At 40.0% G+C, this 144,179-nt stretch overlaps 1 long non-coding RNA gene across 1 annotated transcript; it reads right to left on the bottom strand.

Annotated features, from left to right (window-relative positions):
* Positions 1-56,040: 56,040 nt before the first annotated feature.
* On the bottom strand, positions 56,041-125,858 carry LOC119240089 (uncharacterized). The gene is made up of 4 exons (XR_005124077.2): positions 125,793-125,858; positions 62,785-62,847; positions 61,136-61,194; positions 56,041-56,142 (listed from the first exon to the last, which is right to left on the bottom strand). It is a non-coding gene; the product is annotated as an uncharacterized LOC119240089 (long non-coding RNA).
* Positions 125,859-144,179: the final 18,321 nt, after the last annotated feature.

Here is a 144,179-nt window from a genome sequence, read left to right as displayed (position 1 = left end):
GGAACAGAAGCTAATGGAGAGAAGCTGGCAAGAGGCAACATAGGGCAGAACTATGTTTGTATTCTTGGAAGAGCAGGACTCCAGCAGAGCCTCTTTAACCATCATAAATGGTTACTCATTCCACTGCACATCTGTATTGTCCAGTGTCCTGAGCGTGGGTTCCTTATCGTGATGCCAGAGCCACTCCTTACGAATCAGCCTGATCTCCTCTACCTCTCGCTCTTGTTTTTTGCCTCTGCCATAGATATTCTTGGTAAACTGTTCAATCTGTCTCCCCACTTACATTGCACCTACACCCAAGCAGCTTTCCTTTTAATTTGGGATCATTATTTTGGACCTGTAACACTGTCAGACAATTCTGTTGGTGCCCAAGTAAACCTACTTATCCATTTTCCACATCCTGGAGTCCATATTCTTTCTCGCCTACTCAACTACTTCCCCCACTCCTGCAAATATCCCCTTTTGCTCTTCCACCATCAATTTTTTCCCTTCTACTAGATCATAATCATCAGGATACAACCCTTAATGTCATGCTTCAATATCATCTACCTGAGGGAGGAAAAATTCATCTGAACCCTGATTTCCCCTGTGAATTTCATCTCATTTCTTTGCTCCCACTCATAGTGAAATGCCTCAGAAGAGTTGTATATGTTCACAGCCTCTACTTCCTACATCCCATTCCCTCCACAAACCATCCCTATTAGGCTTTGGTCCCAATTTCTGGGCCCTGAAACAAGGCTCTTTCAGGACACCAATAACTTCCATCTTCCCAGAACCCAATTGTCAGCTGCCTGCACCCATCTCATTAAATGCTGCCCAGTTTTTGGCTCAGTTGATCACAATTTCTTTTCACAAAGTTATTTTTTAATATATTTTATATACATATTTTTTTACATCATTGTTCATTTTTACACAATGTATGCTTATATGCTTTCCCCTTTCAGGTGAATTCCCTGTAAAATTTCCACACCACTTCACCCATGAACCATCACCATAGTCCCTTGTGCTCTTCTCTCCCCTATTTTAATCCCTCTTCCTCCCCCTCCCTTGCAGAATGCATCTGACTATGGTTGCTGCTAGTTGTTTTTTTTTTTTATTAGTGTTATTTTTTTTCCTGATCCCTTATTTGGTTCCCCTATATTCCTCCTAAAAGTGAAATCATCCGATATTTTTTTCTTTTTTCCTTCTGTCTTATTTTACTGAGCATAATCCCTTCTAGCTCCATCCATTTTACTGTGAATGGCATGAGTTTCTCTTTTTTGATTGGTGAAGAATATTCCATTGTGAATATATACCACATCTTCTTGATCCAGTCATCTATTTTTGGACATTTGGGTTGTTTTCATATCTTACCTATTGTAAATAGTTCTGCAATAAACACAGGGGTGCAAGTATTCCTTTGAATTAATGTTTTTGTGTCCTTTGGGTAAATCCCTAGGAGTGTAATTGCTGGGTCATAGGGATGCTCCATTTTTAGTAGTTTGAGGAGCCTCCACACAGCTTTCCATAGTGATTAGACTAGTTTGCATTCCCACCAGCAGTGTGGGAGAGTTCCTTTTTCTCTACATCTTCACCAACTTTTGTTGTTGCCAGTTTTTTTTTTTTTTAATATGTGCCATTCTTATTGGTGTAAGGTGGTATCTCATTGTGGTTTTGATTTGTAGTTCCCTGATTACAAGTGATGTGAACATTTTTTCATGTACTTGTTGGCCATTTGCATTTCCTCTTTTAGAAGTGTTTTAGTTCTTTTCATTTTTGACTGGATTGTTTACTTTGTTTTTGTTGAAATATGTGAGCTCTTCATAGATCTTTGTTATCAGTCCTTTATCAGTTGTATTGTGTGCAAAAATTTTCCCCCAGTCAGTGGGGTGTCTCTTTGTTTTGGTTAATGTCTCTTTTGCTGTACATAAACTTTTTAGTTTGATGTAACCCCAGCTGTTTATCTTTTCCTTCACTTTCTTTGCTTTGGGGGATGTGTCTTTAAAGATGTCACTGAGATGTATGTCATATAGTGTTTTGCCTGTGTTTTCTTCTATATATTTTATGATTTCAGGTCTTATGTCCAATTCTTTTATCCACTTTGAGTTGTTTTTTGTGCATGGTGCAAGATAGTAGTCTAGCATAATTCTTTTGCATGTAGCAGTCCAGTTTTCCCAGTATCATTTATTGAACACACTATCCTTGTTCCATTCCATATTTCTTGCTCTTTTGTAAAGATTAGTTGTCCATAAATATGTGGGTTTATTTATGGGTTTAGTTCATAACACAGCTTCTTCTGATGCCTCTAAAATTGTGTATTCACTCATTTCCCTCATCTCATTGTTTTTTCCATCTCTTAGCCATCATCTCTTTCTCTGCAACATCCTTAAATGTTATAGAACTCCAAGAGCTGAAGGATCTGTCATGGGTCTTCTACTTTTCCTCCTCAGAGGATCTTCCTGAGAGATATAATACTATATCTTTTCCCCCAGGATTCCTAATATATTATCTCTAACCCAGACTTCTCTGTTGAGTTTGTAAGTCCAAATGCTTAATTGACCTCTCCTCTTGGATGATGAAGCAGTAACTCAGATATAACACAGTCATAACACAGCTCTTACTGTCATTTCACTCTCATCCTCACATCTTTACTTCCCCTTGCCTTCTTCAGCTTAGCAAATGACAACATCATTCACTCAGTTAGTTAAGCACAAAACCCAGTCATTACATTTGCTTGCTCTTTTTCCCTTTGCATCCCACATTTAATTCCTCAGCATGTCATACCAAAAGTAACTATTTCCAAAATGAACCCAGGACCCAGCTACTTCCTACCCCTTTCCTTGAAACAATTTTATTCTGGAGTGAAGAAATGAATGAATAATGCGATGGTACTTATAGAGAAAAGGTGTTTGGGGTAATATTTTTCATTGTTCCTGTGGTGTAATGTCAGATCAGCATGAAGAGAGTGTTTATGAGATGTGAGCTCTGATATCTATCTGCATCCTCAAGGAAGGGTCACGCTGCAGCCGTAATTCACTGGGGTTTTGACTGAAAGCAAATTAAAACTTGGGTCCAGGCAGGTTTAAAAAGAAATTTTTCAAAAGTTGAGAACCTGTTCTGTTTAACCTCTGTATCTGTGTACTATAGATATCTGACTTCTTAAATGGATTAACTTTCTTTCCTGACTTTTAGTTAAGATAGCATAGAGACTGCTTCCAGACAACTCAAGCTACAGGGACTAGATTTACACTCCCCTTTAAAACAAAAAATATATATAACATACAAAATATATGAAATGACAAAAGCACTGAACATCAAGGGACAAAGGATGGGAGAACCTCAGAGACAGGAAGCAATCCAAATAAGCCCCTGTGATTCTCCCAGTCTGTTAACAAGGAATCCTAGTGACTGTTTCAATAGGGACAATTAATGTTTACATGACACTTACTACATGCCTGTTACTGCTCTTAGTACTTTATATATATATATATATATATGTATGTATATATATTTAAAATATATTTTATATATAAGCGCAATAAACCTCCAAACAATCATATGAGTAAGTACACTATTATTATTCTTATTTTCTAGAAGAGAAATCAAGACAAAAATAAAGTTTTAAAGTTTACTTAAAGTTATGCAATTTTTATATAGAGGAGCTGGGATTGAGCTTAGATAATCTGCATCAGAGTTTTTGATCCTAAGTACAAATCTAACCAATTCAATAAGACTTTTTGAATCTGTGGCAGAGGATGAAAGTTGGGAGAACTGAGAAAGGTATAGGATGGAATGGAGCAAAATTTTCACGATTCTAGCTAGCGATGAGAGAAACTCAAAATGTATTACCAAATAGCTCATAGGGAAGAAGGTCATATGACTGAGGCAAGACTGAACTACGCTGTCACAAGCTAAGGAATGCTGAGAGCTGCTAGGTAAGGACAGACTTCTCCCTAGAGCCTCAGAGGGAACATGACCTTCCTAACACCTTAATTTTGGACTTCTGGCCTCCAGAATGTAAGAAAATTCATTTCTGTTTGAGGTAATTACCAAATTTATGGTCATTGATTACAGTAGCCCCAGAAAATAAATACAAATTTTAGTTTTCAGCTCCTGGAGCTAAATCAGGACCTAAGTACAGTCACTGGGATCCCTGAGTCTTCTAACAGGGTCAAAAGAACAATGTAACCTGTGAACCAGAGCTCCGGCATGGTTAATCATTGGCCTTGGTGAGTGGATTAGGTGATTCTCAGATGACTCATTTCCAGGAACCACAGTCTAAAGAAGAAAGAGTCTATATAATTCCTTGATTCCACTTACTCTTCTTCCATGAAGCAGTATCTTTCTCAATGAAGATCAACTGCATGATCTTTCTTTAGTACCTGGCTTCTATGTTACAACTCAGTAGTTTCATTTTCATATTCAATATCTCTCTGACTTCTGGTCAAAATAGCATTGTGATCATTATTCTTCTAGACAAGTTAGAATAACAGGGCCTGAATTGATCCTTGCCTTGAAACAAACAAAAGGGCATACAAAATATATGAAACAATGTATTTTAAACCATTGGATGTGAGACAACAAAGGACAAGTAAACCTCAAGAACAGGAAGTAAATGAGATTAGTCCTGTGATTCTCCCAAATTACTGCTTGGAAAGAGAGTGCAGACCATAGCACAGAGAGAGGAATCTTTGGTATTCTCCCTGAGTTGATAGCATGAAGCTGAAAGTGCAGTTAAGCTAAAGCATCTAGAATTTTCAGGGAAGAATCTCAAAGAAAAGAGTGCTACATGGGTATAGAAGAATTGGAATCTGTGGGTAGCCTCCTTTAAATCTTTAATTTAGTACTGACCAGCTGTTATGTTGGAGGAAAACAGCACAGATTAGGGGAAGAACTACCTGAAGGATTAGGAGGACCAATTACTAAGTTTCAAAGAGAATCAAAAATATTGTCTGTCCCCACCAGCCAGAGAAGAAAATCTTATAACTGATGTGCCATCAGACAGTGTACTCAGAAGAGTCTACCTTTGTAGTGGGCTAAAATTAAGCTAGCCTAAATATAACTTTATACCACCTAGGAAAGCTCAAAAGCAAGATACAATGATATTAAAATGTTTCCAACTAATATAGCTACTTCTCAAAACAAAAACACCTAGGACACAAAATTCAACATTCATAATGTCTGGCGTAAGATCAAAAATTACCTGACACAAAAAGAAGCAGGGATATATGAGAATATATAAACCCACTGAAACTGACCAAGAAATGATACAGATGATATAGTTAGCAAACAACTATTAAAATAATTGCTTTAACTGTTTTTATATATGTTCAAGAAATAAAAGGAGAGGTTGAGATTTTAATTAATTTAAAATTAATGAAATGTTCAAAAAAGTTATATAAATGATTTTGTGTATTTAACAGAGGTACTAGATACAAGAGTAATACATAAAATTCAAATCTTTCTACATACTAACAAGAGCAACCAAAATTTGAAATTTTAAGCATTATTCATAAAAATATCAAAATTATGAAATACTTAGGAATAAATCTGCCAATTGATATAATGACTGAAATCAAGAAAACTGCTGAGTTAAAGATCTAAATAAGTGAGGCTTATATATATCTTATTCATGGGTTAGAAAACTCAATATAGCTAAAACATGAATTTTCACAGATATTGATATACAACTCAACCCAATTCCAATCAAAATTCTAGAAAGTTTTAGTAGAAATGGGTAAGTTGATTCTTTAATGCATTTGTAATGCATTTGAAAATGCAAAGGTCCTATAACGATGAAAAGAAGAACAAAATTGGAGGACTAAGGCAATATAATTTCATTACTTATTATAAATTTACATTAATCGTTGTGTAAAATTGTGTAATCATTACATTGGTGTAAATATAGAAGATGACCATTATGGACTAGTGAGTCCAGAAATAGACCCATTTAGTATAATCAATTAACTGATATCTGACAAAAGTACAAAGGCAATTCAGTGTAGAAAAGATCATTTTTAACATACGTAGCAATTGGATATTGATATGTAAAAAAGATAAATTTCTATTTTCATGCCATATTCAAAAATTATTTCAAGATGGATCATATGCCAAAAGGTATTTCTTACAATTGCCAAAAAAAAAAATTTTTCTTCTAGAGGGAAACAGGAAGAAGATGTAAGGCAAAGATTATTTAGATATGACCCATAACAGAAAAATTAATAACTTCAAATTTATCAAAAATTAAAGCCTTTGCTCTTCAAAAGACAATGTTAAGATAATGAAAAGTCCACCCCAACTGAAGGAGACTTTTGTAAACCACAAATTTACCTGATAAAGAACTTATGTCCAGAATACAAAATGAACTTTTAAAATGCAATAAAGAAAAACCAAAAACCCATTAACACAAGTATAGGTGGTGGCAACAGTAGCCTTAATTGAATGGTCTTGATGTTTAAACTTCAAAACAAATGGCTAATCTCAGACCTGGGTTTTCTGTTGTAGCCCATTACACTTATAAGATTACTATGATTAAAGTCCCACATTTTAGGATGGTCTGCAAATTTCTGAACATGTGTAGAAGATCTCCAGCCTTCCAGCTGCATCCTCCACAAGTGCCCTCTTTTCTTGGACTAAGCCTGTGCATAGGCAGAAGTATTGTTTTTTCTTACTTTACTTGATGTTTCTATATAGAATCATGGCTTGTAGCAGATGAAAATTGAATGTGGCAGGGCACACCATCTTCCCCTCTGGACCTTTACTTCCTAAACTGTGCTGTAAAGAGGTTGAAATCAGTTCTTTCCAACTGTAAAATGGCATGTGTCTCTATCATCCCCACCTATGTGTGCCTCAAGTTAGATTTAATGGAAAATCTTCTGAAGGTGACCATCTCTCTCTAGACAGAAAAACAAGTTGTCAAAGAGGACATAACTATTTCTCTTTAATAATGTGATAAAACTCATCTGTGTAGGATGGTTTAGCTGTGTTTCTATGCTGCATCTGTTCTTCATAGTAAGTGTTCAACAATTGTTTTATTTTTTAAGTAAATAAAGCACTTTCTCATGCATTCTCTCATCTGACCCCACCATATCCTTGCAAAGCAACTAGAGCAGGAATTTTTAACCCTGTTTTCTAGATCCAGGAAACTGAGCCTTGGAGCATTTAAGTGATTACGCCAAGGTCACAAAGCTAGTAAATGGCAGAGCCAGGTTTCAAACTGAGGGCTTTTAACTCTAAATCCTGTGTTCTTTCCATGGCATTATGCAAGCCTCGTAATTCTAAGATACAGTCCTAAAATAACACAAAAGACTCAGCCAGCCTCCTACTTTGTTCCCTTGACCTCATTAAAGCTTTAAATGGAACTTGTCCTCACAAACTTAGGGAGCAACATCAAATCCGTCTGAGTTTCTAGGGCACATAGCGACAGCTTGCTTTAATCTAATAATTGGCTGAAGTAGAACCACAGAAAGGACATAAAAAAAGGCAAATTGTTATTTTTCAAAACCAAGTCATTCCCCTGCCTAAAAGGTTCACAGCTTTTTCCTTTTCCAAGAAAATATTTATCCCTCTAAAAAAATCTCTTCCCGTTAACAATATTTTTACAGCCTTTGTGATACTTTTACAGCATTTTAGATGCAGCCTAAATACTATATATTTCAAGAATGGAACCATTACATTAAGAACGCTGCATATGTTTAAAAGTGTCTTTTATGAGGTTTATTAAAAGAAGCCATAAATTTCTGAGAAAGGTTTAAGCCATATTACATTGATCTTACTTCTCATTTAAACAAAATGTAAACTTTAAGTAAAATCTTGATGTGGAATATAAACTCACTCATATACCCTGAGCTGACTCATTCACATGTGCCACCTTTAACATATTAAATCATCTATGAAGCACACCATTTCTTTGAGTGTTTTCCAATCACAACAAATAGCTTTCTGGGGATTGCTTCTACCTGTTGAACTTCTTGGATTCATTCACAGTGAGTGAGGAAATGTTGGTACCAGCTAGATACAAGGCAGGGTTTTAAACAATTCTCAACAGTGCCTACCAAGGGCAGCTGACAGCCCAACTCCACAGGTGCCCTCTCCTAAAATGAACCCATACACAAAAAGCAGATACTATTGTTTTCCCCACTTTATAGATGGAGACACTGAGGCACAGAGTGGAGTTAAGCTGTTTTCCAAGAGCACACAGCTAATAAAAAATGCTGTCAGCACATGAACTCAGGCAGTCTGGCTCCAGATGACCAAAGCCCCAGCTCTGCTGAATACCCTGGTATGATCCTCCCATCTTCATAGGATTATTATGAGGATTAGATGAGCGCATATGCATAAAGTCTTTAGTAGAGTGCTTGACAGCTAGCACTCAACAAGATTAGCAATTATTAACATCACTACTTTTATTAGCTAATATGTGTTAAAGCTGACTATTTCCACCAGGACCATCCTTCACAAGAGCTTCACAAAGGCAAGTTGTGCTGCATGACCAAATTCACTCTTCTGGCACAGTGCCTTGTAAAATGAAGTTAGCGCTGGTTGCCTAGCAAGAAAACTGAAGTTACAGAATCAACCATATAGGAAAGCAGGGTGGTTCCATCACTGCAGTATTTTAATACTCTACTGCCAAGATCTACAGGCCTTTATAGCATTATTGCAGCCTCCTTGAGTTCTTAGAGGGTAGCATTTCATCTTTCTACCCAAATGCCCAGACCCTCAATTCAGAGCAATTGTTATTATTTTTGCTTTCAAGTTCATTTACTTCAATATATACATATTCTTCCATCTGTATTTCTTTTCTCTCTTTTCAACATGACAAACTCCTATTCATCCTTCAATACAAAGGTCCAATATCCACTTCTTTAGCAACTCTGTGGACACCTGTTTAATACTACATAAAATGTTGTACTATATTGTCCACTTGCTTGTCTATTTCCAACTAAATCCAAGATGGTGAGCTATCTGAGGAAATGGCTTATGCATTAGTCATCCCTTCACCCAATACAAAGTCTGACCCAAAGGAGATTTTCCATACAATTTGATAAGCAAATGAGTGGACGATGACTCCTATGGTCTCAGTCTGCCCATTTGACCTCAAGGGTCAGAATCAAGAACCATAAAGAAATCATTTGCCCAATGATATGCCTTACTAAGCTGAGATCTGTAGATGCCATGGGGGCAAAGCCTGAATCACTGAATTTTGACCTTTCCTGGACCAAGAAAATTAAAGCTATAGGTTCAAACCCAGTCACCATGAAGCCAATCCCATTGAAGCTGCTTCTTGGTACCTTACAGAGGTTCTTCCTATACCACCTTGTTCCAACTGTCCATCTTGAGTTTCCTTTAGGTCTTGGTGGAATTTGACAATCATTATTTATATGCCTACTCATAAATGCCTTTGACAATTTGGAAATGAGTAGGTCTTCCTTGACAAAGCCTAAGGTGGAGAAACCAAGACCCCAATATAAGAAGCCAAGAGAAAATTGCCTCTACCAGAGAGTCACTATGGAGAAAGTTGAAAACTCCCAAACGGGTCTAAAGGTTTGGAAGAATTTTTTTCTGAACACAGGATCATCATCTCTCCACCCATACATTGCACTAACCATTTGCACTCTTCTATATTTTGTATTTGAGAAGAAGGCCATTTATGTATCAGTTTTCTGAAGGAATTGTTCTATGGTAGACTTGAACTCAGATATTCCCGTACCTTACTCGCTATGTAGTGGTGACATCTACTGGGAAACATTGTCACTTCAGGGTTTATTTTTTGTATCATGCCAACTAGCTTTAAAATGTTAATTCATTTAATCTTTCTAATAAGACTGTGAGTAGTGAATACTAAGATTTGCATTTGTTGTGGAGGAAACTGAATCTCAGAGAAATGAAGTCACTGACCTAACATGGTGGACCTGGGATTTGAACCCAGGGCAGGTGACTCCAGGGTCTGTGCTCTTAGCCATTAAGACCTACTGCTACTTCCACCACTCACCTTTGGCACAGTGACTTACCCATCATTTGTATTTTACTTTGAAATTATACCTGTTTCCTCAATAAACTCTGTCCTCAGGGCAGAGTTCTTATTCACATTTGTAGTGTTAGTCCTAGCTCCATTTCTGAAATATAAATGGTGCTTAAAAAATATTTGTTGAATGAATGTTACACAAAGGAATGATTGAGAAAAAGGCTGCCTTGATGTATGTGGGTGGTAATTATTGGGCAGGAGAGGGAGGAATGGTAAGGAAAGCGGGACTGCTGTCTTTGGAGCCTTCATACTTTACAATGTGGCTTTAAGAAATGCACATAAATGAGAGCTGGCATGTCTATAATTCAAGTCTGGTGATCCTTGAGATCTTTAGAGGCTCACCTTAGCTTTCAGACTCGAGTCCACATTTCCCAGCTTGGACTAGAGGACCTTTTGGGAACGGGTTCCTGTCTGTCTCCAGCTTCTGTGTCTGCCAGGGTCACTTGCACTCTTGGCTCCAGCAGTCTCCATTTATTTACGATTCTCTGAACAAGCCTGCCCTTTCCTATCTCCAGGCTTTGACATTACCCTTAACTGGAATACCTCTTTCATCTCACCAGATCCCACACCCCTCTTGCCTGAGTAATTGCTATTCATTTTCTAAGAATTGGCTATCATGTCCTCCAGGAAGCTTTTGAAGAGGGGTTGGTCAGGGCTGAGGCTCTGTGGGTGGGGGCCGTTGCATGGTCCAACGGAGTGGCCTGGAATTGAGTCCCGGTCTAGTCATTTACTGATGTGTAGTCCTCAACAAGTTACTTAATTATAATGTACCTCAGTCCCCCATTTTCAAAATAAGATAATGAAAATGGCATCTACTGCATAGAATTGCTAATTTTGAATGAGTAAATAAATGCAGACTGCTTAGAACAGCGCGTAGAAGTGAGAATTTAGTGTTTGCTGTGATTATCACTATTACTGTCTAGTTCCTCATCATCTTTTTCTATTAGTCAAGGAGCTTCTTAACCCAGACCTTTTCTGAGGTGTCTTTGTGTTCAGAGGGGCTTGCAAAATGCTTGTTGAGAAACTATTAAATGTCTGATAGAAGGAAGGGGAGGGATTAAGACAGAAAGAAACAAACAAGTTTGGATTTTAGGTGTAGCTATGGAATCCCATAACAATAATTTGGCAATCTGAAAATGGCACTGAACAAGAAGAACAACAAAGATGGAAAAGAAAAGTATGTTTTATTGTTCTTCTGCTTCCCTCTTCTCTGTGCTTTGTTCTATGCACAAAGTTTATCTATGGTTGTTGCTGCATTCCCCAAACCCCTCCTCTCCAAACGCATCCCTCACCAAGATATCTTTTGAAAGTTATAAACATTTCCACATATGGAAAACACATTGAAGCCATTCTGGATGGTCCTAATGCAGAGACAGAAATCAAAGTGCTATGATATTTTGGGGTCCAAGCCTCATGAGTCGGGTAAGGAGCCACCTCCTTGGGTCTTGTACCAACAGCCTTGAAATGCACTTGGCTCCAAATTACCTCCCACCTCTTCCTCAATGGCTGTAAGTTCCAGCATTGGAAATATTATGTGATTTAAATCATTACATTTTCAGAAAGACTTCCTTTAAAATGCAAAGATGGGGCCTCCCTGGTGGCACAAGGGATTAAGTAGCAGAGGTATGAAGCTATTCACAGCCACTGCAGCACCAGTTCCATCCCCAGCCAGGGAGCAAGCCACATGGAGCAGCAGATCTCTCCTGTCTCACCCACTGCTCCCCTTAGCAGTGTATTTCAGTCAGTCTGCCTGTTTTGTTCCCCACTCTGTCTCTCTGGTGAATCCTCTCACATCCCACATCTCTGGACTGTACCCCAGCTCTTATATGCATAAATAAATCTTGAAAAAAAATAAAATGCAAAGATGTACACAAGAAAACTAATATCACTTACATCCAAGGAAGCATTTGTGTTGCTTGTGGAAAGCTAAGACTTGTAGAGATGCTTAAGTAATAAACTGGTCCAAGTCACTGGGAAAAAAGAGCTGCAATATATCTATATGTTATTAGACTTCATGAAAAATGTCTGTCAAGTATTTGACTTTTTAAGTGCTATATTGGGAAGGCAAAGCCAGGTGGTCAGCTCTGACTATGGGTGCTATATTGACAAGAGAAGAGCTTCAGAGAAGATAGGATACTTCAAAAAGGGGAGTGGTAGGAGCAGTAGGATCAATATATCCAAAGTTAAATTCACACAGCATACTTTTATGGGAAGAATAAAGAGTAAAGTCAGGAGGAAGCACACTGGATGTTTAACTCCATGGCCAACTAGCTGGAAATGACTAGTTTTAATTGCCCATTAACTGTTTCAACCAGTTGCTGATTCATTTAAAGGCAAAACAACTAAAATATGTATATATGTAGATATTGTGTCAAGATGTGAAAGCATTTGTGAATGTCTGTCTGCACCTGGCAACTTTCTGTGAAGTAAGGGAGGAACATGACCAAGGCAGCTGTCCCCAATCACTACATCTGTGTTTTTTTCATGAATCTGGAGAAATACTAGCCCTTGAACCTAATCACCTCCAGTTCTACCCACCCTCATCTTATTTCATGGCAAAGGCTGCTTTGCTAACTCTCAGTCAATCACATATGGCTTTTCCTTCAAATTGTGAGGAAACCACTTTCATGTTCAGAGCACTGCTTCTAGCTTTGTTAAAACAAATCTTATCCTAGTACGTAGGCTGTGATCAAAATCAACTTTGAAGATCTCTCTTGCAAGGATAAATTATAGATATTGGAGCTTAATGATTATTATAACCACTATAAAGGGAAGCCATGCTTATAAAAGTCAAAAAATTCTGAACGGTGACCCTCTGGAAGTGCATGGAAACAGGCAGAACATAAACAAAAGTAAAACCTCATATGAAAGGGGAATATGAAGACCTTGGAGAATTTTATGTTAGGACATAAAGAAGCCCTTAATTACTCTGTGGAAGCAGGAGGAGGAAGAGAAGAAGTGGGGGGGACGGGGAGGGAGAAACTTTATTAATAAAATGTACTGGTTAAATTAATCCAACGTAAAGTAAGAGAAAGAGAAGCTACATTATAAGAACATGGAAATGTTGCAAGCTCAGAAAACTAAAGGAAGGGATTAAGTTCCCCAAGAACACTCTGCCCTAGAGCTCCAGAACCAGCCCCCCTCCCCCGCTGTGCAGCTACCACCAGCACCACCCCTCTTCCATTGCTGTGATGCATACATTTGTGCAAAAATGAAAAATTATGTAAAAAATATATAAAATTTAAAAAAATAATAAAATAAATAAATTTGTGATGTGAACCATAATGGAATATCACTAAAAAAAAAAAAAAAATAGTTTCAGATTCACCGGAGAGAAGAACTCATTGTCCCATCTTGGTTCGTGCATAAAATCACCTGTGTCAATAGCTTTAGCTATTGGGACAGGGTGAGGGCAGCATTAGCAGTTATCAAACACATGATCAGTTAGAAACTACAGGAATGCGGGCCTCCCTGGTGGTGCAAGGGGTTAAGCACCTCACTATGAAGCTGTCCACAGCCTCTGCAGCACAAGTTCCATCCCTGGCCGGCCAGGGAGCAGCCCACATGGCACAGCAGACCTCTCCTGTCCCACCCACTGCTCCCCTCAGCAGTGTATTTCAGTCAATCCACCTGTTCTGCTCCCCACTCTGTCTCTGGTGAATCCTCTCAACCCCTGCATCTCTGGCCTGTACCCCAGCTCTTGTATGCATAAATAAATAAATCTTAAAAAAAAAAAAAAGAAACTACAATAATGCTTTGGGTGCTCTTACTATGCATCAAAAGAATTTTGAGAAGCTAATGATAAAGTGGTGTGCAAGCACACAGAATTTCTGCCCTTAGGAATCCCAGGGGTCTGTGTGGCCAAGGCTGCCATACCAGTTAGTGTCTATTTCATTAAGCCAGCAACAGTGTTTCCAAGACTGAAACAAGACATCTACAAACTACCAGAAAACTATAGGTTTATTTCTGGAAGAATTTTTTTCTGAAACAATATCCTGAGCTGAAAAGGCCAAACCACATACCATTTTATAAAAGGTTTTGGTTTTATGAGGGAGGAAGAGAGGCAGAAGGAGATTGAGAGAGAAAGAGAATGCTTATCAGGTCTAGGAAAGATCAACTTTATTTTAAACAACATTCAGTAATATTATTAGTGGGGAAATCCTAATTGCACCCACATTTATAATAACCTAGCATGGTACGTGGTACAATGGGTACCTATTAGTTATTATTTGAATGTGAATTTGCATTATATTTAATGATAGGAAGTCACAAAATATAAGCATAGTAGCAGGCTTAAGCTAGCAGACCAAACTATGAAATGACACTGATGTAGGAGTGAATAAAGAAGATACAAACCTTTAAAATGAAGATACTAAAACTACATTGATAGAGTATTGTGAAGATTAAATAAAATAATGCATATAAACTCATATAGTAAGTGCTCAGTAAATATTCCCTCTCTTTTCTCTTTATCTTCCTATTAAATGCATGCTATCAGTGTTTCTTTTAATAAGAAAATTCAACTTTATCACACAAAGTCTTAAAAAATTATTCTTATATACATAATGGGCTAGAACAGAAAACCTAGGTTTTGGATAAACCGTGTATCTTAAAGTTCAAGCAATGAAGCTTTTCATTCAAGGCTGCTGCTACCACCACCTGGTGGCAGCATACTGTATAATATTTTTGAGTGATGAATGTGAAATACTAAACATTCCTTAGAGTCTCATATATTACACATACTTGCAAGGGTTTAGACAACAATTTTTTACAACAGCTTCCTAACCAATATGTGGTGACACCTGGGCATGTTATGAAGATGCCTGCAGCAGCAATCTGGGCTTTCTGAATTCACTGGTGTAGATCTTTAATATCGTCATCTCCAATAGCACCTTCCCTCAATACTCCTGCTGCGAGCTGAACTAAAGCTTCGAAGTTCCTTCAAAGAGCTGTGTAAAAATACCAAAATCCCAGGAAAAATTGAAAAGTTCAACATTATCAAAATGAACTCTGTGCTTCAAAGGACACTGAAAAAGGAAAAGTTTTGCAAATAATATACTGGCAAAGGACTTGTGTTAAAAACATAAAAGGATGCCTACAACTCAGTAATAAAAAAAGATGGACAAAATTAAATGGGCAAACGATTTGAACAAGTATTTTTCAAAAGAGACCCCCCCCCAAAAAAAAAATAGCACAGCATCAGCCATAGGAAAGTGCAAATCAACATCAGGAGATACTACTGTGCCCTCAGTAAGATGGTTATGATCAAACATACAGTTAATAATAAATATTGGTAATGATGTCAGGGAATTGGAATTCTCATATACTGTTAATGGAAATGTAAAATGGTGCCGCCTTGGGGGAAATGTAGAGTAGCCTTTTGCAACCCCAGCCACTCCACCTTTAGATCTTGAGCTGAGAAGTGAACAAACCCCCACACAAATCTTCACAAGCACATTACTCAGAGATCCCCAAAGTGGAAACAATTCCAGACACCAATCAGCTGATCATTTTAATGGAATATTATCCGTGATAGGAATGACGTTCCATTGCAGGCAAGGACATGGCTGAACCTTGAAAACATTATGGAACATGAAAGAAGCCCATCACAAAACCATACACCATGTGATTCCATTTATACAAAATGTTCAGAATCTGTGAGTCCATAGAAACAGAAAATTGATTCTTGTTTACCTGAGAAGGTCACAGCTAAGGGAGGCAGGGTTCCTTTGGGGGCTGGGGGTGTTATAACATTCTAAATATGATTGTGGTGCTAGTTGTGTGACTGAACATATAAAACAAAAATCACTGAATTGTATATCTCAAATCGGTGAAGTATATGATATTTTAATTATGTCTCAATAAAGCTGTTTAAGAAAAACGTATATCTAAAATGCTGATGAAGAAGTGGTCCCCCATCTCTCCCCTATGCAAACAAAACCTTCTTCATGTTTTAGGAAAAAAAAAAAAATTGGAACTGTACATTTCAGTCCAATATTGGAAGCTGATCTTTTATAGAAACAAAAATCTTTTTCATAAACTGATTTGGAACTTTAGATACATTTTTTGCCCTATTTAATTTTCCCATTAAAAAGTAGTCTCTTCTTCTGATTTTAGTGGTGCTCATCAAAATGGGAAAAGAATAGGATTTCCCATTTAACTGTAACAAGATTCTCTTAGGATTTCCCAGCAGAACCCATCTCACTATCAAAAGTCATTTACGTTGGTATTGCATTACTCCTGTAATGATCTCAGCTATACCTGCCCCATCACACACACACACACACACACACACACACTCACTCACTCACTCACTCGTGTCTGTGCATGCACACAAACCTCTGATATGTTAGGTTATGACATGGAAAGTGACATTTAACTGCTTAGCTTTTAGTTCTTATTATACTCCCCCAAACAGCATTTCTGGATCTTTGGAGCTCATTGAAACAAACCCCAGCATCTAAGCCCTGGAAAGCACTTTTCAAGCAGCTAAGTCACACAGGCCATCCAAGGAGAATGAAGGCAGCCCAATCTTTCATCCCTATCTGATTCTGCTACAGTCATACAGATGCCGTGCAAAGGGTGAAAAAGCCATTTTTCATGACCTTCCTCGTTTCTCTGAACAAAGCCCAGTGTCAAAATCTTTGAAAAGCATGTATTATATAAAGAACAAGTTTCCAAAATATGTTTGGAAGCATTCACAGTACAGAAAAATAATTTCCTCTCTCACTCCTATCCCCAAATAAAAAAACAACCTTATGATGTGTTAGATTGAAATGTTTAAATATTGAACCAGTGCCAAAAAATGATTTGTAAGCCTCCATAAATTTCATGAAATTTAAAAATGATATTATTATCCTATCTGACAGAGTGTCTTTCAGGGCTTGAAGCTGTGTAGCCCAGATTAGGGACCTTCTAATGAAAAATAAACGTGTAGCCCATTTGACTTACAAATATAGTGACATATATAATGCTCAAAAGACATAACTTCAATGAGGTCCATTTGCCAATGCTAGTTACTGGTATCAATTTTACCTCCTAGCAGAGCAACAGAGTCTTTTCCTGGAGTATTAGATGCTGATAGTTACAAATTCAGCTTCTTTCCAGAGAGAAATAAAAGGATGGCACGCATATAAGAAACCTAACTCCATGCCTATTCATACCCAATAGGATATTCAAATCTGATATTTTAGAAAGATGGACAACTGTTTCTCTATGATGGGGTATAATATTCACATATATATATAATAAAAAAATGCAACCGTCATTTGTATACTGTAGATGCTGTAGCGTAAACAATGTTAGCTGCACTGCTGGCAGTCATTTCTACAATCTCAGTTCCATCGATTTCTTCGTATAAAATATATTCCCTAAAGCCAGTAATGTTGGAGAAAAGAACCCTTGTTATTCTACTCTCTGTTTCCATCTCCACCAGAAACACTTTATGCAAATAGCTTCTCTTCTTTTTGCCACCTCCTGCTGTGCTGCAAAGCGCTGGAGAGAAGGCAAGGAAGCCAGAGAGATGGTTAGCAAGAGGGGGGAGGGGCGGGGAAGGGGCTGTTGCTCTCAGCTGGCTGCTTGGAGCTGGGAGCAAGCACAAGATTGATGACACTCCCTGGGTGTACGGGAAGATCTCCTCCTTGTGAAAGACTGCTCATGAGGCCTGATAGACTTGTCATCTCTTAATAAACATCACGGGTATGTCCGGGAGAGAGAGCTGGAGCAGGAACAGGGCACTCCCCAGCAGAGTGCTTGTCTCTTGATGATTTACTCAGCATGACCTGCTGATGGTGCTAAGGCGGGTGGACCTCAGTCCCCACTCGGAAATCCCCTGGAAGACCTCATTCCCTCCTGGCTTCCAGAGAGACACATCTGGGATCCAGCACCTCCTTTCTCCGGGGTCTTGTTTATTTTCCAGGTCTCCTTGACTTTGCATTCAGTGAAATTTTGTAAAAGGGAGAGAACCAGATGTTGCACACCTCTCTTCTCCAGAAATGCAGCCACTGCACACACTGTGCTTTGTCTTGATCCTCAGGAAGCTTCTTCTCTGTGTTTTTGGAATCTGCATCTAATCAACTTTTATAAACTCCCAAATGGCAGGAGCTACTCAGCAGTGTCTATCCTGGTTATCTCTGTTTCCCATCCATGTTCCATGTTAGGGCCTGGGACCCAGCACTCGTGTCACTGACATCTGCTACTGAAAGTCTGTGTTCGTCTATGAACCCCATGTCCATGCTTTTCCCTTGTCAACTTGAAACCACTTATTCGGGGCATGGAAAATAAGCATAGAGCCATTTTAATATTCATTCTGATTTTTGTTTTGATGTTTAATTCTACTTCCCACGGAGTGGATGGCGTTTGCCCTTATGGGGTAGCATCAGACCCTCGTGGAGGGCAGCAATGGTAAGTTCAGTCTTCTCTGGGCAGCCCAGGCCCTTATCTTATCAGCAGTCTTTCCTGTTGGCTGTTGCCAATCGTGGCAATGTGACACTCATGGACACGTTTTCCAGAATTCAGATGTTTTTCTGTGTTGAATCAGCCACAGAGCAGCTGCTGCTGCACAAGACAGAGATTTGGCCCTTGGAATAACAGAAAAAGCCAAAGACACAAATGAATCCCCAGGCTGGTGGTTGTGGTGGAGCCCTGGGACCCCAACTCTGGCCCCTGAAGCTTTCGTCTCCATCCTCTTGTTGCTCCACAGGAAATTGTTCTTTTGATATCTTGAAGTCTTTTATGTGTAAAATGTGTATGTGGCCAAATAGTGAGCTTATGTTTTCATCTTGAAATAACTGCGATTAATAAATTACTATGGCGCTGCAGTACAAGTTTCATTCCCAGGGGAACCATGTTATGTTGATGTTCCTGGAAGTTGGTGACAGCCTGAACTCAAAAAATTTCAGCTTTTGCAGATGTCAAGGTTTATGGGAGATATGTGTAGATGGGGAGAGGGTGCCGGTGAGGAAGATGGGCAGTTTACCTTGAGAATCCTCTTTTGTTCTCTGTGGCAGCCAGCACCTAAAGCAACTCCTCCTGAGGGATTCCTCTATGTCCCTATCTCAGACCCAGTCACGGTCAGAGATACTCTTCGCCTTAGAGCCTGGTTTTTCGAGGCAACAGCCCAGTGGGTTGTTCATTCACTCTGCAGCTCTCCCATTGGGGGAATGGTAAAACAGTTTCTGCGACGATGTGGATGGAATTGTCCACTTAGCTTTGAGAACTGTTTTGTTTAGGTCCTTTCAGAAATGCCACTTATTTTTGACAAAATACTAGAATTCTCCCATAAAAGCCCTTAAACTCAACCAAGGTAGGACAGCAGACGTAAGAAGTCCCCGATTCTGAGTGAGGCTGTCTTGGCTTTCATTCCAGACTCTGCCTCTTTCACTATCCAACTTTGTCATATTTTACCACCCCCACACCTGTTTCCTCATCTGTAAAGTAGAGCTCATCCATGGACATTACAGGCAATAATCACTCAATAACCATTGCACTGTTGTTGTTATGACTATCATCATCCTCATCATTAGAATTGATTGCAATCCCTTTCTTTGGTTTACCCCTTATTGATCACGTCCCATGAGGATGGTGTGTCAAAGGTAGTGAAAGCCTGCCTCTGACATGAATGCACTTTATCACCATCAATCTAAATTCAGAAATATTCATTCAAGCCAGCACTTTCCAGACGATGTCAGGTTGGGCATAGAAACAAGTACATGTTCCTAATAACATGACTTGGCTCCCTTTCTACCACTTTCTTCCCAATCAAATCTTGGGGGTTTTGAGTGGTATCTTGAGGGTTCCTGAAAAACTCCCCCAACCAACAAGTTGTGTCCCCAGACTCATCAGCTTCATTTACCCATTAGTGTCTCCTATTACTTCTATTCTCAATAGAGCAAGGAAGATGAACTTTTCATCTGTATTTGGAGGGACCTACGCACACTTTGGGGAGCAGAGTATCCTTCTCTTTTTTATTACTGAGTTTTACAACACTGTATACGACTTAGAGGACTAGTTTCACACCTCCTCAGATGTAAGCCACCTTAGCACACCCACCCCAGAGCACCCATGTCCCTTTATCATTGACTTCGGGTCCTCTTCTTTTTCCCACTCTCCTCTCCCCCCTCTGGCGGCTGCAGTCATATTTCTAGGATTTATTTTGGTTTAGTTTTGTCAGTTCCCTTGTTTTGTTTCTCTATAACCCACATATATATTTTTTAAATGTTGGCTTAATCCTTTTGACCAGCTTGTCCTGCCTAGTTTCGCAGACTCCACCACTACAAATTAATTGTCTTACATCTGTCACTTCACATTTCACACACAGGCAGGATTTTTGCCAGGACCCTAAAAGGTTTTTTTTTTTTTTTTTTTTTTTTCCAAACAATCCTTCCTATAAATTCATGGATTCCAAAAGCTAGTGCTACTCCCAGAGGGCATCAAAGCCACTGAAACCTTGGAGGCCATCCCAGCCTGAGGCATCCCCCTGCCTCTCCTCCATTCTAGCTGCTCTGGGCACATCCACCATTGTCCATTTCATGTCCTGTCTACTCTAACAGCTCTAACAGGAGGAGATACTTTGTGTTACTAAGCAAGACAAGCTTGTGCTTTCAACTGCTCAGGGCCATCTTAGGGAAAGGGTCTTTTATTTTTACTTCCTCTTTATGCTGCTCTCCTAGAAAAGTCCTAGGGCCACTGGAGAAAATATCTTATTGTACTCAAAACTGTGTGCACATGCACATAGGCATGTTTTTACTTCTTCTTTATCCCAGGCAGAAAGAGAGTGGGTTCTCAGATAACTGTCAGTAATTCTGCTGCAAGTAACAGAAAATCCCTCTAGGAGTGGCTTCTAGGAATAAAGGATTTAGTTGCTACATGTACCAAGTAAGGCAGGTACAGGCCATGTGGGGCAGGACGCTGGTTCTGTGATTCCCTGTCTTAGGACTCTGCCATCCTCATGGTGTGGTTTCCTGCTTTTGGTCTCAAGATGGCACAACTTCTAAGATTCATCCCTGTACTCCAGAAGGGGAAGAAAGAAAAGGAAAAGAGCAAAAGGTGAAAGGACCTCCTTTGCACCCTCTGCCACTTCGAGCTCACTGAGCACAGCCCAGTCACATGTTCATTCCATTGTCAACGGAGTGAAGAGAAGTCTTTCCAGCCAGGCTTACTAACACCCTAGAGAAAATCAGTTTTGTCACCAAAGAAGGAAAGACTGGATATGAGTTAAGTAATTAGTAGTGTCTGCTAAAAGAGGTGCTTGAGGTAGTGAAAAGTGTCATCAGACATTTATGAAAGAAAATTTCAATGTCTAAATTTAAGTAGAGCATTTTAGGTTAAAGGTCGATTACAAGGGCCTTCTGGTGGTGCAAGGGGTTAAGCACAGCATTGTGAAGCTATCCACAGTCTCTGCAGCTCGAGTTCGATCCCCACCCAGCCAGGCAGCAACCCACTTGGAGCAGCAGAACTCTCCTGTTTCCCCCACTGCTCCCCTCAGCAGTGTATTTCAGTAGATCTGCCTTTTCTGTTCCCCACCCTGTCTCTGGTGAATCCTCTCACCCCCACACATCTGGCCTGTACCCCAATTTTGTATGCATAAATAAATAAATCTTTTTTAAAAAGGCCATTCACAAAAGCATAAGAGGATGCTAAAGTAGGAGGTTCTCCTCAGTTTCAACCCCAAGGCCAAAGTGAAAAATGACAGGTGTCAAGTATGCCTCTATCCCCAAGTGAGACTATGGGTGTTCTGTATAAGATTTGCAACCAAAATAGCCATTACTGGCCTTCTTCTGAGTAGCAGAACACACACCTCCAGTCACATAAAAGAAGAGAAGTGCTCCCCTTACCTCAAGTCCATGAAGAAGGCAGTAAGAGGACCCCAGGAGGGCTTGATGTGCTCCCTAGAGGACTCTTTCTGGTCCCCCGCTGGGTAGCCTCCAGCAGGGAGCACACAGCTGCCTTCACAGTGAGATGTACTTCTTCCAAGAACTGGGCAAACAGGTATGTTTTTCAGGACCTGGCTATAAGAACTCAGATGAAAAACACCTCGGGTTTGTCAGAAAATGCATTTCAACTAAGAAGGTGAGGGATTCACCCACACCTTCCTTTTTCCTTATCTCTGCAGCAGGAGTCATCACAAGTAAGGTGACCTTACTTCCTGGTGGGCCTGGCCATTCCACGTGACCTCTGCTCTCCCAGCACCAGCAGCTCTATTCATAGTTGCCCCTTCTACTCTCAAAAGGGTGCCAGATTGGAGGAAATTTATATGGTCATTGGGTAACTTAACCAGGTCCCTTCCTGATGCAGGGACCTGGGTCACCTGCCTGCACTTTGCCCAGATTCTAATCTGTGAGGACCCAGGATCACCCTTGGGTCAGTACCTACCTAAGGTACATGGTTAATTGCATTAGGATACAGAAGGTACAGAGGTAGTAACAGCAGGTGATTGCTGAGTTCCTTTCTCAGGACAGGAACTCCAAGAACTAGAGGGCCTTCATCTTGCAAGTGGGTTAGCCAATTTGCAGATAGTGGGACAGAAGAAAACATGAGGGGTACTGCAAGTGGCTCTCATTCTACATCCTCTAGTGAAGAATATGGTACTAAACACACCAGTGAAATAGATAAAGAATATATCTGTCTAATGTGAGGTCAAATCCCAAACCTTCCATGGATTCTTGTGTGTCTTAGTTGGGCCTTGTCAATACATCAGAATTGTAGCAATTATGAATTATCAGGTGTTTTATTTCTCCAAAACATTATTTTGGGCAAAATGAGGTTCTGAATATGCCCACAGGGAGTTTCCTGGTATGAAAGCCATCACTTATGTGTATAGCAGGACAAAAAATTGGATAAAAAATGATCTTTTGGGATGCAAATTCTGTCACTATTACATTTTCTAGCCCTTTTAGAATATGAAGAAAAAAATCAGAGGAAGGAGCCAGATATAGAACATAAGCTATATGGATTAAAAATATGCCGAAGATAGAGCATTGTTGAAAAATTTGAAAAAATATTCTTCTAATTAACTTTCTTCACACTATTGATAAAAATTTGATTAGACTAGTACCCTAGTAGGTGTCACTCACAATCCCTTTGAAATTGTGCTAATTCATTAATCATCACCTCCTGGGCTCGGTTATTCATGACGTTTCTCATTTGCCTACTTTATATCAAGTTCATATTTCTCCTCATCCACAGAGTCACACAAAAGAACTTGTCTTAGTCTGCTTAAGCTGCTGAAACAGAATACCAGCCTAGAAGCTTATAAATAAAATTCATTTTCACAGTCCTAGAACAGGAAGGCCAAGATCCAGGTGTCAGCAGATTTGGTGTCTGGTGAGATCCATTTGCTTGTTCATAAATGGGTCTTTTGCTGTGTCTTCACATGACTACAGGGGAAAGGGAACTCTCTGGAGTCTATTATAAGGGCACTAATTTCATTCATAAGGCTCATGACCTAATCACCCTCCAAAGTCCTCACAAATACCATTACATGAGGGTGAGGGTGAGGGTCAAGATTTCAATGTATGAATTTTGAAGGGGACCCAAACATTCAGTCCATACCACACACTTTGCTGAACTACAGCTACACTAGGTATCCCCCACTTCTCTAATCCTACCATCTGATAGCAATATCAAAGAAATAAATTGGGTATGACTCATTTTTGTAAACCTAATATTGCCTGAGTTCTTAGTCATTTTGCTACCATTTCTAGATGCCTACAAACTATAGAAAATTATAAAATTATAAGGATTTATGAAATTTATCTTCTTTTCCCGTTTGGGTATCTAAATATCATTGGTCTGTTTAGACTCAGGGATATCTATGATTTACCTGGATTGGGCAAAAATCATGCATTTCAATAAAAGTTACCAAATACTAAATGCTTACTAAGTGTTAGTTCTTGTCTGACATACATTATCTCCTGGATGTAAAGATTAATGGACCTAGTCTAACTGCAACATGTGTGAACATAAAATGCTAATTGTTAGCATTTTTAAATCAACAGAATAGGTTGTCTGTTTTCCTACCAAACTTAAGTTCTAGCTGCCCAGTCACTGCAATATCCTAAAGATGTTCTTCAGTATCCTAAAGATAGTCATTAAAGGCCTTCTCCTCACAGAACTTTGGAAGCTTTGGAGGATTCCAAAGAGAATTGATTCAACTCCATTGTTACTTATCACCACTAAGAATAGTTTTTCTGAGCTTTTTCAAAATGCTTCCCCAGAACACCCTGATATCTCCTGGCTTCCACACTCCATGGTTTGAGCAGTTCTTCTCTTTATTCCACAAACAACTTACATTGAACATAACAGTTAATAAACTAAATTCTGTAATTGAGATGAGAGGATGCAGAAACCCCAGGTCTACCTCACCTCTCTGAAATACAATATGGGCATAAAAGAGCGTGTAAAGAAAAGGAAATATATTTTGCTCCCAGAACTGGAGTAATCAGACCTGGGGGACCCCACAACCACACAAATCCTGTGTCCTCTGTCTTGTTTTTTTATACATGCCAGAGCTCTATCTCTGAAGAAGGAAGTTGGAACAACTTGGGATGGACCTACGACCAACAGTGGGAGCAATGCAAGTCATAGGGTGATGTCTCAATCCACACACATGAGTTATACATAAATTCCAAAGATGCTGTCTGTTTGGGAACTATTGAAAATATGCCCTTTTAGGGATTATTACTGGTTTATTTGGAAACAAAATTATCTTCAATGGAGCAAACTCCCAAGCTTCCACAATATTAATTTCTAAAAATACAGGGCAAAAGTGTTTAGAACTAAGTCTGACAATTAAGGTGAATAATGTGTTTCTGGGTCAAAAACCAGATGTGACAACATTGTGATGATCCTGATGCTTTCTGTAACTAGGGGAATAGCTATTAAGGATATTCCCAAAGAGTTTATAAGGATGTTTGAACAATTGCAATGTAAGTATTTTGAACTCAACACACACCCAGGAAACATGGTATTATGATCAAAAACATAACCTTTGTTTGTTAGATCTCTCTCTTTCTGCCACCCATGCAACAATTTGGAAATGTCTTTTGACCATTTTCCATATTCCTCAACTGTAATGTGCGTAGGATTGGCTTAGAGGAGTTGCTATGAGGGTTATCTGGCCAGGTGTAGGAACCTCAGTCAGGACTCAGGAAATACTGCTTCTGCTTTCACTATTTCAGCAGGTCAAATCTCAGACACTGAAACCCCTTGCTGCTTCTGATCTCAAGGTGGATGTTTTAGAACCAGTGAAAAAAAATGATCATGTCCCTGTTAACATTTTAGCTCTCAGACTGATACCTCCAACTTTCAATGTACACAGGAGCGGCAGAGCTATGTCTAAGCTTTTAGGAGGCAAATATATTACATGGATTAGATAGAATCTTATATAATCCTAATATTCATAAATGATGACTGTCAATTGGGAAAGTCCTTTCAACACAATGCTCAGTAAAATAGGGTTCTGTTGACGACCATCTGCCTTGATCCGTGGGAGATCCAGGCTGAGCTGACATAGTAACAGAATCCAGAGCAAATTATACAAATATATACTGAACTGAAATTTGCTTCAGAGTGCATTTTTTTTGCACATACACTACACAAATGAAAAAAAAAAAAAGTGAAGAGTAGGCGAGAGATCCAGTCTGGAAATCCTGGTTTGGGACAATGGGAATAATAATAAAGAGATATATAGATGCACAGTTTCCCATGGTAACAGCCTTTTTGGATGAAATTTTTGTCATCAACTGGGTATTCTTATAATTAAAACTAATTTGAATAATAATAGCAATATTTATGGAGCTACTGAGCACAGTCCTAAATGCTATAGCCACATTATCACACTGGGTTTGGCTTAGTATGAAAATCAGTATCCACTAGCCACATATTCAAGAATAAATTTTCATGGCTATAAATATAGATTATATTGATGTGTCAATTTGCAAGCGAAAGGCATCTCCCTCCAAAGGTACAGGCAGTTTGGGTTCTTGGCACAGCCTCTGAAGTCTGGAACAGACCAGACCAACTAAGTGGAGACTATTCTTAGATGCTGAGGGAGGGGGAGAGGTCGTGAGGGCAAGGAGACAGCCCACTATTCTAAAGCAAATCATTTATTGTGGGATTGTTGGTGATTTTACAAAAGAGATGAGTCCTGCAGCAAGAGCAGCCATGTTTCACCAGCCGGCAGAGTTATGGGGTCAGTCTGAATTCCATAAAGCTTCTGAGGTTTGTGAAAGTCACTATATGGGCCTCAATAAACAACAATGATCAGGTTAACCTCTTGCTTCCAAGATGCTCCTTACTTGCCATTTGTGTCGGGAACCCGATTTTCAACGTGGGTAAAAGCATCCCCCACTGATCCTGATTTTACAAAGCAAATGCATTGTGACAAAATGACAGGAGATAATCTCAAACTCTAAGTCCATTTGATGAGTATGGATATTGGACTTCGGTGTGAAGGCATTTTACATTACCGCCATTCCCTTTAAGTCAAATAGAGAAAGCACAACTCAGTAAAGCTTTTATTTTGTTTAAAGTCTCTCTGATGGGCTCCCGCGCTCAGTAGTTATATAACAAACTGGTGGCATAATATATGGGGGCAGTGGGGCGGGAGTTGAACATACCTGTATTTGCAGCCGTAATGAGAGCTTGGAGGTAACATGGGGGCTGATTTGGATAATAATTAATAACCTGAGTTCCAGGCACAACTGGAGCAGCATGCAAATTCTATGACCCTGCAGTGGCACCTCTTGAAGAAGAAGGTGCTTTATTGCCTCTGTCAGGCGTTCCCTTCTCAGCTGCTATTCCTCTCAGCCTTGGTGGTTTGCATATTGCAGCTAAACATTAGGCGGTAATGAATGACAACCCAGCCACTCTGCGCACTGCAGCGAGAAGCTGCCATAATTGGCTCCCCCATCACCATCACCCCTCCCCCTTTGCAGAGAAGAGGAGGTGAGGCGTTGATGGCAAGCTCTTTGACAAAATGCAAAGGGTATCAGGACCCACCACAGTACTCTGAGGGCACAGAAATGGTTGTGCCAACCCTTATTTACACCCTTCCCGAAGATACAGAGACTCCGGCTTGGGAGATGAAATATGCAGCTCCTTCCTTCACACTCTGGGAGGAGTGCCTGACTCTACAGAGAGAGCATAAGTGCTAAAATGTTTTATATCTGTGCCTGTTTTCTAGACCTCTGGCCACTACCATGTCAGGGTTCAGATAGCAAAAAATGCAGAACAGGGAAGATGCATGAGAGGTGGGAGGGAAGGACGTGAACACGGCCTAAATTGGGTTTTGTTTTCTCTATCGCTATTGTTGGTTTTAGTGTCAAACAGGGTGTCCAGACCTTTACTGTCACTAGCCTCTGGCACTAAATATATGATCCTAAACACCCCAGATAACAGTAAAAGACCTACTGTCTGTATTTTAGATTCTTTAATAAGGCTAGGTGATTGCATTGAATTGAAAAATTAAATGCTGTTTTTCCTAGTAAGTACATAGGTGCACTGGTTAGCTTAACTAAAGGACGAAGAATAAGCTTGATAATGGATAGTAAATATTACCCTAGTGGACTTTTTAATGTTAAATATAAAGTAAAACTCTGGAAGCCAACTCCTTGGTGATTACAGATATAACACAAAGTGGTAGTCTGCAAAAAATCCCAGTCTTTTATCTACAGGTACTAGACATTTGACTAAGACTATTATTTCGTATTCATTTGTTCCATATGACTTCTTGAATGTTGAATGGTTCTTTTACTTGCCTATTCACAAATAATATAATTTTAGGTCAAATGAACTAATGTGAGATAAGAAATAAGCATAGTTTACTGAACGGTCAGCAGTTCAAGTCAGTTGGTAAGAGTAAAGTCTCTTGAGAGATCACCTGGGTTCCTCAAGAATAGAATAAAGATTTCCGTGATGATTTCTGCAATTAATAGGATAATCTTAAATTCAAAAGAACAGTCACAAAAGATTGTGATGTGATGAGTAGGGGAAAGTTTGTGTCATAGGATTGGTGAAGGAGCCAAGGTTGAAATCACTTAGGGCTTTGTGCAGAGACCAGTTGAAGTCTATTCGAAGTCTTTTCTTTTTAAGAGAAGCCAGATTTTTTTAAGGTTGGAAATGCACTCAAATCAAACATCTTTCTTAGCCTTCTGTGAATATAGATGTTGACGTGTGACTAGGTTCTGCCCAAAGAGACATAAGCAGAAACTTTTGCAGCTGAGAACTTCCAGAAAATCTTCCAAGGAGACTAAAGAATCAAAGTGAGCACTTTGGCAACATTCCTTTTCCTTTCTTCCACTTTATAAAATAGATATGATAACTGGAATCCACCAGTTCTATTATGATTATGAGATCACACGGAGGCTAGGGGCCAAGGCTGAAATAGCAGGGTAACACAATAGAGTAAGTCAGGGTCACTCAAGACTTTGTGGGGTCAGCAAACCAGGGCTGAATTAATACTTTCTAGAGTTCTTATACATGAGACAATAAACCCTTAATTTGTTTAAGTCCTTTTTCGGTCTACTTTCATCTTCAATACCAGCAATGGAGAAACTTCTTTGAATCAAATCTCATTCACTCTTCAAATCTTTTACACCAGGAAAAGCTGAGTTCCATGCAAAGGCTCACCCAATCAGGTCAGCCTTACCCCTGGATAATCTTTCTTTAAAAATTGACTGATTGAAGAACTTAATTACATTTTCAAAAGCCAATTGTTTGGTTGGTTGAAAAATTGGAAGGTGTATGTATACTACTGGGCAGAGAACATGGGAGTCATATAATTCTGTCCACCACGTTGGTGAGAAGAACCTCATAAAATCTATGATGGCAATCCTCAAAGATTTATGGAATATTTTAAATCCATTTAAAAAGACCTATATACCATGGGAAAAGAACAGAGAACAAGAAAGTTTTCAGAAATTAAGATATTATATCATAGCAAAAAACTTTAATTTATAGGAAGATTGAAAGATAATGAAAGAAAAAAATAAAGTACAAAGTGAAAATCATGTAAAAGGTAAGTGGAAGAATTAAAATCAATAGATAAAGTCTGCAAGTGGTAAATCAAAAAACAGAATGTTAAGAAGCAACCAAAAAAAAAAGAGTGATTGTCTTCTGGCACTATTTTACTAGTTTAATGAAAATAAGAATTTCATTTTAAGATGCAGATATAATAGATTCTGGCATAGAATAATATTAAGTATATAGCATTAAGTAAAAAAGAGCAAAAGAAAAGAATACATAGTATGATTTTATTTCTGTAAAAATAAAGAATTAATTTTCAAGTGTTAGTTCTTTGAAAGAATAGACAGTAAGAAATGCTGCCTAAGAGAGTGAAGTGTCTGAAACAGGCAATTTCTGATGATGGCAAGATTGGGGCTGTGACTGTGGGATTGGGTGGTTGAAGGGTAGGAGAGGAACAGGTTAATAGAGATCAGGTCAAAGACAGGAGGGGTCTGTGCTTTACCCCTCATTGGTCTCTGTGGACATACTGACATCTTGCATCACAGTATTTTAACCACCCTTGGAGAATACTTGCTCTCAGAAATTGCTTAAATTTCAGTGCCTGAGTATTTCTCTTTATCCACTGCCATTTTAGAGTTATAGCAATTTTAATTCTTACCACACAGAATACAAGCAGATTCCCTCTGCCTCTAGTTTTGGGGCACTTAAAGCTTGACTGACCCTGGAAATGACTTCTCCGTATTTCCCTTGTGCTGTGACTTTTCTGTTTTGTTTCTTGGAAACCTGTGATCTCCTCATTTAGCCCTCCCAGAATTTAGTGAGGAAAGCAACTTTCAGAATGAAGCCCAAATTGCAAAAACTTTCTCCACTCAGAAAAAAAGTCCCATCTCCACTAGAATTCCTCTAAATTAATGTCAGATACCATCTGTTAATAGGAAGATCTTTAAAGTTTCCTTTTTAACCATATTCTGCACCCATTATATGTAGGAGAACTTCTACTTCATGATAGTACTCAATGACCTTATAAATTAAATGTTTTGTTTCCCAGAACCACTGAACATGAATATTATGTAGTGTCTACTTAACATTATCTTGTCCTCATTTTCTTAAGAACTTTTGGATGAAAAAAAATAATACGAACTTCTTAGATTGGGATTCACCTTATTTGCTGTTAGTGCAATTTTTGGCTATGTTGTAACAGAGAGAGGTTTTAAATATATGTGTTCAGAGACCTTTGAGTTATAAAATTAGGCAAAATGTACTGTGTAATGCACAGTGTCTGTTCCCCAGAGGGATTTCACCCAAGAATAACTTAGTAAAATCTGTGTTCAGAACCAAAGCCAACCTTCACTTATTTATGCACAATTCTCCTTGTACTAGTGTTTATTGAAGCTCATAAGAACAAAAATTTGATGTAACTGTTCTTCCTTGACTCAGACTCCCTTTGGTTTCAAATGGGAAATAGATTTTCATATCTTATTCTTGGATTCTGGGATAGAAGCTAAGGTCAAATTATATAAGGTATAAATATTTCTTTACATTGCCTTGCCTATGCTTAAGATTTCAAGTCTAATTTTTGCACAAGGGAGATTGTTTATTGATCCCAGTAACCTATAGGAAGTGCCAAAGCAAGCATATTTGGCTGCATGCAAGCAAATTCATCAAGCCCTCTGTACTCAATTCTATTAAAATCACCTCAGTACTAGTTGTAAAAGGTACCTCAGAGCTAGTGAAAAACTTCATGCCCACCACCCATGGTGGCCATCAATGACTATCAAAATTACTTATTATTACTTATTCCAAGTGTTAAGAATATGCTTTCTGTGCGAATCCAGCTCCAATTCAAGTTCCTTGGTACTCTCCCACCCTGTTTTACTTTGTCTTGATTATCTTGCTTAAATGGGAATTCTTTTTTTTCCCAAAGATTTATTTATTTATGCATATAAAAGCTGGAGTACAGGCCAGAGGTGCAGTGGTGGGTGAGAGGATTCACCAGAGACTGAGTGGGGAACAGAACAGGCAGACTGACTGAAGTACACTGCTGAGGGGAGCAGTGGGCAAGACAGAGGAGGTCTGCTGCACCATGTGGTAGCTCCCTGATGTGGATCAAAGCTGCAGTGGATGCTGATAGCTTCATAGTGCTGTGACTTAACCCCTTACGCCACCAGGGAAGTCCCCTATATGGGAATTCTTGATCTTCCTTTGCATTACTAGAATTTAAGACACTGGTGGAGCACCTGCAGGACAGGTATCTTAATATTGACTAGTAGACTTAATTCTATTCTCTTGTATTTTGGGAAGGTTGGTCTTTCCCAAAGCTATAACAGGAGAACTCTTTTGTCAAGTATTCATATATGACCAAGATAAGAAGTTTGACAGAGCACGGCTGGCTCCTCTTGTGTCCAAGTTCATGCCCATGTCTACTCCATTATAATACCAGCAACAGAGAAACCCTCATGGAAAATCTCCTTCATATTTTGAATCTCTTTGACACCTTCTTCTTCTGCCACCAATCAAACTCTGTGCCTTTAAAGGGCTCATATGATTAGGTCAGGCTCACCGGGATAATCCCCGTATTTTATGGTCAACAGATTTAAGGCTGAAATTTCATCTGAAAAACCCATTCATGACAGTACCTAGAGAAATATTTGAACTGAACCATGCATCAGTCTCTTATGATGTATCACCAATTTTTTTTGTTCTTCAACTAGTTCTTTCCATTGACCCAGATAATCTATTACTCTTTAAGTACAGAATTTTGTTCTTTGCTGCCTTTGATTTTTTTTTAATCATTTCCTGGGTTTCCCATTTACTCTGCTTTCACTGTGAGAAAATTCTACTGAAATCATTACACAATAAGAGTAATGTCTCTGGGACATTCCCTCCAACCATAAACAATTAGAACACTGGACAATGTATGTGAGATAACATTTTTCTGACAATAAGCAAAAGATAGTACAAGACTATGATTGAGGAGAAGGAAAATGAATTATGTAAGCTTTATGATCATCATGGACATGTGCCCAGAAGAAATTTTTGGACTCTATAGTGAGGCAAGGGGAATCCAAACAAAGCCAAGCAAATTCATAGGCTTGAGGAGAGGGAGCATAGAGCTCGGAGATGCCAACATGGTTAGACTTTGCAGGATAGAGTAGCAGAAAGGAAGGACCTATATAGAGAAGATATATCAGAAATCTGCATGGGTCCCTAGTCTAGGTGCTGACCACCATATGGGTATGCATAAAGACACTCTACAGGTTATGTCAGGGGAAGAACAGTCAATGGGGAACTGTAAGCCAAACAATTGCCAAAACATCACACACAGTTGGAAATCCTTTAGAATTCTAACAACCAGAAAGGAAAGTAGAGACTGTGTCAAATACATATGACATTCACCAGAACACTAGAAAGGCTATATAAATTAGTAATATAAAGAAAAAAAGTTATTCTATTCCTTCCAACGGTTTAAAAACAACTTGCAAACCATTACATGTTCTGTCAAAGGACAAAGAACACAACTAAGACTTGGGCAAAAGGAGAGAAAATGAGAAAGTATAATAAGATCATTGATATTGTACAGGTTATAGGTGGGAGTCATAGGATACTGTTTAAAACTGATAGACCATAAAAAATATAAAAAACATTAATAAAGATAACCACTTATGGGAGCAGAATAATAGGGCCCGCCAAGGTGTCTCTGTCCTAATTCCCCAATTCTGTGCATATATTTGGTTAAATGGCAAAAAGAAATTAAAGTTATAGATGGAATGAAGGTTATTAATCAGCATAAAAATAGAGAGTTAGCCTGGGATTATCCTGGGGGACCTAGTGTAACCTCAAGGCCTCTTGAAAGTGAAGAGAAAATCAAAGGAGAGAACTAAAGACACAGCAGCATGAGAAAGAACTAGATGGTAATTGCTGGTTTTGAAGATGGAGGGCAGGGACCATGAGACAAGAAAAGCAGGCAGTGTCTACAAAAGGCAGGTAACAGAGTCTCCTCTAAATCCTGCAGAAGGAACACAGGCCTCCTAACATCATCAGTTTAGCCCAGAAAAATTGTATTTCAATATCTTGTCTACAGAACTATCAAGATAACAAATCTCTGTGGTTTTAAGTCATAAAGTTTGTGATAATTTTTTACAATAGTAATATAAAATTAATTAAAAAAACTAGAATAAAAATACAAACCTTCCTGTATACTAAAAGAAATATTTTTTAAGAAATAATTGCACAATACAGAAAAAAGCAAACATAATACAGTAATTATAACTAAATATAATATTGTGTTGTTTTTTTCTCATTTCAGTTAACAAGAATGAGTTTAACTTGCCTTTTAGTGGAATAAAAGATTTTTAGATTGGCACATAAAATCCAACTCTTTTCTATATAAAAGACATATGGTTATAACAGGGTAATTCAGAGCCAAGTAAAGGGATAAATAAAGACTTAGGAAAGAAATGGAAACAATTAAAAATTAAAAAATTAAAATCTTCATACCAGACAATGTAGATTTCAAGCCAAAGGCCTTAAATGAGACATTGAAGAAACTGTGAATTCATTACATATACAGATGACAATAGAATATTTTGGGATGATGGAAATGTTTTGTATATTGACTAAGGTGGTAGTTACATAGGTATACATATTTACCAAACTCCCTGAATTACACACTTAAAATGGGTATTTTTTATTATATATAAATTATACTTCAATCACATTGATTAAAAAAATCCTGTTTAGTGGGGGCGGAGCAACATGGCGGCGAGGAGACGCTGCGAGTAAGATCTCCCATTAAAAAAAGTGAATAGGAGGAAAAGCGGCAGGTCCCAGTGAGAACTGGGACACGGAAGATAAACGGGTGACGCCAGCGAACTGCCCGAAGAAGAAAGTGGCCATAAAAGAGGACTAGAAGGGAGGGAAGCGCAGAACCCTGCTCCCCTCCCCCGCCCACAGAGGCGGCACTCTCCGACCGGCAGAGAGGAGGAAACAACAAACCAAAACGACCCACAAGAACAAACAACGCAGCAAGCGGGACTGTGAGCGGAAAGGAACTATTGCAGCCACCACACCCCGTGAACGGGAGCTGAGGCGAACCCTGCAGGATCCGCCGCGGCGGTGAGCGAACGGCTCCGGGCGCCATTAGAGAAGAACAAAGACCCTGGGAGACGCGCACACAGCCCGGGCTGCCGGTAAGCCTGCGCGGGAAACGCGGCGCGCCTGGCGCGCTTGAAAAGCAAGTGCAGACCGGGATCGCGGCTGCCCAGGTCCCCGCGCCTGCGACCTAGGCTTGCGGGGAGACGACCTAGGCTTGCGGGGAGACGCGCGGAGGTCCTCACTGAGGTGAAGGTCCCTCCCTGAGTAAGCAGGAACCAGGCGCCCAGGCACGGGAGCTGTGCAAAAGGCGCCATTCCCGCGCCACTGAACTGGGCTACAGCCCGCGTCCTGGACCTGAGGGCTTTGAACTGAGACCCGGGGCACGAAAATTCGGGGCGTGGTTTCTCCACGACGGTGGGGCACAAGGCAGACACAGCACCCCAAAGCTGTTGAGGTGTACCCTACCATTCCCGCTCTGTTCTCTGTCCCACGGGGTGGGGGGAGGCGAAAAACAGCCCCCCAAGGACAATAGGAGAGATCTCTGGCGCCACCTAGCGACCAGGAAAAAAAAAAAGTCACTAACACCCTATAAAACAGGACATTTCTTAAGTCTGCTTGAGAAGGGCAGAAGGTTTCTGGAGGACCCAGTGGCCAGCCGGGAAGTTATTCCACGCCAGGCCCCTTCCGACCAGCAGTCTGAGCCCACAGAGGGAGCAGGCACCCACGTCCGGGGCAGACCGGGTGCGCAGAAGAGTGTGCCTGAAACCGGAGGCGCAGGGACTGCATCCCGCTTCGCCATTTGAGAACAGGGACATTTCTTCAGTAAAAACTGCCTAAAACCAGCAGAAAGCTCCCCCAGAAGACAGAGATGGCTCCTGGAAGAGCCAGAGGGGAGCGGAGAAGTTCACCCAAGATGTCAGTCAGTCCGAGCAACACAGTGTCCCAACGCATACGACAAATTAGAAAACAGACAGTAGGGAGTAGAAGAACCACACGCAACCTAAAAACTCCTCAGGAAAGAAGCACACCACAAAAAAAAAACCACTCCCCAGATTGCAACGACAGCAACTTGGAAGAACTTCTGAGCCTTCCAGAAAGAGAATTTAAAATTGCCATGATTAAAAAAGTGATAGATCAGAAGAAGGAAATTGAGTCCCTAAAGAGGGAAGTAAGAGAAATGCAGGAGATCAAAGAATTAATGGAGGAACTAAAGAACTCTGGAAAAGCAATGAAAGCAGAATAGATGAAATGGAAGAACGAATAAGTAATCTTGAAGACACAGAAATAAAAGAACCAAAACAGAAAAGGAAAGAGAAGTACGAAGGAAAAAGAATGAAGAAAGACTTCAGGAACTATCTGACTCCATGAGGAAAGGAAATATAAGAGTTATAGGAATTCCAGAAGGAGAGGAGAGAGATGTAGGAACAGAGAAAATATTCATGGATATAATTGAAGAGAACTTCCCAAATGAGAAGAAGGAGCTGAAAATTGATATACAAGAAGCAAGAAGAACACCAAACTTCCACGACGAAAGGAAAAACACAGCAAGACACATAATAGTAAAGCTCCCAAGAATCCAGGACAAGGAAAAAATAATGAAGCTGACAAGAGGGAAGAAACAGATAACATTCAAAGGAAACCAATCAGGCTGACATCAGACTTCTCCGAAGAAACACTACGGGCAAGGAGAGAGTGGAGGGACATAGCCAACAGACTCCAAGAAAACAGATGCCAACCAAGAATACTCTATCCGCAAAGCTCTCTTTCCTCCATGAAGAAAGAATATGGACTTCCCAGACAAAGAGAAACTCCGGAATTTCATTGCGACTAAACCCCCACTCCAAAAAATACTACAAGGAATCCTAAAGCCAGAACCTCAGAGGGACGAATAACAACGAAAGAAGACCAAAAAAAAAAAAAAAGTTATTAAAAGAATAAATAAATAAATCAAAGGAAAGACAAACATAATGGCAAATACAGATGCTAACATATCATATTAACTCTAAATGTAAATGGACTAAACTCTTCAATAAAAAGACACAGAGTTGCAGCCTGGATTAAGAAACAAACCCAACCTTTTGCTGTCTCCAGGAAACACATTTAGCTACAAGATAAAAAATAGGCTCAAAGTCAAGGATGGAAAACAATCCTACAAGCAAATGGGCCAAAAAAGAAAGCAGGAACAGCTATACTTATATCAGATAAAACAGACTTCAAACTCAAAAAAATAAAAAGAGACCCAATGGTCACTACATTATGATTAAGGGGACAATACTTCAAGAAGAAATAACACTCATTACATATACTCACCAAACGAAAGAGCACCAAAATATATCAGACAACTGTTGTCCTCTCTGAAAACAGACATCAGAGAAAACACATATGTAGTGGGAGACTTCAACACACACTATCAACAATGGATAGATCAACAAGACAAAAAATAAGTAAAGAAACTAAAGCTCTAAATAAGGACCTAGAGCATTTGGGCTTAACAGACATCTATAGAACACTAAACCCAAAAAAAACGGAGTACACATTTTTCTCAAGCGCACACGGATCATTCTCCAGGATCGATCACATACTGGGGCACAAGACAACATCAACAGATACACCAAGATTGAAATCATACCAACCATCTTTTCTGACCACGAAGGCATCAAACTAGAAATAAATCATAAAAAGAAGGCAAGGAACTATCCTACCTCATGGAGATAAAAGCCACACTACTGGAAGACCACTGGACTAACGAGGAGATCAAAGAAGAAATTAAAAAATTCTTTGAATTGAATGACAAGGAGGACACCAATATCCTAAATGTATGGGATGCAGCAAAAGCAGTAATAGAGGAAAATATATAGCAATAGAAGCTCACATCAAAAACAAGAAAGAACTCAAAGAACAACCTAATCTCGAAGCTCAAAGATCTAGAAAAAGAACAACAAAAAAACCCCAGAACCAATAGAAGAAAAGAAATAATAAAAACCAAAGCAGAAATAAATGAAATTGAAACTAAAAAAACAATCCAAAAGATCAATGAAACCAAGAGCTGGTTCTTTGAAAAAATAAATAAAATAGACAAACCTAGCCAGGCTCACAAAGGAAAAAAGGGAGAAAGCACAAATACACAGAATCATAAATGAAAGAGAGGAGAATCACAACGGACACAGCAGAAATCAAAAGAATAATCAGTAACTACTATGAACAGTTATATGGAAACAAGTTCAACAATCTAGAGGAGATGGACAAATTCCTACAACTCTACAATCACCCAAAGCTAGGTAAAGAAGAAATAGAACACCTAAAACAGACCAATTACCAGCAGCGAATTGAATGGTAATTAAAAACCTCCCCAAAAACAAAAGCCCAGGACCTGATGGATTTACAAATGAATTCTACCAAACATTCAGAGACGAATTAGTGCCTATCCTTCACAAACTCTTCCAAAAAATTGAGAAGGAAGGGACAATACCAAACACGTTCTATGAAGCCAATATTACACTAATACCAAAACCGAATAAGGACAACACAAAAAAGGAAAACTATAGGCCAATCTCCCTAATGAACACTGATGCAAAAATCCTCAATAAAATTTTAGCTATCAGAATCCAACAATGTATCCATAAGATAATTCACCACGACCAAGTTGGATTCATTCCAGGGGCACAAGGATGGTTTAACATCCGAAAATCGATCAACGTTATCCAACACATCAACAAAAAGAAATATAAAAACCATATGATAATATCAATAGATGCTGAGAAAGCTTTCGACAAAGTGCAACACCCATTCATGATAAAAGCCCTTGAAATTCTTGGGATACAAGGAACATACCTCAACATCATAAAGGCCATCTATGACAAGCCAACAGCCAGTATCATTCTCAATGGTGAAAAGCTGAAAGCAATTCATTAAGATCTGGAACAAGACAAGGATGTCCACTCTCACCACTGCTTTTCAATATAATACTGGAAGTCCTAGCCAGAGCAATAAGACAAGAGAAAGACATCCAAGGAATCCAAATAGGAAAAGAAGAAGTCAAACTATCACTATTTGCAGATGATATGATAATATACATAGAGAACCCCAAAATCTCACAGAAAACTAATTCAACTCATCATCAATTCAGTAAGTGGCAGGATACAAATCAACACGCAAAAGTCAGTAGCCTTCCTATACACAAAACATAAATCTGAAGAAGAAGAAATCAAAAAACCACCCCTTTTATTATCGAAACAAAAAAAATCAAATATTTGGGAATAAATCTAACAAAAGAGGTAAAGGACCTATACAAAGAAAACTATAAAACACTGTTAAAAGAATAGAAGAAGACACAAAGAAATGGAAAGACATCCCTGCTCATGGATTGGAAGAATAAACATTATAAAATGGCCATCTACAAAAAGCAATATACAGATTCAATGCTATTTCCAATCAAAATCTCAATGGCATTCTTCAAAGAAATAGAACAATTATTGATGAATTCATATGGAATCACCAAAAACCCCGAATAGCCAAAGCTCTACTGAAAAAAAAAGAAGGAAATGGAGGCATCACACCCCAGACTTCAAACTATACTACAAAGCCATAATCATCAAAACTGCATGGTATTGGAACAAGAACAGACATACAGACCAATGGAATCGAATAGAAAATCCAGAAATAACCACAGATTTATGGTCAACTAATCTTTGACAAAGGAGCAAAGACTATGCATTGGAGCAAAGAAAGTTTGTTCAATAAATGGTGCTGGGAAAACTGGGTCGCTACATGCAAAGAATGAAGCTTGACCACTACTCACACCATACACAAAAATCAACTCAAAATGGATTAAAGAACTAGACTAAAGACCTGAAACCATAAAATACATAGAAGGAAATATAGGCGAAACACTACGGGATTTGCACATCAAAGACATCTTTACAGACAATCACCCAAAGCAGTGATAGTGAAGAGAAAGATAAACAGCTGGGACTACATCAAATTAAAGAGCTTCTGCACAGCAAAAGAAACAATAACAAAAAACAAAGAGAAACCACCACCAACTGGGAGAAACATTTTTGCACCCAACACTAATGATAAAGGACTGATCACAAAATCTGCAAAGAGCTGATGAGACTAGCAACAACAAAGAAAATAATCCAGTCAAAAAATGGGCAGAAGAGTAAAAAGAAACTTCTCTGAAGAGGAATGCAAATGGCAACAGACATATGAAAAAAATGTTCAACATCACTTGTAATCAGGGAAATGCAAATCAAAACTACCATGAGATACATCTCACACCAGTGAGAATGGCACTATTAAAAAAACTAAGCAACAACAAATGTTGGCGAGGATGTGGAGAAAAAGGAACTCTTCTGCACTGTTGGTGGGAGTGCAAACTGGTCCAACCACTATGGAGAGCTGTGTGGAGATTTCTGGACCTACTAAACATAGAGCTTCCATATGATCCAGCAATTCCACTCCTAGGTATTTACCCAAAGGACACAGAAACATCCATTCCAAAGAGCACCTGCCACTATGTTTATAGCAGCACTGTTTACATAGCTAAGCTTTGGAAACAACCCAAATGCCAAAAATAGATGACTGGATCAAGAAGATGTGGTACATATATACCATGGAATATTACTCAGCATTCAAAAAAAGATAAACACATGCAATTTGCAGCAACATGGATGGCACTGGAAGGGATCATGCTCAGCGAAATAAGCCAAAAAGAAAAAGAAAAATACCGGATGGTCTCACTCATAGCAGGAATCTAGAAAACTTAAATAAGGGACCAGGAAAATGAATATAAGAAAGTGAAAATCAAAATCAACAAAAAAAACTGAACCAGAGACACTTTTTGGGGGGTGGGGGGCGGGAGGGGAAGGATTGGGGTCAGAATGGGCGTTTGCAATTGTATGGGGGAATAAAAATAAAATTTAATATTTAAAAAAAAAAAAAAAAAAAAAAAAAAAAAAAAAAAATCCTGTTTATCCTTAAAAACCCAACTAAATTCTACCTTTTTAATGAAGTCTTCCTGAATCTCTCACAGTCTGTGGCCAATACCTGAATTATAACTCTACAAGTCTGCTTTATGCTATGGATAATGGTGTGTATGTCTCCCTCTTCCATTTGGGTTTACATTCCCTCCTCTCAGTGAAATCTGTCTTCCAGGGCCTCCCTGGTGGTGCAAGGGATTAAGTTGCAGCACTCTGAAGCTACCCGTACAGCACAGCACGAGTTCGATCCCTGGCCGGCCAAGGAACTACCCACATGGTGCAGCAGATCTCTCTTGTCTCACCCGCTGCTCCCCTCAGCAGTGTATTTCAGTCAGCCACAGAGATTTGTTATCTTGATAGTTCTGTAGACAAGATATTGTTCCCTACTCGGTCTCTGGTGAATCCTCTCACCCCCCACACCTCTGGCCTGTACCCCAGCTCTTGTATGCATAAAAAAATCTTTAAAAAATAAAAATAAAAATAAATAAAATCTGTCTTCCAGCTGAAACTCTCCACTGAAATGATTATTGCTTACATCAATAATAACCCAAGTGTAATAGCCATCTGATAGTCCTTAATTGACTTCTTTTGGGAAAGGGTGCTTTTGAACATTTTTTCCCCTCAAACTACTTACCCAGTGAACTTGTGTGTTGTCATATACCGCTTAGTTTTACATTCAGGTTCCTTTTTCAACTTACCTTTAAACAATAATGCTTCCTAGACTTCCACTCTTGTAGTGCAGGCAGGCAACAAGGCAGTTTCTCTGTGGATCCAGGCAGATGGGTAAAGGAGAGTAGTGGAGTCCTCAGTGGTTTTTTCAGGCTTTTAATGATTTTTCAATGCCACTTATTGTGCAGCAACTGGGCACAGGGCAGGCAGGGAGACCCGGGTGGGCCAGGAGACTGGCAAGCCTTCCAGCCCCAGCAAATCTTTTACTCTTTGGGCTCTCTCTAGCATTGTCTTGTGGCCTCATCCTCTCATAAGGGTTCTGCTGCTGTCCACTGCTCTCTACCACACTCCACCACATAATCCTCTGCCACTCCCCTTTCTCCCCTCCTCTCTGTGACACTACCCTTATATGTTGTGTCTTGGTTCAGGTGTGCCCACTTACGCATGCCCACACCATAGTCCAGGTGTCCACCATCAGGCATGCGTACCCTGAGCCTACACTTCCAAGCATCTCCTGTATTCAAGGCTTCAAGTGATAGCCACAGAGGCCAATGGTGCAAAAGCCTGAGCAATCTTCATTTATCCCACAATTCTTAATCTTTTCTTGTTGATTAAGCTTTCTAGGCAACAATTTCGAGTTGGAAATTTCTACCACCTCTATGCCGGTAACTTTAAAAGATGTCTTTTACTTTCAGTTCAATTCTTTTATCTGAGGATCCATTTACCTGCTTACTTTCTAGATAACAAAGGCCTTCAAATTATATCTGTCCAGATTTGACTTCATTTTTATACTCCCAAATGTATTCTTCCTGGTTTTTTTTTTTTTTTTTATAAAATTTTATTGTTATATTCCCCATACAATTGCCGCCCCCCATTCTGACCCCAATCCCTCCCCTCCCGCGCCCCCCCCCCCTAAAAGTGCTCTGGTTCATAGTTTTTTGTTGATTTTGATTTTCACTTTCTTATAGTTTTTTCATTTTCCTGGTCCATTATTTAAGTTTTCTAGATTCCTGCTATGAGTGAAGACCATCCGGTATTTTTTCTTTTTCTTTTTGGCTTATTTCGCTGAGCATGATCCCTTCCAGCGCCATCCATGTTCAGCAAATTGCATGTTTTATTTTTGAATGCTGAGTAATATTCCATGGTATATATGTACCACATCTTCTTGATCCAGTCATCTATTTTTGGGCATTTGGGTTGTTTCCAAAGCTTAGCTATTGTAAACAGTGCTGCTATAAACATAGGGGTGCAGGTGTTCTTTGGAATTGATGTTTCTGTGTCCTTTGGGTAAATACCTAGGAGTGAATTGCTGGGTCATATGGAAGCTCTATGTTTAGTAGGTCCAGAAATCTCCACACAGCTTTCCACAGTGGTTGGACCCAGTTTGCACTCCCACAACAGTGCAGAAGAGTTCCTTTTTCTCCACACCCTCGCCAACATTTGTTGTTGCTAGTTTTTTAATATGTGCCATTCTCACTGGTGTAAGATGGTATCTCATGGTAGTTTTGATTTGCATTTTCCCTGATGACAAGTGATGTTGAACATTTTTCATATGCCTGTTGGCCATTTGCATTCCTCTTCAGAGAAGTTTCTTTTAAGCTCTTCTGCCCATTTTTTGACTGGATTATTTTCTTTGTTGTTGTTGAGTCTCATCAGCTCTTTGCAGATTTTTTGTGATCAGTCCTTTATCATTAGTGTTGGTGCAAAAATGTTCTCCCAGTTGGTGGGGTTTTCTCTTTGTTTTGTTATTGTCTCTTTTGCTGTGCAAAAGCTCTTTAATTTGATATAGTCCCAGCTGTTTATCTTTGCCTTCACTATCACTGCTTGGGTGATGTGTCTGTAAAGATGTCTTTGATGTGCAAATCACGTAGTGTTTCGGCCTATATTTCCTTCTATATATTTTATGGTTTCAGGTCTTATGTCTAGTTCTTTAATCCATTTTGAGTTGATTTTGTGATGGTGTGAGGTGGTGGTCAAGCTTCATTCTTTTGCATGTAGCGACCCAGTTTTCCCAGCACCATTTATTGAACAAACTTTCTTTGCTCCAATGCATAGTCTTTGCTCCTTTGTCAAAGATTAGTTGACCATAAATCTGTGGGTTTATTTCTGGATTTTCTATTCGATTCCATTGGTCTGTATGTCTGTTCTTGTTCCAAATACCATGCAGTTTGATGATTATGGCTTTTGTAGTATAGTTTGAAGTCTGGGAGTCTGATGCCTCCATTCCCTTCTTTTTTTTTCAGGAGAGCTTTGGCTATTCGGGGTTTTTGTGATTCCATATGAATTTCATCAATAATTTTTCTATTTCTTTGAAGAATGACATTGAAATTTTGATTGGAATAGCATTGAATCTGTATATTGCTTTTGGAAGGATGGCCATTTTAATAATGTTTTTCTTCCAATCCATGAGCAGGGAGATCTCTCCATTTCTTTGTGTCTTCTTCTATTTCTTTTAACAGTGTTTTTATAGTTTTCTTTGTATAGGTCCTTTACCTCTTTTGTTAGAATATTATTCCCAAATATTTGATTTTTTTTGTTTCAATAACAAAGGGATGGTCTTTTCGATTTCTTCTTCTTCAGTATTATTATTTTGTGTATAGGAAGGCTACTGACTTTTGCTGTTGAGTTTGTATCTTGTATCCTGCCACTTTACTGAACTGATTGATGAGTTGAATTAGCTTTTCTGTGGAGTTTTTGGGGTTCTCTATGTATAATATACATATCGTCTGCAAATAGTGATAGTTTGACTTCTTCTTTTCCTATTTGGAATTCCTTGGATGCTTTCTCTTGTCGATTATTGCCCTGGCTAGGACTTCCGAGTTATATTGAAAAGCAATGTTGTGAGTGATCGCAATCCTTGTCTTGTTCCAGATCTTAATGGAATTGCTTTCAGCTTTTCACCATGAGAATGATACTGGCTGTTGGCTTGTCATAATGGCCTTTATATGTTGAGGTATGTTCCTTGTATCCCAAGAACTTCAAGGGCTTTTATTCATGAATGGGTGTTGCACTTTGTCGAAAGCTTTCTCAGACATCTATTGATATTATCATATGTTTTTTATATTTCTTTTGTATTTGATGTTTGGATAACGTTGATTGATTATCGGATGTTAAACCATCCTTGTGCCCCTGGAATGAATCCAACTTGGTCGTGGTGAATTATCTTATGGATACATTGTTGGATTCTGATAGCTAAAATTATTGAGGATTTTTGCATCAGTGTTCATTAGGGAGATTGGCCTGTAGTTTTCCTTTTTTGTGTTGTCCTTGTTCGGTTTTGGTATTAGTGTAATGTTGGCTTCATAGAACGTGTTTGGTATTGTCCCTTCCTTCTCAATTTTTTGGAAGAGTTTGTGAAGGATAGGCACTAATTCGTCTCTGAATGTTTGTAGAATTCATTTGTAAATCCATCAGGTCCTGGGCTTTTGTTTTTGGGGAGGGTTTTTTGATTACCATTCAATTTCGCTAATTGTAATTGGTCTGTTTAGGTGTTCTATTTCTTCTTTATCTAGCTTTGGGTGATTGTAGATTTGTAGGAATTTGTCCTCTAGATTGTTAAACTTGTTTCCATATAACTGTTCATAGTAGTTACTGATTATTCTTTTGATTTCTGCTGTGTCCGTTTGTGATTTCTCCTCTTTCATTGATGATCCTGTTTATTTGTGCTTTCTCCCTTTTCCTTTGTGAGCCTGGCTAGGGGTTTGTCTATTTTATTGATTTTTTCAAAGAACCAGCTCTTTTTCATTGATCTTTTGGATTGTTTTTTAGTTTCAATTTCATTTATTCTGCTTGGTTTTTATTATTTCTTTTCTTCTACTGGTTTTGGGTTTTCTTGTTGTTCTTTTTCTAGATCTTTGAGCTTCGAGATTAGGTTGTTTCTTTGCGTTCTTTCTTGTTTCTTGATGTGAGCTTCTATTGCTATATATTTTCCTCTTATTACTGCTTTTGCTGCATCCCATACATTTAGGATATTGGTGTCCTCCTTGTCGTTCAATTCAAAAAATTTTTTAATTTCTTCTTGATCTCCTCATTAGTCCAATGGTCTTCCAGTAGTGTTTTTTTAATCTCCATGAGGTAGGAAAGTTCCTTGCCTTCTTTTTATGGTTTATTTCTAGTTTGATGCCTTCATGGTCAGAAAAGATGGTTGATATGATTTCAATCTTGGTGTATCTGTTGATGTTTGTCTTGTGCCCCAGTATGTGATCGATCCTGGAGAATGATCCGTGTGCGCTTGAGAAAAATGTGTACTCCGTTTTTTTTGGGGTTTAGTGTTCTATAGATGTCTGTTAAGCCCAATTGCTCTAGGTCTTTATTTAGAGCTTTGGTTTCTTTACTTATTTTTTGTCTTGTTGATCTATCCATTGTTGATAGTGGTGTGTTGAAGTCTCCCACTACGTATGTGTTTTCTCTGATGTCTGTTTTCAGAGAGGACAACAGTTGTCTGATATATTTTGGTGCTCCTTCGTTTGGTGAGTATATGTTAATGAGTGTTATTTTCTTCTTGAAGTATTGTCCCCTTGATCATAATGTAGTGACCATTGGGGTCTCTTTTTATCTTTTTGAGTTTGAAATCTGTTTTATCTGATATAAGTATAGCTGTTCCTGCTTTCTTTTTTGGTCCATTTGCTTGTAGGTTTGTTTTCCATCCTTTAACTTTGAGCCTATTTTTATCTTTTGTAGCTAAATGTGTTTCCTGGAGACAGCAAAAGGTTGGGTTTTGTTTCTTAATCCAGGCTGCAACTCTGTGTCTTTTTATTGAAGAGTTTAGTCCATTTACATTTAGAGTTAATAATTGATATGTTAACATCTGTATTTGCCATTGTGTTTGTCTTTCCTTTGATTTTATTTATTTATTCTTTTAATAACTTTTTTTTTTTTTTTTTTGGCCTTCTTTCATTGTTATTCGTCGCTCTGAGGTTCTGGCTTTAGAACTCCTTGTAGTATTTTTTGGAGTGGGGGTTTAGTTGCAATGAAATTCCGGAGTTTCTGTTTGTCTGGGAAGGTCCATATTCTTTCTTCAAAGAGGAAGGAGAGCTTTGCGGGATAGAGTATTCTTGGTTGGCATCTGTTTTCTTGGAGTCTGTTGACTATGTCCCTCCACTCTCTCCTTGCCCGTAGTGTTTCTTCGGAGAAGTCTGATGTCAGCCTGATTGGTTTTCCTTTGAATGTTATCTGTTTCTTCCCTCTTGCCAGCTTCATTATTTTTTCCTTGTCCTGGATTCTTGGGAGCTTTACTATTATGTGTCTTGCTGTATTTTTCCTTTCGTCGTGGAAGTTTGGTGTTCTTCTTGCTTCTTGTATATCAATTTTCAGCTCCTTCTTCACATTTGGGAAGTTCTCTTCAATTATCTCTTTGAATATTTCTCTGTTCCTACATCTCTCTCCTCTCCTTCTGGTATTCCTATAACTCTTATATTTCCTTTCCTCATGGAGTCCGATAGTTCCCGAAGTCTTTCTTCGTTCTTTTTCCTTCGTACTTCTCTTTCCTTCTCTGTTTTGGTTCTTTTTATTTCTGTGTCTTCAAGATTACTTATTCGTTCTTCCATTCATCTATTCTGCTTTCATTGCTTTTCCCAGAATTCTTTAGTTCTTCCATTAATTCTTTGATCTCCTGCATTTCTTTTACTTCCCTCTTTAGGGACTCAATTTCTTTCTTCTGACCATTGTTTTCCCTCTCTAGGGACTCAATTGCATTCTTCTGATCGTTGATTATTTTTCCCTTATCATTGTTTTCCTTTATGACTTCTGTCAGTTTTTAATCACGGCAATTTTAAATTCTCTTTCTGGAAGGCTCAGAAATTCTTCCAAGTTATTGTTGTTGCAATCTGGGGGCTGGCTTTCTTTTTGTGGTGTGCTTTTTCTCTGGAGAGTTGCTAGGTTGCGTGTGGTTCTTCTCCTCCCTACTGTCTGTTTTCTAATTTGCCGTATGCGTTGGGACACTGTGTTGTTGGGACTTGCCGGCATCTTGGGTGGGCTTCTCTGTTCCCCTCTGGTTCTTCCAGGAGTCATCGGGCGGCTGGGGCTGTGTGCTGGGGCTGGTCTCCTCCTGGGGGGCGGGGCTCTCTTTACTGGCGCCTGGAGCTCACCTCCGCGGCGGATCCTGCAGGGTTCGCCTCAGCTCCCGTTCACGGGGTGTGGTGGCTGAAATAGTTCCTTTCCACTCACAGTCCCACTTGCTGCATCCGTTTTTCTTGTTGGGCGTTTTGGTTTGTTGTTTCCCTCGTCTCTGCCGGTCGGAGAGTGCCGCCTCTGTGGGCGGGGGAGGGGAGCAGGGTTCTGCGCTTCCCTCCCTTCTCGTCCTCTTTTATGGCAACTTTCTTCTTCGGGCAGTTTGCTGGAGTCGTCCGTTTATCTTCCCTGTCTCAGTTCTCACTGGGACCTGCCGCTTTTCCTCCCTATTAACTTTTTTTAATGGGAGATCTTACTCGCAGCGTCTCCTCGCCGCCATGTTGCTCCGTATTCTTCCTGTCTTATTTCCTCTATTAGGAAGCCACATAAACCAAGTCACTCAAGCTAAATCTAAAGGTTATCCTAGACTTGACTCTCCCTGCATATCTAATTGGTCATTAACCCTATTGACTCTTTCTCAATAGTTTCATTTTTTGTTTTTTTCAATAGTTTTAAAATAATCAAGTTTTTAAGTAATATCTGACTTAAATAAAAACAGTGATAATACAATATGAGGTTTATATTACATCCCCAGGTTTAGAAAGTAGAAATATATTAAGTTCATTTGGGGAATGTTGATTTTTAATGTTAATGAGCAGTAGTCACCAGGAAATGTTCATCAGGGAGTTGGATATATGAGCTCAAATATCAGTAAAGGGAATGAGCTAAAGATAAAATTACAGATTTGGGATCCCAAGGAATATAAGTGGTGCTCATAAGAGAATGAGTACCCAGCAGTAAGCCAAAGTTTAGAAACCTAATGTTCTCTATTTCCTTATGGGAAGAAAGATTGGCTCCCATAAGTAGCAGTGGAGAATTTATAAAGAGTACTGAAGAATTCCAAGAACTCCTATGGAAACTGGGATAAGCAATGGACAAGGCATGGTTGTTGAGCAGCACTGAGAGGAGGCAGGACAAGGGAATGGGGGGCTTCAGTGTCCCAGACAAAAGACCCCATTGTATGCTATTATGGTGACTCTTCTGGAGAGTGATTGAAGAGAAGCTGAATAATGGTAAATGTCCTGGGTGACTTGGAGAACAGGTGGAGTTGGGGATTGGAGACTGTGATTAGAGTATGGATGTATAGTATAAGTAGCACAACAAAATGTTCTAAAGGACAAAAGATTTAGGTCAGAAAGTAGACCACAGAGGCTTGGAGGGGAGATGTTATAAGAATTAGAATCAATCACATCAAGGAAATATAATGTGGGAGAGGTAGAGATGATGGCAACAAGGACACTGAAGCCCCCAGCATTTTAGATGGTTTCTGACCTGAAAAGTGTTAGCCAGATGTCAAAGTCCTCTTTGAAGAAGACAAAGTGGCAGGAAGTCTAGAGTCTATCTTAATAAGTTTTTTTAAGAAATTGCAGTGTTATTCGCAGATGGTATGATAATATACATAGAGAACCCCAAAAACTCCACAAAAAAACTAATCCAACTAATCAATCAGTTTAGTAAAGTAGCAGGATACAAAATCAACACAAAAAATCAGTAGCCTTCTGATACACAAACAATAAATTTTAAGAAGAAGAAATCAAGAAAACCATCCCTTTTATTATTGAAACAAAAAAAAATCAAACACTTGGGAATAAACCTAACAAAAAAGGTAAAGGACCTATACAAAGAAAACTATAAAACACTGTTAAAAGAAATAGAAGAAGACACAAAGAAATGGAAAGACATCCCCTGCTCATGGATTGGAAGAATTAACATTATCAAAATGGCCATCCTACCAAAAGCAATTTACACATTCAATGCTATTCCAAAAAAATTTCAATGACATTCTTCAAAGAAATAGAACAAATACTGATGAAATTCATATGGAGCCACCAAAAACCCTGAACAGGGCCTCCCCTGGTGGTGCAGGGGTTGAGCATTGGGCTGCAAAGCTGCCCGCAGCCTCTGCAGCGCTGGTTCAATCCCTGGCCACCAGGGACCTCTCCTGCCACGCCCACTGCTCCCTTCAGCAGTCTGCCTGTTCTGTTCCCCATTCTGGCTCTGGTGAATTCTCGCACCCTCCTGCGCTTCTGACTGTACCCAGTGCTTGTATAAATAAATAAATCTTTAAAAATAAAAAATCCAAATAGCCAAAGCTTTCCTGAAAAAAAGAGAAGGGAATGGAGGTATCACACTCCCAGACTTCAAACTATACTACAAAGCCATAGTAATCAAAACTGCTTGGTATTGAAACAAGAACAGACACACAGACCAGTGGAACTGAAGAGAAAATCCAGAAATAAGCCCACAGATTTACAGTCAACTAATCTTTGACAAAGGAGCAAAGAATATGCAATGGAGCAAAGGAAGTTTGTTCAATAAATGGTGCTAGGAAAACTGGGTCACTATATGCAAAAGAATGAAGATTGACTACTACCTCACACCATGCACTAAAACCAACTCAAAATGGATTAAAGAACTAGACATAAGACCTAAAACCATAAAATATATAGAATTTAATATAGGCAAAACACTACATGACATACACCTCAGTAACATCTTTAAAAACACATCACCCAAAGCAGTGATAGTGAAGGCAAAGATAAACAGCTGGGGCTACATCAAATTAAAGAGCTTCTGTAAAGCAAAGAATCAGTAACCAAAACAAAGAGACACTCCACTGATTGGGAGAAAAATTTTGCACACAATACTAATGATAAAGGACTGATCACAAAAATCTACAAAGAACTGACAAGACTTAAGAAGAACAAAGTAAACAACCCAGTCAAAACACGGGCAAAAGAGCTAAAAAGAAACTTCTCCAAAGAGGAAATGCAAATGGTCAACAAGCATATGAAAAAATGTTCAGCATCACTTGTAATCAGGGAAATGCAAATCAAAACTACGATGAGATACCATCTTACACCAGTGAGAATGGCATGTATTTGAAAAACTAGCAACAACAAATGTTGGTGAGGTTGTGGAGAAAAAGGAACTCTCCTGCACTGCTGGTGGGAGTACAAACTGGTCCAACCACTATGGAGAGCTGTGTGGACATTCCTCAGTTTGCTAAAAATGGAGCTCCTATATGATCCAGCAATTCCACTCCAAGGTATTTACCCAAGGACACAGAAATATTAATTCAAAAGGGCACCTGCATCCCTATGTTTATAGCAGCACTATTTACAATAGCTAAACTATGAGAACAACCAAATGCCCAAAAATAGATGACTGGATCAAGAAGATGTGGTATATACACACAATGGAATATTACTCAACAATCAAAAAAGATAAACTCATGCAATTTGCAGCAACATGGATGGAGCTGGAAGGGATCATGCTCAGTGAAATAAGCCAGAAAGAAAAAGAAAAATACCAAATGGTTTCACTCATAGCATGAATTTAGAAAACCTAAATAAGGGACCAGGAAAAAGACTAATTATAATAAAGTAAAAACCAAAATCAACAAGCAACTATAAACCAGAGACACACTACAGGGGGAGTGGGGAAGGGAGTAGGTTCAAAACAAGGCGGGATGGGAATTGTATGGGGACTACAACCAAGATGAAAATGCATACATTGCGCAAAAATGAAAAATGATGTATAAATATATATAAAATTAAAAAAATAAATTGAGTGTTTAGGAAATCTGATGTAATTAGAGGTCTAGAAAATTTACTCTGGAGTAGGGAGTGTGTGGGGAATATCTAGGATTGTGCCACTTCTTGTTGCCTTGAGTAGATGGAGGACAAAGCTCTGGAGAAAAAATCTACATTTGTGCAACTAGGAATTGGTTGATACCTAAATATTTATTTCAAAATAGCTCTGATCTTAGACTGAGAACTTTAGGAACTGCTTTATTAATTGAAGGAGAGAATAGAGAGGCAGGCTACTTTATTTTCTTTCTCTTGAAAATTAAATACTTGGGAGGAAGACTCTGCAGAAACCACTGACTTACAACTTTACTTGTGCCAACCTTACCTGGGTGATGCTTCTCAAGTCACAGAGGTCCTGAGATTGCTGCCAGGCACACCACCCATGGTGCCTGAAGGAAGATGCAGGTAGCACCCCTTCCTGAAAGACCCATGGGCTCAGTCAGGAAGACACAATAGCCCTCTGACATTTTTCAGCCCCTAACTAAATTTCTTATATGGAAACTGGAAGGAAGGGAATTTGGACTGTATCTCTGATTAAAATTTTGCTTTAGTTTATTTTTCTACTCTCCAATATTTTTCCTACTGATAGCAAATGGAACTCATGGAAAGAGATAGTGCCTTTGGAGAGTATGATGACATCAAAATGTGGACATACATATTCCTGAGGAAAATAGAGACTGAGAAATAGAAGAAAAATCAAAAGGAGAGAGGGAGATTCAAGTTTTAGCAATCAAAAAAGGAGAAAAGCTGTGTCAAAATGTACAGCAATTAAAAAAAAAAAAAACAGATACTCCCTTTACTCAATCCAAATTGTGAACATCCAGTGACTAATCCTAACAAGTGGCAGAAGATAAAATTTAGAGATGAGACTTGCCTAGTTTTCCAATATTAATTTTCCCATCCAGAGAAATAGGTATTCACAAATCTGTGAAAGTGAGTCCTGTCATCCCTCTGCCAATCCACTAGTTAAGTTGGGGGGAGAGATGTATCCAGGTCTTCTCAACAGCCCAAAGTAGAGTTACTGAGCTCAAGCCTAGACTTCTAACTCCAAAATCAGAATAGTCCAGCAAAGAAGATTTGCGAAAAATATCATCTGTATCCCAAGATTTTCTAGGAAAACCCTGAGATTTCTATTCTGGTACAGGAATGATCCACCCCAATCCCAACTTATTAAATTTTATTAAGATCATACTGGAGATTGTTGTACAGGGGAGAGCTGGTTTTCATCTGCATCTTTACTATGGCAAAAGTTTATCAGCACTAGTCTACCACTGCTAACTATACCAGGCATGAAGCTACGTGCTGGTCATATCATTACTTCAGTAAACCCTATAAATGTTTTATTAGTCATATATTGGAAAATGGCACTGAACTCTGAAGCCAACTAAATATTGTTGAGGATATCAAAAATGTTTAAATGTGATCCCTTACATTCTAAGAGAGGAGGGAAGACATAGGCATGTAAGATTGAAAAAGGACATTTGTTTCTTGTCTGTTTTTAATATAATAGCTATTTTATGGATATCATGTCACCTGCAAATAGTAGCTGTTTTATGTCTTCCTTTCCAATGTGGATGCCTTTTTTTTTTTTCTTGTTATTGCCTAACTGCTCCAACTGTGAGTTCTAATACTATGTTGAACAGTGAAGAGTGTGGACATCCTTCTCTTGCTCCTGATCTTAAAAGAAAAGCTTCAGTTTTTTATCATTGAGTATGAGGTCAGCTATGAGTTGTTCATTTTTGAATTTGGTACAATCCTTCTATACCACTTTAATGAGAGTTCGAGAAACAAGTATTAGCGAAGATGTGGAGAAAAGGGAATCCTAGTACACTGTTGGTGGGGATACAAATTGTTGTAGTCACTATAGAAAAGAGTATGGAGACTCCAAAAAAAATTAAGAATAGAAATATCATATGATTCAGCTATTCCACTTCTTGGTATTTATATGAAGAAGGCAAAAACACTGATTTGAAAAGATAAGAGTACCCCCTATGTTCATTGCAGCATTATTCACAATAGCCAAAAACCTAAATGTAAACAACTTAAACACAATTGGTGAATGTAAAAAAAAGATTTTTTTTATATTCTTTCCCTTTGCAAAGCAGCAGCGCCAGCTCCCCTTCCCACCTGTGATTATGCAGATGCTGCTTTTTTCTTTCTCCTTTTCCTAATAAACCTATCCTTTTAAAATATAAATATATAGGGCCTCCCCGGTGGCGCAGCGGTTGAGCGCTGGGTTGCGAAGCTGCCCGCGGCCTCTGCGGCGCCGGTTCGATCCCCGGCTGCTCCCCGGCCACCACAGGAGGGTCCCACATGGTGCGCAGACCCCTCCTGCCGCCCGCTGCTCCCCTCAGCAGTGTACTTTGGTCCTTCTGCCTGCTCTGCTCCCTGCTCTGGCTCTGGTGAATTCTCTCACCCTCCCGTGCTTCTGACTGTACCCAGTGCATGTATAAACAAAACAAACAAACAAATAAATAAATAAAAACATGCCCTCTAAAAAAAAAAAAAAAAAAAATAAAATATAAATATATATAGTATATATACACGATGGAATACTACTCAGCTATGAAAATAGATGAAATCTTGCCATTTGTGACAACATGAATGGACCTTGTGTACATTATGCTAAGTAAAAAGTTAGATGGGAAAAGACAAACAACATATAACTTCACTCATATGTAGACTATAAAGAAGCAAATAAACAATCAAAACAAAAAATAAACTCTTAGATATGATAACAGATTGATGGTTACCAGAGGGGGAAGGAGGTTAAAGGGTTGAGTGAAACTGGTAACAGGGTCAATTGTATGGCAATGGAAGGAAATCACCTTTTTTTTTTATTTTTTTTAAAGATTTATTTATTTATTTCTATAAGCACTGGGTACAGTCAGAAGTGCGGGAGGGTGAGAAAATTCACCAGAGCCAGAGCAGGGAGCAGAACAGGCAGACTGACGAAATACACTGGTGAAGAGAGCAGCGGGCAGCAGGAGAGGTCTGCGCGCCTTGTGTGGCGGCCGGGGATCAAAGCTGCGCTGCAGAGGCTGCAGGCAGCTTTGCAACCCAGCGCTCAACTGCTGTGCCACCGGGAGGCCCGGAAGGAAATCACATTTGATGACGAGCATGATGTACTGTATACAGATGCCAAATTATAATGCTGTACAAATAAAATTTATATAACATTATAAACCAGTATACTGCAATAAAAATTTATACAAAAAAAGACAACAAACATTGGCCAGATGAAGAAGAAATACAGTAAGTCAGAAGGATAAAGATGGCTGTGGGCTCACTTAAAAGAAAACTTCTCTCATGAGGCCAGATGAGCTAGAATTGTGCAGATATTAAAGGGTGAAGCATCACAGCCAGATGTTTGCTTTACAATATAATTCTGGCAAATTATTAAGAATGAATTTGTGGAGAGAAGAGGACAAGGAGTTGACTCTTACATCAACAGATATTCAAATTAATTCTGTGGGAGTGAGTCGGAGAGAGAAATAGATGCTTTTAAATCCTATTCAGTCAGAACTTGGTGATTGATTGGAGGAAAGGGTTGTCAAACAAGGAAGAGTCAAGAATGACACCCATGATTTTTGTCAAAGGAAAGTGCTTCGAAGGTTCTTCCACTCACAGAACTGGGGACATCTATGAAGAGCAGACTTCTGGCTAGGTATTATTTGAACAGTCTGAGATACAGCCAGCTTCCATATCGCTTTTTTTTCTCTCTCTCCTACTTTATATCAGAGGTAGTTTCATGTCACAAATGTATTTAAATAATTCTATGGCCTAATTGTCCTTTTTACTTCAGCACTTTTGAAAGATTTATGGAAGTTAAGGTAAAAATGAAAGGCTTAAGGAAGTTAATTTAAAAATAAGTGTAAAAAAGTCCAAAATGAAGAAATTCCAAAGTTTATTTTGTATCATTCCGGTCTCCCACCCCTCACATACAAAAATATTTATACAGACTTTCAAGTATCTTCAAAAACTAGTGAAGTTTGTAAAAATGCATTTGGACCTAATCAATATTTACATCATTATTTGTTTCGAAGGAGTATTGCATAAGAGATCCGTGAATGCCACAGAATAGGGGCTAGTCCTCAAGCTTTAAATTGTATTTTCTGTTTTATTTTTTTCTATAAAGATTTCCAATTTTCTGAAAATTCGAGCTCTTGGCTGGAAATCTCTTAGGCCTCTGACTCAGCCCTGAGCCTGCTAAGAAATGGACTCATTTATATGACCGGATTCAGCAGATCATTTCTAGCCTCATTGACCTGGACAAGAAGGTCGCTTTTCCCAAATTGCAGGTTCTCCCAGAAAAAGGCTTTACCACCCCTGTCTATTCTACTTTGTCTCCGGGATTGATGGAGCAGAGGATGTTTCTTACAGGAGCACAAGGAAAGAAAGGGAATTTGCACATGTCAACATCACGTTGGCAGGGAAATGCCACCCCTACTACACGTCTGGAGGCCCAGTGCATAAGAATGTATCTGACAAGATAAGGATCCATGGAGAGAAGCCCAGGCCCAGGTAAATCGTCCCAACCAAAGTATTTCTAATCAGCCACAAGGCACAAGGCCCAGATAAGTCACTCAGAGCCCTGTCTCTTAGCTTTCCTATAGCATTCCACCGAAGACAGTTTGTATGTGTTGGTTTTCTCCACCAGATGAAGTAACTGAGGTCCCAGTCAAGATCATTTCAGAGTTCAGAGGTGTTTCCCACTAGCTGGTAGCTGCCAAGTTCAAACCCCTACATGGTGGCCATCTCCCCTGGTAGTCTTTCTTTTAAAATCTTTGGAACTTGGCTCTTTACCATTAAGGTTTGAACTGTTGCTGATGTATTTCCCAATCTGGGGTCATGAGGAATGAAGCCAGTGGGATGATTTTGTAAAAGGGAGGCACCCTGAAACAAGTTGGTAAAGGCAGCGGCAACGGTGGCAGCAGCCAGCCAGAGTTGAATTCCATTTAAATAAAATGCCAAAAGGCAGTCAGTGAAAGTGACATTTATGGTGTTACTACAAATGCATTCAGTGGGAAAGCTCAGTAGCAGAAGCAAGGGGGAAAAAACAAGCTGTAGTGAAAACTGCCATCTGTATATTGTGCCCCGTTTTTAATATTCTGTATTCTCATAAAAAGTGTTGTTTCTGTCACTATTCAATCTCACAAACTCACACAGAACACTGTTAAAAGTCAGCAGTGTGTGAAATGGTATTTTAAAATAAATGAAACCCGCTCGCAGAGCTGCGGAGGAATATTGCAATGCTGGGCGCTGACAGACAGGCCCTGAAAAGTAACAACCGTTATCATCTTAAAGCAAAGCGGATTAAATAAAAACCCACAGCCAGTGGTGCATTACCAAGTCTGATATTGACACAGCTGCTGTGGTGGTTATTTTTCATTGTCTCATCAAGACAAAGCATCATGGGACATCAATCTTCCCTCTGTCAGGCCATGCCTGGTATAAAGTTTTTCGTTTACATTTTCATTATATCCCTTTTATCTCCAGTGCCAGCATTTTTTCTTAACTGTGGGGTCAAATGACCCATTGGGCAGTGTTGCACTATTACCTTCTGGTCAGAAGAGCCCCCTCCTGGGGCAAAGGACGCTGTCCCTCTTCTGCTCTCCATCACCTCATAGCTTCTTCCAGGGTCTGTGATAGCCCCGAATCTCCTGTGCTGGTGGACAATCAGAAAATATAATGCACGCGTTTGTATGGTTGCAAGAGAAACACAGAGGCAGAGAGAACAAGGTCATGACTACGAATTAGAGAAGTATTTGAGGGCATTGTTTCCTTTATTTCCTTTTTTTACTGGAGAAGAAAGGGTAAGAAAAGATACTGTGCTCCCCAAAACACTCAGCAAAGAAGCCAGATGAGAGTCTAAGTTTTATACACCACTTTTTTTTTTTTAATTTTCTGGACTACTCACTCTTGAATTAGCCTTCAATTAAGAAATTTCTGTGTGCAGGGCACATTTTAATTTGATTCAGAGAAAACAGCATCTTTGAAATGATTCTTTCTCTTTGGGGGAGAGGGGTGCTGATACTTGTCTCTATACTTCTCCCTAGTTCTTACATCCTCTGCTTTGGAAATTCATTAACCTGACTTCTCTAGAAGAGAAAATTCATTCACATAGGAAAGATGATTTGATCTCCACTGTGTTAATAGTCTCAATGACAGGGCAAACTTGACCACTGGGTTCCTTCAGCAAAACTGAGAAATGAGGTTTTTGTTTTTTTTTTTTTCAATAATGATTCATTAATTTGTCACTTTGTTTCAATTAATACTCATCACACTAATGTTAGATATAAATTCTTTATAATAGTAATGTTCATTGATTATGAAAATAACACATGCTTGCTATAGAAGTTCTGGGGAAGAGTAAGAAAATAAAAGTTACCTTTAGTAGAGAAATAGGCTGTGAACATTTTGCTATAGTTTTTTTATTTTATATATATTTTTTAAAGATTTATTTATTTTTATACAATAGCTGGGGTACAGGCCAGAGGCACGGGAGGGTGAGACGATTCACCAGAGACAGAGCAGGGAGCAGAACAGGCAGACAGACTGAAAAGCACTGCTGAGGGTAGCAGCGGACGAGACAGGAGAGGTCTGCTGCACCATTTGGGAATCTCCCTGGGTGGCCAGGAATCAAACCCGTGCTGCCAAGGCTGCAGACAGCTCCACAGTGCAGTGTACAACCCACTCCGCCACCAGGGAGGCCCCATTTTTTATTTTATATTTGATGTTATTAATTTTTACAAAACAATTTTATTTCTTTACAATAAATGAACCATCATTTACATCCTTGTTAATATTTTGACAGCATAGGATTTCTTCCCTCAGAAATAAGGTGTGACAAAGGTAGTAGTAGGGCTCAGTCTGAAAAGGAATTCTGCCTCTTAGAGCATCTTCTACATACCCCACAGGAGGACTGAATTGGCAGTGAATGAGAGGATGGCTGAGACTTTGTGAGCTAATCAGTAGAAAGGACTGCTCTTCCATGCCAGCAAAAACAAGTCAGGTAACAGGATTCTATGTAAGTTAAGGTGGTGTTCACAGTCTTCTGAACAAATAACCATACTGCTGACCATCTCACCAACTTAGAGTAGTTTATCTCTCACTCATGTCTCTGCTAACTTGGTTAGGTTGATCGTCCTCCTACACCTTCTGAGACATGGAATCCAAGATCACTGCTGAAAGGCAAGTGAGAACAACTGCATATAGCACAAGAAGTTCTAATTTAGAGCATTATCTCTTGTGCCACTATGCCCTTGACCAGGACTTGGTCCACCTGGCCTTAATTTCACTGAAGAGAGGCTGGGAATCTTCTAGAAACTTTCCTCTGAAGAGAGGAGCAATGAGCATAAGGAAATTTTTGGTCATAGAAGCAAGATAGGAGAGGGGAGGGCAAGGTAAAGGGGACAGTGGGGTAGCGAGTGGGAAGACAGGAGATGTCAGCAAGAATCACCCTCCATCTTATCCTATCGGACTCAACCATTGCCCATCCCACCACTCTCCGACAGAAACAGCGAATCCATAGAAATCTCTATCAAACTGTTCTGGTTATAGAGTGGCTTAAGACTGTATAACCATTCATTTTTTTTTAAATGAGTCTGGGGGTGACTGGACTCAGTGAGTATTACAGGGTGAATGTGTCTCCCCAAAATTCACAGGCTAAAAACATAATACCTAGTATGATGATGGTATTAACTGGTAAGGACTTTTGGGAAGTGACTGAGTTAGAAGGACATAGCCCTTACAAATGGAATTAGTGTCCTGTAAAAAAAAGTCCCCAGAATGCTCCCTTGCACTCCACTATATAAGGTCACAGTAAGAAGATAGCTGAAACAGTGGGTACTCACCAGACACTGAATCTACTGACACCACAGTCTTGGACTTCCCAGCCTCTGCAACTATAAAAATTATCTTTCTGGGCCTCCCTGGTGGTGCAAGGGGTTAAGACGCAACCTATGAAGCTGTCCACAGTCACTGCAGCACAAGTTCAATCCCCTGCCAGGGAGATACCCACATGGTGCAGCAGACCTCTCTTGACTTGCCCGCTGCTCCCCTCAGCAGTGTACTTTGGTCAATCTGCCTATTCTGTACTCCACTCTGTCTCTGGTGAATCCTCTCACCCTCCACACCTCTGGCCTATACCCAAGTTCTTGTATGCATAAATAAATAAATCTTTAAAAAAATAATCTTTCATTGTTTATAGCCCACTCAGTTTAATGTCTTAGGAACCTGACTGGAGGAAGACAGGAGTCAGTTCTTGTTCATTATCTCTAAAGAGGCAAGAACAGAAGAGTGGCTTAGCTTCTTTCCAAGGCTTCTTCCCTCACACAGGACTGGGCAACCCGAAACAGTTATGGCTACACTAGCTGGGGCTCTGGAGTACCTCTGTATACATGAGAGCTCCATGTGCTCACTCTACCTGCTGGTCTCAGGGTGACAGCCCTTGCATGGCCACCAGAGGCCCATAAAGAGAACTTAAAAAAAAAAAAAAAAAGCAGGAATTGCAGGACCTTATCTAGCCAAGTCTCAGAGGTCACGGGGTGTTACTTCTACCACATTCCCTTCATCTCTTCATCCAAGCAGCCACAAATTCCCCTCCTTCCCCAGTACAAGGGGAGGAGGTAAAGACCTCACTTACAGTCTAAAACCATGACAGAATTGCAGAATTGAAATGTTTTTAAACCACACATCTTGAGGAAAACCAATGTGAAAACTAAATCTAAGTCCTTACAAAGTTTTAGATGGGAAAAAAAATTGTAAGTCAACTTATCATGGGACTAAGCCTAAAATATAAGTTGTAAAATAGAAATAAAAAGATGTATAGACTTAAAGAACTAATCTTCCCATCTAATTTGATGACATTTATACTGTTATTATACTTGCAACAAAAAAGTTCTTCAGGAACTCCTTAAATTTCAGCATAAGCTTATACCTTTTCATCCCTTCTGTAACATCTCTGAAGTTCAGAATGGATTCATCCAGCCAAAAGCTATAGTTTAGATAAGTCCATTGGAAGAAACTTAACATATGACAATATCTATAGGGACCTGGCTACCTGCCCACCTCATATCTTCTCTCTTTGAGGGAACTTCATCATAACAGAAAGTTGGTAGGCAGAAGCAGAGTTACAGAGACATGCCAGTGTCATCCATACCATACTTGACTGTAGGTATAAAGATCTTCGATCTGTATGTAAACTTACCCGCCAAATGTGGAGCTGAATTTGACACTTCATAGTCATGGAATCTGCATTGCTGCCTGAAGACTATGTCTTCTCAGATTCAGTTTCCTCCCTAACTGCTTTCCTCCTGACCTCTCTTTAGTCAGACTTCTGTTTTGGTGTATGCTTGCTTTACATTTCTCTTTCAATGGACCCCAGGTCCCAAACTCTTGCATCTCACTTGGGGCTCTGAACCTCTGCTTGATTCCAAGTCTCAGCTCCATACACCACAAATATTGGCTGACACTCTTCTATATGTAATAATCACACTCTCCCTCCTCCTCTTCCTCTTCCTCCCCCTGCCCACCCAGAGCAGTCTATTGAGATTTCTGCTGCCACTGCAGGAATTGGACCCTCTTAGGAACAGTGTCATGACAAAGTTGGATATTGAAATTTGGATGTATGACCATCCCAAGAGACAATCTCCCCTGCCTAATTTGTCCCCCCTGGTCCCAGTCCCGTATGTTAGTAGTAGATTTTTGCCTTCCAGTGTGTCAAATGACTTTTTAAGATGCTTTAAAGTGAGGGTTCATGGGTAATAATAGGTAAGTAGGTATGAATTTTCCATTATTTATGCAAACTGCTTGAATCCTATCTATTCTCCTTTCTTACCCTCGGTCTCACCTGGTGGAAGACATTTAACTCTGAAAATATGTAACCTCATTAATGTGACCCAGTTTTAACTTCCCCCAGTCTATAATGTTTCTAAGTTAGTAAAATTATAATTTCCTTTATTCAGCCCATTAATCAGTGGTGCTGATAATTAGAAACTCACAATTGAAATAATCTGAAGTACCTGTTATGTGATATATAGAACATAACAAAATATTTTTGGCATGAAATTTATTGTGAACATGATTTGGCATGCTTTGATGGTTCAGAAGTGACTTTAGAATCTTAGGAGGCCGACACATCATTTTCATGAACATCAGTTAACAAGGAGTTATTCCTGTGAGTGGGAATGTTTGTCAATAAAAAATATCCAATTAGTGCCTCCCTGGTGGCACAAGTGGTTAAACACTGCACTATGAAGCAGTCTGCCGCCTCTGCAGCATGAGTTCAATCCCCAACCAGCCAGGAAGCAACCAATATGGCACAGCAGACCTCTCCTGTCTCGCCTGCTGCTCCCTCAGCAGTGTACTTCAGTCAATCCGCCTGTTCTGTTCCCCACTGTCTCTGGAGAATCCTCTCACCTCCCGTGTCTCTGGCCTGTGCCCCAGCTTCTGTATGCATAAATAAATAAATCTTAAAAAAAGAAAAGAATATCCAGTTAGTGGGATGCTGGACAGTAGAGGGTACCTTAGAGTAGGCTTTGTAAGATGAGTATCCTCCAGAAAGCAGTGAAAATAAGACAGACAGAAATGCAACACTCATGGTTTCTATAGGATTCTCTGGGTTTAAATGTCAAGATGCAGCACTAACCCTCCCTTACCATAGACCAGGTCTTTCCTACCACAGCTGATGGCTCAGTTCCCACACCTTCCTTCTTGCCTGCAAAAAAAAAAAAAAAAAAAAAAAAAAAGAAAGAAAGAAAGACTCAGAGTCAGGTAATCATTTAAACTCTCATTTTTCTTTTCAGAAATCCCCTAATTCATTTGCCACTTTACACCCAGATTAAATGACTCAGCCTCAGTCTACAACCTGTAATGTTATCATCATTCTACAGTCATTTTAGATTTAATGAGCACTTACCTGTGACAAGCTATCAAGCCTTTTGGAGTTTAGAGAGTATAGTTATGTCTAATTCTGAGCAAATGACCACCCTCTGTTTCCAGCTGGGTCTGAGTTCCCACCTGAACACCCATGGCCCCTCATTTGTGTTCCTGTGACTAAGGGCTTTTGGATCTTATGCTGTATTTATCTACTCACATCATCTTAGTCAGATCAAAAGAAACCTAGGGACTAATTCTAATATCATAAATATGGTGATTTCTTTCATTTGTTTAGAATTTAAAATGTTTTGAGTTGCTCAAATCGATCCTTGGAAACAATGATATGAGATAGGTAAGGTAGATATTATAGTCCTTATGATACAAACAAGAAAACCAAAACAGACTGTCCCAGATCCCAGAAAAAGAAATCCAGAACCCAACTATATCAAATTATTAATTCAGGATTACAAAGCTATTATTATCTACAAAGTAAGGTAGATATTATTGTCCTTATGATACAAACAAGGAAACCAAAACAGACTGTCCCAGATCCCAGAAAAAGAAATCCAGAACCCAACTATATCAAATTATTAATTCAGGATTACAAAGCTAAAGGGCCAGCTAACTTCTAATCGGTGCCCTCATGTCTCTCTCAACCTTTGCATTTCCAAATTAAAAGGCCATCACATTGATCTGCACCCTCATGTTCATTGCAGCACTATACAAGGTTCGAGAATTAGAAGAATTTAAGTGGGTGAGTGCATAAAGAAGATGTGGTTTACATATATTGTGGAATACAACTCAGCCTTAAAAAAGATGAAAATGCACCATTTGCAGCACTATAGATGGACCAGAGGATATTATGCTTAATGAAATAAAACAGAGAAAGATCAACACTATGTGATTCCCCTAACATGTGATATATAAAGAAAACAAAACAAATACTAATTCTCAGAGTATAAGAACAAAACATGGTTCCCAAAAGGAAAGGAGGGAAAAGGGTGGATAAGTTAGATAAAAGGGGTCAATTGTATGGTGATGGATGGAAACTAGACTTCTGATGGTGAACATAATATTGTATGTACAGAAGTTGATTTATAATTCTGTGTACCTGAAAACAATATAATGTTATAAGCCCATGTTACTTTAATTAAAAAAAGTTTAAAAGATCATCATCTTCTCTCCGATGTGCATACAGCACAAACACACCCACCACAAATGTCCTTGTTTGTTGTGCTATTCATTCCTAAATCTTAACTGGTAGGTTGTGTTTACATTTAAATGATTGTCCTACATGTATTATTTGAGTTGCAGGTTCTGTCACCTTTGCATTACCTGTCAGAACTTCATAGACTGTCATAAACATAGAAGGGCCTCAGAACATCTGTGATGAATGAATATATTTCTAATTACGCTGAGGTCCACACACCTTGAAGAGCCCTTCAGCAGCTCGGCCATCTCTGGTCTATCCTTAGGGGCCCACCATTCATACCTGTTAGCAGAAGGAAGCAGAATAACACTATTCATTTATCTATTCAACATCATTTTGTTTTGCATGCTGGAAGGAATGTGTGCTGTGAGTCAGATAGAAAGGATTAAATCCCAGTTCTGCCATTTACTGGCTCCGTGAACGTAGACAAATTATCTAACTTTCCTGATTCTCAGTTTCCTGGTGTATAAAATGAAATAAGAGCCTCTTTTCAGGGTAATTTGAAGGATTAGGATGATATAAGTAAGGTTATAGACACATAGTAATCACCCAAGCAACTGTAAATATGATGGCCTCACCTTCACCTCTCCTTAGTATTTTTGTGGCCAAGAGAGAAGCTCTCCTACTTTCCATGGTTTTTAGACTGGTTTACAAATCTGTAAGTCATCTATCTTTTGGCAATTCCATGCTTAAATGTATTGGTTATATTGCTGATATATACTTTCTTATATAAAATACATTTTCCATTATGGAATATATGTAACACATTTTCTATCATACTTCTCCACAAACTATCTATATATTCAAGAAAGAATAACATGTGTTATTTACATCTACCAACTATGCATTCCAACTGATAGGAAATGAGAGTGTAATGTGATGGCCTCAAAGTTTTAATTATTTACCTGGACAGCTTGCCAAGAGACAGTGGCATAGTTCTTAGCTCGCAATTAAAGTGTTTAACAAAATTTTTCTCAGTAAATGCCTTCAACATCATCATGCAAACCTTTGATTTCTAGAAAAAGTTGTGTGATGTTTCTGATTCCTCCTCACAAATCAAAGGGGTCACTTTAAAGAGAGGGCAGGCAGCACCCCACCCTCAGGAATGCTGCAGGAGACAAGGCCACTTGGTCTTCAGAAGCACCTTAAAGAGGATGCAAGGGTCTTAAATTGCCCCAGCAAAATTAACAGCATTTACACATAAATGGCTACCCTGATTTATTCACATCAAACCGATATAACATCTGGATAACTGATGCTCTACCTGAAATTCAAAGCAATGCTTGGAATATCTGTAATTAAATATTGGTCCTCTGAAATGAGTGTCTTCTGAAGGCAAATCTTTATCATGACCCAATGTCTTATTTCTTATTCCTCTTCATTTACAAAATTATTTAAACAAATATTAAGCAGCTTATTTACCAACATTCAATTTCACAGTGATTATGTGGAACATCTCTTTAACATGATTAACCACAAAATGAAGTCACTTCTCATTAGTAAAACTCATTTCTAATGTTCTCAATAAGGGTTCCAAAAGCAGCATTATGACTTCTTGAGATCTCCCTACCTTCCTACCTCCCTCCCTCCCTCCCACCTTCTCTCTCTCTCTCTCTCTCTCTCTCTCTCTCTCTCTCTCTCTTCTCTCTCTCTCTCTCTCTCTCTCTCTCTCTCTCCTTTTCTATATCCTTCAAAAATTAACTATCATCTTAAAGCAACAGGACTAGTCTGGCAGGCTAAGTTGACACTTACATATCCAAGAGACAGACTGACAACTGATGATGTACAGACTTTTATGCACAACCTGTTATGGCAAGTGGTCCCACCAAATGATAATATTTAGTTCTCCTGGTACTTTTTATTAAATGATGATTTTGATTTTCAATACATGCAGTGGATGTCAGCAGGTTTCTGTGGAACACCAGAGCTCGGAGGAGCTTGCTTGCCCACAGACACCTGTTCTGGTGCAACTCACTTGTGGCGCTCAGCTCTCCTGATCCGCTGGCAGGCGCTTGCCAGCCCACTGAAATCAAGCGTAAATATCCCTCAACAGCTGAACATTTGCTTCTAGCTAGAGGATCTACAGTTATTAAATCTTTCACCAATTTCTTCACTTTCTCCCTTTTTTTTGACAGCCAAACATTATGTTTTATAGAGCAATGTTTTCTCCATTATACAGTTCCATTATTTTAAAAAGAGTTGGTGACGCAGAGATCCCAGGAGGTATTTGTATCAAAAGATGTGATGTTCAAAGGAGTGATTCCATATACAGCTTGATGTTTTCAGAGCTTAGAATCTCTGTGAGGGGTTCTTTCTCACACTTGGAGCATTCAAGATGGCGTCCTGGTTTTGAGAAATGTCAAAGGGAAACAGTTACTGTCAGCAGATTGACATTATGACTGAATTTGAAGTAGTGTCTTTCACATTGTCTTACATTATGAACAGTTAAAACTCCATCTGCCCAGGGGCCTGATAGAAAGTATTAGGAGTTTTTAATGTTAAAAGAATTGGATCGAAGAAATATTACATCTCTTTAATTTCCCCTCAAGAGTGAGCTTATCAGTGCAAACATCTGTAAGAGCCACTGTGCCATGGACACCATTCACAAGTCTGGAGTATAGTGATCCTTGGCTACTCAGCACTTCTAAAAAGCAGCTGAAATTATTTTACTTTACTTTTACTTAGTTTCCTATTTTTCAAAGAGGAAACTAAGACAGAGAGGTTAAGTCACTTGCCTAAGTACACAGAAGCAGGAATTTAATGCCACGATGTCCAACTCCAGAAAAAAACTTGACCAACACGCTGTACTAGTTCCCACAAATGTTCCTTAAAATGACATCTAGAGATCTATTCTCAATCTCATTGGTGGTTCTCTACCAACTGTTCCTTATGCTTCTAGCATAGCTAGCTGACATTTCTTGTTGGAATACAGTCAATTTGGGGGCTGAATACCTGTATCCATCATTATGTGTGAAGAATGTGTGAATATTTTCTTAAAATAAATTTTAATGTAGAGTCCAATGAAGGTCTAGAATTACCCTTAATTTTCAGCTAATCCCCATACAAATGGCCACTCAGATTGCTGTCTCCAGGTTTATAAATGGCCCCAACCTATTTATAAAGATTTATTCACAATATTCTCTCTGATACTTTGAATGCTTTCATTTCTTTCTCCCAGCTCTCTTGACTTGTCTGTTCCCACCTTCCCACACATGTCAGGCTACCGTTCACTGGTGTCTGACCTTGGTTCCCCTTTCTTGACTCAAATCCATAAAGTCATGGCAAATCTATACAGACAGAAAATAGTTCAGTGGTTGTCACGGGGATGAGAGAAAATGCGGAGTGACTGCTTAGTAGGAACAAGGTTTCTTTGGGGGTGACTATTTGGAATTATATAGTGGGGAGAGCTGCACAACACTGTAAATAAAAACTACTGAACTGTACTCTCAGAAATGGTTAAAATGGTCAATTTTGTGTTATGTGAACTTTATCTCAATTTCTTAAAAAACAAAGACTAGCCTTGCTCGCAACCTCACCCAGCTCCGACTCAATAGATGTCAGTACAGATTTTATAGTCATTTAAATGAGGAGGTTTTGCTGGAATAAGCTGAAATTGAATGTTGGTAAATAAGCTGCTTAATATTTATTTAAGCAACCTTGAGACTGAGAACCCCTTATCCATCTGCTTTTGAAAGCAAAAAATTCTACTAAAATTCCAACTAAGCTTCCTAGCGGGTTTAAAACATATCCACACACTGTTAGCATTCCTCATCAAAAATACGCACATAATTCCTTTCTTAAGTGTGGGCTGGACTTAATGACTTGCATGCAATGAATCGAAAATGGCAGAAGTGATGGTGTGTGACCTAGTTATAAGAGGGATGGCAGCTCTTTCCAGTTTTGTCTTGGATCACTCACTCTGGGGGAAACCAGCTGCCCTGTGGTGAGGACACTCAAGCTGCCAGTGGAGAGATTCATGGGGAGGAACAGAGACTTCTCACCAACACACAAGTGCACCATTTTGGAACTAGATTATCTAGTCCCAGACATGGCTTCCAATATCTGCATCCCTGAAGCAACTTGACCCCAATCTTATAAAAGACCCCAATCAAGACCCACATAGCAGAAACATTCCTGGATTTCCAACACAGAAATTGTGACATAGTACAAGTGTAGTGCTCTAAACCAAGAAGTTTTCGTTTATTATGCAACAATAAAAGAACTATAAACCTCCCCCTTTCTTTTCCCTATCACTTAACTCCTAGAGTTAGTAGTTACAACAATAGCTTTTCATTGTTTACTGATTATATCATAAAATAAATACAAATATTTCAAGCATGGCAGAATTGAATTATATAGTGAGCACCTATATACCATCACACAGATTTTAATATTTGACTGCTCGTGAGGGTCTTTTCCTGTTTCTGCTTATCTTGCAAGAACAAGCAGGGTGGGCTTACCACAATGGGACAAAAATATCCCTGCCCATTTTGAACAAGGAAAAAACCCACAATTTTCCCTAAGTTGACAAGTTGTGTGTCAGCCTGCAGACCCAGAAGAGTGTTTGCTGCCCTCAAGGTGATTTCTCATTGCTCAGACCGGAAATAACCATAGGGAACAAATTCATGATTAGAAGGACAATATTCAGGAGTAAGGGGTACTCAGTTTGCTGCAATTCTGGACCCAAATTCAAGATACACCATGATTTAGCAGAAAGCAACCAATCAGATGCTCCCAACGACTTGCATTTTCAACGTTTGTTCTTCAACCCCATCAGCACTGCGCAAAGCCCTATCCTCAGGGAGACTGATTTGAGTGTGTCCCTTCCAGTCTCCTGCCAGGTGACCGGGCATTACACTGGTCCTTTTTTCAAATGCTGATGGCATATTTTGACGTCCGTGCCATAAGATTCAGCAACATATCCATCCTTCTCTCCATCTATCAATCCATCTTATTTTTTATATGTTTAAAGTCAACAGCAGACATCAGTATCTTCACCCTAAATATTCAGTATGCAAGTAAATAAGTTTCAATACTATTTATAGCTTTTTTTCTTTCAAAGTAAAAATTGAATACAATGAAGTACATAATCATAAGCATACATTTGCTGATGTTAACAAATACACACACCCCTGTCTATGCCAAGCCCTTGTGAAGACATAGAACATTCTTGGGCATTAATTTAAACTCACTGACGGTCCATAGACAATTTCTTATCCTTCGACGCCTCTTTCCTAACATCGAGTATCTGATCTGATCACAGAGTAGGTGCTCAACCAATACCTTTAAATCTATTAGTGGAGCTCACCTGGATTTTTGAGAGAGAACAAATCCTGACCATTGTGGCTCTGACTGGCTGGAAAACAAAGACACTTTGGAGCCTGGAGATGCTGTGAGAGAAAGGACAGAGATGCTGCCCTCTATTCTTTGTCTGTACAAAACCCCTTAAGGAATAGTTTGTCCACTGAAATTAGCATGTTGTAGAGATAGTAAAAATGCTTATGAAAGGCAATTTGTTTTCCATGGAATTCACCAGATGGCCCACACTGTTAGGTATTACTTAAATCTCCACTTGGGAAAACCTGCTATCTCCCTTCCTTGTAATAACCCCTTGGCCTGAATATTATGACCTGTACACACAGCAACTGCCAGGCTTTGCTGCAAGCATTTTAATGGCTTTTGAGAGCATGTGAAATAAAGATAGCTTGTAAGTAAGTAAATAAATAAATAAAGTGCAATCTTCAGGCTTTAGCATGCCTGATAAGGAGAGAGCTCTGCCTCTGTCATTGTCAGGGCTCAGCTCAATCAGCTGATCTACTGGTGTGCCTGAACCCCAACTCACTCTGCCTCTCCCTCTCCCTCCATTACTCCCACTTTCTGGCCCTGGCTGACAGGAGACAGCTCTGAGCAGCCCCCTTGAAATTGCACACTGACGCAGGCCTGAATTTACCTGGCATGCCTGCTTTTTCTTTTTCTGGCTCTTCCCCTGTCTTTTTCCCTCTCGCCCTCTCTATCTCTCATCTGTCTACTGCTCTCCTCCCAACACATGTCTTCTTGCTCTTTCCATTTATTTCTCCTCCTATAGTCTGTCTTGCTCACATTGGCACTCACATCATTTTTATCTCTACCTTCTCACACTTTCTCTCTCATTCCTCTTTTTCTCTTTTGTTTTCCCTTTTGCCTTTCACACTCTCAATCTTATGCCAAATACCCACTTCCCCAATCTATTCCCCCCTTCCACACCTAGCCAGCATGAGGCCCCTTGAAAGCCTTTGTGAAGTGAAATGACACTATTCCTCTTTCCTGTGGGGGCTAGACTCAGTTTTTTGTAGCAAACTGAACAGACCCGATTTTCAACCGTGAAGGTTGTCCAGAGCTGTCTAATTTGTCAGCCTGTTCCCACCTGCCATAATGCATAGCCTGGAGCCCATGACAACCCTCATTTTTGAAACTGAACTTCAACCTTTGCCCTCCGACCCTTTTGTTCACATTCTGTTATTGCAAAGGGACAGGAACACAACCCATGGGTGCCTTATTACAGCTTTAATTTCCCGAGTAGTTCTACCACCTCATTTTCACCTTCCACATCCTGCGCTCTCTGCAATGGTTCCTCCCTGCTCTCTGTGAAACATATTTGCATTTTCCCTACGATTGTGATGAAACCTTAAAGGAGGGTTTTTTGAATGATTTTTCAGTCCTCAGCCCTGCTCTGGTTCTAAATGAATATACTGATTATCATAGACTTCTTTCTCTTTTCACATCCAGTAAAAACACAGTTTAATAGAGGACTCTTTGAAGAATTTTTAATTTTTTTTCAGAGGTCTTACTGATGTTATTGTTGTTAATTTTATGATTATTGTTTCTGTCTCACAATTTGCCAACAGAATTGAGGACTTCAACTTAGACCTGCTACCCAGGAAAGTAGAGATGGTTGGTAAAAAGCATCTGGTTTCAGTATGCGCCCCCATCCCCATTTAATTTTGTTTTGAAATTATGGTTAAAATGAATATCTAATCTAGTTATAAATTTTTTCATCATTATGCCCCCTCATTAATTTTGAAAAACTAATTTATCTTGAAACTTTTAAACCAACAACCAGAAAATTCAATGAATAAACTTAACTGAAAAATACTTCAATGAAAAATACTTCACCAATATGAACATATAATTGGATTTAAAAGATCTTTATGAAATAGTAGATGGTAAACAGTGCCCCACAATGGAACTTACCTATTGTACACTCAGCTCAGAGATATTAAATGTTAGAAATTGTGTCCTCTTTCTTTCAATCTCCAGGGGTTAACAAGGTAGCTAACACTTTGTATCTACACAACAAACTCATGAAACTATTAGTATGAATTCTTTAATGCACCCAGTCACTATATAGTGCTATCATTTCACACTTGAGAAATCTAAGGTGGGAAGAACTTAAGTGGATATCTGTCAACATCCAATAGTATTCTTTTCTCTATATCTAGTTCTTTCATCTACAAAATAAAGAGTCAGATAATCTCTTAGATCTCGGACATCTTCAATACCATAAAATAATATTGACATAGCCCCATGAGATCACAAGGTGCACACATAACTGGGGAGAATCAAGACTTAACAGAGAATCCAAGAGTCTTTCAAAAACTCAGTTGTATTGATCACCATGGTGTATGTCTTGTAGAAATAGATGACTCAGTGTGCTTCCTCTTCTCCAAATATCCAGTTTAGTGAGGAAAACAAAATTTAAACTGCAATTTTCTAGGTAAAAAGTAGTCTGATGAGAGCTCTCATTCTCATTTTCTCTAAAAAGAGTACATAGTTTTCTCTTTCTCTTTATCTCCTTTCCTAAAAGATTTCCCAACTAACTGCATTTCCTGTTCATTTGTTGAGCACCTTTTTTTTTTTTTTTCACAACCATTAAAAACTATTCAGCTCTGAATATAAATCATCTGACCCAAGGTGCTAATAGCCAACACAAACAGGGACTTTGTACTTTGACCTTGAACTTTTTTTTAAAGATTTATTTATTTATGCATACAAGAGCTGGGGTACAGGCCAGTAGTGTGGGGGGTGAGAGGATTCACCAGAGACAGAGTGGGGAACAGAAAGGCAGACTAACTGAAGTACACTGCTGAGGGGGCTGAGACAGGAGAGGTCTGCTGCGCCATGTGGGTAGCTCCCTGGCTGGCCGGGGATCAAACTCATGCTTCAGAGGCTGCAGATTTCTTCATAGTGTGGTGCTTAACCCCTTGCGTCAACAGGGAGGCCCCTGACCTTGAACTTTCTTAGAGGCTACAAGCAAAAGATCAAGAAGGGGGTAGATTAAGGCTCAACCAGCTCAAATCAAGGAAGACAGAATAAGATCCTTCAATAAACTGAGTATCTACCATGCATTAAGTACTGTGTTTGATACTTCGACAAAGGCAAAAAGGGAACTACATAATGATGAACTAGATCATTGTGTCCTCAAAGAACTTATTACATAATCGGGAAGAGGCAGGGTATACACTTATATTATGTAAAGCAAAGATGTAAGGATGATTTTATTATTATAGCTTCCTCCTCAACTACACCTTTTTTGTTCTGCATTGTTCCTCTTTCTCCCTCAGACTTTACTCCCAATGTTTTATTCAAGACCCTCCATTTGTCCTTTCTCTACCTTCTCCATCAGATTTTATCCCTTCTCCATCAGATTTCATTTCATTCAACTATCAAGGGCACGTCTTTATCTACATAGGAACTACCCATTCAATACCAGTGATTCTCCTATTAAATATCAGAGTCACTTGGGCCTCACCTTTAGAAATTCTGATTCAGTTATCCTGGGATGAATATTTTTACTCTCCAGGTAATTTTAAATTGACACTATAATTTTCAAATCTCTGTTGAAAATTTCTATCTGGATATTCTGAGGTTATTCTCAAATTTAACATGTCTAAATCCAAAGTCACCATTGGATTGGTACCAATTGTATTAATTAGGCATCATTGAGTTCAATTATGACTAATAAGAAACCTAACTAAGCTTAACACATAAAGTGTTACGATTTTTTTTTCTTTTTAAGCGACAAGAAATCCAGAGGTAAGAAGTGCTGGCTTGAGTTAGTGAGTAAAAGATGCCAGGGCTCAGGTTTCTGAAATAATCTTGAACATTCCCTTATGATCCCAGATGCTAACTATAGTTCTATCAGGCAGGCGAAGAACAAAAAGGCTGAAAATGGTGTTACCTTTATCAGGAAAATAAGAGCTTTACCTACAAATTACAACAGAGGGTCTCCCTGGTGACACGGGTTAAAGGCATCACTATCAAGCTGTCACCAGTTAGATCCCCGGCCAGGGAGCAGCACACCTGGTGCAGCAGACCTCTCCTGTCTCGCTGACAGTTCCCCTCAGCAGGGTATTTCAGTAGATCTGCCTGTTCTGCTCCCCACTCTCTGGTGAATCCTCTCACCCCCCACACCTCTGGCCTGCACCCCAGTTCTTGTATGCATAAATAAGCAAATCATTTTTTTTAATTTTGAATTATTTATGTGGTTGACATTTCATTTTTTTTTTAAGATTTACTTATTTATTTATACAAGCACTGGGTACAGTCAGAAGAGCGGGAGGGTGAGAGAATTCACCAGAGCCAGAGCAGAAAACAGAACAGACAGACCGACGAAATACACTGCTGAGGGGAGCAGCAGGTGCGACAGAAGAGGTCTGTCGTGCCATGTGGGACCCTCGCCTGTGGCCAGGGATCGAACTGGTGCTACAGAGGCTATGGGCAGATTTGCAGCCCAGCGCTCCACTGCTGCACCATCAGGGGAGGCCCATAAGCAAATCATTTAAAAAAAAAGAAAGAAATCACAACAGAATTCCATTTATGATTCATTGTCCAGTCCCCTGTGAAATGACCACCTCTGTCACGTGATCCCTCTGTGACATGGCATGGGAATCTGAGGAAAGGATGTTCTAGCTTTCCAACTATGACGATAAAGGATAAGGGAAAAGTGATTGAAAAATAGATGCTGAGTATAGTGTCTTCTATGACTTGATCCCTGGAATTTTTTTATTAATTTTTGTTTATTAAATAACCAAATGTTTGTTTGTCTAGCCAATCAGTTTTAAAATCTGGTGTCACCGTCAGTTCTCCATCATCTCCTGACTTCAGTACATTTCAAAGTGAGATTTTAACCCTAAAATACATTTATTCCTTTCAACTCCATGGCCATCATTCTTGGTTCCCTTGGTGTGGAGAGATCACTTGCTGTCTTACCGCCAATCTCTCTACATTTTGCCCAAACAGTCTTGCACTGCCCTCAGTTATCTCACTAAAATAATCATGAGCCTTTCATGGACTTCCTGCTGCCAGCAAAAGACCAGACCCTTTGGCTGTGCCTTCAGTCCCTTTTTTCTCCTTTCCTGCAGGTTGGGCTACTCACAAGCTACATCCTGTCCTCCACGTGCACTGCGCCTCATGCCCTACTCTTTCTGGCCAGGATGCCTGGTTTTTCTCTTTGCTTTCTCCACCTTTTTAATTCCTCCCCATATGATGGTTGTATCAGGATTGAGATTAAAGACTATACTTTAAGCCACAAGGCTGAAATCAAAGAACTCACTATGATAAAATGTCAATCATCTGCCCACAGAGATTGCATTCTTTTAAGTTTTATTCTCTTACACTGTTGGCTGGAAGAAGCATGAGACTCTAGTCCAGAGAGTCCAGAGAGACTTGAGACAAACAGGACCCACAAGCACAGTATGGAGAAACCCAGTTCAAGTTTATTCTTTTTGAGAGAACAATGCCATAGACTTACTTTCTCTCACTGAAGAGGTAGCACTGTAGGTTTGGGGCTAAAGAAAAACTATTTCAACTTGCCTTAAGCCAAGATAAAAGGAAGTTTTCTGGTGGCCAGTCTGGTTCACAAGGTGGTTATACCAGGATTGGGACAAAAATCTCATTTGTAAGAACACATATACATTAAACTCTGTCTTTTCATTTTCTCTCTTTCTTTCTCTCTCCACTAGAAAGCCTCTCCAAGAGAGGCTCCATGACTATGATGTCCTGGTGAGTGTTTAACAAACAGATATTGGGGGGAATGCCTTGATTTCTCTTGTTTACCAATTTCTATAATGCAAATACAACTGTTAGCAATGTTGTAGCTATTGCAACCCTCAAAAATATGCTGATGGGTTCTGTGTAACTCATTTTATTGGAACTCAGTAAAGGAAGAAGATGCAGGTGGTTACTCAAAGTTTGACCTACACGATGAACTGTGACCAATTTTAAGCTACCAACATGGTATCTTGGAAGAGAGTTGTAAAGAGGCACACAATCACAATGAGTAAGCTGGGCACTGGATGCCAAGGCACTACTGGATGCTATTCACTTTCTGAAAGGCTCTTTATTTAGTGCTTGCTGTATTCTAATTTGCCTGATGTGGATTATGCAGGAAACAAGACACTTATGCCTCCTCTCCTGATAGTTAGGACAGAAGCTAATTCTACAGTAATCCAGGCAGCTGTCATCTTTCCCACCTTTAATCTAATTTACTTTTACTTTATGCTGTATGTTATGATTTTTTTAATTTATGTACATAAAGTAGTATGTGTATGTCTTTTATTCTGTATTACATACTCCCTCAGAATTGATACTCCTTCAAAATTATATTCCCTTTTTTTGATCCCATCCTATTGAGCCAGTGTCTTTTACATCGTAGACCTCTGTAGGCATTTATCTGAGAAATGACTAAGTGGAAGAATGGCTGATGGGTAAACTTCCTTTTGTGTGTAATTGGGTGGCAGCTGGGGCTGGGTTTAAAGTTGGGAGAGAAACCATTCACAGAACCTCTTCCCTTCCTATTCTTTCCTTTCCCAGGCGAATGAATTCATTATGCAAGTCAAGCTTTGAGTGACTTCATCCGTACCCTCCTCCTTCACTCAATTCCAAATAAAAATGAGTTACACAGAGCCCACCAGCAGTACTTTATGAGTGTGAGCAATTGCTACCGTGCATCCTTAATAGCAGCGTAATCAAAAGTTATGATGCATTTTTCTGTAATCACAAGAAATGATACCCACTTAGTGCTAAGTAAAGCAAATTCCCACCAAAAAAAAAAAAAAAGGCAAAAGCATTTCAATGTTCATTTTGAAACAAGTGAGTCAGAATCAATTTAGTAAGGCAGTTAGCAGCAACTCTGTGCCCCTCCCAGTTTATAACAGGTACAATTTTCTTTTAACAAACAGCCAAGCAGAGGTCTCTGATGCTGGATTAACATGGTGTGTTCAAACCTTCTTTCTATTGTGCATCTCAATTGGGTAATAGAGGCTATTGGAGAAGTACCAACATGAATCTTAAGAAGCAGACCAATTTGCCAGCATCAAGAACACATCCTTAGAAAAAAATAAATATAAATAAACTGGTAAGGAGTTTTTCATGGAGATTCAGAACACTGCAGCCTAAAAGTACATCCCAAGTGCCTTTGTGTGAGCTATTAAGAGCTATGCCAAACCCAAGTTAGAGAAAGAAGGGAATATCTTTATTTTGTAAAGAGGATCTGTGCATTGTATTGCCTCACTCTTTCCCCCAAAATGAGGATGTCAGCTAGGAAGAGACAAGTGTTAAATTTTAATTGGGTTGAGAAGACCAACATTCCCCATTTCTTTATCACACACACTTACACACACATACACACACACAGTCTTCTCTGGGAACTGTAAAGACAGTTGACAAACTACATTTGTCTAGTGTAATTATATGTCCTAAGAAACTGATTTACAATTTAAAAAATCATTGTATCCTTAAATTATCACCATGGCGCATTTTTTTCCTTTATCTCCTTTATTTTCTCCCTCTTTCTCTTTAAATCTTTAGAATATTATGTGATAAATGTGTATGCATTTAATCATATATCTATATAGACACATTTAATTATTTTTATATTTAACAGATTTTAATCTGAAGTATTGAAACACAAGGAAAACTTCATGTTCTTTGAAATAGCCAGCATTCTGAGTCTTTTTAAGTTTTCTTGTAATCTATTTAAAGATTAAAACTACATTGCAGCTATTCAGATAAAATCTCTAATGTAAAGCATTCTGAGGTTATCCAAAGACACCACAGTAATCAAACAGATATATAATTCCTGCTATTTTTTGTCAAGCTTCAATTTCTACAAGCAGATTGTACATATACAATTATTATAATACAACCCACTAGAATAAAGTCAATCCAATAATGCAATGTCGTACTTTCTTATTTTTCAAACTTCAAATGAATGCTTCCCAAGTTTCACTGAAGCAACTGTTCAAATCAATATTGTAGAAGTCTAATCATATGACTCAATTAATATGAAGCAGGCAAAAGCTTAGTATTGATCCAACTTATGTGAAATAAAAATCAATGAATGGACCTGTAGTCAAAACACACCTGGAGGAAAATAACAATGCTCCTACTTTTATTTTCACATTTGAGTTATGCTTCCCCTAAGCTCAGGGAAGGGTCCTGCTTAGCTTGGGGTAACAGATCTTGTTTTATGGAAGTTGGAGGGATTTCTGTCCCTTTATGAAAGCACAAACCGTACTTTGAATTCTACATGGTGGAAACAGATCCCCGGTTTGAAAATGTAATAAAATTTTCTGAAACTATTTAGAAGAAGAAAAGATAATTTGTTCTTTTAAAATAGTTCCCGCTGAAAACTAACCTGGATTCCCTTTTTATTTGAGAGACCATTTTCTGATACGCAACTAAACAGGAAAATAGATATTTCTGTTGGAAAACATATTAGTAGGATGATTCCTATATACAGATATAAATATAAGATTGACAAAGGTACATGCCAAATAGCAACAAGATAGGTTATCTCCTTTTAATAAGATGATAGATGATTTTTATCTTCTTTATGTTTTGATATATCTTCTTTATGTTTTGATATGTATTGTCTGATTTTCTGTAGTTACTACATGCTACTTGTAAAATAAAAATGAAAATAAATATATAACTATCCTGAGATTTGTGTAATACCAGTGAGATAGACCAAGAAGAAGAACCTAAGGTTACCCAATGGATAGAACCCAGTGGAACCCAACTTAAAGTATGAAAGTTGAGGCCAAAATATAACAGCTGGAGAAATGCCTGATCAGACAAGAACAGGTGAAAAGTGGTAGTCACAGGAGGGGTGGAAGAGAGCTGCAATCTTAGACATAATGGGAGAGGTGAAACTATTCAATATCAAACCACTAAGACTTCAGGCTGCTGTCCCCCAAATCTGTCACCCCAAACCTGTTGCAGATGGCTGATCAGACCAGCCTTGTCCAGAGGTCAGCACGTACAGTTGAGAATCCAGGCTGTATCCTACATCAGAGTCCTGTAATCAAGCATGTGGGAGCCAATCTCCACTTGCCATGTCTATTTCCTGGGCATGGGGTAGAACCTCCCAGAGGAATAGATACCTTTTTCTAATCACTGAATATCACTGTGCTGGCCAGTCAGCCACTTCCCTCATAAGATCAGGTATTTCCAAACCCAGCCAGAGCTTTCTATGAGCTTTCTAAGTATTCAAGTGAAACTAAGCTTTGTCTTTAGAATATTTTCATGTCTATATCCCAGTGCATCTCTTCCTCAGTGAAATCTTAAGTTTGGACTATTGAGTACAAAATTTAAATAGTCCCAAGGGGAAATTTCACAGATTGTTCAAGGCAATTGAAATAAGAGTTCATAATGGCATGCAATTTTGAAACAACAGTTCTATTACTTGACACTAAGAATGTTCCCTCCTTTACATGAACTAAAGAAGGAATTATTCCCTCAAAATGGCTTTTCAGGAAAAGGCAGACTTGACACTAACAGTAGAGAAAGTGCCAGTTATGAAATAAAACTGGCTAAGTATACTCAACCATTTGGCAAACTGTGTTTTCATGAATACAATGGTGGATACACTTCACCTTGCTTTTAAAAATAAATTACAAAGGTTAACATATGAGGTTAGGCAGTGGGTAAACAGTAGTCTTAACAGAGACTAGTACAACCTAGCACCTTGACATCAAGGAGATAGGTGGATTTTACTTGGGCTTACAGTCACCTTGGATAGATCCAAAGGGAAGAAAAATGTGGAAAAGGAAGGAAAGAGAACATTACTATTTTCTTTCTTTCTTTTTTTTGGTTTTAATCTTTTTTTTTTTTTTTTAGATTTATTTATTTATTTATTTATACAAACACTGGGTACAGTCAGAAGCGCGGGAGGGTGAGAGAATTCACCAGAGCCAGAGCAGGGAGCAGAGCAGGCAGAAGGACCGAAGTACACTGCTGAGGGGAGCAGCGGGCGGCAGGAGAGGTCTGCGCGCCATGCGGGACCTTCCTCCAGTGGCCAGGGAGCAGCCGGGGATTGAACTGGCGCCGCAGAGGCTGCAGGCAGCTTCGCAACCCAGCGCTCAACCGCTGCGCCACCAGGGAGGCCCGAGAACATTACTATTTTCTAAAGGTGAAGTACAATGTCAATTCCTTTTGACATAAGATCTCATTTATTCACAATCTCATTAATTGATAATTGATAACTCTTCAGCATGTGATGTCAATATCAGATTTTAGCCAGGTCCAACATTCTAAGCAATAGCAAGGAAGTGATTATTATTCCCCTGGCCCTGCAGCCTCAGCCAATTGCCCATAGGACCAAGGTATGAATTGCTCAAGAAATGCAGACTGCACACCAAGGACAGGAAATCTGAAGTTGGGAACCAAAATCTGAGTAGGACAGTGAAAGAAAGAGATGTGTCTGTCTTCTAAATCAAACTCCTCACAGTGGCTAGTAACCGCAGGGAAGTTTGGAGTCACAAATCCCAATTAGAGCTTTGGATAAAGAGTAGAAATGAGATGAGAGAGGAGAGATGAGGATGTGGGAGATTCTTAATTTAGGTGGCAAGAATTCCTTCTTATTCTCTTTTTTTGTCCATTTACAAAATACATCTCCATGGATGCTTTCAAAAATATATACTTGGATAAAATACAAAAGGGGCACTAGATTTTGAAATGTAGCACAGGGACATATTAGAATCAGAATCATAGAATTGCATAGTTGGAAGGAAACTTCGAGATCCCCAGGCGAGTTTTCACAGTGTGTTCTGTGGAGTTTTGTATTCTACGGTACCTCAGGGCTTTAGTGGGGCTTGGGGGTTCCAGCGAGGGACTTGGCTAGTACAGGGAAGAGAGGGTAGGAGGAGGCTAATTTTACTCTCTTTTCTATATTAGGTTTCTGTGTAAGATTTCCTTTAAAGAAAAAAGAAATAAAACAAAAGAATTCTATTACATTACCAGACCAAAAAAAAAAAAAAAAAAAAACAGGGGGAAGAGGGTGGTCAACCACCTCATTTTGCCAACAAAGGACAAGGTGTTAGGGTCCAGACAGGAGGATTTGCCCAAGAATCCTTAAGTTGGTGGCTGTGTCTCTAAGCCCCTGACTCACCACTACACCACGCTGCCTCTCATTATGCAGCTTAATTCCCTATGAGATGGCTTAATTAAAAGTGTGGCCATTTTGGTTTCCATCTTGAGATTCTAATTATTTTATGTTAAATATCTTGGTAGCTAATAAAAATGAATTAAATGTATAAATACAACATGAAGTTTAAATAATATTTCAAGCAGTGTTCGGACCCTCCATCTCTCTGCCTGCCTAGATTTTAATATGTTCATCTATTATTGCCTCTACAGATAAAAACTGCATGTCCATTTTGAATGTAAATGCCTAATAATTTTCTTCAAGGTCAGGGTATTATTTTTTTATAGAAGGAAAATTTTGCTCTTCAACAAACCAATTATAATTAGCAAGTGTTTTTTTTATCCTGCAAGAATTTACATAGGGCCTCACTGGTGGCATAAGCTGTTAAGACGCAACCTATAAAGTCATCTGCAGGCACTGCAGCACGAGTTCGATCCGCAGTCAGGGAACTACCCACATGGCACAGCAGACCTCTCCTGCCTTGCCCGCTGCTCCCCTCAGCAGTGTATTTCAGTGTTCTGTTCCCCACTCTGTCTCTGGTGAATCCTCTCACCCCCTGCATCTCTGACATGTACCCCAGTTCTTATATGCATAAATATTTTTAAAAAGAATTTACATAGAAGTAATAAACAGTAAGTAACGATAGAGTTATAATCCCTTCCCCACCAACTCTGGCACTGTGATAAACCTCCAGGAAAAAAAGTGTGAAACCACAGGAACCCAACATTGAATTTACCACCTTAGGTTTTATGCTCTCAGACGCAGATGCAAAGGATTAAGTTCTGGAACGAGACACACAGGATCTTTAATTCCATCCTGGTCTATCAATATGTCCCTCTACAGGTAACAAATAATAACAATATGCATATTTGTTTGTGTCTAGAATAGTTAGTGTGTTTTTCCTGTATTATCCCATTGACTTTTCACAAGGCAATGGGTGCTATTATCATCCCTTTTGTAGAAAAGAAGAAATGAAGGTACAAAGATAAAAATAATTTGCCCAGAGTCAGGAAAGATTCAATCCAGGCAGCTGGAACCCAGACCACAGAGAGCAGAGCCCCTAGAGTAGCAATGCCGGTGTGCTATTGTTGAGTGACCCAGAAATCAGACCTAAGAAAACAAAAACAATCACTATAATAAGGACTGAGTTAAAGACAACACAACACACACACACACACACACACACACACACACAAAAGAACATACCTCTCCTTTGGGGAAGGTTTGCTATTCCCAAAAGAAATTAGGAACAGAGATGAGGGCAAAAGAGATGGGGGCCAGGAGGTACTGGAAGCTACAGTGCTCCAAACTGTAGATCCATTTGGCAAACTAACAGCTGAGTCAAGAACCTATGAAGCCAACTGTATACCTGAGTGCAGAGAGAGGAACAATTCAGACCTTGGTACAGAACCAAGGTCAGAGGAAGCTCTGGAAGAAGGAAGGAGCCAGGCAGTGATGAACTGAGAGAAGCAACTGTAGGAAAGCCAGAGGAGGTGGGCAGTGGAGTGGCTGAGAGGAAGCCCCACAGGTCAGAGAATATGTGGAACATGAGATATGAGGAAGTAGACTGAGCATTCATGGAATGATGTTCTTAGTCAGACTCCTGACCCCCGAGAGCATGTACGCCCTCATTTGTAACACCTCTACCTGACAGAATTCTTGAAAGGAACAACTGTGTCAAGTTTATCTTGAATACTCCACAAAGACCCCATTTTTCAAGATCCAAACAGGGCACAAACTAAACTACTTAAAGTATTCAACATGAGTGCAATCCTGGCCGGACATAGAGCTGTCCCTCTAACAGAATTTTACCATGCTAACCACAGACACTCCACCATTAGAACTGAATTGGACTTGTAAGAGGAACAGTAAGGAACAATCTCCAAGCTGATAGGTGGCATTCATAGTCAACTCTGTGGTGGAAGGTGGAGCTTTCCAACACTTAAACTCCACCTTAAAACTCTGCTGAGGAGGGACCTCTGTGGAGAAGCCACCATTTTGCCATGTGCAGCTTCAGCCTGGACCTTGGTCTCTGCTCAGAGCACACTATCTGGGGTAGGACAGATGCCATCTGGCCATCGGCCAGCCTGTAAATACTCTCCCTTCATCTTCCTTCCCCTCACCACTCCCTGTTATTGCTCACTGTGTGTCTGCTTCTGGGGCTGTGTCCTACAGTCTTAAGCACACAGGTGGTAAGGACCCTCAAACTGTGTCAACCCTGATCCCTCAGGTTTGGTCCATTTCGAATTGAGCTGAATTATACCAACTCTTTTGATGTAATTTGTGGCTTGTGGTAGAAATGTTGGCAAGTAAGCAGAATTTTCTCTACTTCTAAAATCATCTCTGGTTAGGACAAAGACCTGAAACATTGTCTGCAAAGGAACAGTTTGAATGCTCAAATGACTCCTTCCCTCAACAAGTTCTCCTTAAAAAAAAAAAAAAAAACACTCAAGTGAAAGCAGGAGGAGACTGTGTGTTGAAGAGAGAGGCCCAGGCTCATCACCCAGGGTAGGTCTGCCTATCAGAGAAACTTGTGGAGGGGGGCATGAAGGAAGCATCAAAACTAAAAAAACACCATCTCTGCTGGTCTGCTTATTGTGAGCTCTGCACAGATGCATCTGTTTCCATTTGAAACAAATGAAAACCTCCCTTTTCTCTTGTTGACATCAAAGCCAGAGACCTGGCCTTAGCTTATTGTCATAGCTGCTGTCATTAATAATACTTATGACTATGATTACAATGCCATCTATTCAGAGCGCTGTGGACAGAGAAGCATAGGCAACAGACAATAGGAACCAGACCCTTGAAATGCAGGGAATGTCCATACTATCCCTATCTCACACGGGGTTTTAGACAGAGACCAGGAGGTGATACCGAGTTTAGCCATTTGGGAGGACTGGGGGGAACCACCTGCTGGAGGGGTACTGAGCAGCTGCTGCTCCCACGTTCAGGTCTATTTCCACTTCTTTCAGCATGAATTTAAGGTCAGGCTTATCCATCTCCTTCTCTCTTTGCTTCTTACCACTCTGCCTGAAACAAACAATGATTTCTCCAGTTTGAACAATACATAGATTCATAAGGGTTTAATTGACCCAAACACAGTCCCAATTAACACAAGCCCAAAAATCAGACTCAGGACTAAAATGAAAAATAATAAATGCCACCTCTGCTTTCTTTATCTTTTCCGTGGTTCCTAGGAACTAGAGTGGGTCTGGAGAGGATTTCTGATTGCAGGGAGCTGCCTCCAACCATTTTGGCTCTACTTGAAACACACAGAAGATGGAATTGGGTTAAACTTAGCTCAGAGTGGAAAGAAATGACAACAGCATGGCAAATGTTGAAAGCTTATAAAAATAGACTCGGTGCTATGGTTGTTTCCTCCCCCCTGGCTTGGTACACACTTGGCACTCAAATATTTGTGGAATGAATAAAGATAATATGCAAAATTGTACTAAAACACACTGTTGTCTGTATTTTCCTGCCCCTTGGTGATGAAGGTTTTCTTTTCTGCTCACTTCTGGAACTTTAAGCTTCTGTTGCAGTGAGCTGCTGATTGTACCCCAAAGTCACCATGCAAGTGTTATCCAGTGCCTCCATCTTCAGCACCCTGTCTCCATGTTCATCTGAGAATCTAGATTCATCCTTGCAAGGCTTGCCTGGTTGCCATCCAACCTAGGGAGGCTGGTAAGGCATTATTTCTTTCTCTGCCTTTATGCTTCTATTAATCATATCACAGGGAATTGCCATGTACCTGTTGACATTTCAGTTGTCTCTACTAAATACACTGTGTTTCATTCTAGCAAGGATGAGATTTCAGTGGTTAGCATGAAAATGGACATGTAATCTGTTCTTGATGAGGTTTGATGAATGAATGAATGAATGATTTTCAGTTCATTCTGATCAAAATAGGGAGGGGAGAGAATAACTTTCCACAACCCAAAATGCACCTGAACACCAATCAGTTTGACAAATATACACCATAGATGCAAGGAAAGAAAGTCAAATAAAGATCATAAGCCCATTCTTGTCTGCAAAAAAAAAAAAATCAAGACATATGAATGACTGATAATGAAATATCAGCAAATCAATTTCCTGCAGGAAGGAAAGAGAGCATGCTGACTTGAAGGTCAAACAGTGGCTTAAGTTGCACCCATTTTGCAGGGCACTATGCCATCCACTGTGGGGCGCAGGACCTACTGAACTCTGGGAGACTATTTGGCATAAAAGTTATTTCATTGAACCATGACTCCATATAATAACCTTGAATCATCACTGCATCTCCAACAAAAACAGCATTTATCTACTTTGCACTCAAGGCTCTTGTTATTAGAATCTGCACAGTAGATTCTATCCAGAATTTGGTGCTGTCCTGAAAATGAATATGCATTGTCTGTAAGGATGGTGAAAATGAATTCCACTTTTGTCTTGAATTTCTAGAAGCTCAGAACTATTCTGGGTGTGCAGTTACAGTAATATCTCATCCTTACTCATTTTAATAATGATTTCCTCTGACTACATGTTTTCCCACCATTTCCTAATATTTATTTTATCTTCTCTATATGCACATTTACATGGGTATGTGTTTTATTGTAAGCTCTCTCAAACCCATTCACACAGAGATGTGAAGTTCTATTACCAAAATTTATTTAGAATTATAAATGAATAGTAAATAAACATTTTATTTAAATGAAGAATAAGTAAATAAATAAATATATGTTTTTGACAAGATCTGAATATTAAAACTGTGTTGCTCCCTCTGGAATCTAGAGCCAAAACAAGCAGCTTGGAAAAAAAAAGTCATTCAGAGTATAGGTAGTTTATAAGTCATGCATTAAATGAAAAGAAGTATAAGAGAGCAATTGTAAAGGACTAGCAACTAAGTGCCAATTTTCAGGGGACTTTGAGACTGGCTATTCCCTACAACTTCAATCTATTGGTTGAAACCATAGGAAATTGCCAATATGCTGTCATTGTTGACCTATAAAAATCACAGTGTTTTTGAGCCTCATTTCTGCTTCCCATGAGCTAATTTCAAAGTCTTCAGGGTTTCCAAGACTTCCAGTTCTTTGGACTCTAACCTAATTTCACTCTGCCACACTGGTTTTTAGGCTCAGCTGCATAGTATAGTCATCTCTGGCACTTTTAAATATCTTGACAATGGGCTTGCTCCCAAACCACTATCTTAAAAAAAAAAAAAAAATTCAGTATCTCTTAAGATTGGACACAGGTATCAGTATTTATAAAAGCTTTCCAAGTCACTTTACCCCTCAGAAGTTGAAAATTGCTATTCTATGGGGATTACCCTCTTTGTTTCAAGTCCTTGTGCATCTAAAGAACTGAATAGATCCCTCTGAGCTCCACCAACATCATTCAATTACCAACAGGACAATGGAGACATGCTGATAGACCCAGCAGTTCTTCTTGACCAAGACACTGGCTTACAATCCAATTCACTTGTTTAGGCTTCAAGACTTTTCTTACCTCCAGTCTGTACCCTGTGGTTCCAAGTTTACCCTGGAGTACTAAGAATATCACATCTATCTACCTTTGGCATTCATAGCTGATCTTTTTCCCTTTACTCATTGACCAGGCTCAAAAATAGTCTAATACCAGACACAATCCAAGAACTCCTGTCTCCACCACTGGTTAGTAAATATCATAAGCTGGTGAAGACTCTCCTTCCACCTGTTTTCCAAAACAAAAGGGCTAGAAAGAAACCTGTTCTCATTCCGGTTTCCCCAACTCTGCTTTGGTGATGATTGTTCAGCCTACAAAACTATCTGTAAACAGTCATCTGCTCCAATTCTAAATGTTGAGCAGTGGTTTGTCTTAGGTCCAGAGACCTCGACATTATCCACCTTGGCTCAGCCACCCTTAACAGCCAGTGATGTAAGCCAGATGCCGAGAGCTTCAGGCTGAGTCTGACATCATCCCCTTGTCAGGGACTCCGCCAGCCCCCGCCATTGGCTGCTGTTGTGTGTGCTGAAGTTAAAGGTGGGCACTTAGCACATTTATTACATACGGGGCTTATTAGATAACTGGGCTCTGTTGTGATAAATTGGCTGTGTGCTTCATTTGGACTCGCAATGCTCTGCAGGTTTTTCTAATTTAGTTTTGCCATGGCTCAGCCAAGATGGGATTCAGAGGAAGAAGAAGAAGGAAAACGGGGAAAAAGAAGAAAGCTTGTGTTGTATATCAAATCCTGGCTTTGCCTCTTGCTGGCTCTGAAATGAGGGGCCTTTTAAGCTACCATCCTCCACAGCAGCCGCAGAGCTGTCTTCCTAAGGGAGGTTTGTTTTTCTTAAAGTGTCCCAGCTCTTTTATGATGACTCCTTCATTCATTATGAATAGTTGCTGCTGTGGTCCAAAGCTGTCACTTTTTTTCCTTTTCCCCCTTCCTTTTAAGTTTTGATTTCAATGTTCACAAATGCATGCATGCACACGCACACGCACACACACACATGCCCCCCTCCTCATCACACCAGAAAAACACAGGCAGGAAGGAAGGAGGAAGAAAGATGGAAGAAGGTAGAGAGAGCTGCTGGCTGTGTCCTGTGTGAATTGCTCTGTACCTGCAGCTTTTGAGGGCCTTCAGATCTCTCTCCCTCCCAGCAAACACTAGGGCATTGAAGGCTGCTTTGAAACGTGGCAGCCTTTGAGTGCATGTGTGCGTGCTTGTGCAATGAAACACGAAAATCTATTTCCCTATCAGAGTGACTGACATTTCTTTCCTCCTTAATGCAGGCCTTGATCTTTTCCCGACTGAGTTTTCTGATTTTCTTCAGCTTGTCTTATGAGTAAGTGAACCTTCATCAAAAGACACAGCAATCATATGATCTTTAATGCCAGACCTGGTTTAGCCTAGTAAGGCCACTGACCACATCCCAAGGGCAACACCTGGGAAGAAAATGCCAGTGTAGTGGCCTTGAATGAGAAAATGCAAGGTGCCACCAACCTAAGTTGTACAAACCTGGAGAGCAAGGATAGCAGCTGCTCCTTTTATCTCTTTGAAATATCAGTGGGGTAATTTACTGCAGAGTGCAATACTCACCCCAACACCAACCCTACCTCAAGTCCTCTCTAATTTTACTCAAACTAGCCTTTCAATAATGATGAGATTTTGTGGAGTTGCAGCATAGGTTAGTGGATAAGCGCTGGACTTTGGAAACACATAGATAAGGCCATCATAATTTCACTCCTTATTTATAGTTATGTCAGTTATCTAACCCTTCCTATCTCGATTTCCCCATCAGGAAAGTAGGTAAAATGCCTGTGCCCACTTCATAGGATTATAATATCATGCATGGAAAGCTCCTGGAACAGGACTGACACATAAGAGTCATTAACTGTTTGCCATTATCACTATAATGATTTCTGAGAATTTTTTTTGAAAGTATCAAAGCATTTGCCAGCACCTTTTTCATAGCTCATCTCCTTTCTTTTAGGAGAGATTCCATTTTTTTAATTTACTTTTTATTATTATTTTTTTAATTTTATATATTTTTTACATCATTTTTCATTTTTGCACAATGTATGCATTTTCATCTTGGTTATAGTTGCCAGACAATTCCTACCTCCCCTTGTTTTGATCCTACTTTCTCCTCCCCCCTGTCTCTGGTTTACAGTTGCTTGTTGATTTTGATTTTTACTTTATAATAATTAGTCTTTTTCCTGGTAATGAGGCAACTCTGGAGATTTACTTAACCCTTTTATGACTTAGTCCCCCTGAATGATTGCATCGTAGTGCTTTATATATACAGTTGTGAGAATTGAATGAGCTAATGTGTCAACCGCTTGTGTCTTTGCCTTATACAGTTCTAAAGCTTTATTTAAGTATTAAATAAAAATTACTTCTAATTTAAAAAAAAGAAGAGATTCTAGGTCTTTCAACAAGGGAAGGACTGAAAGAGCAGCAGCACTGTGGGGAGAAGGAGGTGGGTGGAAGAGGAGGAACAGGAGGAGCAGAAGGAAGGGGAGGAAGGGAAGGGGGTGGGAGAGAGCAAGGAAGAGTCAGAGGAAAGAGGGGGAGAAAGAGAGGAGGGAGAGGAAGGAGGGGCAAAGGTGGAAGAAGATGAACAGTGGGTGGAGGAGAGGGAGGAAGAGGAGCAGGAGAAGAGGAGCTGGGTGGGGGGGAGTAGGAAGAGCAGCAGGGCTGGGGCAAGCAGGGGAAGCTGAGCACTACTGCCTGCCTTCCAGCATGACAAGAACCCAAGGACTCAGGATACATGGCTCCTATTACTCAGGTCTCTCCATTCCAAGTGGTTCATTTTTTTCTACATATGTTTCTGAAATCAAGACATATTTTCAGAAAATATGTATGCTTGTGCAGAAGCATTTTTCTAAAATAAGAAATTCACTATTGATACATTCTAGAATTAATGATAACTTTAGAATCAAGAGGAATATTTCATAAAAGACTACGGCTCTTCAGCCCTATTCTGTATGCCAAGTGTCAGTCTGGTTGAGCATAGCCAAGAAGGCACCATTTGCCCTCTAGACGCCAGCATTTAAGTATCATCTGTAGGAATGGAGGCGAAGAGTAGAAGTCTGCTGGTATTCCTGGAAGCCTCCGCAGTAACCTGGTGGCATCATGAGAATTTCTCACTTAGCTCCAAGTCTAAATGAGATCATAACTCCAAATCACAATGGGTGATGACTTAACCAATATCTAAGCTTTTTTCATCAAAGTCCTGAAGAGTTAGCACCCTTCACTCATGTTGGGTAGCCAGTCACCTCCTCCATTGACATTCCTGAACACCCTCCACATGTCAAATGCTGTTAAGAACTTGGAACACAAAAGTGAATATGTCCTTGAGTAACTTAAAGCCTAGGAAAGGAGACAAAATCAAAAGATACAATTCTTACCTGTCGAGTTAGGTACTATATTCCCTCAACATCCCAGTCCTGCATGTCAGGATTTCTTATTCCTAGTTTATGGAAGGGAAACTGATACCATAAGTGGTTCAGAGACTGACTCAAGATCAAATATAACCTAAGGGTACAGCTAATATCAAACCTCACTTTTAAATTGTATTTTATATATATTTACATCATTCTTCCTTTTTGTACAATGCTAATATTTAAACCCCATTTAATAGCGCAGCCTGCGCCCAATTTCAACATTCCTGATCCCTCTGCTTGGTGTGTTCTGGTGTTTTTTCCATGTCTCTTCTCATCTCTTAACTTACTATAGCAGTTCCTTGAATAACATGGTTCCCATCAATATCATTACCCTATAACTTAGTTGATAATGAAAACAATCCCAGTCACATTGACCAAAATGATGTTATTTGAGGATCTGCTTTTGTTATATGTTGTTTTAGTTAAAGATGAAGTTTTCAAGAATCTATCAATAACGTGAAGAAAGTACTTACTGTACATTATTACTATTTTTGTTGTTTTTTAAGAAGTTTCTGTTACAATTCACTGGACTATAAATGTCATAATGATTCAATTTTGTTCAATGATTGCACATAGTATGTATTTAATAAATTGTTGAATAAACAAGTTAGTAAATGGTTCTGTAGGTTTAACCCTTTTGATCCTTATGATAATGCCTATGAGTCCACAATAAGCCCAACTTAGAGGTGTAAATAAAAAGCATGATATTTCTAAAAGAGCTAAAAATAGTAACTGAACTTGGGTGAAGAAATCTGGAAAAGTACAAAAGCAGAGTTTATAGACACATGGTCCACTGACGACCCATGTCAGAATTACACCAGAACTCTAAAAATCAAGTTCTTGGATCCAACCCTAGATGTGTTACATCAGATTTTTTTATAGATATTTTATTTATTTTTATTTTTTAATTTTATTTTTATATTCCCCATACAATTGCAACCCCCTTATTTTGACCCCAATTCCTCCTTTCCCCGTCCTCCATCCCCCATAGTGTGTCTCTCATTCATAGTTGTTTGTTGATTTTGATTTTTTCTTTCTTATAGTTATTCTTTTTCCTGGTCCCTTATTTAAGTTTTCTAGATTCCTGCTATGAGTGAGACCATCTGGTATTTTTCTTTTTCTCTCTTGCTTATTTTGCTGAGCATGATCCCTTCCAGCTCCATCCATGTTGCTGCAAATTGCATGTGTTTATCTTTTTTGAATGCTGAGTAATATTCCATGGTGTATATGTACCACATCTTCTTGATCCAGTCATCTATTTTGGGGCATTTGGGTTGTTGCCAAAGCTTAGCTATTGTAAATAGTGCTGCTATAAACACAGGGGTGCAGGTGCTCCTTGGAATTGAACATCAGATTTTTTTGAAGCAAAGAATGTACATTTTAACACACTTCCCTGTTGGCTGAAATGTACCCTCAAAGTTTGAAAATCACTGGCGGTTATAGATGGGAGATGAGGTTTGGGGAAGAGGTGGAAGAGGGCAGTAGTGATACTGAATGTTTTTATAGATGAAGAATTGAGAAGTAGAGCTTAGTCACTTGTCTCAAATCACAAAGCCAATAAGTAAGATTTTGGTATCAAGACTCTTTCTGGTACATTTTATTGGCTTTAGGGATCATCCTTTACTTCTTACATCCCTACAATGTAGTACTTTATCGATAGTCACTCAAAAATATATTTATTGAACAAGCTGATGCCTTTTACTAGGGAACTGGATTGAGTGATGGCTCTGACTCTCACAACTCTTGGCAATGGGGACACCTCATTTATTTAAACTTCCCAGCCAACGCTTCAAATACGAGACTTTAAAATCCAGTCCTTGAGTAAGCCAAAGGCAGACAGACAGAAAGGTTCTGCTCATGCAGTGTCTACCCCCTGTCTGGCATGAAGGGAGTTAGTGGTAGGACAGGAACAGTCTGGGTGTGGGAAGCAGGTAGGAGACAGGGAAGGAGAGTGAAGCATTTCAGTCTGGCCAGACTACTGTATTGTAATTTTAAATTATGTTATAGTTCTCAACCATCTCAGGGTCGACACCCTCACCACCCCCACACACCTACCCCCCAACACACACTCTTTGACAAAGAGTTTCTATGGAGCAGAAGCTCAAGGTTAGTTTGGCTTCTTGCCACAGCCCTACACAACATTTCCAACCATGGGGGTCCATTAATTCTTTACTTTGCCAACCTAGAACTTCATTTGAACAATAAAAACAGAAAAATTGTCATTAAGGTTTGTTTTTCTTTAACCACAAATTTCCAGGAAAAAAAATGAGATAAAGAAAAACACAGCCTGACAACATCCCAAGTCCCATCACATCCCATTTTTACAGTATAGCTGTGGGGTGTGTGATCCACAGCCAGAAATAAAACAGGACTGGAAGAGTCAACCATCTGTCTAGAAGGGCATCAGTCCCAGATGGCGCTTCCTTTCTGGGTTTCTGGTAACAATCTCCTCTGTCTAACGAAATGAGGCAGAAATTGCCCAGTGAGCTAGTGGGGGTGATGAACCTGCTCTCCCCCATTCTGACATTAGGATTTGAAATCCCCCAGCAATGCTCAATTTATCTGCACAGATTATCTTGCCCTTGCTATTGTAATAGATCATACTTTTTCCTCTGTATTTTTAAAGTGTGTGTGTGAATTTTTCAAGAGTAGGAGCCCTTTCCTTCTTTTCTCATGCACCCAATCCTAGGCCACCCAAAGGGCAATATGCTTTATATACCCAGAAGACAGTGGTGACAAATGCATCCTGATAGACTAAATGGTTCACTAACACCCCAAGTACTTTGCTGGAGGCGGAAAAGGATTTCCTCATAAGCCTCAGTAACCACAATCTGCCTTTGCTTCTCCATGAGTCAGTCACCCAGAGTCTGTTCCTTGAAGTCAATTCTACAATGACCAAAGTATATATGCATTTAAAGTTAGAAACTAGGAGTAGAATGAGGGGCAAGAGATAGCTAAGCAATATATTATGTAAAGATCTGAATTGGGCTCCAGAAACGTGTCTTTACTACTAACTGCAGCACCATACACAACTAAGATCTTAATCTTCAGGAATCTGAGATGTGTCATTTCACATAAGAAATTATGAGGTCTTTGGACTCAAGGGCTGTAGAAGGTATCTTGTTCATCATGGTCTTTACTGCACTCCATTGTCTAGCACAGTGGTTCCCAAATTTGAGTTTCATCAGAGTCACCTGGAGGGCTTGTTAAAACACAGATTGCTGGCTCCACCCCCAGAGTTTCTGATACAGCATGGCTGGTGCAAGGTCCAATAATTTTCATTTTAACAAATTCCCAAGTGATGTTGATGCTGTGAGTCCGGGAACCACACTCTGAGAACCCTGGGTTAGCATATGTCCATATGCTGTGCACATACCAAGAATTCAGGAAATGATTGTTTATATGCATGAGTACATAATGAGTCTGAAAAATGAATTTTTTGACATGATTGTTAAAACTGCAAACAGTATGGCCATCTCTTTTGAGATTTAGAGTCCTTGATTAGTGGTTACATGTAAAACTCAACATAGCCCATCAAAATAATGAGAAATGCTCCTTTAGGTCTGAAATTTTTCTAGTTTATGAAACTTTAGCAAACAGAAGAGAATCTAAAAGTTTGCATGGAAAGTGGATTCCAGTGGGATTGGAAGTGGAGTAACTGTTATCTTGTAGTAAGTATACGGAAGTAAAGAGGATGGGAAGTTAAGAAAGTTAAAGAAAGCCAACCATAAATACGGATGTTTCTTTTACAGATATTTATATAAAGTACTTTTTCTGTAAAAATAAAAAGCTGTCTTTAATGATTAAAAACACTTATGTATAACAATGGTGTCATGGAAATCTTTAGTTTCATCCTTTGGTTTAAAATCTTTGTCAGACAAACACAGAGGCTAATCTCACCTATCCCTGAAATGCTACATAAATGAATTTGTTTTCCTTATAACTACATCATGATGTTGTTAAGCCAGTGAGGAACTCATTAATCAATCACAGTCTTTTTCTTGACTAAGGAGATCTATAATTAGGTAAATTAAAATTTGAGATGGAGTATCATCTGAAATGATAAACGTTCTGTGGACTTTCCTGAATCCAAGATAAGCTAGGAGACTGGAAGCAAAATATTAGTGGTCTCACATTTATTAATCTTACCACCTAACGCTCCCCCATGAACAAGTCACAAGAAACGTATTCTGTATCTCCTTAGGGAATTAAAATTAAGAGATGGGACGATCGTGACTTTTGAGTTTATTGAAGCAGTTGATACTATGCAAATCATTTAGAATTGATTTGCTGAATAATATATGCACACATGGTACTGAATGCTGATGAAACAGAGATGACTAAGATTCCTCCAAGAGTTCATGGAGAAGGTTTGTGATCTTTGAGAAAAGAGAAATGAAGAGGTAACGGCCACATCCACTTCAGCTTTTTACTGATGGAGAGGTTATATTCAAACCATCACACAGGAAAGCAAAACCCTAAAAGAGAGCAGTAGTTTCACTTAGCAGAGGAATCAGAGTTCTCAATTCCAGGCTGCTGAGGCAACTATAATAGTGAACAAGTAATTGGAACTGCCCAAGAATAACTATCAAAAATACGGACATAGGATTTTTTTGGGGTGATTGACCAGATATTAATCTGTCTTAAATGTCTAGGTTGCATCTCCTAGAGGATGGTAGGAATCAACTACAGGAAGAATCCAAGTGGAACGGGGTGTCTGGAGCTGCAGAGTTCTGAGTAACAATGGAATTCAACAATGGAAATAGTACAAAATAGTACCTTCTACACCTAGAAAGACCACACCTAGGAGTTGGGCTACTCTAGATGAGTCCTAATAAGACCTAAAATGAAAACTTGAGAGGGTCCAGCTTTATGCTGTTAAATTAACTGACTGCCAAGACAAGTGGACCTTGAGATAATTATGCTAAGTGAAATAAGACAGAAAATGGGGATGTAATTGGGGGCAGTCTCTATGGAAAACAGTATGGAATTCCTCAGAAATATAAGAATGAAAATACCATGTGACCCACCAACACCACTGACAGGTATTTATCCAAAGAACACTAATATGAAAAGATTTATGGTCGCCTATGTTCATAGCTGCATTAGTCACAGTAGCCACGTCATGCAAGGAAACAGAATATCCATCAACAAAACACTGAATTTAAAAAAAAAAAAATTGTGAAACTCTACTCAGCTATTATTAAAAAAATGAAATGATGACTTTTGGGACAACATGAATGGACCTTGAACTGATTATGCAAAGTGAAGTAAGTCAGAAAGAAAGTACCGGATGGTCTCACTTATATGAGGAATATAAATAACCAGAGTACAAACCGGCAAAACAACAATTCTTAGATGCGATGAAAAATGTACTGGTTACCAGAGATGCTGGGAATGAGGAGGTGGGGGTAAATGAGGGTAGGTGACAGGGCTGTGGCCCTGGAGATTTGGTGGAGGCTGGGTGAAGCACAGGCACATAGGGAAGTGTGAAGCTGCACTCCCAAAATTATATAGTTATCCAAACAATTGGTCAATCAGAAAAATTAAAAAGGAAAGAAAAGATGATGGGGTTAAAGTCAAGTCCAAGCCCTTCCTCCATTCATGAACAAACCCAATTTAAATTTCATGTCTCCTACAACATTCCAGGGAAAGGTCCTAAGAACCAAAAGTACTATTTCTGTCATCATCATTCCTCCTTTGCTTACACAGGAACCCATGCCAATCTCCAAAGAGCAGAGAGAAAGTCCAGGGAAGAGTCTTTAAAAAAGGCAAGGTCTGGGCCTCCCCTGGTGGCACAGCTGTGAAGCTGCCCGCAGCCTCTGCAGCGCCGTTTTGATCCCGGCCAGCTGTAGAGAAACCCACATGGCGTAGCAGACCTCTTCTGACTCGCCCGCAGCTCCCCTCAGCAGTGTATTTCGGTCACTCTGCATGTTCTGTTGCCCGCTCTGTCTCTGGTGAATCCTCTCACCCTCCCACGCATCTGGCCTCTGCCCTGGTTCTTGTATAAATAAATAAATAAATAAAGCTTTAAAGAAAAAAAAGGCAAGGTCTGCTGGTTATTGCCTTGTATGTCTGATCCCCTCCTGGGTTAGCCACTTCCTAAAAATAATAAAAGAATCACCTGTGAGTGTGATTCTGATATGCAAACCAACCAGTGTCCATGTCCTCCCAACCCTCTCCTTTATTCATTCTTACACTCCGGGTCACTATTGCCCTGCTCTCACACCCCGGCAGGACCAGATATCAGACAACTAAGCACATTCCTACACCCAAATTATTCACACTGTGCTATCCAATGCCTGCTTGCTTTGCCTCACCCTTTTCTCCCTGGGAAACTGTATAAAGTCTCTTGTCCACATTTTTCCTTCATGCCCACTGCCTCCTGAATGAACCAAGCGCTTCCCCATGTGGCCTATGGGGTCTAGCATGCCCTCTTCTCTTGGAACGGTAACACTACCTTTCTTTTTTTTTTTTTAAGATTTATTTATTTATACAAGCACTGGGTACAGTCAGAAGCATAGGAGGGTGAGAAAATTTACCAGAGCCAGAGCAGGGAACAGAACAGGCAGACTGACGAAATTCACCACTGAGGGGAGGAGCAGGCAGCAGGAGAGGTCTGTCGTGCCATGTGGGACCCTCTCCGGCTGGCCGGGGATCGAACTGGCGCTGCAGAGGCTGCCAGCATCTTCCCAGCTCGGCGCTCAACCACTGCGCCACCAGGGGAGACCCAACACTACCTTTCTTTAAAAAAAAAAAAAAATTATTTATTTATGCATACAAGAGCTGGGGTACAGTCCAGAGATGCAGGAAGTGAGAGGATTCACCAGAGACAGAGAGACAGTGGGGAGCAGAACAGGCAGACTGACTGAAATACACTGCTGAGGGGAGCAGTGGGCGAGACAGGAGAGGTCTGCTGTGTCATGTGGGTTGCTCCCTGGGCGGCCAGGGATCAAACTCTGCAGAGGTTTTGGATTGCTTCACAGTGCAGTGTTTAACCCCTTGCCCCACCAGGGAGGCCCGACACTACCTTTCAATGTAGTAGTCTCTTTATGTGTCGACCACACCATACCTGAATAATAACACCTACATTTTTAAACAGTAAGAAAAGAATAAAAGTTTAAAAGGGAAGACTAGCAACAATTGATTGCTGAGGTCTAAAACCTGTGCCATTAGATAACAGTAAAGGATCCATATCATTGTCCATTGGCCCCAGACATGTCTCTCCCCCAATACACTCTGGAAATCTCATCTCAATATGCTTGAAAGTATGGATATGACTTATGGGAGCTGAAACAGACCTAGTGACATCCCTCAGACTTGTGTGAAGTGTGGATCACCTGTTTTTCTACAGTGAGGACTCAGATGAGTTTCATCTAGAGCCTGGACAGTTGGTTCAACTTAAAGATTTGCTTTTCTGAAAACAACCGATGTTCAATACAGTGGGAGGGCCTCAAGACTCTGCCTCCAGTTCCACAGATAACCTTTCCCCTTTATGGAGGTTTGGGCAGGAGATAACAATAATTGTGCAGAATATCTTCATGGGGGGCCTCCCTGTTGGTGCAGCAGTTGAGCGCTGGATTGCGAAGCTGCCTGCAGCCTCTGCAGCGCCGGTTCGATCCCCGGCTGCTCTCCGGCCACCGGGTGAGGGTCCCACATGGCGAGCAGACCTCTCCTGCCGCCCGCTGCTCCCCTCAGCAGTGTACTTTGGTCCTTCTGCCTGCTCTGCTCCCTGCTCTGGTTCTGGTGAATTCTCTCACCCTCCCGCGCTTCTGACTGTACCCAGTGCTTGTATAAATAAATAAATAAATCTTAAAAAAAAAAAAAAGAATATCTTCATGGACATAAAATTATAATCACTCATATCTTCATGGACATAAAATCATAATCACTCATTTCCTTCTTCTTCCCTCGGCTGAGAGGAAGCCCAGATGTCCTGCTCCTGTGGCAAAGGGTTGTGTCAAGATCTCTATGCTTTTATCCTGGTGGGTACAGGAATCATTTTTCATTTTCCCCATTCTTCTGTCCTAGCCACTTTCTCTATTCCTATAAAAGTTTCTCATCATTTACTGAATGAAATCCAAGTTACTTTTGTGGCACAGCCATAAATCTACTAAGCTAGTTTCATCTGCTAGCTCTCTTTTACTCACCAAGCCAAATACCACATAAACCAAAGCTACCTTCAGCCCTCTGTGTTGACCTCTTCCTATCTCATTTCACCTTAAAAGTCTCTCTACATTCCTAGACCATGGCTCATGTCCCCTCTTCCAGGAAGCCTTCTAGGACTGCCTCTTGTCCTACCATGCTTCTTGTCCTCCTGGGAGTTTCTGTTCTGTGTTATAATGGTACATTTGTATATCAGTATCCCAAGGGCAAAAACAGTGCCTTATGATTCAAATTAAGTATATCTTGAAGTTTGTTAAATAGCTGAGCTAATGATGGCAGAATAAAACTCATTTACTAGCATTGGGTCTGAGGCAGGCCAGCTGGGCTACTGTGTCCCCAGAGCTATCCCCCAAGTTCCTTGTTGTCCCCTGGTCATCATGCACTCTGTGGCAACTAAGTGGTCGTTCATTTTAGAAGCAGATTGTAAGCTCTTAAGATCTTGGAATCCTAACCATGGATGACTTTATCTTTGTCACTTTATGGCTCCTCAGGTGTCACTCAAACAGTAAAATCTCCTACCCCATTTACATGAGGTGTAAATGTGTTTTCACACTTCTGCCTGGTGAAGTACTTTCTGTAATACTGATGGTTAATTACCTGACAATGAACCCCCTCTCCTGAGAGGAGGGGGAGGGACAGGTGGAAGGACAGAAGAAATTATTTGGCTCACACTGCACTCCCTCACAGAGCAAACCAAACAGACGCGCACTACTCTTTGGGAAATGTTTGCTCCAGAGCCACCCAAGCCTGCCCCAACCCCGCCCGTCCCTTCACTTCTTACTCATTTTCTCCCTCTGTTTCCTCTGTCAAATCACAGAGAACATCAAGTAACCTTCTGGGTTTTTAGGAGATTTCATTGTACTTGGTAATGTATGATTTATAAACATAAATAAAATAAATAGGATTCTGAGGGAATAAATTCTAAGTGAAATATCAATAAATCTCCTCCCTCCTATGATGTCTCTATGATTTCCTCCATCTCGCTTTCTCCCCACCTCCTATCCCAGCCTGGGAGAGTGGTTGCTCTTTCCATCAGCAGAAATTAGGGGGAGGGAAAGGCGAGTGGGGAGTAGGGGGAGAGGTTGTGTGAGAAATGTAGCACAAGGCTGCATTGAAATGTAAATCCCTTCAAATTATTAAGCACCAGAGAGTAGCTCTCGCCAGCCCTTTGTTCCTCTGAGTCAGAATGTGTAATCTAGAAGAATAAATATCCAGTCAGATATCAGCCACACAAAGAAATCTGGGCCATACATATTCAGAACCCCAAGTCCCACAGATACCCTCTTCCTTACCAGGAAGGTCTGGTCCCAGTCACCAATCACTGGTCTGAACCCCTCTAAATGGGGGTCAGGATTATAGTCATTTTCTGCCTCCCCACCTCCCACCCCTCACCTCATCAGCTGTCTAGAAACCCAGGCCTCCCTGTACGAGCTTCAAACACAAGACCATCTGGTTTGCGCCTTCTCTCAGGCTAGTGTTGGCGATGCATTGACTAGGGCCTTCTTTATCCATAGAGGATATTTTCTCAACGTTTTTGCCCAGAGTTGCACTCCTCACAGCTTGGGATGAATGACTCTGTAATCTAATTTACATTTTTAATTCCCTCTTAGCTTTAGGAACCCACAGATCTCCCAAGTAGGAGAGCAGACTATTGTCAACCCTCTCCTTACCCTTGCCATTTTCAAACAAAACAGTCAGCTCCCCCTTGTAAGAATGGCACCTTAGGAGCTAGTGGGTTCCTCAACCTGGGACACTTAGGTGCCTACTGCTTCTGAATAATAGTCAGAGCCTGGGCCATTTGTTCTTTGCTCTCACTGTATACTGCTTTTCCTTCCATCATGTGCAAAGCTCATACTAGGCACTCAGAAAAAAATGGACTGACAAATTTCATGAACTCATATGATAGATTAAGAGGGACCCTGGCATGTGTGTGTGCACCCATGCATGTAGGGGGAAGGGGCAAAGATAGCAGCTGTTGGGAGAAATTGCATCTTTTTCCACATTCAGTGAATTCTGTATTCTCTCAAGTCTTGGCCATTCTTTTTAATTTTTTTTAAAGATTTATTTATCCATGCATACAAGAGCTGGGATATAGGCCAGAGATGCAGGGAGTGAGAGGATCCACCAGAGACAGTGGGGAACAGAACAGGCAGATTGACTGAAGTACACTGCTGAGGAGAGCAGCGGGCGAGTCAGGAGAGGTCTGCTGCACCATGTGGGCTGCTCCCTGGCTGGCCAGGGATGGAAATTGTGCTGCAGAAGCTGCGGATTGCTTAACCCCTTGCATCACCAGGAAGGCCCAGCCATTCTTTTTAAATGGATTTTGACAAGGCAATGGTTATCTGACCTCAACCAGGAGTCTGTGCTTTGCAAAGAATAGCACATTTCTTCATGAAGGTATTGTCCTTATGTTACAGGGCAGGGAGCGGTGCACCCCAGATACCCCCCAAACCTGCCTGCTCTAAATGGGCTCTGCCATCCACCACATCAACACAAAACATATGAGACTTTAATGTGAAGGAACTTTAATACAGTTAGGAAACAACACAGGAAAGGCAAAGAATATAGTTTCTAAATCAAGCACCCAAAGTTACCCATCCGCTCGTGGGTAAAACTCCATCCAAATGGGATTGGCCCAGAGCAAGGCCCCAAAGCCTGCCACAAGTCCAAAGCATCTTCCAGGGGGTCCCCACTGAAAAGGGTCAGAAACAACCGGAAGGAAAAGAGCAAAATCAAAATCTAGATAAAAGCTGCCATTGTCACCTCCCCACGGGTCTCACCCACATCTGTGTCACCCCATCCACGACCAAAAGGCAAGCGCAGTTTCTTCACGTGTCTCTAGGTTACATGCGCCTCCTCCAGGTCTCCTTCTGGCTCCATCCTGCTTCCTTCCTTCCTCAGTCTCCTCTGCAGCTTCTTCTCTCTCTGCTCAGCTCCACCCTCCCTTGGGTGGGGCAGGAAACCTGGAACCTCCCCCTTTCCTGGGGACCACTCTGTTACACTTAGTACTATATGTCATTATTGTTTCAAAACTTATCAAAGTCTAACTTAACGGCTGGAAGCTCTCTCAGTCTCCTTCTAGATTATAACATCAAGAATATGAATCACATAAAATACAGAAGGTGGACATTTTTTTACAAAAATTGTAAGTTCTGTCAAATCAAGGAAGAGCCCAATAAATGTCTGTTGATTTGAATTCAACCAAATTGCCCCCCTTCAGTCATTCTATCACTAGGTATATCTTTTACCAGATCTCTCAGCCCATCCAGGAAGCTTCAAGCACTGGGACTGGTTTCTTCCTAAACTGCGATCAGATATTTCTATCACCCAAGTTTCCTTCTGGTATGAATATCCTAACTTAACTACCTTCCTCTCTTCACCCCTAGGATCTTCATCCCTAGGATCTCCATCCTTGAGAACCCTGCCAAATGTGTGCCCCTTTGTGACACTCGATATATTGCATAATCTGGATTTAGCTTTTCTGCTTCCTTTTCATCCAGACACTCCGCAGTGTGAACATGACCCTCCCACTGGTATGGATGCTGATAGGCGAGGCTGACCACCACCCTCCTCAGTCTCAGCATATATACTATGATTTATAATAAGAAATATCTATTTGGTCTTTGTCCCTTTTCTGGTGTGCGAGCTCCTTAAATCCGTGGAATTAGTTCTAAGTGATGAGAGCTATCAAGTAGTCTTTGTTATGTTAATGAGGTGACTTAATTGAATAGCACCTAAGGAAGGAGGCTGGTTGCCAGGGGAGCCAACAGCTCGATTGGAGGATAGGAACTTTTAGTCCCATCCCCACCCCCACCCGCCCTATTCCCCATCTCCAGAGCAGGAAGAGGGGCTGAAGATTGAGTTCAGTCACTACTGGCCAATGACTTAATCCATTGTGCCTGAATAATGAAGTCTCCCAAAAGGCCCAGGTTCAGAGACCTTCAGGCTGGAAGCCAGAAAACTTCTCTTTGCCACTATGCCAGTCTCCCAAACTCCATGAGCATGGAAGCTCCTTTGTTTGGAATCTTATGCTCTGTATCTCTTGGTCTTACTGTTGATTCATATCCTTTAATATCCACTGTTTAATGAAATTCATTGCAATAAGCCAGTAATCTAGTAAATAAACAGGTTCCCTGCATTCTAAGTGAGTTGAGTCCCAGAGTCACTCAATTTCTATGAGTCCATGAAAACAGAAATCCAAGCGAGTGCTTTTGCTTGGTTTTATTTACTTTTCCTTTGCCTTGAATTCTGTGGCTCAATTAGACCACATTCCTAAGTCAAGTTGTTACAGGACAACCCCAATGTGAAACGGGTTGGCCTGAGTGTGGGTCGTCACCCATGCACTTAAAAGGGACTTATAATGAGACTCAACTCATTTGCAGGCACACACAGAAAGATTAATAAAGGGCTTATTTACAAAAAGGGGAAATGAAGAGATGATTAACTCAGGGAGAAAGAGAGATAAATTGGGAAATGGGTCCTACCAGTTCCTCTGAGCTGGGACACCAAGAGCACACTGAAAGCCAGCAGCAAACAACCATCCAACCAACGCCCACGTGTCTCTGGTTATATATCAAACCTGGCCAATTAGCTCCACCCTCAGTTCCCAGCAATTCACCCTTTGGAGGTGATGACACCATGGGATTTGCAGTCCTTGATGCCTGGATCTCTTTCGTCTGGAGTGGGGGTGGAGTCCACAAAACCTGGGTCTGTAGAGTTCAGGACGTCCTTCCCCCAACAATGTTACACATCCAACATTTTTCATCAATTTAAAAGCCATTTTGAGTTCTATTCCCTTTCCCCCAATCTAACCACCACCGGAGGGCTCCCCACAACCAGGTATAGTGAGCTACAATCCCAGACTGCTCTGTACCTGCCAAGGAGGACAAGTCCAATGACTGGCTTCTGGCTGACTCCTCACTCACACACTCCTTGCTGGAAGTGACTGTGCAGGGGTGAGGATGCAAAAGCAGGGTGGCTTTTGGGGTATGGACATGCTTTGTGTGGATCCCTGGTTGGATCCACACCCAGGGTACAAGTTCACAGCACATAGCGGGGACAGCTGGGAAAGCAATGAGTACAGTGGAGACTTAGAGTAAAAACGATTGGGGATAGAGATGTCAAAAGACCAGAAACTGGAGGTGGGGGAAGAAATGATTAACATAGTGGTAATCCAGCTATGAAAATGAAAATCCTTAAGTGCTGGGTGCTATATAAAAAGCAAACTGCTGTAGAAAGTATCCAGAGGCACAGCCCGGAGGTAGGATATGGAGATTGAGAGCCATTATAAAGAATCACCAATCCTGGGCCTCCCCAGTGGCAGTGGAGCAGCAGTTGAGCGCTGGGTTGCTAAGCTGCCCGCAGCCTCTGCTGGAGGAGGGTCCCACATGGCGCGCAGACCTCTCCTGCCGCCCGCTGCTCCCCTCAGCAGTGTACTTCGGTCCTTCTGCCTGCTCTGCTCCCCGCTCTGGCTCTGGTGAATTCTCTCACCCTCCCATGTTTCTGACTGTACCCAGTGCTTGTATAAATAAATAAAAATAAATCTTAAAAAAAAAAGTCTTAAAAAAAAATACTGACAACTAATTAAAAAAAAAAAAAATCACCAGTCAGTCCTTACAAATCAACCTAGTCCCACCCTAGAAGTAATTAATCTAACAATACATGACAATTCCACAAAAGAATGAACCCCTCCCCAAAAGAATACTATATCAGTACAATTTCTGCCCTGGAAAATGCAGCTCTTTCCGCCTGCTTGGGTTTGTGCAAGCATCTTTTCCTTTCCTCCTCCTAATAAACCTGTCCTTTTAAAATGTAACCTTCACCCGCCTGTGCCTGGGCAAACAAACATCTTCACCTCCTGGGTAAGCTTGCTTCCCTGTGCTGCTGAAAGGGGAATTCTGGTGAAACTTTTCTCTGAGGTAACCCAAGTGTTAATGGGCAGAATGAGGGGCAACCCATGATCCCCAAACCTGCCTGCTTTAAATGGATTCTGCCATCTGCTGCATAAAGAACAAACATATTCTTCATGTGCAAGAACTTCAATAGAAAAGAACTTTGATATAATTAATGTGCAATAGAAGAGAAGAGAAAGAATAAAATTTCCAAAGTTATCCATCCCCTCTGGGTAAGTGCCCAGCCAAACAGGGTTGGCCCAAAGCAGCACCACAAAGACCCAAAAGCTTGCCACAAGTGCAAGGAACCTTCTGGAGGGGACTCATAGGAAAGGGGCACAAGGGGTCAAGCAAGTCTGAAAGGAAAAGAGCAAAATCATAATACAAGTCAAGATAAAGGCTGCCATTGTCAGCCTCCCCACAGGTCTTTCACCCACTTCTCTTCCAAGTGTCTGCTCCCTTGTCTCCCAAGTCCCCAGTACAAGTTCAAGGCCTAAAAACAAATGTGGCTTATTCTTCTTCACAAGTCTCTCTGCTTCACATGCCTCCCCAAATCTTTTCTCCATCGTCTTCTTCCCAGGTCTTTTTTAGCATCCCCTCAAGTCACTCACCTCCACCCTTCAAAAGGGGGGGCAGGGAACAAGGGACCGCCACTTTTTAGAAGTTTAAAATGTGTATTTTGATTTTTTTTCCTAAAAACTCATTACATGGTGATGATATCAATGAAATCTGTGGTTCTGAATACCATGAAAGCCATCTAAAGCCCATGAAATAATTTCAGTGTAGACAGCCAAATCAGGCTGGCTACTCATGCCCATCTTCACAGAGTTACATAGTAATGATATTAAAAGGACTTTGAAGAGTGTAGTCTTAAAGATGCTCTGAAGAGACAATGACACTTATCACTGCATCTCAACCAGTATGCTAATATGTTCGTTTCTCTCCTGACATCCAGCAGGCTGCTGTCTAAAGCAACCTCTTCCGGGATTGCTACCCACCCTTTAGTTTTTCTCTCAAATTTTCCTCAAATTTCATCCCAATATCCTAGGACTTTCTTACTAGTTCTATTTTTTTGTCCTCCTGCTTATTTGCTGTCTTGGATGTAGTGCTCAATTAATTAGAGAAAGTCAACCTCCAGGTTTTTGAAGATGATTCCTTTTACCCACTATCCAGATCAGAACAATAGACTCTGGAATATAAATGTAAGTTAAGATAGAGGTAGTTATAAAACACACTGAATAACTACAGAAAAAAAAAATAGAAAGCAGCTCATGTGCTAACCACACCAGCAGCTGGAGGCAGGTTGCTCTGGCTCTCTTCAGTAGTTTCTATTTTGCTACAACAACTCTCAGGTTCTTCGTCTTCCTCTGTCTCCTGACAATTCTCAAGTCTCTCCATTTGTTTTATATCTTTGTTTTGGATCCTCTGTTTACAAACTTGAGGCAAACTGAGTAACTGATAAATTGTGCCTTTGCACCAGCTGTTTGCTCTCCAAATAGCTGACCAGGAAAGCAGCGAATTCATCCTGTATCCTTGTCATGGTGATTTGACTTATTAAAGACAATTTAATAGGAAAAGGGGGGACATGGGCCAGGATAAAAAACAGGCCCTGTTCCAGATGAAAAGGAAACAGTTGATGCACAATTGTCCCTAGGCTTAAAGATATTTTATCTCTGGGTTCCAACATCCTTTCACGATTATTCTACAATTCTCCCCGTTTTATTAATGCTGAGGCACAGATAGGTTTCCTTCTGCTCACAGTCATATTGAAGGTTAGTAATGGAGTAGAAGAATGGAATGAGATATCTTTGCCCAGAAGTTTGGAGTCTTTCATTAATTCTCACTCCAGTGATTTAGAGGTAGGTGAGGTGGGGTCGGGGGGGGAGATTCAGGGAGGAGGGGATGAAAGTGAGAGACAATCCCTACTGTAGGGATAGCCAAGAACATCACAAGAGCAAAGAGGAGGTCACGGCCCAGGCTCCATAAGAGAGCCCTTCCATGAGAAAGCCAGCTGGTCATGCTTTGCTGTAAGGATGCTGGATATAATGAATGGATTAGGTTTGCCTGTAAACTTAATCCAACGCTGGTGAAAAAGAGTTGATTCAACCCATTCTCAGGGACCTGCATAAAATCAGCAGCAAAAGATTCCGAACTGGTTCACTTATGCAGAATTGTTAAAGACCTATGAGTTAAAGAATGGAAATAGAAGCCAAGAGAAGGTACATGGCTTCTGATCCTGGACTTTTAAGTTCAGTAGATCTGAATTAAAAACACGTTTTCCTCATCTACCAGTTTTTACTCACAGTTGAACTCTACTGAGACTTAGTTTCTCATCTATAAAATAAATAATAAAGAATATAATGTGCTCAAAGCAAGATTTATTATTGTCCTTTCTCCTTCCCCCTGTTCCCTGGGTAGAAAGTTGAACCATGAGAGACAGAGAGATATCAACAGAGTTTTTCTTGCATTTGTTTTTGGCTTTTGGCTTGGGATTTGCAACTGCTGGATTCTCAGTACTTGGCAACCCTAAACCCAAATCTACAGAGGACAGAAGAATCTAAAGGTTTAAGTTGCTAAAGCCACACTTCAGCATAATGTGAGAAATGATGGCAACTAAGCTGTGACTTCAAAGCACTTAGCTAGAATGAAGCCAGGTCTTCTCAGGTTGGGGAAAGCAAGGGTTTTGAAACACAGTCACTTCAAAATGGGGATACGTTCTGAGAAATGTGTCCTTAGGTGATTTCTTCCTTGAGCAAATGTCAGAGAGTATAATTACACACACCTACATGGTCCAGCCTACTGCACATCTAGGTTGGATGGTACAGCCTATTGGATGCTTCCTAGGCAATCCTTCATTGACAGAAACATCATTAACTAATGTACCAGTGTATCTGACAGGACTTTGGGTAAGGGGCACAGAAGCTGTAAGCAAAATGAAGGAATTACCGATGCTTATCTCATAAGCTCTTGAAAACATCATTTATATGTATTTATGGACATGGGCTGTATCTAAACGACCCAACAAAAAATCACCACTAAATAAATGGCTACTATTATGGCATTATCATTGCAATGACAGTTAATATTTACAGGTGGCAAGAGTTCTTCAAGATGTTCTACATTAGTAGTTAGCATCATCTTTCTTCTCCACCCTTCTTGTCTTCCCTCCTGTAATAGGGAATTTGGGATCTACATCTTGTATCTTCTGAACCTGAAGCAAGATAAGAGGTCAACTAATAGGGCTTTAACACAGCTGCCTCTGGGAACTTTCGTATGTGAAACAATTTCTCTTAGGATGTTCTACCTGAGGGACTAATCTATTTTTTCAGCCAAGACAAAGACTTAACTACTATTAATGTACATGTTTTAGTTTTGGTTTTTCGTGATTGAAATACTCTGAAGCCCACAGTGAGTCCTTAGTCCATCAAACTGTCAACAGTGCCTCCACATGAGTTGAAAACAGAAAATATTATGCCAATATTGGTATGTAAAGTGAAGGACCCTCTTTTATTGGTAACATATGGCATGGTTTGTTAGAACATTCAAACCATGTGGCCATCGAGTCCTTACTCTGATAAATGAGAGCCAGCAGGCATGTGGGTGCACACAGGGTCTCACCACTCCCCACAAAAATCATTCCAATCTTCCATTCGGTAGCTTTCCTCACAATTTGGTCTCTTTTCTCTAATTTCAACCACATGTCTTTCTAGGTTTGGAGCTGCCTGTCTCCTTACAAAACCCTCATTTTGGCAAAAACCCAAGGCCTTGGAAGGTAAGGGATTTCATGATACTTGCTTCTCATGTATAAGCATTATCCTTCTTCATGCCCATTCTCTTGACTAGGTCCCTTCCAAATGCCCACATACCTTGGTTCTGCCTACTTCCCGCTACTTCTTCCCGGGGATTAGCTTACAGATGAGAGAAACAGAACAGGGTCTGTCTTTTCTCTGCTCATCATACCAGTAACCAGGGAGCCAGCATACCACCCTATAGGTGTTCAAGACTAATTGAAAGAACATACAAATAGCATTTGCTCTGAAGTCTAATGTTTAGTCACCTTGTCTTAAGAAAACAAATTGTTTCCAAATAGTTCCTAAATCAGGTATACTGGCTGAGCTTGACATCAAAGAAGGGCCCCTAGTGTAGGGCACAATATTGAGGATAGAGCAAGCCTGTGAGGAGTAAGATGTCAATTCTTGAAAACCATGCCGCTGGTCCTTGATTTTTGGAATTTCACTTAATTCCTCTCTCTCCCATCTTACAATCAACTATGAAATTTTACTCTGGCTTCATTAGCACTGCTACCTACATCCCAAATTAAGACAAGTGGGCCTTAAAGATTACAGCGATTGTTTAACTTATTTATTTTTGTGAATAATACCAAATATTTGTTGAACCCCATATTTGTGGCAGACACTGAATCTAGGCACAAAAGATTCATGAGTGAAGAAAGCATATAATTTCATTCTTTTTTTTTTTAAAGATGTGGGGAGTGAGAGGATTCACTCTCACTCAGAGACACTCTCACGCATTCAGAGACAGAGCAGGGAAGAGAACAGGCAGACTGACTGAAATACACTGCTGAGGGGAGCAGTAGAAGAATCAGGAGAAGTCCACTGCACAATGTAGGTTGCTCGCTGGCTGGCCGGGGATAGAACTCGTGCTGCAGAGGCTGCAGATTGCTTCATAATGCGGTGCTTAACCCCTTGTGCCACCAGGGAGGCCCTAATTTCATTCTTAGAAGATTTAAGCTCTAGTGATGGGCAGACAGTAAATTTAAATATATAAGACGTATAGTATGTTAGGCAGTGGTCTACATTAGTAGAGAAAACAGCAAAGGGAAAGAAGAGTATGTGGTGCATTTAAATAGGGAGGTTAGGAAACATGTCTTTGATAAGATGATATTGGAAAAGACAAATGACAGAAGTGAGAAAGTGAGTCACGTGGAAAACCAATGTCCTAGTGGTTAGACCCAGAGCTATCACTGCACCAGCCTAAGCTCCATCCCTGGCCAGGGAGCCACCCACATATGGCACAGCAGAGCTCCCCTGTCTCACCTGCTGCTCCTCTCAGCAGTGTATTTCAGTATATCCTCCTGTTCTGCTCCCTGCTCTGTCTCTGGTGAATCCTCTCACCCCCCGCACCTCTAGCCTATACCCCAGTTCTTGTATGCATAAATAAATAGAAATAAATCTTTAAAATAATTCCAGCAAGTCTTACTACAATGGACAACAGGGATATGAAACAGTAACTGGAGAAGCATGTGGGGTCAAGAAGATTTTTGTAAACAGGGAAAACCAAAGCATGTTTGTAGGTGAATGAGAATTGACTGATAAAGAGGGGTGATATTGATGATGCAGCACAGAAAGGAGAAGATTGCAGGAGATAATACATTAGGCTGCAAGATGGGTGGGAATGCAGTTCACAGGTGGAGAATTTGGTCTTAGAAAGGAGCAAGGAAATTTCATCTCTTACATTGAGTAGCTGAGGCTCACCCCCAGCCTGTCACTCACCTAAACATTCTATCTAAACTTTACCCCTTGTGTCAAAAAGCAGAGAGTTTGTGCTCACACACCTGATCTTGCATTTCTACCCTTCCCTTCATTTATTTATTCAACAGGTTTCATTAAGCAGTTCCAGTGTGTGAAGTACAAATATGAACAAAATATTTTCTATTTGGGAAAATATGTCTTTGACCCCAAAGAAAATTACAACGTACCAAGGGGAATATGCCTAAAACATTGTAAACCTGGACAGTGTTCAATAAACTTCGTAAAAGAGGCGCACAGTCAAATGCAGAGTATAGGGAGAAAGAAAGATATAAAGTAAATCTGATTTCTTGGCGGTAGGGGGGAGAATGATGTCTGAAGGGAATTCCACTCAACAAGAGAGGGAATGGTGTTCCAGGCAGATGGGGACACGTGGTGAAGATGAGATGATTGTCCACTGTGGAACCTATGTTGCCCCCTATTGCCTGCGTCATTTTTTGCTGTTTATTATTATTATTATTATTATTAATATCATCATCATCATCATCATCATCATGATCATGAAGAGAGTCAGACTGACTAGGGAAAGATCTGAGACCAAATCTAGCCATTCACATATCAGGTCCTCATTATTCAATATTCAACTCTATTTAATAAAATAAATCCAAAAGATGTGAGCTCTGAGCTCTGTTCTTTCTAAAGATGGAAACTCATTTAAGTGGCGCCAAAGGCATTGCATGAATCCATGATAGGGGCTGGCTTAGGACCAGGGAATATTTCTCACATACACACAAGAAAAAGAGAGAGACAAGCAGACAGACAGACAGACGAGAGAAGAAATAGAATGTGTAATAGCTGGGTGAAAACACTTTCTTAGATATTTCCTGATATCATAGTAAAGTATAGGGGGTAAAGGAGGCTCTTTTTCTGGGGTGTAGCTAAGAAAGAGGGATGAGGAGAAACTCTTTGAGAGGACTGCAGACTTCATTGGCCCACTGGATGATGGTACATGCTGGGCTCTACACAATGCTGTGCTCCTGGATGGCGACACAGGGTGCTGGCACATTCCTTCATGCTCTGCCATGCTGCACAGTATGTGCTGACACCAGATTCAGCACGAGACCTGAGTGTCCACCACCCCTCCCCAGTCCAAACAGTTCCTAGGTTTTAACAACACTGTCAGGGATTTCTAATTCTCACAGCAGGTGCGCATGCGTCGTGTCCCCATGGCATTCAGTCCAGCTCCAGCCCTGGTGGTGACCACAGACGCTCGTGACACATACTCCTGGGGGTGTCGATGAGAGAAGCACAAGCCAGAAGCTTATGAAAAGTGTCAGATTCACAGATTTGTTTCCTGCAGTCAAATCCCAGCGTCCCTTTATCTCGGTGCTATCAGATTCATATTTCTAAGTGGATTATTCATTTAAAAATGATGTGGCCATGCAATAAGGACCCAATGAGTGTGTCTTCATCCGCTGAATTCCAAGGAAGAGAGCTTAGTTTGTTGGTTTTACTTTTGATCTTAATTTTCAAGTTGCAGAAGAAATAAATATTATTATCTATGTGTTACAATCTATAGAATAACATATCTGGTCTCTGAGGAATATGCTTTCTATTAGAGAAGAAGAGGAGGCATGCCACCCAGTCTTCCATTGTCACCCCAATGCGATATCTTTCGCTCATACCTTTTCATTCAGAGACAAAACAGTTCAAAGCAATGATTCCTGTCCTGTTCCATCCTAATGCAAGAGGGGAGCTAACGGGGTCTAACAAGACTCACTCCCCCACCCTCCACCCTGAGCACACAGTGGGTCGAGGAGAGAGCTGTGCCTTCTTATGAAATGCAGGCTCCAAAACCCACACCAAAAGAAGTAATAATAAAGTATACTATTTTTATAATTTTTAATTTGGTCAAGCTGGCATTATCATTTCCATTTTACAGTGGAGGAAGCTAGGACTCACAGTCGCTAAGTGACTCACATAAAGTCGCCCACTGTCAATAAGTGACAGGACTATCTTGAACACAGCTTTCTGCTTCTGTGTCTAGAATGCACCCCAGTACTCTGTATTGCCTCTGCAAAGTAGAGCTAAGCAGACACCGCCCTAACTGTAAATGTGCATGTTTCACAAAACACCCCAAAAGTTTTCATATTTCCTTACTCCTTCTGTGCATACATCTCCAATTCTACCATAGTCATGTTCCTGGTTAAGTGTAGTCTCTTCTCCCTGACTTGCTTTTGAGATGCACTGCCCCCTGGGATAGTCTTGCTCTAAGTAACTTGAGGGAACTCTATAATAAGTGGAACCATCCAAGCTTTGGAGCCTCACACACTGAGTTCAAATCCAGTATGGCCACCTATATAGGCTGTCCCTTAATATTTCTGAGAACCAAATTCCTTACCTATATAATGGGAATATTTCATATATAGCAGGGTGACTGCAAATATTTAAATATTTTAGATTATATTTGTTCTATACTATATTATATGTGTGTGCGTGTGTGTGCGTGTACATATATAGTGCCTGGCACATGCTACACAATAAATTGTATAAATTTTTGAGCATCTCAAGTATCTGTGCTACCTTACAAGGGTGTCATAATATTCTCAGGACTAGCTTTCAAAATTGTGCCCAGTGGGCCTCTCTGGTGGCACAGGGGTTAAATTCACAGCACTATCAAGCTATTGCCAGCCACTGTGACATGAGTTCGATCCCCAGCCAGGGAGAAACCCACATGGGCAGCAGACCTCTCCTGTCTTACCCGCTTGGCCCCTCAGCAGTGTATGTCAGTCAATCTGCCTGGTTTGCTCCCCACTCTGTCTCTGTTGAAGCCTCTCACCCACCCACCCACCCCCACACACACACCTCTGGCCTATACACCAGTTCTTGCATGCATAAATAAATAAAAATAAATCTTTTATACAATGAAAATAAAACAAAATTGTGCCAGTGCCTTAAAAAGCACAGATAAATAATAACTATAATTATTAGCTTTACATCCTCAGTGGGGAGGAGCTCCTGGTCTTCATTTCTAAAATAGAGATTTGAAAGCAAAGTGAGTTCTCCTTCCGCTCTGTCCTTGGTATCCTGTGATTAGAGGATTTCCTCTTGGCAGAATGAGCCCCAGAGAAAGGGGGAGGGTTGTGGGGAGGAGAATGAACAGGAGCACAGAGGAGAAACACGGAGGTGATTTTTGCCACTTTCACAGAAATGTCCAGAAGATGCGGAGAGACACCAGAGCCCACTCCATGGGAGACCACAGGACAGGTTACCCCCAAGCCCAAAGCCACTCCACCAGCCTCCTCTGCTCACCCAGGAGCTCCCAGGCCTCCTCCCCACCACCCCCTCAACCACCCAGCTCTCGGGGTTCGAGGGTCCCTTCATTCCCAAAGTTCACTGACATCCGTCCACTCTGGAGACGCAGGCTTTTCCCTCCTGTGCGTGCAACATCAAAAGTGGAATGGCTGGGCCCTGGGACAGAATGGAGAAAGAACAGGGATCTCTGGCGACTATGGCACTTGGCCTGCTCAGAACTGGAGTGTCTGTGCATTGCACAGACTGTCTGAGGGTGTGTGTGTGTGTGAGTGTGTGTGTGTGTCCATTTCAGGCAGAGTCAACGGGAAGCAGTATTTTTCCATCCACCTTCTCAACACAAAGGGGGCCCTCAGGTGCCCTTCATGTCCACAGAGCAGAGGTCAACCTCTGCGTGAGGGAGGTCGCAGCTGAAATGGGTTCGAGGGCCAAATTATCGTCCCTTCCAGACATGGGTTTGCGGTGCAGAACCAATTTGAAAATGTGGCATGATCAGCAGTCTCGCCCGAGGAGAGCCCGGCCGGGAATAAGGGGATGTAATAAATCAAGGCTCAGTTGCCCTGAGTGGGGAGCCCCGGCTGAACCAGCCCTGGCGGCTGAGAGGCAGGATTGAGATGCATTGGCAGAGCTGTGACGGTGACCCCCCGGACTGAAATAATTGGGGTTGGGGGAGGTGCAGTGCGGGTCAGACTCCAGGGCACCAGAAGAATATATGGGGTGGGGGGGAGCTTTCAAAAGACCTGCCTGTACAATGACAGGCTGTGGTCAGAGTAATTATCTGCCATGTTCATACCTGCTAAATTCACTTTTAAAGGAAAAACACACACTCGCACAAATGCACTGGCACAGAAGGATAGAAAACCCTTCTTGAAGAAAAGGAAGTACCTTGTAGCAAAAACAATAGACCCCAGAGGAAAAGGTACTGGAAACTTACAGAACTTCATTTCAAGGCAAACAGTGCCCTCTAGAGGCGAGAGGGTTCGGTGCAGCGGACGGTGAACAAAAGAAGTTCAGTGACATGAAGTGCTGGAGAGGACCCTTTGGCTCAGGGGGTCCAGGGCGAGGGTGGGGAGGGGGCAGCCGTCGCCTGCATCTCAAGGAGTGTCCGTGATCCTGTCACTCACATACTTTTCTCAGAAGACTGAGGTAACTCCAGTCGCTGCGAGGAGACATTTTGCCAAACACAATTACAAAGGGCATGTTTCTAGAGCCGATGACTGCAAGGGTAGGAAAGGGGATTTTTTCATAGAGTGCATCATAAAAGAGGAAACCAGTGCAACTTGGTGTGGGTGGATGGAATAGAGCATGCAAATATATTTTGGAGCCTCTGTCTTGGGGGAATTAATCTTTTCTCTTTCAATAAAGATCAACTCACAAAGCATTTCTTACAGAAGCATGAGAGCAAAATACAAAGTGAGGGTCAGGAGAATTTTAAAGATAGAAGTTCTAGTGAAGAAGTGTCCCCACGGATCCCTTCGTGAACGTGTGAGCACCTCTGAGTCCCCCTTTTTGAGCCCTTGCACAGTTCCCAATCTCTCTAAACATGGATCATGTCTTCAAAAGGCCATCTCCTTCTTCCACACTGCCATCAGGATAAATCCAAACTCCTCGGACACAGACTGGTTATCTGCTTGTCACCGCCAAAGAGACTGCTTGTGCTTTTCCCTTGATGTTCCCATTAGGAAAGACTCCTGCACCAACTTGACCCTTTATCCGCAAAATCCAAGCCCTATCCCTCTTGAGCCAAACTCCTGTCATCCATTTGGCTTTCTCTGGCTCCTCCTAGACCAATGAACCTTTGAATCCCACCTCCATTCCCCACCCCCACACACACACACACACACACACACACACACACATGCAGAGATGATGAGTTTTTCATTTTTGATTTTGCACATTCTCTGCTTGATTTTTTTTCCCATTGAGCAGAGTATCATGTATTCATTTTTCTATTTTAAGAAACAGTTCAAATAACTCACAAATATTCTTAGAACACCTAGTGGGTGCCAAGAAGTGATCTAGGTACTGGGAAGTCTCCAAGGTTATCCTTGCTTCCTGCAGAATTGACTGTCTGCTGAGAGAAGCCAGTGGTACCTGAGGTGCACACAAGTTAAAAAACAGTGAAATTGAGAGCCACAAAGTGCAGGGGCCACAGGAGCAAGATGCTCACTTTGGCGCAGAAACCAGCAGGGGCTGAGCAAGAGGCAATCGCACAGGAGCCCCAGAGGGAAAGATAAGGATAAGTGGTGTCTAGGAAACAGAGAAGGAAGATCTCGGTATTCTTGGAGAAGGGGAAGTACACAGGAAACCAAAATCACTGGAAGATCTTGCCCTGCTCCAGAGTGGCAAGCTGCTGTGTGTGGACAGAGAATGGCATGTAGGATATGAAGGCAGAGCAAGAGAACAGTGAAGACCTGGGATCTTCCTGTGAACATCCTTGTGTGATGAGATTGGACATTCATTCTTTATAAACAAGGCCTTTCTACCACAGTTTTTTTTTTTTTTTAAGATTTATTTGGTTATGCATACAAAAACTGGGGTATAAGCCAGAGGTGTGGGGGGTGAGAGGATTCACCAGAGACAGAGTGGGGAGCAGAACAGGCAGAGGTACTGAAATACACTGCTGAGGGGAGCAGCGGGTGAGTCAGGAGAGGTCTGTTGTACCATGTGGGTAGCTCCTTGGCCAGGGATCAAATTCATGCTACAGTGGCTGCGAATAGCTTCATAGGTTGCATCTTATCCCCTTGCATCACCAGGGAGGCCCTACCACAAAATTTTAAGTCTGGACTCATATGACCCTACACTTCCCCTCATGTTCTTTAAGTATTTCATTCTGTCTATAATAATTTCTCTTGTGTCTACAGCAAGCATGTTGGTTCCCCACCCATCTGTGGAGTTGTTCTGCAGGAGAACAAGAGGCAGCTGGGAACTAGTTCTTGGACATAGTGGGATCCTTGACTTAAACTCATTCTCCGTGATTCTTACAGGACAATAGAAACAGTGTCCATGTCCAGTAGCGTGTTGGGATTACAGGCCAGAAGGGAGCAATCCTTTCTCAGAATTACTGTCTGGGTGACCCACAGAACATATCTCACTCCATTCCAACTTCCTCTCTGCACCCCCATCCCAGCCTCCTTCCTCCTGAGAGGCCCCCCACGTGGCTGTGCTGGCGAGAGAGGGCTGCTTGGCCCCAGAGCATCCACATGGCTCTGAGTGATAACACCTCACGCAGAAAAAAAGAAAAACAGTTTTCTGTTGATGGCAGCGTGTACAGCCGCTGAACTGTTTGGCAAAATCTCAGCAGCTGCGTATTCATGATGTTATATTTAAGCCAAAAACAAACAAACAACAACCAAAAAAATACCCTTGGAATGATATAATATGTCCCGGCTGAAATTTTGCTTGACCATTTACCTTGCTCATTCCTCCCTGCCAAATACTGTTCTTTGAGGGAGGAAGCTGAGTTACAGGCATGACACCCCCCTCCCCACCACCACCACAAGTTTTAAACCCTCACTGTGCAGAAAAACAGGGACAGATTCTGCCACCTGTGGTGTCACTTGGCTGAGGTTCCCAACTGCTCAGATGATTTCAACTGCGAATCTTCTCAATAGATGGAAGGGAAGCAGCAGCATCTCACCATAAAGGCAGGCAGCTGGTGACAGCACTTTCCATGGAAAGTGGTTTTCAACGGAAGGGGGAACTGGCTGTACTGATGGGGTTGGAGAAACAGAGTCACCTGCCCTTGCAAATGACCATGCCGCGCTGGTGGTGCACGGGTTAAAGTCTCAACACCATCAAGTTATTGCCAGCCATTGCGGCCTGAGTTCTATCCCTGGCCAGGGAGATAACCCACATGGTGCAACAGACCTTTCCTGTCTCACCCGCTGCTCCCCTCAGCTGTGTATTTCAGTGGATCTGCCTGTTCTTCTCCCCACTCTGTCTCTGGTGAATCCTCTCACACACCCCACACTTCTGGCCTGCACCCCAGTTCTTTTTTTTTTAAAGATTTATTTATTTATTTATTTATTTATTTATACAAGCACTGGGTACAGTCAGAAGCACAGGAGGGTGAGAGAATTCACAAGAGCCAGAGCAGGGAGCAGAACAGGCAGACTGACGAAGTACACTGCTGAGGGGAGCAGCGGGCGGCAGGAAAGGTCTGCGCACCATGTGGGACCCTCACCGCAACCCAGCACTCAACTGCTGCACCACTGGGGAGGACCTGCACCCAGTTCTTATATGCATAAATAAAATTTGCAAAATGTCCATGCTGCCAACAACTTCATTCTAGACCAACCAGGTGTCTTTTCCCTTCTTCCTTGGGCCCCACTCTTGATCCATGGGTACCATACTTGTGAGTGAAAGCTTTAGACCATCCAGAAAAGGGTGAGTTATATTTTCTTCCTACCTTAGTTTTAAAAGGCAGCTTGAGAAAAAACAGTAAATTGAACCCATCAGGGAACAATTAAGTAAGTCTGACTGCCTATATCCATTACTCACCCTAAAAGTCAACAGGAGATTGAATAGAGTTAACATGGTTCTGGCCCAGAAACCATCACTTGGGAACATCTCCAAGCTATGAAAAATTACAGATGCCAGAACCCTGGGGTCCTGCAAGAAAGCATACAATGGGCCAGTAGGTTTGGCTCCCAAAATCAACGGTATGAACTCTGGGAGGTAGGGTAGATGACTTCTGACTCCTACCACCATGGACGGCTTCCGGTGAAAAGACGGAGTGAAGTCTGATGTCTATTTTTCTCCTCCTAATTTCCAGATCCCAGGGTCTAATTTCTCCAACATTCAGACCCCTAGAAAGAAGAAGGCAACAAGCCAAAGGACCTTCTGAGCAGGCCTACTGCATGTGAGAATGGGGCCATGAGAGAGAGAGCCAGAGCAGGGAAGGAGGAAAATAAACCATTAATATGCAAATATGGACTAATCAGTGACCTGGACCTTGACCCAGCAGGTCAGAGTCCCCATCCACTCTGCTATGCAAATATTTGGTCATAATCTCCTGATAATCAGGGAAATGCAAATTAAAACCACACTGAGATACCACCTTATACCAGTGAGAATGGCACATATCAAAAAAGCAAGCAACAACAAATGTTGGTGAGGATGTGGTGAAAAAGGAACTCTCCTACATTGCTGGTGGGAGTGCAAAGTGGTCCAGCCACTATGGAAAGCTGTGTGGAGGTTCCTCAGTCTCCTAAAAATGGAGCTACCATATGACCCAGCAATTCCACTACTAAGGATCTACCCAAAGGACACAAAAACAGTGATTCAAAAGAGCACCTGTACACCTATGTTTATTGCAGCACTATTTACAATAGGTAAAACTTGGAAACAACCCAAATGTACAAAAATAGATGACTGGATCAAGAAAATGTGGTACATATGCACAATGGAATACTACTCAGCAATCAAAAAAGATAAACTCATGCCATTCGCAGCAATGTGGATGGAGCTAGAAGGAATTATGCTCAGTGAAATAAGCCAGAAGGAAAAAAAAAAAATATCGGATGGTTTCACTTGTAGCAGGAATATAGGGGAACCCAATAAGACATCAGTGTAAAAAAATAATAACAGTACAAAACACAGCAAAGCCAAAATGGACAATTATAAATCAGAGACATCCTGCAGGGGAGGAGGAGGGAGAGGGATTAGAGGGAGGAAGGGAGTAGTACAGGGGACTGAGGTGATGGTGCATGGGTGCATTGGTGAAGGAAACTGAGGGGATGGGGAAGCAAATATTGTTTTAAAATGAACAATGATGTAAAAAATAAAAAAATATATTTAAAAATTTAAAAAAAATTTCACTTTCCCAAATAAGCCAATTGAAATAAAATAATAATAATAATAATAATAATAATAATTATTATTATTATTATTATTATTGCTAGATTTTGGCTTAAGGTTTCTAGAAAATGTTGATATACCCTAAGAGGTCCTTGAAGAATGGAACATCCACTTGAATAAAGCAAAGACCATCGATGCCATGGGCGTCAGTGCCAGGGGGCACCAGTCATTCTTACAAAGGTGGCCACCATCTGGGTTTTCAATTGCTGCCTAGCACTTTCTATAATATCCTCCCACGAAGGCTATCTTTGGTGGGTCTTTGGTAAACTAGGTTGTTTTCATCCCCTCCCCCCAATTATGTGTGCACCTCATATTTCAGGAGGAAAAATCTTAAATATCCATTAGTGTTAAGCCATTTTACACATCTCTATGTTGAAAAAATTATCAAATTTTGGTTAAATGAATCCTTTCTGGGTTAAATATTACACAGTCTCTGCTGTAGCTCAAATTGGGACATGTATTAATTAGTGAATGATGCATGGTTGTCTCCCAGACTCCCCCAAACTCTTTTCTACAAACAAAAATTGATGTTACTATTATTATCCTCTTGAAGTTCAAAAAAAAAAAAATAGGCCACTTATTCCAAACAGATCTTACAACCTCTGATCTCTTAGCAGGTGCTTGGGTTAACAGTATTTAGCAAAAAGTATAGCCAGGGGCAGAAAAAAATAAGGAAAACATGGGTCTCCAAAGCCTTCAGTTCTAGAAGGTTTCAGTTAACTGCTAATTGCAAAGCAAACAAATCCTCATCTTGAGCCCAATTGAGGGGCTAAGTGGGTAAAATTTACAGGTAAGGAAAGGGACCACCCAGCAGGTGCCCTTTTCTCTGCCAGGTCAGGCATTGTGATTTTATACCATTTCTAGTATAAATCAGAGACTCACAGACATCAACCACAACAGAAATGTGTAGTGTATTACAGACCTGATCTCTTGCAAACTCAGAGTCTGTGCCACAATTGGATGGGTATATTAGGCAAATAATATGGTGGATGGACTCAGAGATTTGTGGTGCTCTTCTAAAAAACCTTCGTGGATTTGCAGTGTTCAAGGGAGCAAGTGGCAGTACCACATGCTGTGACTTTTGGTTGATCACTCTGGTTCCTTTAGCAGGAACCCAGGGGAAGATGGGTCCTGGCTGGGGGAAATATCACTCTAGTACCTTCCAGTATTTTCCCTACCTTGTCTCAGTCAGGTCACTCCTGGAAAAGATGACATCAAGACAACTTTAACGAAGAAAAATAATCCAAATATGATGTTCTCAGAGAGTAGCAAATTAAAATAGAAGACCATACCAACTTGGCCTCACAATATCATGATTCATTAGTTCTTTCAGCAAAGATCTGTGAGTACCTACTGTGTGTTAAACAATCCTTCGGAATACCTTGGTGAACAAATCTAGTGGTATTTACTGCCTAGTTGGGGAGACAAACAATATAGATTAAACACAAAAATAAGTCTTTGATGTATTAGTCAGGCTAAGTTGGACTTGACTATAATAACCAACAAACATCAAACTTTCAGCAGCTCAACATGAATATTTCAAGTCTAAATGCCCATCAGGCAGCTCTTCTCTGTCTTGTAGCTATACCGTCTAGAACACATGGCCTCCAAATCATTGAGGAAGGGCACAAGAGAGCTGAGGCGTGTATGGGAGGCTTTCAGGGCCAGCTGAGACGCTGACATTACTTCTGCAGGCATCCCTTTGGACAAAATTCAAGCATTGACCCACCCCTGCCGTCTAGGGAAGCTGTGTAATGTGTGTCTATGGGGGTGGGGAGGGAGTGGGGAGGTAGTTGTTGAACACTAATAGTCTCTGGCATACATAATTGTACAGTCTGAGACATCTCAGGTGGCAGAACCCCCTAGCTTCTCCAAGAAGAAACCTATAAAGTAAATTGGCTTCTAGAAACCTTACTTTCCTGGCAATGGTAGGAAGGGAAGGTGGCTTTGATTAACCTCTCCCTGGTCCGCCCACTTTCCCAAATGTAGATGCAATAATGGAGCACTTCTCCTGACTAATACACACATTCTTGACCCAGTGATTCCTGGCTTTCCCCCGTTTACGTTTTTCTCAAGTCTCACTCTAGTAGACAGCAGTCCCTCATATATGTCTGAATAGAGCTTATGTGCCCTGAGCTTTAGCTGCTTTTTTGAGAAGTAAAGGCAAATGGACCACTCCCCCACCTCCTCCCTTCAGCAGGCTCTATCATATCAGGCTCTATCATGCTCTATCATATATAACCCAAGTCTAACATGACCCTTCCTCCTAGTCCCCTAGCTAAAGCCTTTCTGCAGTGCCCCTACTAAAATCCTACCATCTGTGCGAAGTTTCTGAATCTCACACACACACTAACTTTTGTTATCATTTTTTAAATTTCAGCCTTCTCTTCCTCAAAAAGATTATAAATGCCTTGAGGAGAGGGGGTAGCCCAAAATTCACTGCCTTGTTGCTACAGTGCCTTTGTAAGTATGTCCCACTGACCCTCTGCCTTTACAGGGTCCCACGGGGTGAGTGGTGTCCCTAAGTTTTCCCTTGAACCTAAATGGCCCCAGAGTAGCCCAGGGAAATCAGTGGGATAAAAACATAGGCAATAAGCTGAAAGAAGGTAATATAAAACAATTGGTGCAGGGGCTTCCCTGGTGGCACAAAGGGTTAAGACGCAACCTATGAAGCTGTCCACAGCCACTGCAGCACAAGTTTGATCCCCCAGCCGGCCAGGGAGCTACCCACATGGCACAGCAGACCTCTCCTGATTTGCCTGCTGCTCCCCTTAGCAGTGCATTTCAGTCAGTCTGCCTGTTCTGATCCCCACTCTGTCTCTGGTGAATCCTCTCACCCCCACACCTCTGGCCTGTGCCCCAGCTCTTATATGCATTAATAAATAAATCTTTAAAAAAAATATCCTCCCAATGAAACTAAAGGAATGAATTGAAAACGCTCTATTCAGTTCTGTTGAAGAAAATTTTTTAAAAAATTAAAAAAAAATAATTGGTGCATCTATGCTTGAGGGCTATTAGAACTGGGTTCAAATTCTGACTTTACTGTTCTATAATTGAGTGATCAGAGCTAAATTGCCTCCTTTTACTGAGTCAGAGATTGCTCAGTTAAAGAATGCAATAGTTATGTTTTCCTTGCAGTGGTGTAATGAGGATGAAAAGTCACATCTATAAAATTCCTTGTTCTTATGTGAGTGAACACCTAAAAATAGGGGTATTGCCCCATACCTTTCTCTTATAGTCTTTGTCGACATTTAATAAGGTTCTGCTTACTTCTTTTTGTGTGTCCCTCTAGCTCTACAATAGTGAACATCAATTCTACCTAGTTTGCTAATTCCCAAAGGAATTGCCTCTGCCTGGGTAAGTTATTCAATATAAAGCAAACCTGTTGCAGGGAGCTTTCTTGCCAAGATGTGGCAAAGGTCATTAACCCATCAATGACTGTTATTGGCTTGGACCCAGATTCCTATCCAGTCAGTCATGGCCCTCATGTCAGGATGACATAGCCCAAAACTCAGCGGCCCATGTAACTAGCAGGTACTGAGTTGTTAGTGCTCAATAAATATTTAAAAAATGAATGTGGCATTCTGCACTGAGCTACCATCTTTATTACAATGCAGGGGAACAAACACCTAGAAGGTGTACTCCTCAACTTTAATGATCATGTAATCACTTGTGGGATCTTATTAAAACCACAGATTTTAGGGCCTCCCCAGTGGCGCCGTGGTTGAGCGCTGGGTTATGAAGGTGCCCACAGCCTCTGCAGTGCCGGTTCGATCCCTGGCCGCCAGGCGAGGGTCCCACATGGCACGCAGACCTCTCCTTCTGCCCGCTGCTCCCCTCAGCAGTGTACTTCGCCAGTCTGCCTGCTCTGCTCTCTGCTCTGGCTCTGGTGAATTCTCTCACCCTCCCATGCTTTTGACTGTACCCAGAGCTTCTATAAATAAATAAATAAATAAATTTAAAAAAATAAAGATTTCTTTTAAAAAATAAATAAATAAAACCACAGATTTTAATCTATTAGGTATGGTGTGACCCCTGTCTTTCTAAGGAAGTCCTGGGGAACCATCATGGCAGTCCATTGCCTACTCTTTGAGGAGCAAAGTAGTAGAGAACTAAGTCATTGACTATTCCCTATATTCTTCTCCAATGATCTACTTCTGTAATAGCAGCCCCCATAGATGGTTCAATTTTATGAAAACTCTGATACAAAAAGATTTATGTACTCTTATGTTCACAAAATTGCCAAGTAATGGAACCAATCGAAGTGCCAACTTGTCTTTTAAAAGGAGATTGAAAGAATAAAGTATCATATTAAAATTTTTTAAAGATTTATTTATTTATGCATACAACTGGGGTACAGGCCAGAGGTGTGGTAGGTGAAGGATTCACCAGAGACAGAGTGGGGAGCACAACAGGCAGACTGACTGAAATACACTGCTGAGGGGAGCAGCTGGTGAGACAGGAGAGGTCTGCTGTGCCATATGGGTTAGCTCCCTGGTGGGCTGGGGATTGAACTCCTGCTGTGCTGTGCAGATAGTTTCATAGCACTGCAAATTAACCCTTTGCACCACCAGGGAGGCCCACATGAAATTTGTAATGGTTCAAGCAGCAAAAATAGAAGTGGATGAATCAAAGTATTGTGTCACCTGTGTTACCTCCATATTTACTGTACAACTGGACTATTCATCTCTTTACCAAGGTGAGTCTTTTAAAGGCAAACACCTCATCTTCATGATGCTTTATGCCCATTACCTGCTAAGTGCGTGGCACATACATGGCACATTGTTAACAAATATTTGTTGATCAGAAATGGATTTGTCTTTGGTATACCCTAAAATGTCTATTGCACACAGCAGGCACTCAATAAAAGTTTGTTGAATGAATTAATAAAGATGTAAAGCAGTGGTGGCTGTGGTTCTGTATTGAGGAAAATATTATTTCTGATCAAAATCATCTGAGCAAGATCATCTCTTAGGGCTAGATGGGTACTCAGGGAAATAACACTGATGTTAGACCAAGTCCTTGGAAATGAGTAGGCCTCAGCTGACAACCCAAATTGGTCTGGGTACCATCTGGTGTTATGATTGAAGCATTTTTCATGCTCACTAATAAACAACTCAGCCTGGCTTTAGGGAGGACTGTGTCAAACCAGTGACTTCTATGGGCTGAGAACTAGACCAACCTGCAGAGGTACGGAGGGAGCTCTGACTCGGGTTGCCCTTCTGGTAGGCGCATGCTCCATATGAAAACAAAGGCAAACTCCCTGGGAAGAGCTCTCCAAGGGCATCTGCTTTGTCAAAGCCCACCAGGGAGTACCTGACTGCAAGGCTGGAGCAATGAAAAGCTCCTTTCTCTGCACTTGGCTCATAAAAGAAGCCCTGTGGCTTGCATCCACCAGCTCTTGCAATCTCCCACAACAGAGCAGCTCCTAGACCTGCAGCCAGGCTTGGGGACAAACGAAGGAGAAATGTTGCCAACCCTGGGAACAAAAGCTTGCTCGCACTGCTGGAGTTTCGTGGGATGTAACCTAGGAGTTTTGCTTTCATGAAGAGAGAGAGAGAGAGAGCATCTGAGTGTGTTAGAGAGGACAGAATTCTTATTCTTTATGATGAAAATCGAGGAAAACTGGAAAATGGCACCAAAACAGACATGCAATTCCAGAACGAACAAATATCATCGAACAAGATGGTCAATGTGCATGCCCTTTCTTCAGACTACCTTCATATACCATTCTTTAAAACGGGGGCTTTGAGAAGGTGTTTTAGTCACTCTTGTTTCCTTTCACTCTATTTTCTCTTATTATATCTAGAGTGACCTAGGGCACTAGGGCACGGCAATGTCTAGTGACAAAAAGGTTGATAAGAACCAGACTAGAAAATTATTCTCAAAATCCAGACCAAGCTATATTTAGAGAGGGAAACTTAACTAGTAATAACAATTGTTAGCATTTTTGATCACTCACCATGTGTCAGGGACCACGCATAGCCCTCTACCCATTTAAACTCAATTTATCGCAATCAGCTCCTCAGGTGGGTGTCATGATCATCACTGACATTTTGAAGGGGAGGAAATTCTAAGACAGGAAGTTCAAGTAACTGACACAAGGTCACTTAAAGATGAACCGTGAAGCCAGGATTCAAAGCCAATGAGCTTGACAGCACAATCCACTTTAAATGCTACACGTGGGCCTCTAAGAAGGAACGTCCCCATCGGCCATCACCCTGATGATTCCCCCCATACACCCTCACAACTGGGTAGATAGCCCTCCTTCCTCTGGCTTTCGTTTTGTCTCTGAACACCACGTATTCAGCATTCACTTCCGTTTCAAGCATCGAAGTCAGTTCTCAGATACAACTCACTGGGTCTTGAGGCCATCCCCCACACAGCGCTGGGCTGGTGTCTGAGTTCCTGTGCTCTGCACCAGGGGGTTAAACCTTCTAACCCCTCCCAGTGCTCTTCCAACTGCCCCCCTTTGCCTCTCATGCAGAGCACTGTGCTCTCGCCTCTCCCTGATAATCCTTCATGTCTTCTTTTTGTCCTGTGATTAGACACTTTGTCATTTTCATTTCATGACCTTAAATTTATCTTATTATAATTGTCTCATTTTAGATAGTGTTTACAATAAAACTCCAAAGCAAGGTCCATGCATGTGTTTTATCCATACTTCCTCCATAACATAACAGAGCTTTTAAGGAAATAAACAAACAAAACTCCCTTTTTTTCCCTTTCCTTTTACTCTCCTGACCCAAGCAAGTCAAAGGAAACAAGTTAAAAGTTAAGTAGCTGAGAAATACTGAAATATCTTCCTGTTACCTCTTTGTCTGAAACCAATGACCTTCAGGCTCCTCTAAGGGTGGACATGCCTCCTAAGTTTTCAACATTGAAACTGTCAAATTTATAGCAAAGGAAAAAAGGAGAACACTTGGGGCAATTCTGGACCAAAATACCTGCTTAGATACTCTTGAAAACTGAAGAAAATGAAAACAGAGAAGCATGTCATCCTAAGTTAGTTACGTTCCTTAAAGCCTCGATGGATGTCTTCCTCTGGATTTTTAGCCCTGGGGCTAGAAGTCTAGAAGCTGCTTCCATTTGCCTTCCAATTCAGGAATACTGTCTTAACCTCAGGAACAGCTGTACCATCCACATCCTCCCTCTGTACCATATTCAATCTTTGTACTATCAAGCTTACCCCCCCACAAGGGAGCTACAAAGAGCATGGGTTCTGAACACAAACAGTCTTTAATCCAAAGCCTATGTCCGTAATTTATTTTACCATGTGCATTCATGATGAACTTGGGCACATTATTTAATTTTTCTGGGTTGTCATGACAATGAAAGAGGGCATCATGGATAAGTACCTAGAACAGCTTTTGGCCTATGTAATACTGAGTAATATGCCTACCTTACTTCTAACTCCCCCTATTTTCTTCTTTCCTCAGAATTTTCTTTTTGCACATGCTATTTTTAAGTCTTTATAATTTCTACTTAACTTCTGGCAACTATGTTTTTACAACTATTTTTTTTTTACAAATTCCAGTTCCAAGTTGAAAAAAGGGATAACAGAAAAGTTTTAACAATATTCAACTTGGAAATTATAAATGGGAAAACACTGCAAATCAGCCATGACCTGAGAAGGAATAAGATGTTACTGAGATTCTGTAAGTCTGCAGGCACCATCTGGGAGTAAGACTTGTGAAGAAACAAATCAGTGTTTCCTTCATTCAGAAGATAGTTTTGCCTCAGGGATCACAGCAGCCCTGAGCAATTTTCAGGGATGGGCCCTGAAGCAGTGTAATGCATTGGACAGGAGGGGGTAGTGGGTGGAGCCTACCAAAAAATGAGTCAAGGAGAAGCGTTTGAATCTCTAATTGGTTGTATGATTTTGGTCAACAGGCTTATGAAGACCCCTATGGAGGAGGATAGCTAGTTTTATAATTCTGTTCTCCACAACCTTGTAATATGGCTATCCTTCAGGCAGGCCTCCTGAGGACTTACTTATGCTATCAGGAAACTGTCTTTACTCTTACAGCACTTTCATAACAGGAAAATGAATCATAAGAAGGCAAGGTGGTCTCACACAAGCAAGCTGTATGTGTTATCCTACAGGTAGAGCCTGGATTCGGGAACCACTCATTTCAATTTCCTACACATCTCAATGTTTGCAATATGAAGCACATAACATAGAAGGTAGATGAAGATTTCTCTCAATGAAACATAGACAGCAAATGGTTTCCAAAGAGGAAAAGCTCAGTCATATTGTGATGAGGAGAAGAACCACAAGGGGATAATTAGGGAGAAGGTATCTTTTGAGTTAAATCTTAAAGGATGACCAGGATTCATTAGGTAAAAATAGGAAGTAGAACAATTCAGTTTTGAATACCTCAGAAGGCAAATACAGGTGAAAAAGTATAGAATTTATTTTTAAAAGGTGAACAGTTCAGGGCTTCCCTGGTGGTACAGGGGTTAAAGTCTCAGCACTATCAAGCTATCACCAGCTAATGTGGCATGGGTTCGATCCCTAGCCAGGGAGCTACCCACATGGTGCAGCAGACCTCTCCTGTCTTGACTGCTGCTCCCCTCAGCAGCGTATTTCAGTCAGTCTGCCTGTTCTGCTCCCCACTCTGCTCCCCACTCTGTTTCTGGTGAATCCTTTCACCGCCCCCCTACACACACCTCTGGCCTGTCCCCCAGTTCTTGTATGCATAAATAAATAAAATAAATCTTGAAAAAAAAAAAAGGTGAACAGTTCATCTTGGAGAGAATATAGAAAATATTTAAGAAAATAATAAATGTGGGAATGGAATCAGCCAGAGGAATGATGATTTCAGATGGAAGAACTTCAAAAATAGGAAGCCAAAGACTTGCCAGTTAGTGTCTACCTTCAAAACCAGTCTTCAGTGCCCATAATCAATCACAATTAGCTTTATACAGATATCAAACATTCTACCTTTTCCACAGAATTCTCTCACTTTTGTCCTCCATTTCATCATTGGATAGAATCATTGATATGGAAGTTGGAAGGGGACACAGAGACCACAAGTTCACCCACCCATTTTATTGATAAGGAAACTGAGCATTGGAGAGTTCTACAAGACCAACAGGAAAGCCACAAATTTCAAACTCACACTCATAGTTTTTTACCTTGTGAGGCAGCTTCCTAGGATGAAATGACTTCTTCACTTTCTCTTTTTTCACTCCAGGGCTAGTTTTCTCATCAGCATTGTTAATGTACTTTGGAAACATGCCTGTTCTGCAATAGAGTAATGGATTTGCTAAGCAGCAACTTCCTTTAAACCTCTTTCCTCTTAAAGAGCAAAAAGACTACTTGGCTCTCCTCCAAAGATTCTTGGAATATTTAACCCAGTGGACTACCCAGAAGATAATGTTAAGTCAGCACAATATACACGCTAGAGTAGGGAGGAGTGAAGAAAGAATGGCCTCCTAATAAAACACTGATAGCTGGATGGAACCATCTTTTGTAGAAGTCTTTGGAATCTAGGGAGGGCATTGTCAGCCTTGCTTCCTTGATAAAAATGAGATGTTAACTGACTCAGATCAGGAAAAAGGAATTAAATGGCACTGGTATTTTCAAATCCAAAAATATATTGGTTGGATGTGAGATTTTGTAATGAAGCCAAATCTTAAAATTAAAATATATAGAATCTCAAAATGATTAGACTCATCGAGGAAAGTGAATTTCATAGTAAGTAGTATATTATATAATATGCGTGTATTTGTTTTCCTTTACTGTGTAACACATTACCACAGGTTTGGTTGCTTAAAACACACATCTGTAATCTTACAGCTTCCATTAGTAAGACCTGGTGTGGATCATTGGGTTCTCTGCTCAGTGTTTCATAAAACTGACATTAAGGTGTCAGCAGGGCTACCTTCTCATCAGGACCTCAGGATCCTGTTCCAAAATCTGGTTGTCAGTAGAATTCAGTTAACATACAGGGTAGGACTGAAGTCCTTACTTTCTTGGCAGTTGTCAAGTTGGATCTCTCAGTTGGTAGAGCTTGCCCTCAGATCTGTATATGTGGCCCTTCCATTCACAATAAGGTGTTTGCTTTTTTCCAGACTCACAGAAAAACTGCTTCCTGTCTTTTTAAAAGACTGTGTTCTGACTATGTCAGAACCACCAAAGATAGTCAGTCATTTGATTAACTCAAAGTCAACTAATTAGGGACTTTTAATTATATCCAATTCCTTCGGTCATATAATGTAGCATTCCGATGGGCATGAAATTCTGTGATATTTACAGGTTCCACTCACACCTCAAGGTGGGATTATACAGAACACATGCACCAGAGGGTACGAATCTTGGGGCTTACCTTAGAATTCTGCCTACCATGAAGTATTTATTCTCATTTCCCTTCCAAGCTAAAAGCTTTCTCAGGACAGGGATCAGAATTTAAATTGTAGGTTGAATTAATGTGAATTAATGAAAAAAAGAACTAATTGAAACTAGCTTCCCTAAGCTTTTAAATGTCTTTAGTTTATATCTGGCTATATTGAGAGATTTGAGCACTAATTATAATTAAGCATAGATTTCCATAAATAAATGGCAGTTTCTGAAAAAGATTTGCCAATAAAACTGCTACTTATAGAGAGTAAAATTTCATAAAATCAGTATAATGACTAATTCCTTCTCAGAGCTAGCCTATTCATCAGCATGTATTTATTGGAAACCAACCTTGCATGGACTGAGAAACATGCTAAACTATATGAGGGACAGAACAGAAGAATAGCAGGCACCTATTTTTCTCAGGGAGCTGGCACCATTGAAAGGAAGGCAGCTTTCAAATGCATGAAATAATATTAACACAGGACAGAACAATTCATATTATATCTAATAGAGTGTTACAAAAATATAGTGCAGGAACTTACAAAAGTAGGTGATAGAGATTGGTTGATGTGGAAAGATCAGTTCCCAAGTTATACCAGTTCTTAAAAGCTAGACAAAAGAGATGAGAATAGATTTGGTCTTTTAGATAAGAGGACTAGAAGTATTTGAATTACCACATAAAGCAGTGAAAGGCACATGCATATGGAAATGAGTGTAATGTGGGCTTGTCGGATGGATTGAAAGGTAGGAGACTCTAGTGTGAGTTTTAGATTTAAAAACTACCGTCATGATCTAGATGTGAGGAGGTGAGAGCCTGGACCTGGCAGCAGTATCAGGAGTGATGCAATAAGAGACATGAACAATGAGAAAATAGCCAGAGTCGGTCATTGAACTGATAAAAGATATAAAACAGACTTGAAATCTACAGTTTTATTTTAGGGGGACTGTGAGAGACTAATAGCTACACATCAAAATTCACTTCCTTTTCTTTTCCTGGTCAAACAGCTAGACTACATTTCCCAGGTTCCCTGGCCATGGGGGTGGCGGCGATACTGAGCTCTAGCCCATGGAAGGGGCAGAGATCATGCAACCACTATGATTCCAGCCCACAAACCCTCCAGCATACAGTTCTTCATTCTCTTTTCCCCTTCTGCCTGGCTATATTGAAAACAACCCCCAGGGTTCCAAAATGACCACCTGGAGAAGGACCATCCTGGAATTTGTTCTCCCACCCTGTACTATAATATAAAGAGAAAACTGACTTCAGGGGGCTTCCTGGTGGCGCAACGGGTTAAGCACCATACTATGAAGCAATCCGCAGTTTCTGCAGCACAAGTTTGATCCCCGGCCAGCCAGAGAGCAACCCACATGGCGCAGCAGACCTCTCCTGTCTCGCCCACTGCTCCCCTCAGCAGTGTATTTCAGTCAGTCTGCCTGTTCTGCTCCCCACTCTGTCTCTGGTGAATCCTCTCACCCCCACCCCTATATCTCTGGCCTGTGCCCCAGCTCTTGTATGCATAAATAAATAAATCTTTAAAAAATATACTGACTTCAATTTCATTATACATTTTTGTCTATTTATTTTAGAAATCAGACTATGTAACATTTTTGGGGGGGGAAATGTTGGCACCATAACAAAAGTAGTGAGTTGTAGAGGATATTCATTAGGACTTTTTCAAAGATACCAATTGTTGAAAGTTTATTAAGCAGCTGGTGATAGAGCAGAATCAAAGCTTAATATTCTCAATATGAAATAGAGTTGTTATTTGCAAAGTAAAATTTCTTGACCCCATAGAAGATATCTCAGATGAAGAAGTGCAATAATATAAATATATATTTATCACTGGAGAATAGAAGAAGGAAGAAAAGACAGTGAAGAATTAAAAGGGAAGTTTAGATACAGGAGAGTAACAAAGACAGCTCTTGTATAAAATCTAATTTTGATTTTTGTAACTGATGCATTATCTATGATTTAATACAGAATAAGCCAAGATAACAGCTCCTTCCTAAACATACAGCCTTCTTTAGTTGTAAATTAATTACAACTGACTCATTACCTAACTCTTTCACATACATTGGATGCCTGATATCACTCAAATGAAGTTTTTAAAAACAGTGAACTAGCCAAAAAATGGATTGCTTTAGGTAAGAAGAAAAAGCACAGTCAGATTTATGAAAATATTATATTTTCCCTTACTTGACCAAAAGTTGGTTTATGCACATTTGAATCTCCATTTGTTTTAGGTTTCATCAGCCTATCTTAAAGTGTAACAGCAAAATATAGTTCATTAACTGTTACTTATGTGAACCCAGAAGAAGTGTCAGCTGATTTTTTTCCTGATGAAATTATCCTGGCTTCTATTGGTGAGCACAACCTCAGAGACCGCCCCATAAACCAAACAAATATCTAAAATCTAATTTTGGCCTTGACATTTGTGCTATAGCAATCGTTATATAAAATGAAAGGTAAATTGCAATTTGCTCACAATTTAAAAGTAAAGTCCTAATAATGGATGTGGTTTGGTTACAGCTGTTATGTTGTTAAGGTTAATGCTAAGTTATGTTTGGGGACAGTCCTTATTTAAAGGAAAAAGAAAAGTTCAAAGCAACAAAACTATCTGTAAGTTAAATATCAATCGCAGAGAAATTTCCAAAAAGGATAATTTTGAGTGGAGACTAAAGAATATGATCTTCAGTCTAACATTGTACAAAATGAAGAATGATGTACAAAATTAATTAATTAAAAAATAATTTAGAAAATAAAAAAAAGAGTATGATACTGTCTGTTTTTACTAGCAGTTGATAAATTCTCACAAGTAACTAAAGGAAAAACCCTTCGCCATTGTTACAGGGCAACCCCAAAGTGAAATGTGTTGGCCTGAGTGTCCTGAATGGGTCCTCACATCCACATACTTAAAAAGGGACTTATAATGAGACTCAACTTCAGGCACACACAAAAGGTTAATAAAGGGTTTATGGTTAACAAAGGAGAAAGGAATAACCCAGGGAGAGAGAGCGAGAGATAAATTGGTGAATGAGACCTACCAGTTCTGCTGAGCTGGGACCCCAATAGCATGCTGAAAGCTGGCAAAAACCCAAGCACCCCCAAGGCCCACACGTCTGGTTATATATCAAGCCTGGCTGCTTAACTCCAACCTCAGTTCCCAGCAATCCTCCCGTTGATGGTGAAGGCATTATGGGATTTGTAGTCCTTGGTGTCTTAGATATCTTTGGTGTGGGATGGGGGTAGAGTCTGTAAAACCTGTGTGTGTGGAGTTCGTTCAGGACATCCTTTCCCCCAACACCATGAGGGAAAATATACCCAGAAGTCAACCAGCTTGCAAGGGGATGTGAAAACACACACACACACACACACACACACACACACACACCCCCATTCCCTGATCCTTCCACCTCTTCCCCATTGAGTCAATGTGTCTCAGCTGTGGTGATAGCATCACATTTACTTTGTTGGGTGGGGAATAAAAACTCTAAAATCATGAAATTCATTTAAGGTCACATCTGTGTGATACCAAAATAATAGATGATTGCTATCAATCCAGTCAAAAGAATCAGTCAAATTGGAGAAAACACGTCAGATGAATAATGTAACAATACCAGAGAATTTTCTGAGGTGTTTGTTCTCCCTGATGATTTTTTGCAATGTGTAAAGATAGAGATCACTGATGTATAAGATGAGTTCACTTATTCTTTTTGTCTCAAAGCACTACCTCTCCCATCTCTCTTTTCTGATACAGAATAACTATCCCCAACATTCAGGTAGATGAAATAGCAATAATGGAAATGACGATGATCTTTTAAATTTCTTAAGCTCTTTCAACCTCTATAGACCCCACTTTAATGCAAATCAAACTTGGTGGATTGTACCTTGCCTACTGAAAAACAGTTTCAATTAGAGATTTAATTACACTGTCTTGAGGAAATGGAGACGACAGTTTCTTTGAATTTTATACATTATGGAAACCTCCAAAGTGCTATAAATCTGCTAATTGATTTCTGTACCTGTAATGTTTGATTAGGTGTATTTTATTGTCTCCTTGGTTTTAATTAACCCTGGGCTTGTCAAAATGCTTCCAACGACAAAGGATATATGATGAAGTGTGATAAACTCTATTAACAGAGGCTGACTTTTGTCAGTAATTGCTCTCATGCACGAGAGTTATTAGAAATTAGCACACAGAAAAAAAAGAAACTGTACTTTTGGTAACAACTTTTATAGGCAGCTATAAATCTATGGCTTGCCCCCTATGTGCTGGTGATAAGCAAATGTGAGTGACCATAGGGTCCTACTGAAGATCAATCACTCACTAGATGTCGTATAAATATTAAGAGTGACAAAATAGGAAGAATTATGAAGTCTGAGATGTAAGAGCCAAAATTATACCAACATCCCTAACTGTTCAAATTAAGGAACTGAAAGTAAGACAGTGGACATAATTGTGAGATCCAAGGCACTGCAATGGACTCAAAGTGGGGGTTCAATTGATGTCAGAATAAAATAACCAATCAGTCAACAAACTTGCCCAAATGGCTAGAATTGTTTTTCACGCCAATATCATTTAACAATATCTTCCTCTCAAAGTGGTCAATATAGAACTTTCTAGTGAAAAAAGAAAGAAAAATACTTAAATCCCACTAGTTCATTGCATAAAAAACAGAAAGAGAGTTATTGCATTTGTCTTAATGTTAGAGTTAACTTTGGTTTTCTTTTTCTTTACAGCCTGACATGGTAGTCCAATACCAGCAAAGTCTTCTTGTTTTTAATCTCTAAGTTACTGACAGAAGCAGTTCTCCAGAAAAATACTTTATGAAAACTCTGTTCTAGACTGATATCATAGCAGAGCCCTGAACATCTGAGTGTGACATAGTCTAATGTAATCAGACGGCTTTGCCTAATCATGTTAGACAATTCCCCTTTGTGGCTAGATCTTGGAAGCAGTCGCTTAGTTGGAAATCATTAAAGTGGAGATCCTGGCATTGGTGGTAATATGCAGGTAATTGATCATGGTTAGGAATATGGCAGCCAAATATCATCTCCCTACTGAGTCCAGATTTGTTTGCCACTCTGGAGAGATACACTGTAGGACCTGACAATTTCCAACTAATGACATACTAGTATGAACTCAATCAATATTACTGTTATTGTTATTCATTTTTTCCAAAATATATTTATGGAGTGTGTTCACCTGGGAAAGACCCTATACTAGACAATCTAGGAAACATAAAGATGGATTAGAACATGAAATATACTCAATTTATAATTTACTAAAAAATATTAAATAGATTAGGTGGGGGAAGTGAATTAATGCATAAAGGTTTTAGAATAGTGTCTGATAGATTAAGATTTAGTAAGTAAATTTTAAATTTCAGTAGAAATGCTAATTAAGTATGATTAGGAAGTAGTATGAATATGTGCTAAATGAGAGATTGTATATGAAGATAAAGGGAACTCTTTGGGGGGAAATGGCATTGGAATTGGGCTTTGAAGTATATATTTGGAGTTTTAATAAATAGAAATGGGGGTCTCCCTAGTGGCACAAGGGTTAAGGCACAACCTATGAAGCAATCTGCAGCCACTGCAGCACGAGTTTGATTCCCAGCCCCCCAGGGAGCAGCCCACATGGCTCAGCAGACCTCTCCAGTCTCGCCCACTGCTCCCCTCAGCAGTGTACTTCGGTCTGTCTGCCTTTTCTGTTCCCCACTCTGTCTCTGGTGAATCCTCTCACACCCCACACCTCTGGCCTGTACCCCAGTTCTTGTATGCATAAATAAATAAATCTTTAAAAACAAACAAACAAACAAACAAACAAACAAATAAATAAATAAATAGAAATGGTCAGAAATTATAACCCAGGTAGAAATGCAACTGGGGGAAGAGCAAATTCTCTCGGTGTCTGTGAGGAAAGGGAGAAGAGGAACTAAGAATAGAAAGGTATCTGTAAAAAGCTTTTTAATGGCAGGCTGAATAATTTCTACTTCCTCAGTAGAAGTGAGACATCTGCTAAATGGTTGACTACTTGTTATGTACTGCAGTGTACTCTGTACCCCAAACTCAGACTGGCTGTATTTTAAGGATCCTCCTAGCCATTGGTTGGTCTTTCTACAGAGTGAACCTGTGAGAGAAAGCAAACAAAAACAGGCAAGTGGTGCTGGGAAAACCAAGTGGTGTCCCCAGCTCCTGAGAAGCTACTAGAGTGTGTGGCATTGAATGTAAGAGCTCTAGCCTTCAGAACTGAAAATGAAGAACTGACTTGCTGGATGTTGTACCATTGACCCAGAGGAATAGATACTACTTTTTAGCTTCATCATTGTCACTGACCCCAGAAAGAGTGCATGGCAGCTGAATCTAAGCCCCAAGAGTGAATGAGTCAAAGGCACAGGGAAGAATTAAAAGTAATATTAACAAGAGGAATAACAAGGCAGGCATCCAACACAAAATGCTTCTGAGGGAACAATTCTTGGACAAAGTAATGATGGTAATAATACTACGAACTCTTAAGGAAAGTAAATTAAAGCTCAGATGCTTTCTACATCTTGAAATGTGATTACTGAATTTTGAAATTCTGTAGATACAACCCAAGAATTCCATATCCAGCCAAGATAGCAATCATCTATTTATCATAAAGGAAAGATATACAAGCACTTAGAAAATATGCCACTTACATAACCTATGTGGAAAAAAATACTAATGAAATGGGCTTTAAACAACAAATTAATGCTCAAGAAGCACTTAAATTAGGGGGAAATGAAAGTGAGAAGAAAAAGAAGTAAGGAATAAAACTTGCAATATTATAATTGAATCTAAAAGAATAATGACAGAGTGATGAATAATGGGCAGCATCACAGTGAAGCTAGAATTCTCAGAATAGAAAGCACCAGCTGCAAGGGAATACCTAAATATAGTTTGAAATTAAAGGTATAAGACTACTTCAGCAATAACTAGGGGTTGTAGAACTAGGGTATGTGAGTAAATGATAAAGATATTATCTTGTTGGGAAAGAGGAAAATAAAAATAGTCTAAAGATCTCATTCGATTGAGGTGATGCAATCTGTGAATGGATAGTGTCTTGAGAGGAAGAAAGAGCTGGTATTTAGTTGCAAGGAAAAATAATATATACTCAACAAATAATCATAGGCACTTATTAGACACTTGTTGAAGAAACCAAGTGCAGCTATTGAGAAAAAGAAAAACACCATGAGTTGAACAGAAAATAAAATTCAAAAAAAAGATAATAACGTGATTAAAGAGTAACTTCACTTAACTAGAATTAACAATGAAATACTAAATTAAGCATAAAGCAGAATGGAAAGATTACAAACAAGTATACATATTGTTTTCATTAAATATGAAAGTGCTTAATTGTCATATTAAAGCACAGAGATTGAGACTTTTCCGGTTTTAAAAAAAAAACAAGTTCACTGAGGAAAAAAGTTTAGTAATATGATGTTTTGACACTGTGTTCAAAGTGTGTGAAAGCAGTCACATCAGCATCTCTAGACGCCTGTTAGAAAAGCAAAATTGGGGCTTCCCTTGTGGCTCTTAGGTTAAAGACAGCGCTATCTGGCTATTGCCAGCCACTGCAGCACGAGTTGGATCCCTAGCCCGCCAGGGAGCAACCCACATGGCGCAGTGGACCTCTCCTGACTCGCCCACTGTTCCCCTCAGCAGTGTATTTCAGTGGATCTGCCTGTTCTGCTCCCTATTCTGTCTCGTGAATCCTCTCATCCCCCACACCTCTGGCTTACACTAGTTCTTGTATGCATAAATAAATAATTTTTTAAAAAAAGAAAAGCAAAGCAAAATCCTACGCCAGATCCACTGAACAAAAACTATGCCTTAATCACATAGCCCCCGGGATTCATATTCACATTAAGTTTGAGAACATAATTTTACAAGACGCACACTTAAAGCAAATTCATAAAACAACATTGAAAATGAGAGTGGATAAGAGGTACCAGACAAATGCAAACAAACAAAAAAGTATGAGCATTACTAGAAAACAAAGTGGTGTTTAATGCCAATTAATAAAGAATGGAAACTGTGTCTTGATTTTTTAAAAGTCCCAAATTATTATTTTTATTATTATTTTATTTTATAATTAATATTCACAAAACTAGAATATTTATAGTTTCCAGTTCATGATGCATTCTCATCATTAATCCATTCACAGTCCACTTTTGTTTAGATAGTTGGATAGTTCATTCACTATTCTTAATTATTTTACAAGTAACTGAGAAACCCTACCCAAAATAAATGATAGGAAGGAAACAAGAAACCAATCTAACATATTGTCCCTCCTCTACCCACTCTTCTGTCTTCCCCCAGCTAATGTGAATATCACCGTGAGTCCTGAATTTATCAAACATTTGCTTTCCTTTTTATATAGTTTATTCCATCTGTATGTTTTTAAGTCACAGATACACACATATACTCACATATACACAGGTTTTTTAATGTTCAGGTATGAAATCTTTGGGGATTCACTATTTCACAATATCTTCTTGCTAAGATTTGTTGGTTTTGTTGCATGTCCTCATAGTAATTTTGATCATTGCAGAATATTTCATTGAATCTTTACAGCTGAATATTCAACTGTAATCATGTTACAAACCAAATCATTTGTAACATCATCTTTCTACCCTCCTTAATGGTTTGGGTGGTATATAATTTTCAGTCTTGTTACCCAGGGCTACCATGAACCTTCTTGTACACATTTCATGCTACTGATATGGCAAGAGAGTGTCCTGGGTGATATATACAGGATTATGGAATATGTGAATATATAACTATAGAGGATGATGCCAAGGTATTTTTCAAAGTACAGAGCATGTGTCAGAGCTCCCTCCTGTCCTCATCCTCTCTAGCACTTGCTATTGCAGGCTTTTAAGATTTTTATCTATCGAAAAGATAAAAAATAATTGTGATTTTGATTTGCATTTACCCAACCTCAAGATGGACAACATGTCTCCATATTTGAGTTGGCACTATTAGTTCCTTTTCTGCAAAATGCCTCTTCATAGTTTTCACCTATTTTTCTACAGGTTGTTTGTACAAAAAGTACATAATCAGTTGTGGTGGACGAAAGTATATAGGGTCATGGGAGAACATAATATAGTCTACAAATTAAGATTTACCCACACATGACTCATATGTGTGTGGAAGGGGTTGGGGGGCAGGGAAGTAAGAGAAAGTACAGCTTTTAAAAAGAGAATGCAAATTTGTCTCATATGTCCATGGGATACTTACAAAAATCTACCATGTCATTGCCATAAAACAATTTTTAACAGTTTTCAGAAGAGTGACTTCACAATTTTTTTTTTTTTTTTTTTTTTAATTTATTTATTTACTCCTCCGGTGGCCGGGGAGCAGCCGGGGATCGAGCCAGCGCTGCAGAGGTTGCCGGCAGCTTTGCAACCCAGCACTCAACCGCTGTGCCACCGGGGAGGCCCACAATTTTTCAATATAATTAGAGATAAGTAAGGAAAAGGCAGCATAGATATTTTAACTTACTAGAAATAAAGAAAGCAATCCTACAAAGTCATTGATCCAAAAGGAAGTCAAAATTGAAATTATAAACAATTTCTAGTAGGAAATCCATATCATAACCTATTTGAAATAGCTAAATTTCAACTCAAAGGAAAAAATGTAGTAGTTATTTATTCATTTGAAATGTATTAAAAATGAAGTTTACTTTTAAATAAAAAGTTAAATGATAAAACGAATAAATAACACTAATAAATAATTTTAAAATGTTTACTTTTAAATGATAATAGTAACAAATAGTGACAAAGGAGCTTCAATATTTCAAAGGATTATTCAATTTAAGAAATTTAAAAAGGAAAAAAGGAGTCATAAGAAAGTAGGAGAGAATTAATAAAGATTATACATTAAGCCCCAAATGTTAGATAAGATTAATAGCTCCAAACCTGTAACCTGAAACTCTGTGGAATCATATTTGCAAACATAGAGAAAACAGATAATTTACTATGAAATTTGAGAAGATTTATTGTGAAGAAATGGAGAATTTGGGCCTCCCCGGTGGCGCAGCGGTTGAACACTGGGTTGCGAGGCTGCCCGCAGCCTCTGCAGCGCTGGTTCGATACCCGGCCGCCGGCGAGGGTCCCACAGGGTGCGCAGACCTCACCTGCCGCCTGCTGCTCCCCTCAGCAGTGTATTTCGGTCCTTCTGCCTGTTCTGCTCCCCGCTCTAGCTCTGGTGAATTCTCTCACCCTCCCACGCTTCTGACTGTGCTCAGTGTTTGTATAAATAAATAATAAATCTTAAAAAAAAAAAAAGAAATGGAAAATTTGAGTAGGCCCAAAAGAATTTGGAAAATAATTAAAGGTCTATCGTTTATATTCAGTTGTGTTTATACATAAATTTTTCATAAATAATGTATATATTTCAACAACACATATTAACAAATATAACAAATCAGAAAGAAGCTATGATTGAAAAGGGTATCTTGTTCTTACATATCAGCATAAAAAGCATAATGTATCCAAAAATAAATAAAGAAGAAAATATGGAGGAATAACAAAGACTGGAATATAAAATCTTGTAATATTTTTATAATTCTGACATTTATGTTTAGTTATTTTTGGCATTTACTTTTATGAAAGGTACAAGAGAGGAATCTGTTTTGTCTCCGCAAAATAAGCAAGTGGTCTCTGGAATTGACACTATTCATGCCCATCATTTTGAAAAATCACATTTATTATGTAGTAAATTCATAAATATTTAAATTTTTCTAGGCTATTTGCATATTTATATATATTTGTGAAAGAAAAATATTATATATATTTTTAAAAGAAAAGTATTTGCTAGCTGATTCCCTTAACCACTACTATAAAACATACAAGAAAATTATTGAAGTATCATTAAACGGACTTCAGAATTTGGGAGCCTAGCAATCTTTCCATTTGAGAAATTCTGTGAGCATGAATCTAAGAAAATGTATTCCTTCACTGTTGCCATGCCCCCCTAATCTTGTTTTTGAAAGTGTTATTAAATAGAATGAGAAATGGATCACAACAGAAAGTTCCCACCTTCCATGTTCACTGACCTAGTTTGGAGCCTAGCAAGTTGTTGCTCAGCTTTTAAAAAACTGGGGACTCTCTCCAGAGGGTTTTAAAATACTAGTGCCAGGTGCGCAGATTCCTACAAAGGCACAGCTCAGCATTTCCTGGCTATCCAACTCTTCTCCAGGCTGAAGCTAGCAGTTCTGTCAGTCTGTCCCCAAGGTAGCTGGGGGTCCCACCAGGAAAGGAAAAGTCTTGCTTATTTAATTTCGATTTGCTTTAGAAAGCAAATGTCTACAAATTTTAGTAAGCGCCTCAGAGAACTCATTTGTTACCCTAGTAATCATTTCATTGTGTAAATATATATGGGTGTCATTCTCCCTATTTCTAAGATTTAACTGGACTCACAGACAAGACAGCTTCTTTAATGAAGCTGATGAGAAGTTTTTCTATTTTGATCAAGGATTTCAAAAACCTTCCATGGAAATAACAGGTATAACTTGACATTCTGAAAATTATAATGCTTGAAATAAAAACCAGGGTTTTTTGAAAAGCCCAAAAATTAAGTTTTTAAGTTGGTTATGTAAAATGAATGATCAGCTCAACATATCAATATGTAGCTTAATATCCTCTTACATGGAGTTTTGATCTTATTTTCAAAATGAACAACATGTAAGAAAGACTATAAAGTTATGCACAGGTCTTGTCTTCAGTAACTAAATTTAGTGTTTTCCAGACCTATTTTTCAAGAAATAATTAGATGCCACTAACAATATTTGAGGTGAGGAAGCAAAGCCATCAGTGACTTTTCCAAACTGCAGTCATTTGGAAAAGGATTGAAGGGAATTGTGAATGATTTTCTATGATTCAGGATCATATCCTTTTGGTTTGATATTTGTTTTCAATCATGGTTATGCATCAAGGATCTGGCATCAGTCACTACATGATTCTGGGAAAAGTAAAACGATCTAATGTAATTAGTTTGCTTCTTTTATAATATCTTGTTGAAGAAGGGAGAATCCTAATATGTGTAAACAGTCCCTCAGGCAAAACTTTGGACATCAAGATATTGATGCCTATGTAAAAACAAAAATTCAGTTTCACAAATAATTATGTCTAGGGACAACATCAAATGTAGGTTGTATAATTTATTGTTTCAACCATAAGAAGTCTACAATCCATGGGAAAGACAGATGAAATTGAAAAGAGATAAACACTCTTGTGATGTGGTACTGACTGGTTTGTACTCAAAAAAAAAGTTTTAGAAAATTTGGGATTAACAAAATCAAGTATCACTATGAAGGATAAGTGCCAAACTTTGGAACCTGGGTCTTCTTTTTATAAAGTTTTTATGGAGTTTCTCTAAGCCTCTGTGTTCTTATCTGTAAAAATGGAGAAAACCAGAATTTACTTGGAAAATATTTTTGTGAGGATTTAGATGCAATATTTTATGTGAAATGTCTGTTTCTCAGTAGTCATTAAATAAATTAAAAGTAGCTGTTGGTAATGTGCATTATTAATATGTAGGCCATACAAATTCATACAAAACTGCTTTAAAAAGAAAACAATTAACAATACATGAAGAGAACAGTCACAAAAGAAAACATTGAACTAGCTAGTAAAAAAGAACATGAATCCAAATTCACTTATAAATTTTTTTAATGAGATATACTTCATGAAGTGAAGGTACACTTCACAAAATTTACCAGTATTTGAAAGTAGTCCTTAAAAGTCCCAAGTTTGTGGTAGGATGAGCTGTCACGGGCAACTAAAGAAGAAGTTGTAATCATCCTGGGAAGGAATTAGTTTGTGTGGCTTAAGGCCTTCTAATTGTTCACATGGATTTTATTTTATTTATTTATTTATTTTTAATCTTAAATTTTATTTTTATATTTTTTTTTCTTTTTAATATTAAATTTTATTTTTATATTCCCCCATACAATTGCAAACGCCCCATTCTGACCCCAATCCTTCCCCTCCTGCCCCCCACCCCCCAAAAAGTGTCTCTGGTTCATAGTTTTTTTGTTGATTTTGATTTTCACTTTCTTATATTCATTTTCCTGGTCCCTTATTTAAGTTTTCTAGATTCCTGCTATGAGTGAGACCATCCGGTATTTTTCTTTTTCTTTTTGGCTTATTTCGCTGAGCATGATCCCTTCCAGCGCCATCCATGTTGCTGCAAATTGCATGTGTTTATCTTTTTTGAATGCTGAGTAATATTCCATGGTATATATGTACCACATCTTCTTGATCCAGTCATCTACTTTTGGGCATTTGGGTTGTTTCCAAAGCTTAGCTATTGTAAACAGTGCTGCTATAAACATAGGGGTGCAGGTGCTCTTTGGAATTGATGTTTCTGTGTCCTTTGGGTAAATACCTAGGAGTGGAATTGCTGGATCATATGGAAGCTCTATGTTTAGTAGGTCCAGAAATCTCCACACAGCTCTCCATAGTGGTTGGACCAGTTTGCACTCCCACCAACAGTGCAGAAGAGTTCCTTTTTCTCCACATCCTCGCCAACATTTGTTGTTGCTAGTTTTTTTAATATGTGCCATTCTCACTGGTGTGAGATGGTATCTCATGGTAGTTTTGATTTGCATTTCCCTGATTGCAAGTGATGTTGAACATTTTTTCATATGTCTGTTGGCCATTTGCATTTCCTCTTCAGAGAAGTTTCTTTTTAGCTCTTCTGCCCATTTTTTGACTGGATTATTTTCTTTGTTGTTGCTGAGTCTCATCAGCTCTTTGCAGATTTTTGTGATCAGTCCTTTATCATTAGTGTTGGGTGCAAAAATGTTCTCCCAGTTGGTGGGGTTTCTCTTTGTTTTTGTTATTGTCTCTTTTGCTGTGCAGAAGCTCTTTAATTTGATGTAGTCCCAGCTGTTTATCTTTGCCTTCACTATCACTGCTTTGGGTGATGTGTCTGTAAAGATGTCTTTGATGTGCAAATCCCGTAGTGTTTCGCCTATATTTCCTTCTATGTATTTTATGGTTTCAGGTCTTATGTCTAGTTCTTTAATCCATTTTGAGTTGATTTTTGTGTATGGTGTGAGGTAGTGGTCAAGCTTCATTCTTTTGCATGTAGCGACCCAGTTTTCCCAGCACCATTTATTGAACAAACTTTCTTTGCTCCAATGCATAGTCTTTGCTCCTTTGTCAAAGATTAGTTGACCATAAATCTGTGGGTTTATTTCTGGATTTTCTATTCGATTCCATTGGTCTGTACGTCTGTTCTTGTTCCAATACCATGCAGTTTTGATGATTATGGCTTTGTAGTATAGTTTGAAGTCTGGGAGTTTGATGCCTCCATTTCCTTCTTTTTTTTTCAGTAGAGCTTTGGCTATTCGGGGTTTTTGGTGATTCCATATGAATTTCATCAATAATTGTTCTATTTCTTTGAAGAATGCCATTGAGATTTTGATTGGAATAGCATTGAATCTGTATATTGCTTTTGGTAGGATGGCCATTTTAATAATGTTTATTCTTCCAATCCATGAGCAGGGGATGTCTTTCCATTTCTTTGTGTCTTCTTCTATTTCTTTTAACAGTGTTTTATAGTTTTCTTTGTATAGGTCCTTTACCTCTTTTGTTAGATTTATTCCCAAATATTTGATTTTTTTTGTTTCAATAATAAAAGGGGTGGTTTTTTTGATTTCTTCTTCTTCAGATTTATTGTTTGTGTATAGGAAGGCTACTGACTTTTGCATGTTGATTTTGTATCCTGCCACTTTACTGAACTGACCGATGAGTTGAATTAGTTTTTCTGTGGAGATTTTGGGGTTCTCTATGTATATTATCATATCATCTGCAAATAGTGATAGTTTGACTTCTTCTTTTCCTATTTGGATTCCCCAAATCCAGTAGAAGAAAAGAAATAATAAAAACCAAAGCAGAAATAAATGAAATTGAAACTAAAAAAACAATCCAAAAGATCAATGAAACCAAGAGCTGGTTCTTTGAAAAAATAAATAAAATAGACAAACCCCTAGCCAGGCTCACAAAGGAAAAAAGGGAGAAAGCACAAATACACAGGATCATAAATGAAAGAGGAGAAATCACAACGGACACAGCAGAAATCAAAAGAATAATCAGTAACTACTATGAACAGTTATATGGAAACAAGTTCAACAATCTAGAGGAGATGGACAAATTCCTACAACTCTACAATCACCCAAAGCTAGATAAAGAATAGAACACCTAAACAGACCAATTACAAGCAGCGAAATTGAAATGGTAATCAAAAACCTCCCCAAAAACAAAAGCCCAGGACCTGATGGATTTACAAATGAATTCTACCAAACATTCAGAGACGAATTAGTGCCTATCCTTCACAAACTCTTCCAAAAAATTGAGAAGGAAGGGACAATACCAAACACGTTCTATGAAGCCAATATTACACTAATACCAAAACCGAATAAGGACAACACAAAAAAGTAAAACTACAGGCCAATCTCCCTAATGAACACTGATGCAAAAATCCTCAATAAAATTTTAGCTATCAGAATCCAACAATGTATCCATAAGATAATTCACCACGACCAAGTTGGATTCATTCCAGGGGCACAAGGATGGTTTAACATCCGAAAATCAATCAACGTTATCCAACACATCAACAAAAAGAAATATAAAAACCATATGATAATATCAATAGATGCTGAGAAAGCTTTCGACAAAGTGCAACACCCATTCATGATAAAAGCCCTTGAAATTCTTGGGATACAAGGAACATACCTCAACATCATAAAGGCCATCTATGACAAGCCAACAGCCAGTATCATTCTCAATGGTGAAAAGCTGAAAGCAATTCCATTAAGATCTGGAACAAGACAAGGATGTCCACTCTCACCACTGCTTTTCAATATAATACTGGAAGTCCTAGCCAGAGCAATAAGACAAGAGAAAGACATCCATGTTCACATGGATTTTAAACCAGTAATTCTGCTTCTCCTTTAAAGCTGTTTATTTCATTGTTCTCAACTATAATTTTTTTTTTTTAAACAGTTTATTTTTTTTTTTTAAAGATTTATTTATTTATTTATACAAGCACTGGGTACAGTCAGAAGTGTGGGAGGGTGAGAGAATTCACCAGAGCCAGAGCGGGGAGCAGAGCAGGCAGAAGGACCAAAGTACACTGCTGAGGGGAGCAGCAGGTGGCAGGAGAGGTCTGCGCGCCATGTGGGACCCTCCTCCGGTGGCCAGAGAGCAGCCGGGGATTGAACCGGCGCTGCAGAGGCTGTGGGCAGCTTCACAACCCAGCGCTCAACCACTGCGCCACCAGGGAGGCCCAAACTATAATTTTTTAAAACAATATATATGTAGAACAATAGAAAAATTCTAAGTTTTTATGCTATATCCCTATGATCGACTATCATAAAGTGATAACATGCTTGGCACAAGAATTTTTTAAGTAATATGGTTTTGATTAAAATGTTAAGGGAGGGGCCTCCCCGGTGGCGCAAGTGGTTGAGCGCCAAGCTGTAAGTCTCTCCACAGCCTCTGCAGTGCAGATTCGATCCCGGCCGCCTGGGGAGGGTCCCATATGGTGTGGCAGACCTCTCCTGTCTCGCCTGCTGCTCCCCTCAGCAGTGTATTTCATCAGTCTGCCTGTTCTGTTCCCCACTTTGTCTCTGGTGAATCCTCTCACCCTCCCACGCCTCTGGCCTGTACCCCAACTCTTGTATAAAATAAAATAAAATGTTAAGGGAGAATTGGGGCAATTTTTTGAAATTAACCTATCACAGTCTGCATAGGAAAAAGTTGGAAAGGTAATACATCACAATATTAGCATTATATTTTTGAATGGCAGAATTACTGCTTTTTTATACTTTTCCGTTATCTGTTTTTGACAAACAAACTGTACTTTTAGAAGCAGAGAAAAAGAATATGTTTAAAAACGTACATCCAGGGTCCATACATCATGTGAGCTGACATACCAAAGCCTTGTGGGATCACAAAGGAGGAGTACTTGGCACAGTCTGGGTGGAAGACAGAGAAGGTTTATAGAAGAGGCAGTGCTTTACGCAGAGGTTGAAAGAAGAATCTAAAGATATGGCCAAGCAAAGAAAGGCAAAGACCTTCTAGGTAGGATGCATGTGTGGGACACAGCACGCTCTTTAGTAAAATCAGAGTGTTCAAAT

This window comes from Talpa occidentalis, unplaced genomic scaffold (genome assembly GCF_014898055.3).
Source record: "Talpa occidentalis isolate TD23 unplaced genomic scaffold, MPIMG_talOcc4v2.1 talOcc4.12, whole genome shotgun sequence".
Lineage (NCBI taxonomy): Eukaryota > Metazoa > Chordata > Mammalia > Eulipotyphla > Talpidae > Talpa > Talpa occidentalis.
The sequence above is the reverse complement of the archived record's forward strand: the minus strand, read 5'-3'. Positions and strand labels throughout refer to the sequence as shown.